This window comes from Megalops cyprinoides, chromosome 14 (genome assembly GCF_013368585.1).
Source record: "Megalops cyprinoides isolate fMegCyp1 chromosome 14, fMegCyp1.pri, whole genome shotgun sequence".
NCBI classification, from domain to species: Eukaryota; Metazoa; Chordata; class Actinopteri; order Elopiformes; family Megalopidae; genus Megalops; species Megalops cyprinoides.
This window is the reverse complement of record NC_050596.1, coordinates 21,859,001-22,003,179: the sequence shown is the minus strand read 5'-3', so window position 1 is coordinate 22,003,179 and position 144,179 is coordinate 21,859,001. Positions and strand designations below refer to the sequence as shown.

Here is a 144,179-nt window from a genome sequence, read left to right as displayed (position 1 = left end):
GGGGTTTCTCTGATCAAATTAATTATGTCATTAATTTAATCTCTCCATGAGATTCAGGAATGTATCAGTGCTTACTTGACTGGTGCTAAATATACAGGAAAAGAAATCCTGAATTTCGAATGTGCTCCCAAAAAGACAACCAATTCCATTCATTTCCAGAACTGAAATTCCTAATGTGTGATGGCATCTTCAGTCTTGATATCAACATCAATATCAATTACATCCATTGTATGAATATTGCATCTTAATCAATTCCTTTTGTAATCTAAAAATCAAGATTGTATATTGCATTATTGTGTCATAGTTCATTTGGCCTTCACCCCATGCTTTTTTTAGTTTTGTTCAGAGCTGGTGATCAACTTAACATTGTTAGCATGCCTGGAAGCTCCGTCATTACTGCTGTGCTCTGCCTGTGGGCCCATAACGAAGGTCTCTGTGAACTTGCCTCTAATTGGCAGGATCCACGACACGGAGGCACCTGCCGGCACGGAGCACGCAGTTACCCCTCGCGCGGAATCAAAGGGCAGCAGTGTTCTGCCCCGCCGTGACTAAATCTCCTTACAGCCAGAGAAATTCGCCTTTTAAACATTTCAAAAATAAACGTAATGGGTCATTTACACAAGCCGTGAGACACATCACAGGGATCGTTGTTCCGCCCGGACTTTGAAGTCCATCGTCTCTGAAGGCCTTACGCAGGGCACGAGTCGCGCGCTTTAATGAGATCAGATCCGGGCCGGAGCGGCTGAGGTCAAACGGGGAAACGTGAAGGACAAAACATTGTTTTGCTATCGATGGTCCTTAAGAAAGGGGCCTCTGTTCGTCTGATCATTAAACGGTTAAAGAAATCGGTACTTTCCACAACAGACGGAATAACAGATTCATATTACCCCCAGCTTCATCAGCTGTTCAGCCATTTGCTGAACCCAAACATGCCCCTCAGGCGGCATTATGTTTGCAATGAAAAAAAAATAAGACAAAAAGTGTATCTGTGCTTTCACTCGCACGGATAGCGGCGTGGATTCTAAATACTCTTCACAGATAGTATTTGGAAAAATGCTTTCGCTATAAGGCAGACTTAAGACAGAAGTCGTGGATTTAATCAACATTTAAACGTTACTTTTGTCAAAATCTCATGCTTTTGCTTAATCACTGAATCCACCAAACTCTGTGTTTTGGAATTTTGATTGAGTCAAAAATAAGGGTGAACACTAGATGAATTCAGGTGTAACTGTAGAATTGGTGATGGTCTGAACAACATACAGGTGTACCCCACACCTACAAATGGATCTTCTCTGTATGATGTTCATTGACCTTATGCATTTGTGGTTCATGGAGGTGTTCAGTGTTTTAAAGGGCACTGAAGGTCACTCTTTGAAATAATGTCATCAGTAAACAATATACTTTACAATCATGATATAAAACATATCTGAATGCATTGAAGTTTTGGAAAGTCTGTAAATATTTGAGAATTAACCTGGAATATGTTGGGTTGGGTGTATAGTACTAAACACCCTATAATTCAACAACCCTGGTCGAGTTATATACTGTTTTCATGGTTCAGCCAGACAAAGTCTCTTTACTGTAGATCTGTGCATTATATTTCCCAGTTTCTTACATCTGTATGCCTAGGGGCTCCTGAGTAGCTCAGCAGTTAAGGCATTTGCTCTGAACACAAGCTAAATGCCCAAACAAGTCATTTGACAACCACGACTGTGTGCCGACAGTGAGGGAACACACTGGCTTCCTTCTCCCAGTGATAGAGGTGGGTGAGTCGGCCGGGGTTTCCTCGTCTCACTGCTCCCAGGCATCCTGTGTTTCATCAGGTGCCTGTAAGTTGCTGGGTGGTTGCAGTGGTTGTCACTGTGAGGTGAAGCCTAATGTAAAATTGGTGATTCCAAAATAGTGTTTTATAAAGGGAAAGAAAATATTTGTAAACCAAACAAAATGAGTTTTGTCAGATACAGCAAAGTAAGTTAGTTCTTCATAGAAGTTTTTTGCAGCTCATTAACTGCACAGGGAATAAAAAGATCAATATTAAAAACACACAGAAATGTTCTAAAGATCTAGCTGACAGCCATTTTACTTCCTGATACCCTGTGCTATTAAACATGATCTGCATGTATGCATAATCTGTATGACTCAATATAGCAAATGGTATAAATGCACTCATATACACACACAAATATATTTTTAATGTATATCATACTGTTACATCCATCCTTTTTCAACTCGCACACTACCCTAATATTACACAGACCTCAAGATGAGAAAATAATGCTTTGAAGGTTTGCAGGAAATCACATTGCTTCTAACTGACTGCAGCGGTAAATTTCCCAGTAAATTCGTCGGTTTAACATTTGAACCAGACCTCTCCTGCATAGAGAGGAATCGCAGCCATTTCGTGTCTTTGTCGTTCGTGCTGCCAGTAGACTCCTGATCCCCTCTCTCCGGTCGGGAATGAATAAGGACTGCATGTGCTCCGTGTTCCACTGAGCACGGCCTTTTTGCTCTCCTCCCTGCCGCAGGGCCCGCGACGCTCCGGCTCTTATTATCGCTTGGTAATTCCCTCTCGTTCGGGCAAATTAGGGAACTTGACTGTGTTACAGAGTCCAGAACACCGCTGCAGGCAGAGAGCGGGCTAAATGGCAGAAATTCCACCCAGAGTAAAAGGGACACATGAAGCGCAACATTGTGTCCACCACAAAAGCTGCTCTGTAGTTTTGATCCTTTCTAATTTAATTAGCCCAAGAGGTAGTGTGTTAATTTGCCAAGAATTCTTCTGATGCAGAAAGCTGCCCCCAATGCGGGGAGGAAAGGGTTGGGATTGGATGGGGGGGGGCTAACCTGCCAGGAGAGAAAGAGAGAGCCTTTGCTATTTGAGTATCACAATTGGTTCCTCTGTGATGCAGGGGACCTTCCAGCACAACAAGTCTCAAAAACATAAAATCTACCGGTCAGGGATATGTATTGCTGAACACTGCTATTGTTAATGAATCACTTCCTCTGAGACCCTTTGCCTTTAAGCCTCTGGGAACAAAGCAGGGATGTGTCATTTTTAATTTCTAACTAAATTAAAGGCTCTTTTCGAATGCTGCTTTCCCATGACCCTAAAAAAACAAGCTGTGAAGTCTAAGAAGCAAGTTCAGTTGATCAGATGTATCATTTTAGGTTCTGGGAAGATATTTATTAATTACAGGGATTTCATTAATAGTGGAGGAATAAGAATATGTGTTGTGATCATGGTCCCTCTTCAGTCTGAAGTCAGTCATGTTGAACGGTTCATTTCTAACATCTGAATAACACTCTGTCAGTGTTGTGAGAAACATACATATTAACACCAATGTCATTCAGGCACTCTTTGAAGGCTTGTCACAGCTGTATATGTGTAATTACATTCCCATAATTTCATTTTAAAAATTGTTTTTATTGGTTAATCATGTTATAAATGATATTTGTCAAGGATGGTCACATAACTAAATTGTGGAAAATATGCTGGAATTCTGCTCATGCACCAATTTCTGTTTTATAACTATTATTTTATATCCAACGTTAACATCAAGTTCAACACCAATATTTGTTATGAAAGGGCTGTCGTCACTTTTTTCATTTCTTTTGAATTACATTGTGTAGACATGAAATGACAAACTTTTTCAATCATGCAGGTTAATGAAAAGGTTTGTCTTTTATGGTGTTTTATAAGTGACGGTTATTTGTTTGATGCTGTCTGTTATGATGTGGTGTATTGTATGTTGGATGATAACCATTTTCTTTCTTTCTCAGCTGTTTTACCACGCACAGGCAGGGAGGCAGTGCCATGGCAGGATATGACATCATCACTTCAACCCTGTCACTCTTGACCCTTAGGATGCTTCCACAGCTCATGAGTGTGACACTGTGATTGGACTAACGTAGGGGTCACGACTCCCAGAACAATAGAAGTTTTAGAGTGGCCTCAGTTTGGCTGGTAACACCGGGCTTACACCCTTTCCAAGTGGGTCAGCCAAGCCAGTTAACCAGGGAACACAACCAAGACAGCTATCGTTAAAAGTCATTTCCTCTGACCTTAACGAAAACCAGTGTCAAGGGTATGTATGTATTCAGTGTGATGGCCATGTGTCTACCTGACATGATATATATAAAAGCTCACCTTAGTCAAACAGATAAAATATGTCATTGAAACAAGCTGGTCCTAATCACAATTGTGTGGACTGGTACAAAAAAGTTCAGTCCTTTTTAAATTGAATTATTATGCATCCTTTCAGATAAGGGAGCATTGAGGACATTTGATAGTGTTAATTTGCAAACCATTGGACAAACGTCTTTGATAATCTCTCATCTCAAGCTGCTCTACCCTGATTATTTGAAATTGAAGAGGCCCAGCTGCATTCATTAAAGAATCCCTCCTCATTTGCATTTAGGACACTGGCATTGTTCTTTAAGAGGGATCATGCAGCATAGCGTATAAATTATAAGTTTGAAGTGTTCTCTCGCCTCATAGCAGTACGTGACTAATCAGTTTCCATTATTAATTGCAGATGAGAAGTCTTGATATAGCCATCTCCAAATCATTTTGTAACATTTTTTTTTTTTTACCAAGCCTAAATTTAGGACTATTCCAGACTCGAAGCTCATGGCCTGTTTTTCTTTTTTGATGGCGGAGATAGAAATGAAAGAAACCATACTCAAAACTTAGATTTGGCCTTTATTTAGTCGATATTGTCTCAGCCTTGTAAAGTAAGCAAGTTTTGGTTGTGTAACACAGATTTGTTTGGTGGAAACAAAGACACCCCTGGTTACAGACGTCTGTGCACCGTGTGTCGGACGAAGGCTTTGCCACGTTAATGTTGTCATGGTTTCCAACAGATTACGGAAGGCCTTGTCTAGTGGCAAGAAGGAAATGACATCACAGTGGTCTCTTCCAAGCTTTGTTTTATTTCTCATTGTTACTACGGCAGCAAACAGATAGCACAGATTCATCTCTTGGATTGATCATTTGTCTCACCAGATGAAGGCTCACAAAAGCAGTTCCTTGTGTTTTCTCATTGTTAGAAGAAAATGTTTCAGGACACAGAGGTTGCCACAAATGAATGATAATACCAAAGGCCACATTCAGACAGATTCTGCTGCATTTTTGACACCACAGAAAATGGAACACTTTAACTGTTGCATGAGACTAGGATGCTAGTAGAGGCTCACCAAGTTCTGCATTTGTTTTTTGGAGAACATTGGGTTTTTGAGAAGTAATAAAATAAGAGGCATCACATTTTTGAAACGGTGCCCCTGTTTTTGGCCATGAAACTAGATCTGTAAGGCAAAACCTCATGTACACGACCATGTGGGGCTCAAAGAGGTGAATAATTTAGGGGAGCATCTTTGAACAGGTGCGGAAATAATCCTCCAAGAGAAAAGAAAGTCTACTGGATATGTCTCTGCCTCTTCAAAAACGTCTTTGCACAAGGAGGCTCTCAGAACGTATCAGCAAGTCTTATGAAATATTAAGATTCACAGTTATCGTGAGAGCATGGTCTCTAGCAAGGTCGCTACTCTTGGTCCAAGGATGTGTAAGAGCACGTAGTCTCATATGTGGAGTTTCAGGCCTGATTAAATTCATCTCTGATGTTACACATTACACTCCTACTTTTATGTAACCAGATTTCCCAAGTCCTCATCTGTTTGGAAGCAGAATGCTCTTTCATGTCTGTGCACCAGAATTCCATGGAAAGTGAAACTAGTGTCTGTCAGAGCAGCCCTTGTATAATCCATAAAACATGGACTTGAAATTATGATTCTGACAAGTCACAGAATAATGGAATGTGTAATTACGTTAACTATGGAACACACCTTTTTCTCTTGGTTGTGGCATGGGGTGCCTTGATGGGGTGCCTTGATTTATATGTGTTCTTGAATTAAAGAGTGCCTTTTCTCATAGTTAGCTCGTGTGGACACTGTATTCCAACCACAGTACATCCAGTTTTTCATCACATTTTGCTCCTGCTGAGGGTGTAACCACTGAAATAGGAAACCATACTATATTTGCCATAAATAGATGCATTTTTATTAATCTTCCACTTAGTCTAGACTACTGTAACTTAATTCTTGTAAACCAAGTATTAAAAAAGACTTTAAAATACATTTTCATTTTACATTGCGCTTGTCAACTTCAAAGTCAAATATGATAATAACCCTCAATATTAAAATCTGGGACTGAATATTCAGTCACAGTAAAAAAGGGCCAACTTGACTCATGTATAAATGCACATATACAGTATGTAAATTATATATTTTATGACACAGAGCATTCCTGGAAACCACATCATTAAATCTTTGTTGCATTTTCAGATTTTGTCATCACTTTCACTTTGCAAGTGCAGTGATAGCTGTAATACGCACTAGGCTCTGTCGACTGCGTTAAATTTAACAGCCCTACTAAATATTCCCACTATCGCTACAATATACTCACTTATTATGACCCTTTTACAGCCAGGATCCAATGTCACCCATCTTTTACCCAGAGTGTGTGCTTCTTACCTGTGCCTGGTGCACATGTCTGACCGCATGACCTCCTGACCACAGTTCCACGTGGTTAACCAATGCTGATCATCTTGAAGGCATGCACATTGACTGGCTGACGTGCATTCTTGTTTTGAGGAAGACTAACATTTCTGTGTGGGTGGTGTTCTACAGCTGGTGTCTGTGTGTGCGTATACGTGTGTGTGCATGTGTTAGGGGTATCTGTAGAAGGAGAGATTTTTTTTTTTTGTCACATTTTTGTGGCTCCTTTCAACAACTCTGATTCAGAAAATTCAGCCAGCTTGCAAGCATATACCCAGTCTGTTTGCCGCACGGGGCTGTACAGTGTTTGTTTCATTATTAACCACCCTGCTTGTCTGGCACAGGTTCACCTTCCTCTCTCACACCTGATGTCGCACTGTGTATTTAGGCACAGTGCGCGGCTAGCATTAGCCAATCATGCGAGACAGGTTCATTCAGCAGGTTCTCTGCTCAGAGCTCAGAGGAAAGCTGGCTCGTGCGCAACCTCTCAATTAGAGCTAATCTAGGTCAGCCTGACGTTAATTTAGGTGAGGAAGTCTAGTAGTCTGGCAACGACCTGAGACTGTCAAGCCAGCCTTTTATGAAACACTTAAAGGAGCCCTTTCAGCCTGAAAAGGCTGGCATTTCTCAGTTGGTTTTAATTGAGTGCAATTGCCCTACGTGGTCGCCCTACACTTCAAAAACTCACCCAGGAGGGTTAAGATTATCTTCCTACTTCCTCTACAAAGAGGAGTGGGTGTGACTGACAAATTGATAGAGGGGAAACACTGCCTTTCTAATTTTAGTTCCACACCAAGGAGGGTGTTGAATAGTCATAGCAAACTTGGTCTGGTTTTGTGATCTGGCGAAGAGGAGGTGGCACTGGTTTTGACATGCCTAAAGCATTGAAGAGTTGATTGAACAGAATAGTCCCCTCTCTCTCTCTTTCTCTCCTGCTCTCTCTCTCTTCTGAAATACCCAGTACCTCTTGGTAAAAATGGCATGTCTTGTTCTCTGTTAATACACTTGAAATGAGCAGATCATTTACTAGTGAGGTTTGTCAATGCAGCGGCTTGCTCCCTCGTTCAAAATGTCCAATTCATCATGCTTTGTTGGCATGAATTACATTTCTGTATATATTGGCAATGCTTATAAGTTATTAATACACCAGAAACTAGAATAGAATATTTCATAAATGCATTCATTTATTAGGGAGGAGTGCCAGTGTGGCAGCCGCTCTCTGTCTTTCTCGCTCTCTGTGCTGCCCACACACCATACAGAGTGTTACACTCAGGTTATGTAATCAGGCTCTGCCTCTTCTAGCTGTTAAACTGCAAGTGCAACTGTGGGATTTTTTTGCCATCCAGGGAGGAAGGGTGACCAGCGCTTCCTTTTTTTTAACCCCCACCCCCACCTCCCCCATCACGCTGTTGCGAAATCTCCCCCGTAAAACAGGTGTGTGCAATCAGCCACCACAAGAGACACGTCTCTCTAAAAAACACCACCACCATGTGACACCCACTGGGCAAGGTTACACAACCCTGTCTTCCTGTTAGCCACCGGTGAGTCATTGGACCTCACGGAGATGAGTCCTTTTACTTCATTCTCCAGCCTTGTGACCTGGCCTCTTCTCAAAAAAGGCTACGTGCACTTGCTGTTTGTTTCTTGGAGTTAAGGTAAAGGATGCCGTGTGGAGCGGTAAAAGCAGTCCTCGCCAGCATTTCATTCTCGCCACCATCGCTGTGTCCTTATTGAGAAGAGCTGATTTGACCAAAGTGAAGGTTACGCTCCTCAAAGGTCTGAAGGTGTGGCTGTGCTCTTTGTTAAATACATCAGTGAATCACTCCACAGCAGCACATGTTTTATGGAGTTCTAAACTAAAAAAAAATTGAAGGAGTTTCCAAGTAATCCTTATGTGACTAACCCCAAATAGCCACATCAAGTAAAAGTATCATGCATAACTTCACTGTTTCTGTAGCCTCTTTGTTTCCACCATCCCTGTTCCACAAATCTACAGTTCCAGGCTTGTGTAGCTCACACCCTCACGTCTAGGGGCCCCTCTTTGGACTCCCAGCTGAAGATCACATCAAATATTCTTGCACATAAAATTTACCTGCTCATATGCAATTTTTTGAAAAGCACCAAAAATGCTGGACATTTCTTTTGACCGCAATGAGAAGAGGCCATTGTGAATGCCCAGGCCACAGAGGGGCATTCACGATGAACACTGTTACAAGACCCATTCACAGGGATTGATTTAAGTAGTGGGATCTGTCATGCGACTGGTATCTGAAATGGGATCTCGAACAAGAGGCTGACGATGACATTTAATTTTTCACGCTTAACGTCTCCCTCAGTCCACATTCGACCTGCCGATCATGAGACGCTTGGTCCGCATATTCCATACGTGTCTCGGCCTCACTGCAGACAGTGGCTCTATTCATCATGCTCTTAAACAGCCCATCAGCCGCTGTGAGACTTATTATAAACAAGAGGACTCATTATTTCTGCATGGCTGAGATCTTTCTGCCTCTCAGACACTGGAGTATCTGCTCCAGGGACTGGGGGAAGCCATAGTAAGCAAGGCTCCAGCCTTTGGGGTTGTTGGGTAGGTGGGTAGCTGTACACAGCTTGAATGTTAGTTTTAAGTCCTCTTCCTCGCACCTTGAGTTTGTAAACGCATTTGTCTTCTCTGTACAGCATGCTACAGAAAGACATGCTGAGAAGGGAACAATTGTTCTAAACCAGCTGTGAATTAGCCAATTATCATCCCCTCACCTTTGCAGGGGTTTCCCAATGTTCACTATACTCTGGAGAAGTGGTTTAGATCTGACTGGGATCAGACCTGGGTTTACCTACACCACCATTGGACATCCAATGGAGAAATGTTGCTCTCCATGTGCAATTTGCACTCCTCAAATTGCATTGTGACCATCAGTTTTGACTCAAATTAGCAGAATATGAATGGGCCCCGCTAATGGCAGGAAAGCAGACAAGAATGCACTACGCATCAGTACAGAGTGGATTGCAGTTTGCAGAGGTTTTCATACTAAGGTTTCATACCAAACACTGAGTTTGCATACCTATGCATTTTCTGTATGGGTAAGAATGCATGCATAGAAAATTTACCCCCCATTAAAATTGGACACAGCACATAATCACAAATTATGAGATACTATTTGAGAAGACCCAGTTAAATTTATGCAGACTTACTGTTATAATAAATTACATGTATATAATTCTATAACAGTTAATTAAACTTTGTTGGGGAAAGCAGAAGGTGGTCATCAAAAAATGTAACAGAAATAGCACCTGCTTAGCAACAGACTGCTTTAACCTGTAAAACTTGGCTGAGTTTCCCTCCAAGCTGTAAGCAGCCTGTGTTGTCAACTGCATTATAATATGAAGCCATTGGAGGTACAGTATGATAAGCACAGATTTCAGGGAAACCATTAAATTTAGCTTTGAATTGCCTGATCTGAGGCCTGTGCCAACATTTCCCACAAAGGTTCCTTTTTCTCCCCCAAGCAATTTGTAAATATCAGTCTGAACGGCTCCTTCAGTGCACTGAACACCTTGAGGTTAGCGCATCTCTAATCATTTATTTGATGACAGAAATCTGTGTGTGTTGCTTCCTTGGAACAAGGTTTCTTAGCAACGCGCCAGGATACTCTGACAATGTCATTAAAGCGTGGCACCTCTTAGCAGGTGGGTGCGGATGAGAACTGGTAAACATTTGCGGCAAAGTCGGCGGCGGTGTTTGCCAACATCTCAGCTGATAACGCGGGGCTTATGACTTTGTTTACAAGCTTCCTAAAATTAAATTTGAATTTAAAAAAAGATTGACGAAGTGTACCTTTTTTAAAATGCATGGCAAATGGCATAACTACCATCTAGTTTTGCAACTGTTGTACCTGTTGTCTTCAAATGAACAATGTTTTATTATTGTGTTTCTGGCATGCAATAAAGAGAACTACAGTTACTATCCTCCAACAGGTCATTGGAGCAAGCATGCCTCTGGCCTCAGTACAGCTCATAGGTCTTTTACATTTTTGGCCTGTTTGTCACCTCAATGGCTTTACTAAAAAGGCATTCAACAGGGACCTGATGGGACAGGATGTACCACTAAAGCTATTGCATACATCAGCCGTTAGACAGCAGGTTGAATCAGGCCACGGGTGGTATCCCTAAAGAGGAAGGACTACGGTTTCACATGTTTCACACTGTCAAAATGACATAAAGTACACTGGCACACCACTGGTATCTTTCCATACCATTTTACTGCAGCCATTCAGTGAGATTATAGACTAAGATACTTATACTGTTGCTAGAGAACATAGATACTCTATGAAGGAATGCATTTTGTAATGTTCTTTTGCTGCACTGTAGATTAAACTCACAAAGCCACTAGTTTCTGAAGAATTTTAAATCGTACTCTGATGTAATGCAAAAGAATGCTTCTGTGGGTATTTGAAAGCTTTAAGGCTTGATATCTCAAATCTATACTTTATGCAGGTAGAGGACTTTAATTCTAACCGCCTGATCAGTTAGAGTTTACATCATTAGGGCATTGTGCATGAGCAGAACATGAACGGGGGAAGTCACCCTATTGAAAAGCACTGTGATGACATTTAAAAGCCACCTCAGATGACTATTAGGTAACTACTGCTCATTGTTCAGAGAACATCTTGAGGGCAGATTACCGAATTGACATTAGGTCAAAAGACACGCATACAAATGCAGGCACAAGTCAGTGGGGGTTGATTCCCATCATCGCATCATCAGGGAGCATTCAGGATGCTAATAAAAAACATGAAAAATACAACAAAACACTGCAATGCATGAAACCACTGAATGGTCTAAAACTGAACCCATCAGATTTCTGGAAAAGGCAAGCCAACTTAATCACAAAAAAATAGGACTATTTGCTACAAATGTCATGTACATATATTGCAGACCAGTTATGGTGGACATCTTCATATCTGCCCTAAATCCAATGACAATTTTTTTGCAGTAAATAGACCTTACTTTTTTCTTTCTAATTTATTGTGTCTGTGATTTAGTTACATTTGGAACTAAACATGTTTTACTGAGACAGCAGTGATCAGCGTGAGTGAGTCCGGAGCTTGTAAAGCTTGTCAGGACAGGGTCTTTTACATTGAATTCGCTGTGGCAGGATGGCAGAAAAGGAGGCTCTTTCAGAGAACTACATGTTTTGCCATCAAACAGAGCTGCCAACCTGTTGTAGAGCTGTGAAATTGAAGTAGTTCTTGGCAGAAGAGGCAGCTTGTGTTCCGTCTGTCGAATCCCTAAAGTTTAGAACTTTAGTCTGTGGTGCCGTGGCTGTTTTGGCGTCTGCGGAGGCAGAAGTCTGCACGTGTGCGGCAGCGCAAATGCAGCGGAATGCATGCGAGGCAAAGGGGCACAAGACCATAAGAGCGCACAGAGTCAAACCACTATGAGCAACCAGGAACGCCTTCAAAAATGAATATGGCTTTGATTAAGCACAGAAGTGAATTGCAAAGCGATTTCTTCTCTTTCCCGGGCTCCCGCGTCGGTACAGCACGGACTCCAAATGGCATAGCTGAACTGTGTTCATCTGAAATGCTTCTCATCAGCAATGCATGTCTCAGTCTTTCTTATGCTGCAAAGAGGCGACTCGGAAATGTGTGCCTACAGAAGCAGCATGGTGAGGGCTGTAACGTGGCACGGTGTGGGCGCAGAAGGGGGGGGTGTTTCAGTGTCATCACTGTCATATGTATTGATTTCAGACAAAAAATGGCAGAGGTTGCCTTGGTGCAGGGAGGGATCAGAACCATTCATACGAGTTTCATTATGATGAATCAAACAGTGAGATGTGCACTGGCATCTTCTCTTTTTTTGGCATCCCCTGTTTTTATACTGTATCACATTAATCAAAAGCTGCCTATCTGAGGTAGGGGTCACTATCATGTTTTGTAAAAATGTTTTTTGGATCACTCTAAACAGTAATGCCATGAACAGTATCTCATAAGGCCTATCACTTCAGCTGCCCTGCCTGGAAATTGGCAACTAGAATTTAGGTGTGTGAAAGATTCACACCGTTTCTCACAGTTACTTGTCATTGAGATATAATACAGATTCCACACACTATCACATATATTAACCGTAATTGAGATATAATTCAGTTTTGGCCTGTATCACAATGTTACCTTAATCTGAGATGTATTCCAGATTTGCTTTATGTCGGAATGTTGCCTGTATCTGAGATATAATCTAGACTTGTCCTGTATCATAGTGCTACCTGGTGCCTCATGAACAGGTTGTTTGCAGAACTTTCATTGTTTTATGATAATGAACAGGGGTCATAAAGAAAGGTTTATGTTCGTGATGGAGACACTTACATAAAATCCCTGTTTAATATATAATTGAAGGAATTATTTTAAATTCATTTTCCTGATCATATATGTTGCAATGTCTTAATATTCCCTGCATAAAAATGTCACTTATTGGTGAGGTTTAATCCAGATCCACCCTGTATCAGCTGTTAAACAACAATCCACATTTTTTTCTAGCTTTGCTGAAAAAGTGACGTCAGCCATGCCCAAAATCTCACAGTATTTCTTCCAAAGCGTTGTCTCTGGTGTTCATTAAACTGAGCACTGTAAACCTCAATGAACATCAGTTTTATAAATTGCTAGTATGGTCTCACAGCAAGTCTCTGACTCTTGTCCTTTGATGAAAACTGCTGGGACAAAAACAGAGAGTAACAAGAGATTCCAAAGCAAACAAAAGGTCTGATGTTGAAGCTAAGATTAATTTACAAGGTTGCTTTTGTCTTAAAAAGGAAAGAAAGAAAAAAAAACAAGATGAGAAGATCTTTTGATATTTATCAGGCCAAAGCTCTCCAACGATTTCTCCCAGGACTGCAAATATGACAATTATACCACGTTGTGCTTTGACACTGTGTCTATGGGCAAGTGACCAAAGCGCATCTCCAGTCCAAATATCCAGGCCAGCTAACAAGCTCCCTTAACTCTCAGTAGGTTTGTGAAGAAAGGGACCCAAGCCTTGAGACCTTGACAAAATGAAGAGGGTAGAGAAAAAGAAAAACAATTAGGGTCAGCGAGAAGCTACCAGTGTTTGCAGAAGTAAACAGCATCTGTGCGATGTGATCGAGATGTTCAGAGAACAAAACCCCAAAATGTCCTCCTCTCCATGGAACAGTCAGGAAAGTTGGGACCAGTCCCCTGGGGGGCGCACTTCTTTTATGTTCTGTCCCCTTCAAAGCAGCATCCCCATTCTGTGGCCCACGGCTTTCCCTCTCCATCAGCACGCAGTCACATCAGCCCATCACTCAGCTCACAGCTTAGCCTTTACCCTCGTTTCTGCCCTTTTCTAAACACTGTCTTCTAGGATCCACCACCACCACACACATAATGGCCATCCAAACTCATTAAGTAAATTCCCCAAAGAGCCCTTAACAAATCTTTTTTTTTTTTTTTTTTTTTGGCCTGAGATATCAGCTTTAATTAGGTGATGGGTTTTTGACAAGGCGCAAAAAAAAAAAAGAAAAAAAAAAGTGTTCGTTTTTGAATAGGTTCAAGTCCCTCTCTGGGCCTCACGTTCTCTCTGTGGCAGACTAATGACAGAGGGTTTCACAAAAAAATGGCAACAGGGAAGGTCTTTGGCTCAGACAAAGGCTTTCCTCATCAGGACCCCGTTAACCTCCCACTCCCCCTCATAGGTGACTGTCTGCCCTCATTATTAGACAATGGGGCTGAAAGCTAAGGGTACATGGCGCACTGGCGGGCCCCGGGTCAAGTACAGTGCGGACCACTGTCGTGTCTGCCCTGTAACTTTTGCACGAAGAGGTGCAGAGAATGGTCTGCGTTGTCCGGGCGATGCGCCGGCAGATGCGACGCCTCCTAAATGCGTCTGCCGCAGGACTGCCTGCATGCCACCGCTAATGCATGTACCCTTTTCCAATGAATATTTCCTTTATTTGCATACTGTCACCTCTTTGTACTCCAGAAATAAAACAGGGATTTTAATCAAAGGAATTTCTGCACCGCTATTTCTGTTACCAAAATTGATTCATCATTGTGACGCTTATAACCTGACGACTAAAAATGCATATTTGAGTGACATGTTTGATTATATTTTGGGGAAAAATGTAACTGTGTGAAATGTCCCTTTCAAAAAACATTTGAATCCAAGCACTTTTATTTATTTATACATCTAAATGGAGCCACGTAAAAGTGATTTGTCCTCTGTTTTGAGATGAGCGTGTTTCTGTGCTTATCAGAGAAAGGATCGCTCTGAAACATGTCTTTATTTCACCCTGCACAAAGAGAGCTGCGTTCTGTTAAATGGATGCTTACACCAAAGTACACATCCTATGAATAGGGGCCTTATATCTTCTCAGGAACTGGACATTTGTCAAGGATTCTCCACTAACATTGTAACAAGAGAAGGCTCCTTAACTTGAATTTGTGAAGTATGGCATTATGGTATATTGCATTGGCCTTTCAGAGCTCTGATGCAAATGTGCATGTGCGTGCGTGTGTGTGTCACTGTGTTCCTCATGAAACAAGGACAAACTGTGTGAGAATATTTAAAGGACAGCCCCAATAAAAAAGAAGACAAGGATTTCTGAATCACATCTGTTATATTTTAATTCAAGACTGGTTCTTACCTGTTTAATATTACTATTACTCACAATAGACGACAATGTTTGTGAAACAAAAATACCATCCGAAATCAAGCAATGCTTTTCTAGTAATCTGCATAGTCAAAATCTGGAATTAAGACACCATCACACTGTCTTAATAACTGTTTTAGCCTAACTAAGGAATTGTCCATACACCACCTAAACAGTTGAATTCTCCTCTCCGGCCTTAATACAGTTAAATTCAAAATTCAAATTCAAATCCAGTTATTATAAGTTGTCAGTCTTGCTGGAAGAAGATAGCTACAATGGTGGTCAGTCACCCATTATGTTAACGTGTCAGTTTTTGAGGGGCTGAATGTGAAAACTGTAGCGTGTTTTATATAGAAGGATTAAGGGAAAAATACTCAAGTTTCTAAGTGCAACCTTAACATTAGAACTGTTACAAAGAGCTCAAGGTATATCTGATAAAATATAGACACTGTTTTACAATTGTTTGATGAATGCTACCAGGTCCCTTCTTCTATTAATGTGTTGGTTATCAATGACAGTGGAAAACAAGCTCATAGACACAGTTCGTTCATTAGTATATCTGTGGCCTCATGTTACTGCAATGCTTGTGCTCATGTGAAATGAAAGAGGGCCTAGTTCCTTGGACTCACAGGTTGTATGCTTGCTTCAGTCATTTGTATGCATGTGTATAAACACATCAAAGCACAATGGAGAGCACAATGGTTTATTGCTGTGGTTGTCGAGCCCAAAGCGGTGAGAGCAGCCTAAATGAGCTCAAGGCTAAACCCAGGAGAGGAAAGTAGGAGATGTCTCTCTTGATCCTCTAAAAGACAGATCGGTGCATCCACATCTGAGATTAACAGTTTGACAATATTTTGTGCCACCAGCGTCAAGAATCAAAATCAGAATCAAAAGCATCAAGTATCTCCCGCACTTCCACTCCTGTTATTAGGATCGATCTGGTGACCTCTTCTAGATTTTCTAGAGGTTCCTGTGGGTCCAATCATATCACAGGAGCAGCATCTGTCAGAGACCAGCCAGCTCCTCTTTCAGAGCAGCCCCCCCCCCCCCCCCCCACCAACCCCCACACCACCCACTCCCCCTCCTAGTGACCTACACAGAGCCATGCAGAATGCAATTGGCGTCATACTATATGCATTTTCCTCTCTCTCTCTCTCAAGGAGACTCCACACTGCTGGCATACCAACGCAGGGGATTGGTATGCCAGCAGTGTGGTACGTGCTAATCTTGCAATGCATCATGGGACTCCTTCAGCACAAGCGTGACACTGTAAGCTCTCCCGGTGGGACTGGAACAGGTGCCAGGTGGCATGTGCACCCCAGCTGTCAGGGCAGAGCTCCTTTCCTCTCCCACCTCTGGCCCTCGGTGCTCAGAGGGGAGATGCAGATCCCTCGGCCCTCTACAACGACCGAGCGTTTCTAATGGCTTCAAGATCCAGACGCACCAGGGAGACCGCCAGGAGGATTATTGCTAACAGGTGTAGGGGAATTTTTAGACACTGCTCTGTGTGCCTTTTACAGTCATTCACATGATGCTGAAGCACCATTTAGACACCATTTATTCTGTGCTGCTATTTTTTTCATTTTTTTTTTTTTACATTGTTATTCTTATGGTTGGTTGTTCCTTTGTTGCCTGTGTGCGCCAGATAAAAAGATGTAAAATTATGTGTGTATGTGTGTATGTGCGTGCGTGCGCACACGCGCGTGTGTGCATGTGAGGGTGAGTCTATGAATGTGTATGTGTGTGTGTGCGTGCGTGTGTGTGTGTGTGTGTGTGTGTGTGTGTGTGTGTGTGTATACTACACCTGTTGACATGTGCTGCAGCTACTGGAGATAGCACACAGCGGGCAAAGCAAAAAACAACACTGTCATGAAGATAACATTATCTTTTTTCCCCTAAAGAAAACACAAAAAAAAGATTAATTGAAAACACACTGCAGCTCTGGGATACTGGTCATTTGCTGCCCACAGGCCGTAACAACAACAGAAGAGGCTGATCTTTTATTTATGGTCAGCCAATTACGACTGTGAAAGTAAAAGTTGGCCTTGCATTGTGCTGTCACTCGAGTATTCAGCAGTGCATTACAAAGCTGAGACGTTCTGATTGTGTAGTGCTGTGGTGTCACAGTGGATTGATCATTGTGGGTGACACAGTGGCTTTCTCCCTCACTGAATTGTTTTTTTTTTTTCTCCACCATCATTTCACTAAATAAATTTCCAGACAGTGAAATGTGGTTAAGAAATTCATTGAGATTAGCCTTAACAGGATTACAGGGTTTTGCTTAGATGTGATTAGTGACATCGCTGGCTTGGAGTCCGTGTTAGTGATCTCACTTGACCATCCTGACGAGGCCGTTGACCCCCCCCGCCATTACCACCTGAAGGAAGGACAGGACAAGCCAGGGCAGAGGAAGGATGCCAGATAACAGCTAACACAGGAAGGTGAAGGACTCTTATGCAGGTCACTAAAAACAGTTAAGCCAGGTTCTGTTGACGAAGGGATTGTCTAAAAATCACACTTCCAGAACTTTTCTTTTCAATTGTCCTTTTTAAAGGGCAGCTTGTCTGCAGAAAGAGATTTTTTTTTCGTAATCTTTAATCATTTCTTAAACTGTTGCCACACATTAATTGTGTAAAACCATTAGCACTCTGATTCATGCAGCTCTGAACGTACATTTGAGCCTGAGTGCAAGAGTTTATATTTAAGGAGTGTTTTGGGTGTGATTTGTGACTCCGGCTCACTTACTGTACGTCTGACATGTCACCCCTCCCTATAAGTCACCGAGCCTATTAAACTAACTGTATTAAGCTAAACAAAGCAAATTTGCAGGCTTTGTGAAAGAGTTTCCTAGAACAGTTCTGTGGCGCTATTACCATCACACAAATTCTTATGTGTGTGGCAGAATGCGTGTGGGGTGGAGTTTGCCTGAAATGACAGTACATCACATTTATTACCAAGATACATGCAATCTTACCATCCTGGTGAAGGTGTTGGGTGATTAACTGATACGACTTATATGTTGCAGATGATGCAGATAATATTTGTTAACACCAAAAATGCAACACTATAAAATTATACTGGGAAAGTTTGTGACTTGAAATCAAAAGACAACAGAAAATGTGAACCTCAAAACAAATAAACAGTTTATTCAATGCAAGAAACCGTAAATAATACAGCGTGTGGTCTTTATAGACTGTACAAGATGTTACATTACAGTACATTTCTTTGCTTTTCAGGAAAAATAAATAAGGGAATGCGACAACATTACACTGTAAGAAATATCTTACACAGCAGAAATATCTTATCTAGACAGCGGTAATTTAGGACTTTCCACACCATAACACACTAAAGCATCATAACCTGTCTTTTCCCGTTTAGCTTAACCTACGGCCGCCACACACCGATTCGGCTGCGCGGGGCTCTCTCTGCTCCCATTTATTACCCTTCTTGACTCCTGAAATTCTGTTTGCAATTTAAGGCCACAAATTAGAATCGTAAGTCATCTGTTTCCCATAATCCTGCTGTCAGGGCTGGCAGAGTCGGAGCGGGCCGCCCCGGCCGTTCATTTGGTCCGGCCTGCCGCTGATGCCGATAGGCTGTGGGGATGAGGGGGGGCATGCAGGACTGTAGTGAAACACAACCCCACTGGCAAGCTGTTATGGGCCAGCAATGTTCCATAGACATTTGACAATCTGGCTCATAACTAGAGGGGTTGAAGGCCTGAATCCCAGGCAGCCATGCACTTGAAGAAGTCTGACCTGAATTGTTTCGGTAAATATCCAACTGTAGAAACGGCTTGATCATGTGTAAAATGTGAACCTTTATCATTTGCCCTGGATGGGAGGCTTTGCCAATGCAATACATATGAAATGCAATGTCAGGAGAGAGGCAGTAGAGTTTCCAAACACAGCCCCATGGGCTCAGGAGGAAGAAACTCTGAGTCATCACTTCTAACACTTTGGCCCAGATTCAAACTAACCTTTATGCACATTGTCCTTAACTTTTAAGAAATGCTTCAAGAGAGCTGTTTTCCCTATTTCTTTTTTTCTTGGATGTTTATAGGGGAAACTAACATAATTTACTGAGGAAAAGACTCTAATCTTGGCACCACGACCTGTTTCTTCAAGAAAGAGGTCCGACCTTTGTAATGGTATTTGAACTTTATACGTGCTTGCAAAATTCCCAGAGCTACCCTGTTCCCATTTGTCAGAATAAAACTGGACAGTATGTGTCCTTCTGTCATGTTATTAGTCACATTTTAAACTGCCTGTTCAGTTATGCAGGATGAGGGAGTCAGTAAACCTTCGGCTGTCAGTATGGGTTAACAAAGTGCCCTTTTCTGCGAGTCAGTTTGCTGCCAATACGTTTGTAATAGGGACCTCATCTTTCAATACGAACATTCCACTTGCATGTGTATGCGTTTGTGTGTGTGTGTGTGTGTGTGCGTGTGCATGTGCATGTGCCTTTTTACAGGAATGCAGCAATGTATCCACTTCAGGGTGGCTAAGAAATTACAAAGATAATTCCATATGGCCCCTTGTCCAAACTCCAAGCAGCATTACGTAATCCAATTACTTACTTTCAAACTGTGTCCTTGTTAGACTTTTTTCACATTATTAGATGGATACCATCCATCAACATATTATTTAAGACCAAACTTAAAAACTTAAACACTAAAATAAAATAGAATTTAACCTGCTTATGCGAACAAATCAAGCTTCAGATGCCACAGAGAGAGAAAGAGGACTGGGTCATGCTGAGAAGTCCTGATGGTCGAGAGAGAAGTGTTTCTTTATTTATTGCTGCGCAGAAGAGTTTACACGAGGAGAATAAACAATTTCTGATGTATCCAATTAGTGGCGTGCTGCGCTCGCTGTGTCCACATTAACGGTATTAGTAACAGTCCACTCCACCCTGTCTTATGATATCTGATCAAGGCGAGGTCACTGTCATTATTCCTGATTAATTCTTAATGCAGTGACTGCGTGTCAAAAAGCGTGGTGTGTGTCCTGAAAAGAATATAGATGGAGTAGGGTGGATGAATGCGCACAACACCCTAGGTCATTATCGCCCCCAAAATTATCATCTCGCTGCTGCCAACATCCCCAGAAATGGAGAATGAACGTACATTTTATTTAGCAGAAAACAACATACTAGCAGCTGTTAATCTTACACTCCAACAACATTTTGATTATGCCATTATCTATATTTAGCTATAAATGCACTGGAACAAAATGGTTAGATGTAACATACTAGCTTTAAAATGGTTGATTTAAGCATTGATTAAGGTTAGCCCTTGTGAGTTATGCATGAATTTACAGGGAATCTATTGAAATTGCCTTCATCAGAGTCAGAATTGTTAAAGGTCATAGTGGCGTGCATTGTCAAAATCATTGCTGCCCGTGGTTTAAACTCAAAAATGATGAATAGACAAAAGGATCATTGTGGATAAAAATGTACACAGTGCTGTACAAGCTGCTTGAAAGGCCATATTATACACACTCTAAAAGTGGATGAACCAGCCCTGAGGTGGAGCCTACAGCATGATGTAAAAGTGGGCAAGACAAGTTACGTCATTTAAAAGTGGGCCAAAGGCACAATGGTAATTATGCAGATTTGCGATTCACGTCCGTCCAAATAAACTGCCCTCCCTAATGTAATGCGTGTTAATGACCCTAATGCAGTCTAAAGATTCCTGAAGGGACTGGGACCCAAATAATAAGGCGTGGCACGAGAAACGCAGCCAAAAATCTCCTTTTCATCAAGCAGCAATTTAATTGACCAGGACTGCCTTCCTCTCAGATTGCAGTGTTCCCATTTTATCACCGAACAGGATTAAATGGCACCTGGACTGGCTCACTGAGGGAAATGCTCAGAAGTTTACTTAATAATTATGTTTAGCATGTACATCTAATTAGAATTCATGTGAAGTTTCCTGGAAAGAAAAGTCAATTAGGATTTGAAAATGAACCTCAGGGGAGGCGTTTGGTTGGACGCACACAAGCACACGTCAAGTCATTGGTCCTAACAAGGCTAATTATCAAACGCTTGGTTTGTCTGACCAAGTACTGTTAGCTTTAGTCTTCTTTTAGATCCATCTGTGCTTAAAGGGTGGGGAGTAAAATCAAGAGGCAAAGGCCCCTTAGGGGTCAGATAAGATAAGAGCTCAGGTGTTCTTTTGGAGAGCAGTGAACATATGGCGGACAACAACATTAAAAGAAGCTTGGAATTTCTCACTAGTAGTGGGCACATCTTCTGTTTTATAGACATGAGGCAATCAATAGCACCATTCACTCACGCCTTCCAGAAAATGGGAGAGTCTGGAATGAGCAAATGTTGAGAAAGCTCAATCATATGGAAGTGTTTAAATATCAGGTTTAAAAGAAGGGTTTACTTTACTTCAAATAAGCTCGCGCCGTGTGCTGAAGTTTCAGTTCAGGAATCCCCCTTTTCGAGCGCAGCATATTTCTTCTTCGCCGGGAATAGATTTGTCATCTGGAAACTTTGTGATGACAAGTTAAATGGAGCTATACCTATAACTTATGCAATCTCTCCTGGTCATTTCCTGAGACTATTAATGCTTGGCGCCACTTCCCTAAAAACGATGTGCTTTTAATGTCTTTTGAGATAGGATGGCACAGTAAAGCAAAAAAAAAAGAGAAATACATTTGTTTTTAATATTTCATGTAAGTGATGAATGTGTGGGACACCCACATTTCTCACAGAGACCAAAGCACTCTTGTATATGGTGGAGCTGGATGGCAGAGGGGACCGGCTCTTACCTGCCCACACTGTCTGAAACAGCCCTGATTCTGATACTACCTCAGTTCCTGATACTATTCACTAAGTCCAGTGAATTAGGTTGGCATGCAGGTCTCCTTGCCATGAGGCTTCATCATGTATTCCGCTCTTCGACTCTGACACATTGTCACGAGTTTACCGGTCATGATCGAACAAAAAATATTGTGCAAGAATTAAAAAATGTGGAACTTTATTATACTGTAGTTTTTTCCTCATTGCAGGATCAAATTGATTGCAGACGGAATAAATGCTCCCCTTAGAATTCCAATGCCGAGTACCACCATCCTCAGGAAAATCCAAAACGAGTTTTATATTTTGTGTGTCCAACAGCTGAGGTGATAACAGCCACTCACGCCTTCTGAGACATCTGCCATTAGTATCAGGTAATTACACTATATTAACTAAGGTGTTTAAATAAACACTTATTACACTACAGTATACTTCTTGTTAACTGTAGGCTGTTCCAAAAGCACACTCCATCTTTAAAAAGAAACTTTATTTTGGACAAAATAATTGGAGGTATTACACTTAATGGTATCATCCCTGCCAACACCCCAATCTCACTCCCAAATCCATTACACACCACCTCCCAACCCCATGAACCACCATGGAAAAAAGGCATCCAGTGGCTCTCTCTCACCCTAAGACATTCTGAAATTAAAAACCAAAGTAAACAATGAAGACCGACAACAGCATGACAATAAAGCAGAGGTGTGACAGAAAGGGCTCTCTCTGTCTCGACATGGTACAGAGAATGTTTTATTAAATTGTCTCAATAATACCATGACATTCATATTTCACAGCTGCGCCTGTCAGTTTTGGATATATTGCTCTCAGATTTCAGGATCACTCTATGGGGGGTGGACAGTATCCTGATGCATTGCACCTCTATCCCACTTCTATGGACCTGAGCAGCACTATAGGGTATGCAAAAGATAACTGTATCATATATTAGCCATATGATAGAGACAGAAGATCAAGACTTCAAAAGAGGAGTAATTTTATTTATGTCCACATTCAGCCCATTCATTAGGCCTACAATTCCCTTAACTTTGAATATGTAGTTAAGCAAAGTTTATTTGCTTAACTACATATTCAATCGTCTATTTGGTTATATATTGTATAGCAATACAAAACTTCAGCGTTAAAGTTGATTAAATTCTTTACCATTGTAAAGGACAATGAACATCATGGTTAAAATGAATCTGTGCCTTACCGTATGTTCTGTGGCTTGATATTTATGTGGCTTAATAGGCTTTATGTTTTCAGATTCAGAGGCCTTCTTTCTACATGTCATTACCCTTACTTCTTTCTCATTTTCTCTGCAAAATATTACTAATGGAACTATCAAGATGGATTTATGATCTGCTGAAGTAACAGTCACAACTGTGCTTTTCCCCCCAAATCTTACTTTTACAGCACTAGCTGTTTTACTGAACTAATCATGGTTATTTATTTTTCTTGTGTTTTAGCATCACATGTGAAGGTTGTCAAAGCAAGAAAGAGTCAGGAACTGAGTCATGGCACCAGAAATAGATTGCCACGTTGTGCTAACAGATAGAGCTATCTACCAACTCTGCGAACCACTTCTCAAACACGTTTCACCAGTGCCAGGGAGTATGCTATTATTTTTCATGCAGTCACTTGGCAGGCACTCCTCTCCAGTATAATTTACAAAGCAAAGGTACACAAGTGCATGTAATCAGGTCACATGAACGTTATTAAAACAATTGATCATAATTCAGCTTGCGTCCTGTATCATTTTAGCCCTGTCTCTCTGTAAGTCTTCAGCCACAAAAGCAGATTATTGTGATACAGGTAGTGTGAGGATACACTAATCACAGCAATGCTTTAAGCTTCACAAATTGTCTCAGCTAATCAGATTCCCTGGCTTGCCCTGACTCGAATCTTAATTGGATCATTAACAGTTGCTTGGAACCAGGCTTCCGTAGAGACACATCCCTGATCCCTGCTTTCAGGAGAAAGAGAGAAAAAAAATGAAATATTAGGCTGTTATTGATTAATTACTGTGGTAAACGGTGCACGTTTAATATGATCATCAGCCTTTCATGCATCAGTATGCAGTCATTTTCATAGCAGCTGCGGCTGTCACAGAAAATCAGACTTTACTCATAGACACTCCTCAAAGATAATCATTCAAATTTAAAGGGCACCTTGGGCTATTAAAAAAAAAGTTTACCTTCCAGTTGTCACTTAACATCCATACATTTTAATGTAGCTTGAACTGAATTGTAACTGTTCTGGGAAAAAAAAAGTTAAGTACTGCAAAATGAATCCTAGGGTGCCTTTTGGTTGGGCGCACGAAGCACACACCAAGTCACACCCCCAACCCCCTAAAAACACGCAAGTGATTTACGAATGTTTGGTACGTCTAACTACATGCTTTTGCTGGGGTTGATTTTCTTGTCAGGGCTATTTCACAATCAGTTGTTAGAAAATATCCCCCAGGTTTGCGTTTCGTGCAATGCTGTTTCACTGAAAGAAAACAGAGGCCCTGAGGTTTCCCAATATTTTCAAAGCGGCATAAATGTGTGTTTAAGCCTAAGCCTCTGGCTCAGCTCTTAGGAAAACCGAATCTCCCTCCATAACCCCCTCACTGTTATGACAGCAGTGAAAACTAATCCACAGCCCTTTCTCACCTGGATAAATCAGCAATATTAAAAGTGAAGGTTTGGTGTATATATCCAAGAAATGGCAGCGAGAGGGTATTACCAAGGCATTAGAGCAGCGCTGGCGACTGCAATCCAGTGCGACGCACTTGCTATATCAAATAGTCTTTCGATATAAGTGATTCTTCGACCTGATCCAGTAAGCTGCAGCCTGGCTCCCGGAGAAGGGGGGGGCGCTGGGGAAACCGTGGCAAAGGTGACTTGGCCAACATGCATACTGACAGCTTTATGGGCTGAGCGCCTTGGAGAGAAGCGAGTTGGGAAAGGGGGATCTGGCCGGCGTCCTGCGCGCTCAGGTGAAATAGCGGCTTCAGCTGCTCGCGTTAACTGAAACAATCTGGTGCCCACCAGAAACACCTTGGGCCTACTGGAGTGGAACACTGCAGCGTGAACCAGAGCCAAGGGTGTTGCCAGGCGAGGTGGTGATGTCAGACAGGGGTAATTCTCTAGCTATGAAAAGAAGTTCTGTGCGTTTTGCTTGCATGCTACAGGTTTTTATTTATTTTCAGGGTCACGCATGAGTACTGCATAACACCTTCATAAATGCAAGATAATAACAAGCACAAATGTTCATAAGCATGCCTAACCACTTCTTACATGCTCACAGCATATGCTAGTGCAAAGGAGTGATATGGGGGGCTGACACTGTAACCAGAAGGTCACAGATTCAAATCCTGGACTCTGGGGCGTCGTTATTTTACCCTTGTGTAAAGTAGTTAACCTGGACTGCGCATGTAAGCATTCAGCTCTATGAACAGAAAAATGGCACTCCAGAATATATATGGCATTCCAGAAGTAATGAATTATGGATCATGTGTTTGTGTCTATCAAAAAATTTCTGCCTTTAAGAAATGGAGGACGAGGCAGCAGTGATGGTCGCTTCAACATCCTGGGCCCTGTTTGACCTTTGTCAATGATAAAATGTGTCATTGGTTATTATTCATGTACTTATAGTAGGTGAGAGGTTATATTGTTTCAGAGAATCAGTTATTCAGAAAGCAGAAGTTTTACTCTCCACCCTCATTTCAAGTGCCCGAATAGGTCAAGCTTTCAATAATGAGGATGACCTGTATTAAACCATGCAAATGTCGAGCAAATATTTATTTATGTTAGAATAGGTATTTCAGCTGTATCCACTGCAAAGTAGGACAAGACTGTCAATCTGGAGGAAATCTTCATATACGAAACACAAGTGATGAGAGAATATTTCTTTTAACAGTCTCTTCATCAGAGATATTGATCGTCTCTAATCTCCCTCTGGTAGTGCAGTCTGGTGATAGCTAGCATCTCCAAGAGTTTATTGCTCTTCCATAAGTAACCAATATTGAAGTGTAAATTATTGATTGATGTTATTGTTGCAGTTGTAAGTACACATTTATTTTACCCTTGATGCAATTCAAAATGGGAGTAGTCGTTGTTGCCACAGCAATGAAGAAAACAAAGATGGGTGAAGTGTGGGAATACCTGGTTCTCCTCTCAGTGAGTGTGCATGTAGTTTCTTGGCAGCTAAATGTGACGGGGGCTGTAAGACCACACCCCAGTTGTGTAATGTAATGGGAACCTTTTTTCAGACTACACCGAAGTAGCTGCACTGGAATACTTCCATGTACATTAGTCATTTGACTAATGGAAATGTTGTAATTCATAATGAATCAAGCTATTACTTATTTAGCACGTCAAAATGTAAGAATCAAATCAATCCATCATGCTTTTCCAATATTAAACTAGCTCTGAACTAGGACTGTTTGCATTGGCTAAAATTAATTTGCTGGCTATATTGCCCATTTTTGCTTCTTGCGATACAACATCAGTATTGTTATAACCATTCACTGATGAAATCAGTCATATAGTCAGTCAGTCAATCAGTGAAAGACACTAATGTATTGAGGTCTGCTTCCTCCATTAAAATCCAGAAACTGACAGTGGAAGCACCTTGAATTTCCAGCTCATTTAATGAAGAATGCCTTTCTGCAACGTATTTAGCTGAATGTAGGGAAAAGATACATAGCTTTCCTTCCACCTGAAATGGTAGCAACATGTATGGATTTCGTTTTTCTTGTTGCATTGCTTAGTTTTTCTAAGGGAGAAATGATAGCTAGCATGCTGTTACTGTAAGAATCCTACCCCAGACCTAACCCTGAAATATTCACAACTATGCTCTCTGTCATCCATAAATCTCTCCCCCTCTTCTCTACATGGAACATGTAGCGCAATTATCTCATTCCTCCGCTTCCACCTCACTACATTGTCCTTTCAAAGTGGTGACACACCTTGGGAGTAGCTTTTTCTAATCACATACAAACATCATTACATTATCAGGAAAAATGGTGGAGGACTGGTGGAATGCTGACCTCCTAAAAAAGCATATGGCAAGAGTCAGGCAAGATGTGTACCATGACCACAGGTATTCCTGTCTGGTAGCATTTTTTGATATGAGAAAATAAAACCCAGGGAAAGTGCTGTATTTGACTTGTCACAAATATTTATAAGTGAGTCTTGTAAAGGCCACTGAGTTGCTGTGTGCTAGGAACATCAAGCTGACACCTTCCCTGGGGTTCATTTGCAAATACTTATTGGCTTGTTCCGGGAGACTTCCAAATTAATTTGAAGCTTCAATTAACCAGACATGTTAAAGATAACTTTGAAAATGTGCTGATCATTTTTGCAGACCCTGGGTGTCCTTTAAAGCTGGCAATTATCCTCAGCAAGTGTTGCGACCCATCCTAAGTGAACTGAATATATACACAGAAAAAGACATCAGCCAATCCACTGAACCCCCCCCCCCCCAAAAAAAAAAAAACACAAAAACATGAATAAAATAATTGTAAAATGTTACATTTCTTTTAACAGCAGAACAGCGGTTGTGCACTTTCAAGGAATGTTAAAAACAGGAAAATGTCATTTTTACTGGGAACTAACATTGGTTAACAACGTGCCCCTCTGCATGCTACAAAGAGGTGGCACATTCTTCTTAGGAAAGGCGGACAGATATTACAAACCAAATGTGATTTTGTGTCCTTTCCAGAAATCCCCTCAGGGGAGTTGTTAGCCGTGTAGTTAGATGGCGCCTGCCAAAATATTGCTCATGTCAATTAAGGAATCCCCAAAAACACCATCACCCATTACATCAATTTCAGTGATGGCGTATTTATTCTGTGTTCTGGAATGCTGTCCTGCATGAGTCACTAAACCAGAGAGAGATTTAGCTGGAAAAAAATGCCACTTTCCCAAAGACCAAGCAATGATCCCTCTGCTCCCAGAACTGGCACATGGGCAAACTTTTGTATATATTCTCCTAACAGAAATATATCAAAGGATTTATTAAGTGGGGTGGAGGCCAGTTTTGATATTTTGTGATATTTATTGTCACTGAGCACCCAGTGGCAGTTCAGCTGAATGTCTTTTCATGTGTTTTACATATCACCACTAAGCTTTGATGCTTTGATTTTTGTGTAAATTTAAGGTTTGAGAAATGAAAAAAATAATCAGTACTGTCTTTCACGAGCAAGTTATAACCTGTGATGTAAAGGAGGAGAAAAAGAAAAAAAAAAACAACAAAACTAAATATGTCTCCTTTGAGACAATATTTTTTGAGACAGCAATTTTTGTTGTATCATTGTTTCCATCATTACTTGTTTGGGGTCTGCATACCCACACTTCATGGTTTTAGTGAGGGACTCAAAGCCATTGTGATGTCACAGATTTTTTTCATTGTATGCATTACTTGAGAGGTTGTTTCTACAATGCCTGAAAAGAGGCCAACATGCTGGCTGAAATTCTCCAAAACCATTCCAATTTTATTTAAGCCATGAGTAACCCTCTGTAACCTCACTGTGGAACAAACAAGACCAAGAAACCAAAGGTCTCAAACAAGGAGACCCATAAAGTCGATGTCTTAAGTGTTCTGACAACAGGGATGACAAATATGATGGTGACATTTGTGATGGGATGCTGTTTCCTGTTTACAATGCCCAAAGTTTATGAGGAACAAAACTATGCCTTTGAAACTATTAAAGGCAGACTATTGTGGTCTTTAAAATATAGTATTAAATGCCCCCATGTGTTGTACTTCAACTATGAAAACAACAAGCCTTTTTAATTTTTTTAACAATGCAGTCAAATAGAACCACTTTTTCCCCACCAAAAGGCTGTCAGCTGGGTGGATGAAGGAAGTCAAACATTGTCAACAGGAAGTGACATCCAATCAGGTCAGGAAAGGGGCTGGTGACACAAAAATAATGTTGAGCTTCTTTTCCCAGGCAACAGCTTTAAAGGTGACCTGCCCACAAAATCTTGCAGGGCATAAAAGGTAGTGTAAGATGCTTCTTTTTTTACTTTGATCATATGTGTGTTTTTTTTTTTTCAACCTACACATCCCAATGTGAAGATAAACTGCAGTGTTGTGTGAAATGGGCTTCAGAAATTTCAGGGATTGTTCATTTCCATATTTCACATGTGGAGACATTTGTGACACATGGCCTTTACTGTTTGTCCTAATAACGATGACCTTCAATGTAGGATGGGTCTGAGTAATTTTTTTTCTCTCAGTACATAGGACACAAGAAGATCCTTGTTTAGATGAATAAAAGGCAGTTAGTATTTTTTTCAATATATTTTGTCGATATATTATCTCATTTCAACATTTAAGGAAGATGCCCTGGAGGCATCACAGTCAGACTTCACAACAGCAGTGCTTTACAAGCCCGGGTCGTCTTGCCTGTTAACCCATACCCTAACAAAAGTCGGGGGGAAACAGGTTCCTGTTGCAAAATGTTGAAGCTGAGGTGTTTGCACTGTGCTTCAGCAAACAGAATTGCTTTAATCTCACCAACAAAAAAGAACTTCATATCTGAGAATTTATGATGATTTGGTCCGCACAGCTGCTTTAATCTTGAAAAAGAAAACAACACTAATAGTTTCCTTTTCCTACCACCCTGTGACTATTTACTCGCCCCCTAGCCTGATGTGTACTTTCCGAACACAAAGAGGGTTGGCAGCTTTTCAAAGTCCTCCTTCAATGTCAGCACCAGGAGCCCTTACTGGTTACATAAACTATACATTTTCTGGAGGATGGAAATTGTTAGATTGCTGCCGCTAGTGTGTGCACACAATGTGAATCATATTCTTGTGAGTTTTTCAAATTGTTTTGTGACCTGCTTTTGGTACGTGCCTTGGGAGGAGATCTGAGAACATTTTGTTCACTTGCAAAACCACTCTGTCATGTTGGCCATAGGTGTTCTTGATACCCACCATTTTGAATAGGTTTTTTTTCCAGGTAAATTTGACAAGTAGACTTTGTAGACTTTCAGCAGTGTGTTTGTCCTCACCGCTACTGAATTCCACAAAGGGCTTTATTTACATTCTTGCAAACATTGCTTGCTGCTGTCTGTCATGCAGAAAAATGTTCAGAAGAGGTGCTCCTCAAGATTTCCAACTCTTTGTTCTTAGCCCAGTGTTCACTATACAGTGTCCATGACAGCCACAGACACCAAGCACTGACAGGGCTACAGGCAGATTACAGTGTACAAGGCTATAGTATATCAGTGCCACTATTCTGACCCAGCCAGTGCCTTTTACAATTCAAACATGCCATCTTTCACGCTTGCTGTGCATGACAACATTATTATATGATAGCTTGGGTCTCATATGAAGGGAAAAGAAAGAGAAAAATGCTTGTAGACCTGTCCATCAGCTCACATTCTGTTTAAAATCCAGCAAGTATTGTTTCATCCAAGAAAAATACATTTTGTCACAGCTCGAAAATGTTACCTTTTGCAGACATATAGTGTTTCTGAACCAGCAGGGGAACATAAGTCAACATTATCTGTTATACCGCAGAAGGCGAAGGTGGGAGGTGAGTGTTAATATGACACGTTGTCAGAGCTATTTTGTGTAGATTTCGTTTTGTTTTGTTCTGTTTTTTGAGAAGTATAAAGACAGAAGGCTCAGATGGTTCGCTGCTGATTTGTTGTGTCAGCAACCTGGCATCCAACACCCAACACCCAACCACCCCCCCCCCCCCCCCCCCCTTTTTCCCTTCACCAACACAAAAAAATCAAATCACTCTCCGACCTGCTGCCTACTTCTCCTTCTCCTTTTAGCCAACTGTCTGAGAGCTGGAAAGTTTCTTCTTTTTTTACTTCATACTTTTTTCAAAGAATAAATGTCTCCACCGAAATGAAAAGAAACAAAAACATATGACTAGCTCAGGACAACGGTAGTTCCTCCCACACAAATAATAAAAAAAAGAGTTCTTGCTTCTTACAGCATTTAACAAAAGGGAGTGAACCTTTAAAAAACAACTCCCTGATAGCAAAACAAAATAAGAGTTCCTTTGCTTTCTGAAATAGTATTGTCATTTATGTATTTGCATATACTTAACTGTTTCTTTTATCTGTGTTCATATATTCTGTATGCAATAGTCCTTGTCCTTAAACTAGAGGCAGCCTGTTCTTCAATATTCTCCACAACTTCAGTATAATCTAGCCTCAAAGGTAAAACCCAATATGTGTCGCTCTTTCGGCAGTCAGATAAAAATTGCTTCTTTGTGAAGGAATCCTGGGAAATGTGCAATTATAAGTTCCACATTGTTTCTAATGCTCTCATGTGACTCCATTTCGTACTTTGGAAAACTAAACCAATCCTCTGATCATTTCATATGAAAGTGAAGTTTAGTATCAGGAGACAAAGACAGAAAACATATTGCTGTTGAAGGGCACATTCTCATATTTTAATGGCCATATGAGGGGTTCTGCCAATATTTATAGTCCCAGGTGGGATTTTCAACCTACTCACACGTCAGAAATGAGAAGTTTACATGTCTCCCGCTACAATTTACACAACATGGTACAAATTGACGTGGCAAGATGCAAACCACACATTTGCCTCACAGTTGTTTTTTTTTAATATGAGAGGGAATATGTATTTAGATCTTGAAGTTACTACTGTGCAAACACCAAGAACAATATGAGCAATATAAGGGTGTAACCTGTAAGGCCAGGTTGTCCCCAGCTTTTATATCTGGATAAACTAGCACAAGGATCTTCAGCATAAACAATCAATCTGGTTAAAAGCAAGAGGTTAAAAGGTGCTTCAGTAGAGAGAAATACTATTCTGTGGCTTGTAATGTTTATATATATTGATATTTCATCACATTTTAGAGAGGAAGGAGGGTGCAGAGTGTCATACCCATTCTTGCTTCATTTTTAACAAATTAAGAGTGCTATTGCACAAATCAAAATTAGTCATGAATCAAATATGAATCATGTAATATTGATTCAGATTCAGATATACAGATTCAGATGTGCACAGTGGTAATGGGAGCCAATGTTACAAAACACAGCTCTGTCTCTCTTTGACTCTGGGATACGTTTCATCAAGGGAACAGAGCAGAAACCTTGATAAGCATGCAAATTTGGATTCTGTAGGATAACACCAAGAGCCTGAGCCTTTGATGTTGAGTCCTTCTTTTTACATGCACCAGAGAGAACTTGGCCTATATTTAAGACTCAATTAGAATGACAAATATTTCTGAAAAAGTATAAAACTTCTATAGAGATTTTTTAATTATTATTTTTCAAAGTGTGATCCTTTCTAGTTTCTAGCTTTTTATTTCTTTAGGAAATACTGCCCTTTTTCACAGTCCTTGGCAGCAATGTCTCACTGGCAGGACCCCACCCAACCATGAAGACACTTTTCACATAACTGTCCACTGACTGTTTGGTTAGCCATACCCACGTTACCACAAAGGCTTACCTCAGATGGACTGAAAAACATCTGCTTTATTGACTTTCTGATGTCTTGCAGTAAGGGTAAGGAAAAATGTTATTACAGCACCCACTTGCCAAGTGGAAAATGTTGTTGTGCAAAAAACGTCTAACTGCGGTTGAGCGTGGCCAGGTTCCGATGGCATGAAATCCGTTACATCTAGAAGGCAATTAAATCACCTACGACCAAGCAGACAGAGGCTGAGGCTAGACAGAGGAAATTTTCAGTTACTAAAATGTATGACTAAGAAGAGGGACTAGCTGTTAGTCCATGCACAATTGCACTAAACAACACATTAAAGCATTGAGCTGACTACATTAGAAATACCAATTAACAGCACCATAACAAATCACAGTAGTAATACTTCTACTACTACTACTACCACCACTATTACTAATAATAATAAAATCCGTTTAAAGGCTAGTCCTTGTACATATAGAAACTAAGCTCTGAGCTATTTCACAGTTTAGGTATGTTTCATTAGATGACTAATATTATTTGAAAACTATTGAAAAAAATAAAACCATATGTAATTGTCATGGAATGTGTTGAACATCACTCACAAAAGTGTGCAATTCCATTAAGCCCTTGTGAAATATATGCTTTCAATGCAACTAATATGGAAAAAAGAAAGATAACAAGAAAGTCAGCTTCTAAGCTGCCATTTATCAGACCCCCCCCCCCCAACCCAAATCGTCACCACTATCGCTGTGTGCACCAAAGTTCACTTTGGAAGCGCCTCTCGTATTTAATTTAAAATGTAACACCTGACCTGAAACCGCTAGTGATTTTACTCGCACAGCATTCCCCACCTGCAGTTCACAGCTATGATATCATGGATTACTCAATCTTTCAGGGGTGAGAACATTTTCCCTGCAGATTTAACCTAAATGCAGATAATGGACTCTATCTGCGAAAATACTTTCCAGCTCTGAAAGTTAACCTATGGCAATTCTTTTCAAGCGGAGCCTTGCAAGATACTTGGCTACACTGAGAACATAAATAATGTAAAAAGTAGGCTAAATGGCTAACAGTTGTGAATTGCTTTCCTGTCCAGACCTCCACAGTGAGAGGAGTGATGATATACACTCTGGATACAGTGAGGTGCAGTGATTTTATACAGCACAGGGGAATACACTTTACAGCGGCCTTGTAAACGTTGCAAACTGATGTTTTCAATTAGGCTGACTCCGAAACAGGGGGTTCTACCCTTGATGCCTAAAATAAGCAGAGTCCTTTATAACATGACGCGCCGAGCCCTAACGACTTTTCGCCAAGTCATAACTCAGACAGTTTATGGGAAAATCTGTTTTATGAGGCCGGCGTGGAGGTGGGCCACACCAAAGGAGACCAGGCTCAACAAGCCAGAACCGCTTATCAGCTAACATGTACTCCCAATGGTCCAAGAGCACCGGTTAACATTGTCCGCAACTCACAGCAGCTGACAAGTCTTTCACGGTGAAGGTTTACAAGACATAATGTGTTTCCCCTGTCATTGGAACAGCAAGAAAAATACTGTTGCTGAGTGGTGATTGTGCAATACTTTAGACTCATGTTCACCAACAGCAGTGTAATAGTTACCTTTAGTGAGGAAGTGCTTTGTAACAAGTAGTCCATTGGGTTTACAGGGTCAAGTTTGTTGCTTACACACTCGTGATTGCACAGAACCCATCTGTCTTGAAGGCTGCAACAGTGGAATTCTCCCAGACTTCTGAGGGAGTCGAGGTCCACAGTTATAATCTCACCAGAACCCACAGGTCTCCAAAGATAAACCTGCATACCTGACTCTCCGCAAATAGTTTACTTTCAATACCTCCCTTCATTTTAGCAAGATGCCTGACAGACTTATTAGTGTGCTCTGTGGGATACTGACCTGAGGTATGGCAAACACATAGATAAAGTTCAGCTTCAGACAGTTAAACGTGTGTGTACTCAAATGATTAAATTGAGTCATTTTGGAGTATTCTGCCATCAGCAACATCAAATCAAATATACATGTTGATTGCCCATACGTGGTAGACTCAGCAGAAGATGTGTTTCTGGTTTTACATTACCTTCAAATATTTTGACAAATAGTAAATAACAGCTGGGGTCTTAATGTGTGTGAGACATGGGGATTTACTTGTGTTACAGATATTTCATGTCATATTACTATAAAAAAAAAAAAAATCAAAATGGCAACACAACATACACTGAGGAATATCAGAACTATGTACCTGTTTCTCTGAATCAAGCTCATTTTAGACTGCATAGAAAGTCTGTGCTCATCCTGTAGTCTACCTTTAACGACCAGCCAGCAGCAGGAAGGAATGCACTTCCAGGAGGATGACGGTAAACTTCATGAACAATGACATCAGGTTTGACATTAACGTGACCTGCCTGCTTACTCCCGATTAGGCCTCTGCTGTCTGGAACTGCCCCCATCTCGCGCACAGAGGAAGTGTTCCGGCATCTTTACTCAATCTCCTCCTCTGTTGCCTCACTACCTTTCCTGTCACATTCGGTACATAAAGCAGGGGTGGAAAAGTAAAGCTATGAGCAGTGGCAGCGCATACCTGCGGGGCTGGGTTCTCTCTAATCCTGGAGTCCTGTGTTTTCAGCAGGGTAGCAAATAAGTGGAATCCGTAATGCCTTTTGTCATGTTATTTTAAAATGGTACTTACATGACCACAGAGAAACAGAACTGGCACCTGACATTTTCACCGTTACTAAGAAAATGTGGTAGATTATCGAAAAACAATATCTTTCAAGCTCTTCTAAAAGCTTTTTCCGAATCTAATTTTTTTCACCTCAGCAAAAAATGTGATGGTATGCCACAAATACTGGCGGTCCACTGCACATACCTTGCAGTCATCCCTCTAGCTATGATGAAGACAACCTTCATGGGGCATATGTGAATGAATAAGGTTCTCTGCCAAAACTTGAGATTAGTCAATAGAGAATTAAGCATTTTTGTGGTTACCCTATAAAACCACAATTCAAAAAGTTTGCTTAAAAGGCTGAATCACCTGGATTTATAGATCTTGGTCATGTTGGTTTAAATTATAGATCTGGGACAGACAGTGAATTTACCAAGTAGGATACATATGTTGGTGTAATATTGCTGACCAGAAATGTGCATTTTAGTACATTCCAGAGTCTGTAGAGAAAGGGGTGCTATGCAGTGAAGAGGTATTCTGTGAGAGACTGGTTGGAATGTGTTTTTTTTTTCCCTGTGGATTGAGGCAGCTGTTGCATTCTCTCTTGCCAGTGTAGTGCTTGAGTACATCAGTCCTGAGAGTTTGTGAGTGCAAACAGGAGGTTTTCTTCAACAAAGCTGATCACAGTTACAGCTATTAAAGGTAGTGTCTGGTGGACGGTGAGAGCTATTTTGATTAGCTGACAGGATGGCCATCTCAGCTACATTCATGTCCTCACTAATCCACCATGTGAATCAGCCTGACAAAACATACAGGTAATTCTAATCCCACTAATTTAACTCCTTTTTGCTGCTGACAGGAAGTCCTCTCTACGTGGGGAAATTGGGCTCTCATCTATCTTGTATCTCTTATAGAGGCCTTCTTACTTTCATTGCTGGGAAATTGACCACTTCAATGGTTCTTATCACGTGAGCAGCATAAACACAATATAAATACAGTGCTCCTCATTCTAGGGCTCAGAATCAATGTAACCATAATGCACTCTGTTCTGTTAGGGAATAAATGAGGAAAACTTTTTTTTCTTAGCTGCTTAAAATTTAGAGCATGATAGGCTCTAAAATTAACAGCATAAAAATATGGTAATGGTTGCACACAATTCATTTCTTATTTATTTTGTGTGTGAGTGTGTGTTTGTGTGTGTGTGTGTGTGTGTGTGTGAGAGAGAGAGAGAGAGAGAGAGAGAGAGAGAGTGTTTGATGCATGTGCTGCTTGTTTATAATATAGTTTACAAAGCATATGTATAAATATGTCAGAAGTGTAACCTCATCACAATAACTGGACATGGGGTCGGAGAACAGAGAGAGCTTCACTTGTCTCATGTTCCACCGCTCATTCATAATTGATAGGGCCACTTGGTTTTATTATCATACCTTGCATTCGCTTCCTTCCTGAGTCAGACACTGTTAACTGTCCTTGCACTCCTCCAAACAGGCCTCACACACCCCCCCTCCCCCCCCAAGAAGGAAATGCAGGAGGGGAGAGTTTGACAAGGAAGACAGGTTTGCGTGCAGTAGCCAGCCAGTCACATCCTCCTGGCTTTCCACTGAGAAAACCAAGCATCACCTTATCGTTTCCTCCCCGCGATTAGACCCCTGCTTCCTGAACGGCTACATTGGGGGTGAACTCAGCTTGTGCAAAAACGGTGGGGGGTTGGAATTGGAGGGAGGGGAGCATCCAAATGCGTAGAAGACAGTGTTGAATTCCTAGCATGTCTGGGGAAAATGAAGGAGGAGAACAGAAAAAAAAGAGGTGGGGGTGGGGGTGTTCTCTTGTGGACGCAAGCGGAGGACCGCTCGGGCATTATCTCTGACCTGCAGCTTTTGCCCCAGTGTCTGAGCTGCCAGAAAGCTGCCGTTCGGCATTGTGCTGAGTTCATCAAAGCCCCATGAGTCAGGTCCCCAGCAGGAAGGAGCATCATAGTCACTGTGGCCTGCTGTCAGGGAACCCTCTGACAAGTCCTGTCCCCGCTGCTGCCTGTCCATATCAACCTACAGCAGGTCAGGACACTCACCCCTGCATACACAGGCACACACACACACACACACACACACACACACACTAATACCACAGGCCCAAGGTCATGCTCTTTCCCCTCCTGTCAAGACTGTCACTCCAGTTGAAAATCCTTTATCAGAAAACCTGAGAGCGAACTGTAAAATTGTGTAAATTTAGCAGTGACTTGGCAGACTGACATTCAGGGCGTTGCGCTGACAGGAGCTTGTAGGGTTGTGTGGCCCCATGTGATTATGACATGAAGGTGAATTGCAAGTCTTGCAATTCATTGTGTTCTTTCTTTTCCACCTGACATGATGTGAAAGAACAAACCACATTTGACCCAATTATTCATTTCTGGCTGCTGTTACGTTGGATTGTTGGTATCAACAAATGAAATAATTGAAAGACCTCAATTGTTGTTTTTTTTTTGTGTGTGTGTGTGATTGTGGCGGGGGGGGGGTCTAGATTATTTGACGCAGCCAAAAAAAAAGCTGTGCCAAGCAACATCTACAAAAACAGGTTTCAAGAAAACAAGTCAGAGAATTTTTCTGACATTATTTATGTGTGTGTGGAATTTATGTGTGAAAAATAGACACATTAGCACAGACCTACCTACCGAGCTGTGACCTGTGATCTTCGTTTTTACATTTCATTCAGTTATATATCTGGACACTGACTGAAGGAACTCTAGTTACTTAAGGGTACTTTCTCATTTTAAGCAAAGAGCAGTTTAAAGAAGTGTTTTGGTATGTCAAAATAAAGGCAGTCCATAAAGTGAGAAATAAAATTAATTGAGCCTCTGAAGAATGCTGAGTGTCACAATCTTTGTCAAAAGTGTTTAAATAACAGTGAATCTTTATTGAAAACACTGTAATTAGCTCACCTTGCACTGTGTTTAGTAACCCTTTCAGTAGCCTGGAAACAGCTGACCAAAGAGCGTGCAGGCATGTAAGATGAACTTGCTTGTAGAAAAAAGAAAAAAAAAAAAAAACTTTGGCAAGACTGAAGTAATTGCACAGGAATAACAGTCTGAAAACTTCTGTAGGATCTACTACAGAGGAATAGCGTAAATGCTAAGCTTTAGTCTCAAAGCTATACACATGAACATAACTCCCTTACAATGACTTACAATTTAAGCAGATTACCCAAAATGCATTGTTGAGCCTATGAGCCTGGCAAATTCTTTGCATAAAAATGTGGAAATTTTAAAATAATTAATATGTTTTGAAAGTGTCAAATAATCTTTCATGTTCCATTTGCAATTATTAGTGATGTATTGCTTGTTGGTCTCTGCGTCATTAAAATGTATATTCATATACTGTATATTCACTCCAGAACCGTGATTTATGCTGTTTCAAGTTGTTCTATAAAACGATAAAACATAAGCTGATGAGCTACCGTCTACCGCTACAATACTTAGAGTACTGCTTCAGCAGAGGACGATGGCAATAGTTAGCAGAGTTTCAAATTGTGCCTAATGGGTTTTCAGTTTGAGCACTTAAATAGCCTTTGCTAGGTTAATGGGATTTACAGTTGAGGTCTTCATTTAAAATTAATGCAATCCAGACAACTGCAGTGGGCCCTGTGTCAAGTGTTATTAACCTTTAGCCTGTTTGAAATTGCTCTGCTATGCTCAGGTGCAATAGATATGCACAGAATGGCTCAGCCTAACACTTGAATGAATGACTGTTGGAGACGTTACTCTTACTCAGAGGGCACACACCGCAGACAGCACTGTAATAGTAAAACAGCAACTGTACCATTGCCATAATGGCCTGAAAACCCAAACGGGCAAACAGGAAGCTCTTTGCGTGTCAGGTTGTTGAACCATACTGCTCAAAGGCATGTCACCACAGCAGATTCCAGCAAGCTCCAAACCCTGAAAATAAATATCCGTCTCCATGCACTTGTCTAAGATGCAACGCTCTCACAACATTTGTGTGACATTGCAGCAATGTTTACTAGAAGCCACCAACCATCCAGTGGGGGATGAGGGGGAATTAAACCACCTAGCGTGGTTGGCAGAAATCCCCAGCTTAATGGAACCAAACAGGTGCACAGGTATAAATACTTTTTTCGTTACAGCATCCTTGCACAAACCCCTCTTCAAGACCCCACCACCAACACCAACACATGACACCTGCCCACTCCTATGCTCTGACAGGTGCACGCATTCAAGTTTCAGTGTCGTTTCTGAACGGCGGAAGAAACGCGCCACATTAGTCTTTCTGACGTGCTCACCCAGATGACCAGGGATGTTAATAACCAGCAAGGTACACTAATCTCTGACTGCAACATTTGGTTTACCTTAATCTGGAAGGACAGCTGTATTAAAGGGGGATTTATAGTAATCAGCGCAAGACCCGTGCATATAAAACTTCCCATTAGGCTTAGAGCACAACGGCTTACGGCTCATTCTGCAGGAGTCCTACATCTGGTTCTCAATAAGGCCGTCCCTGATTTGCAAGGTACAAACTGAAAAGAGGAGGGAACGGCGGGAGGGGAGGTAGGAGGGATTTTTGTTGGGGGTGGGGGGGGGGGGGGGGGGGGAGGCAGGCAGTGACAGTTGTCAGGGGGGGGATGTGCGCAGGAAGAGCAATCTCTCTTCAGTCTATTGCAGTTTTCTCGACACAAAGGCAGCTTTGAGGAATCTGCGGCTGCCCGAACATGTGCTGTCATCCTTTTGGCTGTTCTTACTCCCTCCTTCTCCTTCTTACAATCTACTTCCCTATCTCCCTCTCTTCCACACAGGAAGTGATAAACATAAAAAAAATATATAAACCTGGTGTCTACAACAGGGAAAAACTCACACAGCCTGGTACAAAGAGGTTCTTTGTTATCTTAAATCAGAAGGTATGACAGGCTGTGCCATACGGCCATAATCCTCAAATATCTTCAATCACCTGACAAGAAGCCTGCCTAAAGTATGACCTTATTTGGCAGGTTTCAGGTTAGGGCTGGGCTTTCGGGGCTCAGAAGGGGAGTGGGGCATTCAGACTGAACCCAAAGGTTTGCAGTGATTTTTTTCCTGAACCTTGCAAACTATAAATCCAACCAATTGCTCTGTGCTTTTTTGCTTGACTGAGCCTTTACAATCAGACGTCCCTGTTAACAATAAGCCTCTGATGAATCAAACATCTATGGCATTAGTTTCACCTAGCTGCCCCTTTCCCATGCTCCACAGCCTCTTTGTCAGGCCTTGTTTGATGAGAAAAACTCCTGACACTTGGTGCACCTATTGATAAGCAATTCTCTAATGAGGAGCCTAAAAAAACTAAGAACTTGATTAAGTTTTGGGATAGGGGAGCTCCCGTGGAAAACCCATGTTAAGGTTGTTCCACTCTCTCTCAAAACAAAGCATGTGTGTTATACTGTTGGATGGTTTTATTGAATAAGTAGGACAGAAGAATCCTTTGACGGAATAAGAGTTATTAAGAAATATTCTGGCATTTTTAAATAAAAGAGGCCATACATTTTGTTCAGCTGTGGCAGAATGTGGCAGCTTGGTGGAGCTTCCTGTCTGTATATGTGTATACAGTAATCTGTACTGTTTGTTGACAGGATTCTCTGGTCCACGTAATAACACTCTCTGAGTGTTGGCGTAAGACACACAGACGACGCTGTCAGTTTGTCATTTCTTCTAAAATGACACTGTACCATTGTACTGACCTCGCAAAAATACTGGAACAGAAAATAATATGAATACCTAAAACAACTGAATTACACCAAATGCCAGTCCATTCTGAACATAGCTTTGAAAATGATGTTAGGATTAATGCCTCAAAACCGAAAGGTTAGAACACTGAATACTAACACTCTGATGAGCGCAGCAGAAAAACACTTCTGTGATATTTCAGAGAACCAAAAAAGAATGTTTTGTTCTTACTTAATGGTTTATTTTATTTTGTTACTTTCACTTCCCCAATCACCTCTGGAAAGTATCTGTTCACTGTTTAAAGAGAAAAAAAAATGAAATAAACATAGTTCGTGGGCCCACCTCCAGGAGACTAGATGGTGGTCAATGGGCCTCACATAAAGACTGTATGAGCAGCACCTGGCCAATGAGCTCCCTGTTCAGCATAGGTGCTCATTCAACATTTTGGTTTTAGCTTGCCAAAGCAAAGCTTGGATTTGTTCACATGCTTCAGATGTATGTAGCATTACAGTATCATACGTTAACTTTATTTTCAGTCATTCAGTCAGTATCTTTCATCATTTCTTAGCATCTTAATATTTGCAAATTTGTCACCTTTTGCTTATGTGTTATTAACCATACAATTTGAAGGAGGTGCTGACATATATTTCAAAGTTCATTAGGGAAATGTAGAATTCAGCAAGCTACATAAAACAAGGCTACAATTGATTGTTTGATACTGAAAGCTGCGTGAACCAAGCATTTGAATATTCATACAATTCCTTGGTTACTTTTGTTTTTACTCTATGTATACAACACTTCCCATAAAATGTGTGCAAAAAGATTACAACATGAAGTGCTAACAGAATAAGACAGGATAAGATGAGAAATGCAGTAAAACAACACGCAGTCAGAAAACAGTAACAGCCATAACAATAAAGAGACAATAAAGGCAAATAAGGAAGAAGAAGAAGGTTACAAACCATTGTTTTAAATGTAAATCTGTAATGCATAAAATGTTCATAAGACTATTCCTTTTTCTGTGTAAGTATGAAAACTGCCATCATAAACACTGTGTATTTTATTTAATTGCATACCTTCACTACTGCATGAACTGCTATGTAACATCAAAACAGAAGGCATTAAATATTTCAGCCTCACAGAAAACAGGTGTCAGAAATCAATTAAAATAGAAACAATTCCTGTTTTTCTATTTTGGAGGGGTAGGTGTTAAGAACCAGGCTATATAACCAGAAGATTGCAAGTTCAGTTCCGTGGGGCTCAGCTGGTCCTTTGGTCCTTTCAGAAAAGCAGCTACCCTTATTTGCTTCATTTAGATACCTTGATCCATAAATGGATGATATGTAAAAATGCAAACTATGCAAGTTGACCTGTAAGGGTCTCTGCCAAGCAAATAATGTAATGCACACGTTCCCCTATCCAAAAGGGCACCAGTGGCTGTTTTTAGACAAATTATCAGCAGTTTACATTTGTACCATTCTCACCATTTTACATGCATATCTGTTTGGACATTGAAAATGAACCCAAGGGAAAGGGTTCAGTTGGAAGACAGTGGTGCTGATCTTAGATAATTTACATAATTTTCAGTTGAAGCCTTCTCTTTAGCTTTGTTTTTTCCATGGTGCCTTTTAAGTAATGATAGTCTGCATTCACCACATTTGATTATTTCTACAAGGAAAACAAACCTGCTTTGAGGAGAAATAGACTCCTAAAAAGTCAGTTGTCACTGGCTGGAATAAAACGATTCCATCCATATTTCATTTCTGTGTTACCTGAGAGCCGCACATGTCCCACTGTGCTGGCCTTTTGATCCAGACTTAACCTCCCACCCCTGAAACCCCCCCCCCCCCCCAAATACTCCCAAAACATGCAAAGCCAGACGCATCCCAGCCCCCCTGTCTCATTATCCTGTTTGACCCCGATATCTTCTTTTATTTCTCCCCATTGAGTCGCCTTCCGCTTCATTTATTCAACTTTGCCACTGAAAACATGCCTTTCAAGGTGGGCCGAGTGAAGAGAGAGATGGGAGGTGTTCGTGAGTCAGTGTGATAGACCAATGGCAGGAAACCAAACATTACTTTAAAGGATGTGATTCAGAGCATGCAACAGCTTTAACATATGGTGCACTTGACCAGCCTCTCAGCATTAGAGAACAGCCTTTCAGGTTACTCCTGAAAATAGATGTCTTCACTCACATAGCTGCTTATACAAAATGTTGGCATTGAAGACATATCCATCAGGAGTTTATTGCATCACAAACCAAAGACTGTCATGATGACAAAAAACCAAAATACTTCACGCCAAAAATAAAAAAGGAAGAATTAGCCTTTTATGTGATTCTAAACATATCTTTACATTACTCATTTCTTAATAATAATAACAATATTCCCCACACCACCATAACCGACACCAAAACGTATTACAGTTTAAAAGAAGCTAATAGGAAATATAAAGAAAAACAGATCTGGAAACCTGCTGAAGTTAATGAATATCTTACTTTTCATAATTTGCTTTATTGCAAAAGTGGTCATGGTGGCAGAGTATCTGGGTATGGCTTGATTTAATTTAAATCTCTCCAAGAACCACTCACAACACCCCCCCCCCCCCCCCCCACACACACCCTTTTTTTCTATATGTAAATGAGGTCTGGTTTTATTTTCAGGCCAAGCGATTAATCAATGTTAATTTCCTGGGATTAGTCGATGCAGTTCGCTACTCATTCTGTCTTCTTTCAGTTGTGTGGGCTTTGCCCAGAATTAGAATGGGATAGGTCTGCACCCCCAGCACAGGCTGGATTACAGAGGGAGTGACAGCCACAGCTAGGGGGTGGCGGCCTGGTTCGGAGAACGACTCCTCCCAGGACAAAGGGACACGCCCCAGCGTATCCATCCAAACTCCTCAGTCCGGAGTCTCCTCCTTCATCCATTGTCCCGCTGGGTAGACGACCACAGCCAAAAAGTGGAGGGACAAATAGCCCCAGAGTTGACGAGGCAGGGCAAATGAGACGGAAGTAGGGGAGGAAGAAAGGGAGGGAATGAGGGCCACAACAGAAACAATCCAGGGCAACAGATGACTAGTATTATCCTTTCCACCTGCTGTTAGCTTCTATACCACCTCCCTCCTCTCTTTCATAGGGCTCTGGGGTTGCCCAGAGTCCAACGCCATAAAATACTGACATAATGACTGTCAATGCGGGGTTTTTAAAGGTGTGGAATGAGAGTGTGAGCTCCAGAGAGAGAGTATAAGCTCCCTTAGAGACCACCAAGAGGGGACTCACCTCTAAGCAAGTTTTGGTTTACTCACAGGCTGCAGATCAGTGTTTTCAGCAGACAATAGATCCAGCAGTGGCCTCATGATTGTGTCTATTCAGATGGTAATGGACATCCTAGCTGCTCTGTCAGGTTTTGCTCAGCAGACAAACTGTGGTTTACCAGGCAGAAATGTAAAAAAAAAAAAAAGAAAAAACAGAAGTGAATATCTTTTTTCCCAATGATTTTTTTCCCAACTCGACAAACTGACATGTAAATGACTCTTCAAGAGCTCCACTCTACAGCTCTGATCGTCTCCTATTTGTCACAGTCAATTGTGCCCAACAGTCTCTTCAATCCAGAGTGCTCTGACAACAAGGGTGGGGATCAAAGCTGAAATCAGCTCTGTTTCAATCACTCTCCATATAGGGCTCTACAGAAAAAAAAGAGACCAGGAGAACAAGGAGCACAGGCACAACTGTGGAGGAATATAAAGTGTGGAAAATTGTTTTAACAGTCATTTATTACCTGCTGCTCAAACAGAAAAAGGGTAGTAATCCTGAAATGGATCATGACTATTTAACGACTGTTGTGATGGCACAGTTTTTAAAAATCTTGACAAGGTAGATCATGGCAATGTTGTACTCTCTCAGATGGAGATGCTCCAAACATTTGTCAAAAGGGTTTTTTTATCTTTCATATATGAAATCATTTCCATTGTTACTTTGCTTTTGCTAATTACTGTTTCACTGTTTTATGTACGGCACATACACATAGTTGCTAAAAAGCCATAATTGTGATTGGCCCCAGTGAAAATATTTTTTCTTGCCCATCCCCCCCACCTCCCCAAACACAAGCGCACGCTCGTGTGCACACACGCGCACGGACACGCACACACACAACCACTCCAGACAATTGCAATAAGGACAAATAAAAGAAAATAAAAATAGGCTATGACTGAAAACCGTAAGTGTTATACACAAGGTGGGAAGGTGGTATATATCGCTATCACAATTACAAGTAATTTTAGTGATATTGTTGAATGGTTACTTTGAAGATTGCGTGAAGTGGTCAATGCGCAAGAGGGCCCGCCTACAATAGTAAAGCAGCAAAAAATCGGCTTCCTACATATGGCCCCTGACAGCTTCTGGGCCCCGGTGCACTGCAGTGGTTGCACCGTCGATATTTACGCCAGCGGAGGAGACAGGAGCATCAAGGCAGACCATGCCACTGATGGAATAGCACATGGCACTAGCAGCGAAGTGATGCAATCAAAAAGTAATTTCATTTCAAAATGGAGAAACTGATTCTGGTAGTGATAAAGGTCAGTGGCCAGTTCTGGTGAATGCAGAAATGAGTATTAAGAAGTAGAACTTGGTACAGAAAGCTGGCCAGTTACCTAGCTAGCCTGCTTTTGCTGGATAGCTAGCCAACCATCCAAAAATAGCTTGTACAGCTTGTAAATTGTTGCCTTTTTTCTCAGCAACTGACATACCAGGTTAGCTCTCTTGCGCTTAACTGGCTAACAAACCAAGCCTGTCATATTAACGATGTCTCTCTTCATGAGAAAAATGTTTTTGCTTGCTTGGCAATGTTAGGAAACCAAAGGTGCTGAAGACCTGTGTGCTTGTCTACAATGTGTTCATTTTATTTTTTGCAACTGAAGGCCACACCACATAACAATCTGAATGAGCAATTAAAGCCTCTGCCAGATTAAAGACCCACTCAAGTGTTAAGTAAAATGGCATTCTGAGACCATAAAAATCTCTTTAAATTTTTCTCAACTCATCTATTAATTATCAGAATACATGCACTTAAGTCTCACTTGTGTTTTCAATTTTCATGTATCGATGTGTAATCTCTAATTAGGTTGATGAATGTTTGAGTTACATCATCCAGTGTCCGAAATATCCCCTCCCAGCCCAACTTGGTTGTCAAACATGCAGCTCATCTTTAAAATAGTCACTTCAGGGCCATGCATAACCATTTACGGTTAGGTGTCTCTTTATTTGCCAAATCACACAAGACAGATAACTACTGTTATTATGGATGCTGCCTGCCCTGACCTCAGTTCTTGGTTTGGCAGAAACTGTACTAACAGCTCGGTTGTGTAGACGCTCGTCTGTGAGAATGTGAACTGGCCTCAGAGCAGGGGTTACGCACCACTTACACTGACAGGGTAACAGATAAAGTATGCTGCATAAAGTGAAATAAGTAAGACAGACTATGTTTTTCATGCTTTATTAATGTTAGAAACATGGTTTTCAAACATTTATCAATCACATACATTTGTATGGCAACTGGATGGTATGGGTTTAAATACTGGCAACCCACAGCAGATCTGCTTTGAAAAGGTGGAAAGGTGGAAAGGTATGCACTAATGAAAACACACAGGCCTGGGCAGAGTGGGCTATGGTCAAGCAGTGTTCAAGACCACATTTATGCCACCCTTTTCTGAAAAGGAGTTGATTTCATTGGCTAGCTAAGATTTCAGGGGTTATGAAAACCAGACACCTTTCAGCCCTTTGGGGTAGAGGACACACCCCCTGTGGTTCAATGACCCATGCAGCAATTTTAATGCTCATAGAGGCAGGCTTTAGGTGTCTCCCTACCTTTTGAGCTCTCTTCATCTTGCCTTATCGAATTCTGTCAAAGTGGTAAAGTGCAGGCATTGTGAGTCAAACCACAGTGTTACAAAATATCCTCCCTCCATCCAAGTCTCGCCATGTGATTTCAGGTCAATTATGAGAAAACAAGGCCCGTACACTGCAGCAACTCAATGTAGCGACTCCCCTTGGTTGCACAATATCAGAACTTTCCATCTCCGTTCCTTACCTTTAAACACCGTTGTAGACCATTTGTTTTTAATCTAATCTGCAAACTTTCTCCCTCCCGTGTTGCAATGACAGTGCTTGAGCAATGCCAAAAGGTTTCATCTTTACTCAGACAGTGGGTGAGCAACAGTTCCAATGAACGGGGCATGATTTTCCATGGGATTGCGGTGACTCAATTCGTCTCACTTCTCTGTTGTGTTTTTCTAGAGTTCATACGGTAGCAACAGGAACGCCGCCCTCTGCCTCACTTCTCCCCAGATGTGGCTGACATTGACATCAAATATGAACTATAAAGACAGGTTCAATCTGGATTGACATGCACAATGCCAAGTACATCCAGGTTGGCCCCTTTTCCATGATAATAACTGAAACTCACAGGAACTGGGGCTGACAGCCTGCCCAGAACTTGAATAAATAAATAAATAAATAAATAAAACATGACCGTACTGGCTTGATCGCAGAGGTCAAAACTTACTCAATTTGAATGTTTATAACTTCATTTGTGTTCTACCAGTCAATAATGACAGCCCATTTAGAGTAATGCAGACCTCCAAACTGAAAAAAATGTCAGCTAGCTAGCTAGATATATTAGCTAGCTAGCATAGTCATAGTCAACATAGTCATAGTAAATAGTCATAGTTCTCAGGTACAACAGCAAGGCTATATGTGATGCTTAAGCCTCACTCATGCCCATGCTAAGTCCTGAAAAAAGGGTGGAAAGTCAGTGGGCCATTAGGCTTAGCTCCTACAAGTTCCACTTCTGATAATGGAAAAATTGTTCTTATGTGATTAGAGGTTTATGGCTAACAGAAGCTGTTGTTTGCCAACTTACCTTTAAATACTACTTTTAAGTTATGCACCTGTGCATTATGAATCTGCTTTTCCATTTGAAATAAAGACAGTGTCCAACATGCATTAAAGTTAAATGTCCTATTGTCTGCCGCAGAGCAAGCTGTAATCCATTGCTAAAATGGAAGTGCTGGAAAAAAGCTGAACCAAAGCATTTGGTTAATGCCAGTGAATACGAGATGATGCCTTCAATTTAGTCTGGGGACAGTATTCTTGTATACCACTTAAAGTGTTTTCTACAGAGCATTGTTTCACACGACTGGAATCAAGACAACTCACCCGCTCCCCCATCTCTCTCGTTTCACTTCCCAGTAGGCCTGGAAAATTTGTATGGTTCAGTATGTCATACCTATTAAAACAGGTGATTAGCATAGTGTGTAAATTTGGTCTGAGTAGAGCACATCTCTGCGTACTATCTCAATAGCTCTTCATGTATGAGATACCTGGGGTTCAAAAGCTATACCGATTGCATTCAAATTAAATTTAACTGTTTAACGTACAATGTTAACTGTTGATTTTCAGGTGATGGTTTTTTCTCACCTGCACCTGGTGAAATAATATGAGCTTGATATGACAATGAGAACTTAAGTTCATTTTATTATCCTCGTTGTGTACTATGAGAATACAGCTGCACAAGAATTCAAGTTTAGAAATACAACAATTATTCAAATATATGATGAATAATTAATCACAGCGGAAGTTAATAATTAATTCTCCTGAGCGGTAAGTCATCTTTCTTTAGTGAACTTTTTCCTAATTTCCAGACCTTACCTTTTCCATCAGCTCTGCTGAGGGAGAGTATGGGAATTTATTTTGTCACCGTCAGGCATTAATTGAATGCATGTTCTCGTTCCTTTCTTTTTGGGTTTCATTCACAAGGCTGAAAGATCAAAACCATGAAAAAAACTGTGGTCCCACACAGCATCTCTTAATCAGATAATTTTTGCCCACTAGGGCCCTGACCCCGTTCCATAGAAAATAAGCAGTCACATAGGATGGTATGTGTCGGCTCTTAAAGCATACGCACAATTAAAAATGTGCTCATTCCTTTTGTGAAGTCCCACTTCTGAATCTCACAAGAGCAACATGAGAAAAATCAATACTTATCTGCTGTGAGCATTTGCTTCTGAGCAATCTGTCCTTGTTTTCTTTCTTTTATACACAGGGAAAAAAACAGAAAAATCTGAAAAGTGTTTTCATTTTGTGGAATGCTCAAAAAACTAAGTGCTGTTTGCCTGCAAGGCTAGCAGTAAACGTAAACCACATTCATCTTACATGTTTGAGAGTGTTTGAGTCTTTGTACGAGCTCAGAGCTTACTGTATTCTTTAATTTCAGATCAATCCGTGAAGTTCCTTGCTCTGCTCCTCTAACTATGGTACCAAAAATAACAACATTGTAACACTGTTACTTTCAGTGTGTATTGCAACACTACATATTCAGTGTTCAAATTAACTATCACACGATACAGGCCCATAGTGAACTTAACTGCCCAATGCAGGCTGCATAAGGCACAGACCTTATGTGGTGGAAATGAGATTCTCTCATACTTATCGTCATATGATAGCCATCTGTAATGGTTTATTAGTTTAGGGAGTAATACATCATTTGTAGTTCTTTCTAAATTTCAGTGCTGCCATAAACTTTCTGACTTTTACTACTTCCAGGGTCCATAGACACTTCTTTCATTATCTAGATTACTTCTACTCTGACAATGTTATTGATAATGACATTTAGATATAACCATGAAAAGTAAGTATACAGTAAAAGCTAATTTGTATAAGATATCATTCTTCCTCTGGTTTATTGGACTCTTAAAATATTGCTTAAACATTTGAATGAACAGACTCCAACATATGCAATATAGCATTACAGAACAATTTCTAAATGAGGTAGTTACATTAACCATTAAGCCACCTGAATACTGCATTTATCTGTGCCATCTGGTATGATCTTAATAGGCTACTATTCTTATGCGGCATCATAGAGTAGCAATTCATAAACTGTACTTGTAACCTGAGGATTGCAAGGTTGAACCCTGAATGGGACACTGCAATTGTGCTATTGAGCAGGGTACTTCACCTGAGTTGCTTCAGTGAAGATCCAGCAGTGTAAGTGGGTAATTTGTCAAAATGTAAGTTTCCCTAGTTAACACTGTCTGTTACACAAACTGTATTTTTTTCCATTGCATTATTCTTATGCGAATGATGAATTCTAAATGATAGAGCAGACGCTACACAACCAAGAATTACTTTCCCTGGGAATGTTCTGTTTGTTTGAGCCGTTAGCACTCATTTGTTTGATTCCAGTGAAACACAGCGGCAGTGTGACCTGAACACGGCCGCTTAGAAGATGTTGCTCAGAGACAGGAAGCGACTGAATCCACTTCTGTTTCGCTTGGGAATTTCACGTTCTCCATTTTCCCACCACCTGTGCATTCGCCCCTTTCATTTTTTGCACAGATCTGGGGTTTTCCAGGGACCTCTCTCGCTCTCAAACTCGAGCTGTTTCTGTCCAAGCAAAACCAATCAGGAGAGATATCTGTGAGGGAAGAAAAAAGGATCCTGTTTTTTTAACACACACTCATGTGTAACAGGCCAACAGTAGCTTAATTGTACCCTAACTGAGAAACATTCTCACATTAAGCTATTTGATAACTAATCAAAAATGATCACCTTTATCAAATGACTGCTTTGACAGGTCTAAGTAAACATGCATGAATACTTTCTATATATAAATCCCTTCATGAATAGTAAAAACAAGTAAGATATATGAATGGTTCAAGTTAAGTATATAAATCTTGAGGAGGGCAGTTTAATTTGAGGTGCAGTATACATCCCTTGTCATTTGAGATCAATCTTCGAGAAGCTTTCTCAGATCAGTGCTGGAATTCTTTCACTGTATCAGGTCAGCATAAAGAGACATGGAGACATCCAAAATACATATTTGTTTTTACCTGGAAGACAGAAAACAAAATGTTTTGATCTCATATAAGCATATTTGAACATCAGAACCCCTTGTACTCAACTGTTTAATTGAATAATTCACTATAAAAGAGATTGTCTTTATATACAAAAATAATCTTCATTGTATTTTTCAGTTTATTCCTAATCTATTACTAATAGATCCTCCCAACTGTCAAATCTTTTTGGATGCATCATCAAGGTTGTTGTTTAGTGAAATAATTGATAAATGAGTCAATTGTCCAATATACTTATACCATGTTTTTCATTCAATCAAGGATAGGAAGCTATTAGAATGAAACATACTGATTAAGATCACATTTGATATTTAATATTTCGCTATTGGATTTGATAACATCATAAAGACAGTACATGGATGTTCCATGCAAAACATACTCATATCCCTGCACCTGAGTATCAAGGCTATATAAAAAAATCCATCACATACAATATCCAAAAATGTACACTTTGCAGAGTTAATATTTATGTATTATGTAATATATATATATTTCTCTTTTTTATATTTACACTGAATGTTCCATAACCTTCTTGAAGCACAGACGACACTATGTTTATTTGTTTTCAGCTCGTGCGCATGTCTGTACATTTATTTTCCTGATTGAAATACGGGTTTTAATTAAATTTAAAACGGTAATGGGACGAAGTAATAGACTCGAAGCGAAGACTCTACAGTACTTGTACCATTGTCTCCAAACACAAGCCGAACAAAACACTGGACATGTAACGCCATCAACGATAAAGGAAAATGATTTACGATCACGTTAGAAGAAAATTTAACCTCGGGTGCCGTTTGGTTTGCTATATCAGCTTTACTATCTTATTTCATGCTGTATAGAGCATTCAGACTAGATGAGAGCGGGTCACTTGCAGCGGAGTTAAATTCGCAAACTGGTTGTGGAGGTAAAGCATCACCAACTGTGTGAGTGCCAGTGTGTCCGTATCGCCAGTGCTGTTTTGGGATTTAAACACATTTGATGCACATATGGATATAATCACTTAAGTTGAACCTGTATGAAGCATAAAACACGGGTGTTCCTCTTTCTGATTCATTTAAAATTTTGAGGAGAACAAGGAATCCGACTACAGCATAAACCATATATTTTAACAAATTCATCCTGTGTATCGGCGAGTCGCACAACTCTTCAACTGCGAGAGGGTATAGATATACGAGACTAACTGTAAATTTGCGTGTGGAATACGTGCCCTCTGTAATTAAATTAAAAGTTTAGGCATTTACTTGTTTACTTACCATTGATTGCGCCGTAATAGACGTTTGATTTAAAAGGTAGTCGGTTGCCTGTGAATTGAAAGTAAACATAGACTGAAGGCTATACTAATGACTTCAATAGAAATAAAAACACTAGTCACGCCTTTACAAGTTAAGAACTCCTAAAACGCAAAAAAAGAAAAGAAAAGAAAAAAAAACTGCCTGTACAAAAACACTACCACAAAAACCAACAGCAATAATAATAATAATAATAATAATAATAATAACAATAATAATAATACGTTTTCAAAAAGCACAAATACATACACCCAAATCCTGAACTGGCGGAGAAATATTGGACCCTGAACTTTTCCATGTAGATTTGGGATTTGTATTGGTTAATGATCTACAACCTCTGGAAAATTTCTGAATTCCAGATGTTGAGCATCTTTCCCCGTACTGTCTTGTTCCTTGAGATCTGATTGGCTTTGGACAAAAGCATCAATAGCCCCGCCTCTTTGATTGATGATTTAATTATCCATATAGCAGATAAGTGCGCAAAAAGACAGGAATTATATATATATATATATATATATATATATATATATATATATATAGACTGCGTTTCCTTTCTATGTTGGTGCGGGGGGCACAGGAACTTTACCCAGGGAAAAAAGTGGAAACGACCGTAATCAATTGAAATATGGACCACACCCTTAAACTCAATAAATCGAACGTTTGCAAAAAAAGATAAGTAAATCATGTTAGTCCTAGTTTCATTTTCGTGATATATCCAATGGAAAAATATTTATTTTTCAAATGTTGTGTCACTTTCTCATGCATTCGATTCTTAAAATTACTACTGTTGCAGTGTCCTCCTTAATTAAGCAAGCATAAGATAAAGACCGATAAAAACCAATATATCCAGTGTGAATATTAACCCAGTTCTACATTACAGTGATGCATGAAAAGTACATTTGTGTTACAATAATTTATTGCTGTCCTATAAATAAATGATGGCGTGCAGATTACGAAAGGAGTTGTAAATATACACACGCATTTGCAGATATGAGCTGGGCGGCCGGAACCCCAGATGCTCAGATGCTTGTAAGTAACCAGATATTTCGGCGCTGTTTGTTGATCCTTGGTCTGCGAGGGTCGGTAGTTGCTCCAGCATGATTTCCGTTAGAACCCTTCTTGTCGAAATGGTTGCGGAGGTCGGGAGCCGGAGAGGGAGGGGGTATTCCAACTTTCTTCAAATATTATTCTTGCTTGGACGGCAAGGTAGTCCGGCTCAACTCATTTCTCTCGCATCGTGAGAAAAAAAAAAATGAAACACGTTTTCCCGAGGATGCTCACGTTTGGCGCTCCCCAATTATCCCGCCCAGTGAAGATAGGTGGCGCGTGTTTCAGGGTCCCTGCGCTGCATTACAGAAAAGAAAAAGAAAAAATATCATTATAAGAGGCGTAACACGTCAGTCCGTCCCCAGGTTTGTTTCCTGGAGTGGCTGAAAGAGATCAGTCCTAACCTGCCCAGCAGGAATAACGGTCCTTCCTCCAACTATTTCCCAGGCTTATTATAATTTCTAAAGGATCTCCGTTTTCCCGTCTTTCTATTGCTCCAAAGGGTTTTTTTTTATTCTCAACCGAACTCGTTGAAAAGATAAACGTAAATAATAAGGTAGGTTGATTTTTTTCTATTCTATTTAATAGGCTTTTTTCGTAAATGGTAGCTAACTAGCTAGCTAACTGGCTAAGTTGCTCGCTAACTAACCAATATTGTTAGAGATACATGTCTTTTTGTTTACTTTTTCTGCTATTTAAATTGAGTTTTTAGAATGTACAGTTTTACATCAAAGTTTGTCTACCTGTGCAGGTGAAAGAGGTGCGGTGTGTTCCACGAAAGAAACTGTAGTGGTCTGGGAACTAAACCGCTCTTGATGAAATTCTAGGTAGTCAGCTATCTTTCTGGTCGCAAGATCGCTACTGGAGTTTCATTAGATTATTTTTGCTTTTCACTTGGAGCTGCCCGTAAAGAAAGAAGCGCCCGCTTATTTCCCTTCTGAGAGCCATCAGTTTAGGACAGTAGTTTGTCTGTGCATGTGTTTAACATGTAGCTATTAGATGTAAATATGCTACACAATTTAACATATTCTGCCGGGCAGTTTTAAAGCGAGTTAACCGAGTTTAGTTAGTAGGATGAACATTTTCATTGCACAGGTAGGCTACGTTATACTGGAGCACATGTAAACAGTAGTAACAACTTAGCAATGACAAATATTACATTTTGTCACTGTGTAAATGTACGAAACTACAACTATAATTTAAGTTTTGGCACTTAATATTCCCAGATTCCTTGTAACTGTTGCCCACATTGATGGCCGTGGTTCCATGATTTGTAAGTGTACTGTTTGGTGTTTATGAGTTTTCTTGTGTTCGTTTTCTCAGTCATGGTTCGCTTCGTACTGTAGACTCATCACAAACCCCAAGCCACTAGAATACAAGCAGTTCATAATAAGTTCTTTTATCATACAATTACATTTGTCATCACTGCGTTATATTTATTTGCATGATTTGCCAGTTGAAAACTGATGTAACGATGGCAGCACGAGGAAAGTTTTTGTTTTCCCTTTTTGCTTGCTTTACAATTTAGGCTGTTTTGAGTTTTTTTGTGGTTATTTTGCATGCACTTAGCCAGTATTGGAAAAGATTATAAAAGCACTCATATGACATGGAATTATTTTGCCCATTAAAGCTCCACAATAATTTCATCGAAAATCTAATGAGAGGTTTATCGTGAAAGACAGAACAGACACCAATAATCGTGCATTGTTAAATTTACCTCCGCTGATGAACTTATGTGGAATGCATTTAAATCGGAAATATTTTTAAAGATGAAAGTGATTTTGAGCAGGAGAAAAGGGTGGACTTACAGGGGGTATTTTAGTTAGGCTACATCTGTTTCATCCTTTTACTGCCATGCAAATCCTTGAGACAAACTCTACTACAGAGAGTAACGTAGCATCTTCTGTCAAAAAGGGACCCATTGACATTTCAGAAAAGTAGAAAAATCCTTACTTTGACTGAAAGTCATACTTTCGACGATTAGTATCACTCAACCAGGTTTTAGGCAATGCAAAACAACGAAACGGAATTATTTGACACAAGACAATATTCAACACAGATAACACTACTGTAAAATGTTAAATTCGCTAAAGTTCTATAAAACTCACATTGCATTGTATTAAAAATATGGCAAAAGAGCGAAAGTCTCAGCATAGACACGTCTAGGTGAATAATATTATGGTTAACTTATGCAGAACGTCAAACGACATTTGCATGATTTCATGTAAATAATTTAATCCGCCAACATTAGAGGTTAATTTGGCGCTGCGTGTTTGCATTTTAACTGTAAAACACTGCATATAAGAAGGCATTGTGAATTTTTCTTAATCTTGAGGTATATGGACTAGCTAACGTCAAATCTAGACCCTTGCCTGTGCCTTCCACTTTGTCTCTTTCCTCTCTCTCTCGCTCCTCCGATCAGTTTCATTAAAAGATCGAGTGAAAGAGAAAGATAGCGAACATGTTAAATACTAGTTTTAAGGATACGAGATGAAATTGTTTGGAGCTATTATTTGATGACAGCACCACGAATAATGTTAAATTTGGCGCCCGGTATTTAAATGGGATGTCCCCGTGCCCACATTGTCGCTGTGTTTGGTTGTTAGATATTGAGCCTGCGTGCTGCCGATTCAAGGAGTCGAGTCCATGCGATCTACCGTCTGATCCACGCTTATCAATGAAGCCGGAGATCATGGCGGATGGCCCCAGGTGTAAGAGGCGAAAACAAGCCAACCCCAGAAGAAAAAACGGTAAGAAAAGAAACACGGAAGAATGCGGGGTGAAATGTGTTACGAATTTCTGATTGTCATTTTGTCACCGGCTAACGGGGCGCTCGCCCTTCGCCTGTTGTGCTTCTTCTGCTAGCCAGCCAGACTACGTTTCAATGGGAGTTGACGGGCAGACGCTGCTTAGTTAGCCATGTCGCTAATTGTGTGGAAGGGCTCTTGTTTGTAATTAACTGGTATTTCACCAGGAACTTGTGTGTTTTATGTTTTAAAAGAGACCATTCTTTTCGTTTTGTCACTTGTGAGATCCATGTTCGGGGGAACTTTCAAAAGTTGAATTCTTAGCGGTAGAGTGAAAGAAGGGCTGGCTAAAGCAGTCTGAGAAAAGGCATGTGAAGTCCAAAGTTCAGGACTTGAATAACGGGTCTGCCCCAGAGCTCTATTTCCCACTAGGAAAAACCGTTATGTGACCGTGCGCATGTTGCGCTTTGTCTTGCGTGTAAGTTTAAATAAGTTCTACCTGTAGAGTCTTCTTAATGAGAATTTTTTTTTTTTTTTTGCTCAGAGGTCGCTAACTGGCTAATTCAGTCAATATATCATCGCTACTGTTTCTTTTCACAGTGATTTAGTTAAAGAAGCTAATGCAGCGCATTTATCTTTCATAAACACTTTTTTCAACTACATCAGGATCTCTGTATTGTTGTGTAGGTAACTAGCTAGCTGTCCAGCTAACGTCAGTTGGCGTATATTAACGGTAATGACTTGTAAGTCTCAGATAACTTGCTAACTGTGGAGCTAGCTAGATATCGTATCTGTCCAAACGTGCTCAAACCCATTTTTTAAAAGAACGGGTGCTCGTCTTTGGTTGCTCGGAAATGACCATATGAGACATTGGCTCCCCGGTGACAACTGACAAAGACATGCAATGACTAACGTAAAGAGAAAAAGAAACTATTTTCGGTGGATGCGCGTAAAAACTAGCTAGCTAAGTACACAGGTTTAACAAACGGTCATGTGAAACCAATATATATGCTATGGTGATATAGCATTTTTGTGAAATAGCCTTCATCGTAGTGATGGTTATTGTGTTGATCTGCGTTTTGAAAGTAACCAGCTACTAAACTAGAGAGTTGCGTTAGGTAGGCTATCTGTTAAGCCTGCACTGTCATGAGAGGTGTGTGTGTGCGTGTGTGTGTTTATTTATTTATTTATTTGGGGGGGGGGGGGGGGGGGGGGGGCACTGTTTTATGTCCCGAATCGTAGAGCTGTGGTGTGCTGGATTACCGAGACATACTGGGGACCGACTGGGGAATTCTGCAAGACAGCCGTTGTTTGTTGCCTTCCTTTAGGTGGCATTTACAGGCTCGAAATGCACAGTCCAACTCACACTGTAGTTATGATTATATTGATGCAAAATACGTCTGATCATAGCTAAACGCAGATTTTAATGCTGTTTCTGGATGTCGACAGGTACTAGCAAGATGTTAAGGTAGTTATTTTCTTATAGTTATTTGCATTTTACGAGAACATATTAACCTAACTGAAATGTAAAAGTTAAGCATAACAATGCATTGAAATGCAAGCGAATGTTGTTTTCTTGATTTTTTTTATTCCCTCGAGATGAAGTTCTGTGTTCCCGTCTTCCTTTTTGTCTCGCCTCTTTTCTTTATTAAATGCAGAGTATTGATTTTGAGGAAAGTCGATGCCAGTATAGTTCAGGGGATTTCTGCGCAAAGTAGCTCGAAGCACGTAGCTAACCAGCCAAATAAAAGCTTTGAGTGAAGCAGCCCTGAAGACGCACCAAAGACGCACTGTTTGCAAATTGTATAGTACACGTTCCACCAAGCGGTAAAATGTATTTATTTCAGATTAAAAAAACAAAACACTCGTGTATATATGAAATCTGTTGCGTAAACATATCTTATGCATTCGAAGTTATGAATAATTTCCGTTTGTATTTACTAATGAGAGTCACTGATTAAACGTAAGGCCGCTTATTTTCGATGTTTTTTTTTCTTTTTTTTTTTTTTTGCTTTTATTTTTTTCAGGGCTTTGTAAACATACAGTCGTTTCTATCATTTTCTTTTTAATTTTCGTCCTTGTCGTGCAATGCTTCCTTTGACATTCCCTTCGGGAAAGGCTTGGATTTATCTGACCTGAGTGGATTTCTTGTCTCCCCTGAATTCAAGAAGATGTCTTGTGTTCTAGCAGATAACAATAAATGTGAAGATTCTTATCGTCGTGGTACAAAAAATAACTTGAATTGGGTAAAAAAAAAAGCCTGGAAAAGGGTGCGAAAATGGGGAAATCTGGAAAGTGGACCCGAAACAAAGGAAAGCTGACACGTTTTTGTTCCTGCAGTGAGAAGCGCAATGTATTTAACTTTGAGAAGAATTAAGTCGTTTAAACCGATTTGAGCGCAATGCGTTTAGACGACGAGAACGTAGAAAAGAGAAGGGTATTAATCGTGTGGTTGTTTCTTAATCAGAAAATGACTTTCGTGACCAAATTTGAACGCGGTGCTAGTCACTTGAAAGTTATAATCAATCTCAGAGGATTAGGTCAGGTGGTCAATAGACGCCTGACTGACTTAATAACTTTGTCACACTTTCTCTGAGGGGCTAACAGTGATATCAGTTTCTCATGGATAATATGTAATAGCACGTTACAAATTAATGTTTACAGAATCAAAGGATGGGCCTGTCTGTACTTTGTGGTAACCCCCCACCCGTTTGTTCAGGGCCTCATGTTTTTATGTCATTCTGAAGCAAGCGAGAAGGGACACAGTGCATTAAAGTCTGATCTGTGAAAGTGTGCTACTTGTTCGCCAAATACTGTGTGGAAATGGAGAACACGCATACTGTATATACCCTGTTTTAACTATTTCACACCCACACATAGTTTATTACAGAAAACATGTTGGATTTCATACTGCGCTTGGACTTACATGCCATCTGCAGTGTGTTTTTTCCCCTCTTTTCAAAGTATATTAAACGTATCCGTCCCCTTGCGCCCTGCTTCCTCACCTCCACCCTTTCTTCAGAACCCGAGAAAAGGTTGCTCTCAGTTCTGTGTGTGAAACTTGATACCAGCAGCCTGGCAGCTCTGTTGTAGCCCCCCCCCGCCTCCTTCCAGGTGTTGTGAGTTACATCCAGCTGTGAGCATTTGGGGGCTGTTTGTAAGTACAGCTGTTGGAGTGCTCGCCAGAGCTTGTGTCTTTAAAGCCTTCCGTCAACTGAAGAGTTCTTTTTTAACTTGCCACACAACTTTTTCTTTTTTGATGGTTACTGCAGTAGAGTTTTGTTATCCGTTTTTCATTAAGGATATTATGAAATAGTGTCCTTGTATTGATGGGTGTCAGCATCAGACTGTAGTTTCAGGTGCAGCCTCATTGTATGTACTGTACCTTTATTATTTGCAGCTGTTTTGACGAGTGTCGTTTTGAAAACGGAACGTGGTTGTGGTATTTTTACCTTTTAATTGGTATCTTTTTGTCTTTCTGAAACTAGTGGCTCATGAAATGAATGCTTAATATGTCAACAAGTAACAGATCTTTTGAATGTAGAGAATGTGATTTGTATGTCAAGTTACTGTGAAGTTTTCTGTACGAGATGCATTTTTTTCTTTTCTTCTTTTTTTAAGATTTCCTGTTGCTCAAAGAGCTGTTCCTTTTCAGTCAGCACAAAGCCATTCAATACGAGATGTTCCCACTGGAGTATATTGATTACATAATTTAAGGTAGGAAAAAAAGCCAGCTTCTCTTTGGCTCCAGGAATTTAATACAATGCCGTGAATGTGGCTATAAAAGCCCTGTGCATTCACGCTAAAGGTAGAAAGCGGGGCCTGCTAATTCTTTGGCTGTGGCCACGCTTTCAGGCCAAACAATGGCAGATTCCTTCCAGTCTAAACATTTTGTGCATCTCTATTATCCATTTGCTTTTAAGGTGCATTTTCTCTCCCTGTGTGGAGAAAAGCCCCCCCTGCTCCCCCCGCCCGCCTTCACCCCCTTTTTTCCATGGGTTTCTCATCCCAAAGGTAGACAGCGTTTTGTGACCGTTGCAGGCAGAATAAAAAGGGGCGAGCAGGTCTGCGGCGCTCACAGACAATTGATTGTCAGTCGTAATGCATTTCATTTACATGTTTATAACGTCAATAGTGCCGGGGTGTCCACTGTACCATTCAAGCCTCCATTCCCACAAGGGTGCAATTGTCTGCAACGCTAAAGCAGACACCTTTGCCTGTGGTTGTGCGTATGTGTGTATATGTATATATATTATATATATATATATATATATATGTATATATATATAAAAAATAAAATTACATAACGGAAAATTTGGGGAGGGATTATAGTGTTTAAGCAAATGAAGTAATATGAGGAATGTTTGAAGAATATTTCAGTATGTTCAGTTTGGCACTGAACTGGTCAGTGCCTTGCTGAGAAAAAAAAATGTTACTATTGAACAAAAGGGTTATAATAGTGTTTTGGTCAGGCTTGCAGTGGCATCTGGTAATGGCAGCATGACACTTTGGTGATGGTATGGATGCTGGGATCACAGTTTTCAATGAAACGCTTTAGCAGTAATGGCCTGGTACCCGATGTTGCATGTCTGACTTAGAGCCCTTTTTCGTCTTTCTCAGTCATTTTCTTGGGCCTTCGATGTTTTGGTCCTGGTGTTTGAAGTTTTGTCATGGTAGCGTGAATTTCTGACGAAAAGATGATTTTTTTCTGTTTTTTTTCATGCACTGTTGGAGGGTTGTGTTTGAGCACACGGATTGCAAGAATGTGACCAGAACCGATTGCTGTTATTTACACAGTTGCTTAGCTTAAAGCAATGTGTGACATTTACCGTGTGGCAATCCAGCTGCACATACTATGCTATTGGTGTTTGTGTGCTCCTGTTTATCAGAACTGTGTACAGTTATAAGTCTTCCTCTGTGCAGTGGACCCTGTGGATCATGTGCTGATTCCTAAATTATTCATATTGACCTGTAGCTCCAGAGTCAATTTTATGAGATCCATCAGCAGGTGTGGTGTACAATTTTTTCCCCCAATGTTTGGAGTAAGTGTGTCTCAAAGAATACGGTTGCAGTTTTATTCATGATTGCTTTCGTTTCACAAAAAATACCATAATATTATGCAGCATACTTATTAGAGCCTGGTTGGTCAATGTTAATTTCAATATTTCACACCAAAGCAAGATCTTAAACAGATGGTTGCTGAGTGTCAGAACAATTACAGCTCCAGTATGATTTGAATTCCCAGCAAGAGAAGGGCCTAAGAAAATGACGTTCTTGAACTGCCGAGTGAAAAAACGCTCACTGCGGAATCTTAAATCCCAACAAAGAGAGTGGTGCAGTCGGGCCCTCAAGTGTGGAGGCGTACGACTCAGAGTGAAATCGCACAGCAAAGCTTCCTGAATTTCTTGTTCGGACAGTAACGCCTTTGGTAAATTTAAAAAAGCTGACATGGAATTGTGACGTGTTAACTTTTTCAGTCGATAGCATTTCAAGCCTGGCTCCAATGTTTCATGCAGCCAAATAATTAGCTGATTCAAACAATTCAACACTTTTGCACAACGTTACAGATGTGACATTCACATAACAAATTACACATAACACATTACAAATAAAAATATCTCATTCTCTTACACTTTTAATTCTGTTTCCTTATTTTTTTCCCCTTTTTCCATGCCTGGGAAGACACAAGAACACACACACACACACACACACACATATGCACACACACACATACACGTGCACACACACACACACACACACACACACATACACCCAGCCAGGACTGTGCGCGCTGAACCCCTGACACCACGGTCTTTGGAATGCCTTAGGTGTGATTTCACTTTCGCTCACATCAATGCTGACCTGAATGCCTTTCATATCTGATCCGCCGTGTCTCCCCCAGTAAACATCCCCCGAGGGCTGAACAAAGAAAGGAGCTCTTCTCCTTCTTAATCACAATTCAGCCCTTTCACGGCCAGCAGGCTCCATTTGCATTCAGCATCAGAAAGCCCCAGATGAAAAGAGGGAGAGAAGGCGAGAGCGAGAGAGAGAGAGGGAGAGAGAGGCAGAACAATAATAATAAAAAAGTCAGGAGGGTGGGTGGTGAGGAAAATAACTTGAGGTGTTTGTGGCTGTTTGTGGGGCGTCCCCTGGTTACAGGCCTTATATAGCCCCTGCGTGGCCTGGGCCAGGCCCTCCTGACGGCCAGATAGGGTTTCAACATGGCCCGTCTGTACTATTCACGGTCTGAGGAAAGACGTGTCCGAGAGGAATCGGACTACACCGAGGAGTCTGCAGTTGTTCTGGGGGCAGGTGTTTGTGTGTGCGTGATCACATGTGTTTTTTGTTTTTAAGCAGGAGCTGGAAACTGCCGTCGCCTTTTTTATTTGTAGGATTTGGAGTTTGTGCATCGCCGAAGGATTCCTGGTGCAGCGTGTGTGAGCTCATGCACGCGTCTGTAGTTTTGTAGTCCAGTCCTCTACAATTCAAGGAATAATTACAACTGCTTAGAATCAAAGCATAAAAAGATGGCTTGAATGTCCATCCACTTTCTTTTACTCTTTAATTTTTATTATTTAGTTGCAAAAGTATATTTTATGTTATTCAGTATGTAACTTATTTTTTATGGTAGCGTTCCCTTGTGTTTGTTAAGCACCAAAAGTAGGCTCGCTTCTTGTTGAACAGTTGCCAGAAATATCGTTTGTGTTGCACTTTGCAGGGGACAGCCCATGGCCGCTGAGTTTCAGTACGGATCCAGGGGCCGTGTAAAAGGAGGACTCCTCTCGCTTAGGTCGTTCACTGAGCACTCTCGTTTGTTTTTTTTTCTTGCAAGACAGAGACCTGAAATCACATCCGATTTCCCAGAAGCTCAAGACGAGTCCTGTGGCTCTCCCAGAAGTTTTGTTTTGCCTGTGATCAGAATTAGATATGGCTGAAGTTCTAACAACAAACGCCCGCTCTAGTAAGCTGATTGGCCAGATGTCTTCATTGTGCGAGATCCCTTTCTCTCCCCTTTAAACCAGTCGAGAATCGCTTATGCAAATCCAAGGTAAGGCTGGGAAAGGGGGATGCTGCAACTTTAGTAGTATCATGTGATATGAATTCCAGATCCCCCCCCCCCGGGCCAACCCCCAGAACTTTTTGCTAAGAAAAAGGATTACATTATCTGTACACCTTCCCCCCCGCCTCCCCATCAACCCCTACCCCCCCCCCCCCCGCACAAGCTGTGAAGGATTTAGGCAGATTTACTTCAGCAAACACCTTTGGACACTGGGGAAAAGTAGGGGTCTGTTTGGAAAAGGAGCCTTTTGTTCTGAGAGGTGCGGGGATAATGGTGTACTAGGCAGCCATGATATTAGCCCTTGCTCCCATGCCAGCAGAACTGGTTAACTCTTTGTGCGCTTGCTCGCTTGCTGGGAGAGGCCTTGCCTCCCTTACTGTGTCTCCCTGGATCCCTTTGTCACCAGGCCTTTAACCCTTTCAACTGTGTGAGCGTGTCTGATCACGGAGAGTTGCAGGAATTAGAGGGTGTTGCTTGAGAGATCAGAAGTTTTCTCTGATTGTTCTGTGGGTTTGTTTCATTTTTTGCTTTAGTCTGTCTTGCTGTTACGTTCAAAGGAGCCAGTTTTGATTTAAAACTGCACATTGGCCCCATTTGAAGAGGAGAAGCCAGAGTGTTGGGCTGATGGTAGGACTGGAGTGGCTGTGCAGTGCTTTTATTCTCAGTAACCAGAGCAAAACCTGTACCCCCATCTCTTCCCATATCCTCAACATCTGTCACGGCTGAGTGCCAGGAAGTGCCACCAGGTGGGCTAAATTTTGGGTAGCTAACAGAACTGTATAATTCACATAGTGGTGAGACCTCACTCTCTCTGACGCACTACAGATATAGCTGGAATGCCATGGTGCCCTCACATTCAAAGCAAAAGAGATATTTCTGTTTTGGAAACTTAAGCCACTCACCAGATCAGATCCAGTTATGACTGTTTCGGGAAACGCCTGTGAAGTACCTAATGATGATTTCAGATCAAGTACATAATATAAGGGAAAGCTTAGAGAGTGTCCCTTCAAAAAAGTTGTATGCCAGTGAGCGTGAGTGTGTGTTGTCTCAGCTGTGGTAGCTGGTCTAAGGTAGGAGAGTGATGTGGGGAAGTGAAGGAGTGACCACATTAAAGGTGTCAGCCACATGCTCTGCCGTGTGTCAGGCTGGAAGCCTCTCTGCCACTCTGTTCTTGTGATATGACAGTTCATATCTCCTTCCCTGTATAGTGACACGCTCTCCGCCTGTGTCGTGTCGCAGCACTTCAGTTCACCGTGTAGGTATTCACAGTCTTGTGTTTTTGTGCTCTTTTCTTTTAACTGTGTCAGACAATCAAACGCGGAAATTTCAGCATCTGCTTGCGAGGAATAGCATTTGATCATTTGAGGCTGTGTATGGCCTGTTTGCATCATACAGTGAACGGTCAGCATTTGTAATGGACTCAAGGGGAAAAAAAAAACACACACACATGCACCCAGTTTTCTTTGGTAGAAAGTGGGCTGCCTTTATTGCTACAGTATTTTTGTCTCATTTCTGCTTTAAAACACAAGCTGATTAATACAACATCCTCAAGCGTCAACTTTTTACAAACCCTATGTTTCTTTTCCATGGAGGTAGGTGGGTTTTTGTTATATAAATGTCCACTCGTTTGTTTCACTCCTGCAGTCAAATTTTGCATGTTCCATCGCAGGGCTCTTTCTGTGTGGCAGCTGAAGTGCCCCCGGGTCTCAGTAATGCTCATTTAGTGCCCCAGCAGAGTCAGATCCATCCCCCCCCCCCCCCCACTCCCCACTCCCCACCCCCCACCCCACTACTCCCCTCCACGATCACTGCTGCAAATCATAACGTTGCATCATTCAAGGTGGTTTGAATGGCGTTTTTCTCTCTTGGCATGTGTGTGTTTTCCTCATGACTTGGTACGGTGTGCGTCCGTGACATTTGTGCTGCCTCGTTCCCCCCGTAGCCTAAACGGCACGGATTTCACAAGGTCAGTAATGAGAGAGATCAGCGGGGAGCGGACATCTAAGGAACGGGGATGGCGCTCGGTGGTGCCATCAGAGGCGAACATGGCGCAACGGCACCCAAAAAAAAGCCTTGGAAGGATTCCGCAGTTTGCCTTTGATGAAAGACGGAAATTTGAGCCTGTTCGCTAAGTTGTTAGTGTTGTGCGAATGACAAAATTGTAAAATAATGAGGGTTGCGACTGTGTTTTAGATATTTTCTTGCCTCGCCTTGTCATTTTTTTCCCTTTTCTCTATGACTTGTATTATTCTTTTAAGGAAAAATACATTTAAAAAAACTTATTAAAATAAATTAAAACAAGTCATGCAGGGAAAAAATTTATCTTGTACTTTAAAATAAAGAGATGTTAAATGTAGTCTTTGGTTTTGCCAGCATGCACATCTCAGCAATCCCAGAACACACACACACACACACACACACACGCACATATGCTCACTTTGATGTGTGTGTGATTGTCGGTTGGAAGAGCACTTCTGGCAAGGTCACAGACACATGGAACAATCAATAACAGATCGGCAGATTAAGGTATCATGACATCTGGAAATCTAGGCCCCTGTTCACATATGGATGAATACCTCCCGCAGTGGAGGCTATTGGCATCACTCGGAGCCAGTGTGTGCGTTACCTCATCACAGCCCTTTGTCATAATTTCATTGTTTTGTCCATAACCTTTGCTGAAGAGCTTTTTCCCATCACCCCCAGCTTGTTTCTGGGAAAAAAAGGGGAGAACAGGCTTTGTCTGATTTGGTTTACGTCCGCAGTCCCTGAGTGTGCGAGGAGACAATCTGAGATGTGATGTTTAGGTAATTGGAGTCGATTGCTGAGGAGATTCCATCATCCGCAGCGCCGCGAGTTCTTAGTCACCTTAGCGCCTTCAGCGCATCCGTGATCAAACGGCTCCTGGCTGAGCGTTGCCAGCGAGAGAGGAAATCGTTGTAATTGCATTTGCCGTGTTATTCAAACATTCGTTTAACCTGAGGTAAGCGTGAGCCCAAAACCTGTCTGTCTATCGGAAGAGCTGCCAACCGCTGCTGGAACGGAGGAGGAAAATCCCTTTTTTTCCCCGCCTCTGTGGAGTCAGCTGTAGAGTTGTACGTCTGTGCGGCGCATGGACCGGACTTGCCTCCCTTAAAGAGAAAAATGAAAAACCTCACAGGCGTAAACTGACAGGCTAACAGGCTCTGACCGGAGAGGGAGCTTCCTCGAACGTCCCGTGTCCTGCCTCTGCCAAACTCTAATGTCAGATGAGCACTTCCCCAGACTGTCCGAGGAGGGGGGATAATCATGAGGCCAGTCTCTGTTGAGCCCCAGCAACTGGCCCTAACCTGCAGTCACTATGGTGCTGCGTCCCCATTAGTTGCTGTTCTCAGCCCAGTGGAGAGTGCCTGCTTATCAGTGACCTGTCTCGTTCTGACACTTCAGAGCTACACCTAATGCTGTCTCATAGGTCTTATGTTTGTTATTCTTATTGCCAAGGTATCAGCATTGCGAAACCTCTCAAACCCTTGTGCTCATTCCGTTACAGAGGACGATCATGTTTTGTGTATTAGAACGCCGTTTTCCACGAGTGGCTGAGAGATATACAGTCAGAAAATACTGCCGCACTGGACGTTTTTGGCTGTGGTGGTTCAGCTCTTGACACAGATATACAGTCAAGCCCCTGTTACCTCTAGGTTGCATTATACAAAAGTGTGATGTACAGTGGAGCAAGGTGTTTTCCCACAGAAACAGTTCTCGACAAATGTCCAGGACCATTTGACACATCTAAAAACCCCATACACGCGGACTACCGGACATACACACTAACACAAGGAAAAATGTACATTTGAAACACACTGTTGTAGTTTTAAAAACATACAAACTGTGTAAAATTTTCTCACTACCGTTGTGGTGACACATTTCCAGACAACACACAAAAGACTAAACACTAAACTTTCCGCTCATAGTTAACGTGATGGCCTAGATTAATAGTCGTTAATATCGCTGCACAAACGCACATAGCGGAGCAAGCTGGGAGGAAGGGAGAGTGACGCCCAATCCCAAGGGCCAAACTTGTTCCACCAATCAGAACTCTTGCTTAATAAATTATAGATATGTGCATGTGAAATGACGCATGTAGGTGAGACTCAGTGCGGGGAGGAGGTTTAGATACTTAATCATAAGGTTTATCTAATTGACCTTCACAGATGGAAGACCAGGGTGTGTGAGTACTTGGTTAGAAGAATGTGGGTGGGGGAAAGCCCTCTTTAAATGTTTTTTTTGTGTGGTTGTTCAATGTTAAATAAGGTGTATCCTGATAAAAAAGGAGATCTGAATATTTTGGCATGCTCTGTTTCCCTCTGCGTGTCAATCAAAGATTTTGAAGAGGTGCGGCCTTGGATTTTCATCTTTTGTGTTCCTTAGACACTGGCAATCACAGAATTAGTCATATATTACAGTTCCTGTTTTAGAGGGGCTCCTCCTTTAGGTGGGCGGGGAGGAGAGCCCCTGACTAATTAGAGGGATGAAATATTGATGCCACCTTTGTTTCGTCGGTGTCACAAACGAGGCAGCTGTGTTTATCGTCCCCTCCGCCTCAGCATTGCGGCGTAACGGCAGGCCAGTACGTCTGCAATCAGTGCTCGCAGTGACAGTGACAATTTCTGAGGGACGGTGAGCAGAAGGGGGGGGGGGCGCCACGCGCGTGAAGGCGTCCTCCCAGCCACGGCATGGCCCGCACGCCCCCCCCCCCCCCTTTCTCTTTTTAACCTTGTTGTGTTTTTCTCCTCCGGCACAGAGGTTACCTTTTTTCCCGCGATGCCAAATCGACTTGACATAACTGTTCATCAGCCGCAGCGGTCCCCCCCTCGGGCGCTTACATCGCATCAGCCCAGTCAAGCTTCAAGCTGGAATTGGCAGGCCAGAACCTGACAGAGCAGGGGGGACCGGGGGAGAGAGGCAGCGGGCAAGCCAGCTGACACGGGCGAGGCCGGTCAGGGTGGGACGAGGCAGAAAGAGGGAGAGGGGGAGAGAGAGGGCGGGACGGGCTCTGAGCGGGCATGAGGCCGCCAGGACAGCGGGCGTAAAGTTAGGCAGCTGGAGGAAGGGTAGGGCTGTGTGTGCCCGTTTCGGTTTGTTCCGCCAGCACCCTTTTGATCCCCTTGGTTGGTAGGCCTTCGAAAGCGAAAGTCTGCCCCCCCCCCCTCTGCCCGGCTATTGGGGGGATGGTGGCTCGCCTGCTGTTTGTTGTCGGGGCATGTCAACAGTATTGACTGGAAAAAAAAAATAGTTTGGCGCAGTAGATGACTTTGCTTTGGCTCAAAACAACTCGGCAAGTCAGGCAGCGGATATTGAGTGGCCGCATTTCCAGAGACACTTCCCACAAAAAAAAATTCCCAGACTCCTCCCCTGTGGTGTACCCAGGATCACTCCCCTCTACAGTGTCCTATACCTGTCACAGTGCCATATATCTATAATAATATACCTGTTATCCATCGTAAAAAACACATTTCAGTAAACCAAGATTAGTCAAATGAAACATGACTAGGTCGGGTCGGTGGAGGATGTTATTTTTGCAAACATATTTGCTTACGCCGCTTAAGAGAACGAACGCTAAGCCCTCCCGCGATGAAAGTTTCAGCGGGTCCCTGCTCCCATTCTGTCGGCGCGGGCTTACAAGGCAGTCTAAAAACGCTCCGTGAGACACGGAAAATCCCTTCAGAGCAAGGCCTCTTAATGTGCGTGCTTAATAAAGACCCTCATCCCCTCCTGTGTGCGCTCTTGCTTCCTGCCTGCTTACTTTCTCATCTCTTTTCTTTCATATGCAAGGTTATTAAAAAAAGGGAGCGTTTGCCTGTTTAGCAGCCGCAGACCCCTGGCGAAGTATGACATGCTAAATGTACGTGTGTGTGTGTGTGTGTATGTGTTTGTGTGTGCGTGTGCGTGTATGTGTGTGTGTGTGTGTGTTTTCCCCGGCTCCTCTCGCAGCTGTGCATGTGACAGGCACTGCCTGGCAGGTTGATGCGCGGCCCGACAGGCAGGGCTGAGTTAAAGTGGTGTGACGACGGAGTTTTGTTAAGCCGGGAACAAAGCGACAGAGAGGCTGGGCTGCTATTGTGCGCGCGCGTATTGGCCTTGTCACAGCTCTGCTGAATTTAATACTCTGTTTATTTGCAGCCTTCAGAGCTAATATTCAGAGGGGGGTGCTCTTTTTTACAGGGGAAAAAAAAAATCCACATAGGTGTATACATAAAAAATTGCTGGAAGGCCTCTTGAGTCTCTGGTGAAACAAGTCAGTAAGGACTGGTTTGAATATTCTTTTTTCATTGTCTGCACTCTGAGCAATTTCATTGTTCCCTAAGGTTCCTTCCAGTCAGGTTTTCTCTTTTAGTTTTATACAGGTCAGTGTATCAGTTTTTTTTTTTTTCAGCTGTGGCCAGCTTGAAAGATAAAGACAGCTGTGTCCCGCAGAGCTGGCGCAGCTACACACTAAATGAAACCTTTTTCCTTTTCTTGCAGCAGAACTAAAACTAACATGCAGTACCATTTTATACACGTTGACCTACAGTGTAATAACACATTGCTTTTTTTTTGGAGAAGCAAAAAAAGCATTTCTTAGATTCTTGCACGCCTTCAAAGTTCTTTCTGCCCGCAGTCCACACACTAAGGCCTGTTCGAGTGCTCCTGTACTTTGACTGTGAGAAGCCTCATGTGTTGTCTGTGTTTAATCTCGCCTGTGTTTGCTGTGAGATTAGCTAGCCCCGCGGCTGGGCTAAGGTAGCCATGGTGAGAGCCTCCCGCTATCGAGGAATGCTGGCCAGGTCAGGGTGGGAGGCCTACAGGGGGTCTGGCAGCTGGTGGAGCTCCTGCCTACGCAGGTACTTCTTTTATCATCACATATCAAAGATTCACTCCAAATAAAGCTTTAGCTACATCTGTGGCAATTCAAAAGGCTTGCAATGTGGAGGTTGTAATTGCACGGTTTATGTGAAACTAACCAAAGAGACATTTATCACCAGGTTCTCTTTAAGTGTAAAGATCACAGTTTTTACTTAACATGCATATTCCGTACAGATTGTACATCCTCTTTTTTGGTCTGTATGAAAAAAAAAAAAACTTAAACATTTTCATCAGTCATAGCAGAGGTTAACACCTTATGTTCACATCACTAGACCACGGAAATTAATTAACCCATTCATAATCACGCAGATCTGGCGGAGTTGAGTTCTTGCTTTGGTGAATGGCAATTATGCTAATAATGTTGCATTATCATTAGAAGCTGTGCCTTTTTCTAATATAATTTGCAATGTGTTTTCTTAAAATACTGTTGTATGGTTCACATCATGTCTTCTACTCGGGGGTATTTCAGGTATCATCAGGTGCTGAGAGATGCAGATCAGAGATTCCACAGTTCATTCATAAATATGTTCGGTGGTTATCAAATATTGCCATTAATTTTTCGCTTATCCAGGATTAAATAGGAGGTAATAATAGAAGCCATAGCGGGAGTCATTATGATTTGGATATATAGCGGTAATTACAGGGTTAACAAAATCAAACCATTTGTAAACAGGCAGCCAGTCCAAAACATGATTTCCTGTAAAGCAATTACGAAATTACAACAGATAGATGTACTCCTTCTGTATTTATGCAATCAACATAACAAAGCAACGATACAATTTAATGTGCAAAAATCATCATTCATCTGCATTATAATTGTTTCTTTTTCACATCTACAGGGGTGGATTAATTAAAATTGTGATTAAATCCTGTCGCTCTGCCTAAGACATCTTCCCCTAAACAGGTGGTAGGGAATTTAAAAGTAGAGCGGGGGAAAAAAAAAAGATAAAGTAATTAGAAGTGGAAATTGAGAAATTGCCTGAACGAGTCGGTGTTAATTTCAGTCGCAGATTGGGTCGTTTGTAAACGGAGCTTGGTGGCGATTGGGCACGTCGCTGCTCGTCCCGCCGCTCTCCACCTCTCCCGCGCGAGCCTGAACGTTTGGAAAAAGGCAGTTTCGGTATTCAGTTTTCCCACTCCGCTACGCAGCTACTTGCAAAATGAGCTGTGGAGGTAGGGGGCATGTCACGACTTACGTGAGTATTCTCTCACATCTATGGCTATGCCACGCGGGTCAATATTTTAGGAAGGATGAGACAGGGTTCAGCACTGAAACGACATTCATGGCCATCCCAGGAGTTTACCTGACATCTGACATTTAACACATATGCAATCTCAGCGTTTTTTTTTCCCTAAAAAGCCAGTAAGCATTTGTAATTGAACCTCTGGGACAGTATTTATAGGGACATGCCAGCCCCACACAGTGGATGTCACAAAGCCAGCTTACAAATGCTTGCTATGTCCAATCAAGCACTTTCCCTGGGTGTTGTTTAGTAACAGAGTTGCCCTAGGGGTCTTCTGAGGTGAGAGCGTCAGGTCATTCTGTCTGAGCCGTACCTCTTTTTTTTAATCAGTTCCTCTGCCCGTGGCCTTGGCTGCCATCAGCGCCCTGTCACATTTTCTGGATAATTCACCGGGAGGCCAGCAGAGACACGTCAATGGCCCGCGCTTCCAAACGTATCGTGTTTTAATTAACGATGAGTTCATCATCTGACTGTCCTGATTAAGTCAGCGCCCGGCGTAAGATTGAGCCAAATGTTTCAGACTTCAAAGAAGATTCCGTTAATACAGACCAGGACATGCGATCATCCCGACTGGTTTTTTATAAATTTTCTTATTTTTCGATGTGCCGTGCCATGCCCTTACCCCTTTGTAGATCAGAATATAGATTTGCAGTTTTATTTTTACAGAATATTAGTGAAAAATTCTATTTAATGATAAATAAATAAGCCAGGTGCATTTGGGAAGTGTAGTGATGTTTATATTTTGTATTAGGCTTTACCTCAACCTTATCAGCATGAGTATTTTATAATGGTGATAACTCAGACTATTGGCACAGCTAACAGCAAGAAGGTGCCTTTAAAAGGGAGAGATATGAATTCAATGGAGCAACAGATGTGTGCAGACTCAACTTGTTCCGAGTTACCACTTTTTTAGCAAGTAAGCAAGCAACCGGACCACTTGTCTTGGCCACGTCTCCTTTGAGGATGAACACTCTGCAAGGGGGCTGACTTGAAATTAGGGCCTGTTATATTTGAGCGGAGATAAAAGCATAGTTTTGCACACTGTCCATGTTAAATCTGCCTGTGTTTATTTGTGTGTCAGATGTAATAGAATTTAGACTGAAGACAGGAGCCACGGTCCATGTGTTGGTAGCGGGCCCCAGGATGCCAGACAGCCTGCATGTAATGTTATTACGTTCGGGGGGCTGAGTGAGACAGTTGAACGTGAAGTCGGTGCCAGGAAGAATCCCAAATTCTCACACAATTTGTTCATTCTTTTGTTTTTTTTTGTTTTCACCCAACCAAAAAAAAAAACTGAAACATGAGGCCGTCATGGAAGGGAGGGTGGCCCTTTTTGTTGAGACAAATGAAATGCTTTTTTTTAATTCACTGTTCAGTCCAATGAGAGAGAGCAACCCCAGACAGCCTGCCTCTTCTCCCCCTCACACACACACACGCACACCCCCCCTCAGAGCAGCGCGCACTTGCTCGGCCACAAAGCTCCAAACGTTTACGGCTATGTGACAAATTGTTGTGCTTTTCTCGGCCTCTGACATCCTCGCCTGGCTAGTTTGTTGTAGCCGGCGTCGGGCCGCGTCATGGGACCCAAGGTGGCCGGCTTTGTACGGCATGTCAAACGTGGTTAACACGCAGCCATTTATCTGAAAAGCCTCTCGCACACAAAGGCTGGGGTGTGCTGGCCAAGGTGGTGGGGGTTTTCAGTGGGCTGTGGGAATCAGCAGGCTAGCGGAGGGAGAGCCTCCTTTCATACGTGCGTCTTTTTTTTCTTCTTCTTTTTTTTTTCACCCCCTCCCCCTCGCCATTCACTCACGGTATTTTATTTTATTATTTTCCGAGTCGCTCTGGCGCACAGGTCAGCCGGTGTCTGACAAGGTATTCCTGCATGTAGTGAGCCCCGCACAAGACAGATTGCTCAGTGCAAGTGTGGGAGGCAAACTGCTTGTTGCCCAGTGGGGTGTGGAAAATAAGATGGAGGGCTGTGTTTTTTTCTCCTTTTCTAAGAACGTAAGGAAGCGAAACAGATTTTTCAGCGAGAGATCCGCCGTGATACGGTGTCTTGCCCGCTCGGATAAATTTTGTTGCTGCTTGACACCATTGTAATACGGCCCAGTGCTTACAAGTTGGGTACTGTCCTCCGATCTTTGTTTTGATCTGATACGGAGCAGTAATCCATAAAGGTGGTATATTTCTGGAGATCAAGATATCATTTCATTCCCCTCGGAAGGTATCTGGCACGGAAAGGACATCCATACGGATGTTGGGGCGTGAGGAATATGTTTTCTCACGTAAGGCGATATGCTCTGTGAACCTATTTGTTTGCAAAAAACATCACACAACATAAAATAACAAGCAGGGGGGAAGCCTTTATTTATTTATATTTCAAGAGTGATTATGCCACAGTAAAACTTAATGGGTAAAGTTAGCACTGTAAGTATTAAGCGTGTATTGCTGAAAAGAGGAGCCTACATCAGTCAATAAAACGATACGCTCTCCCTCTGGCAGAGAGCCAGTCAGCCCAAGGCTTCTCCTTCATATACACCTTGCATTTCCCCAAAGTGCAGTGGGAGCTCCAGATATTTGACTGAGGGGGCAGACCCAAGCCCTGGACCTATGGATTTCGCTTTTAAGTACACAGTTTACATTCCAGAACCATCAACAGTGTTAGCATATACTGTAAATTGGACAGCACTTGCATTTTAAAGGCGTCACGTACGGGCTCACACATTAGAAAACCCAACTGCTGAGGTTGAAACGAGATGCATGGAAAAAGTAGTCAATGTACATACTTATGGCCAGTCATAGTATTACCTCATAGAGAGTCTCTCTAAAGGCATCCTTTCAGCAGGGTGTTCTGTGCTCCTTTTTATTACATCAGTCTGAAGGAGCTTCTACAAATCTCTGGAGGTCCATTTTCTAGTGGTAGCCGCTCTGCTGACCCTCCGCTGAGAGGGCGAAACATGTAGCCGGTGAGGTTAAAGGGGGGGGGGGGGGGGTGTTCACCAAACAAACGGGCCCATTGCGTCCATCAGAAGCGGAGCACGATCTCCTGTCTGAGTAACAGGCCAAGGGGACGTGCGGGAAGCAGACGGAAGCATCGGCCCCGCGCGGCTCAGGCCTATGTTTACCCTGTTTACCGTCCGTCCGGCTGTCCACGGTGCCAGGTGAAGTTCGCCCCCGGAGCGTTATTTTAGCCATCTGGAGACCTGAGAGATGCGGTCACTATTATTTCGGGAGCTGTAAAGGGAAAATGAGCGAGGCAGGCGGGGAAAGGAGGTGCCTGTGTGCGGAGGGGGGAGGGGGAGGAGGGGGAGGAGGGGGAGAGGGGGAGGGTGGAGGCGGAGGCGGCAGTGGGTCAGTGGTGTGAAAACGTCTTCTTCCACCCAGTCAAGGCTGTCTGCCTCTAGATCCGCCACGCGAAGCTATGCATGAGCTAGACAGCTTTGCATCTTAAGCCACTGCCACTGCAGTGAACCCACACACTGTCTCATCACCTATCCGGTTCATAAATAATGAAATAATTAAATAAATAATCACATACAGGCCTGTTTGTATGTTCGAATATTTCTATTGCTGGAAGATTACTTATTTTAAGCCTGGTCTCTCTCTTCCGTTCTGTGAGACATAGTGTGAACACAATCACTAATATCGGTGAGGAGCGGTAGTTTGTTTATACCCGCATAATGTGAGCCGGCCTACCAGGGAAGCGCTTCGAATGGGAGAAGTATGCGTGGATTTCACAGGTAACGAGATTACGTGGGCACATAATTGATCCATTCGGGGGAAAAAAATGACAGCGCTCTAAAGAGAGGCCTGAGCTCGGGAGATGGGGAGTGTATGAAACAGGCGTTCGCAAATTCAAAAGAATCAATATGTCAATTTTATTACATCTTTAAGCCAGATGGGCTTTAATGGAGCAGTGTCCCATATATTTTTTTATTCTTTTTGTGCCCCACCACAAAGAAGAGGTTAGACTGGTTTTGTTTGGTCTTTTACAATGAGTGGGAGTGGAGGTGAGGTGTCAAATATCTCTATGTAGATGAACCTAGAGAGAATGGTTCTAGCCCGTTAGTTATTAGTTTTAAAAATAAACTGTTTACTGACAGGCAAAAACAATACAGTATCTTGAAGCTTGCCCATAGCTATCCAATTTATAAGACAGAGGCAAGCTAGAGCTCAGCATTCTGCATTTTCATGACTAAAATATTCATATTTCATTTAAATACGGCTACATCTCAGGCAAGATTTAATTACCCTCCTCTTTTTATAATGGGAATGAATTATGCAGGAAATGTTGATTCGAATGGATAGAAATGTAAGACGCATTGATGTTTTCTTATGTGGGGGGGGGGGGGGGGGGGGGAATAAAAAACCTCCCCAAAAAAAGACCCGTTCATAATTCGAGAGTCAAATCTCATCATGGTCGGAATGAGGCATGTCTGCCCTCATTGGATGCAGGTGGAAGAAGGGGGGGCGGGGGGTAAAAAAAAAAAAAGTGGCAGAATCACAATTACCGCGGCTGGTTAGCCCCGCCGCTTGTTAGACGCACCGCCATTGCATCGCTTCATTTTTATTGGGGAGGAAGTAAATAATAAGAAGTTGGTGACGCTGGCGTTTTTTTTTTTTTTTTTAATTCCGTTTTTTTCGCTCCCGCGTTCTGTGTTCCGCTCGCTGACTGACATCTGCTATCAATGCCGAGCAGGTGTTCTTGTGTAAACAGACGTGGCCTGTTTGTGTTTTGCCCTCCGCGCTCCCGCGCGCCCAAATGAGCAACCTGATTAAGAATCCTGTACATTTTCGAGAGGAAACGGATGGCTGGCCAGCTAGAACGCAATTACACCGCTGCCGGTATCCACGGCCCGCGAGCGGCGGGAATTAATAATACGTAATTGCGACTTCCCTTTAAATTTTATAAATGAATTCAATTGAAAGGGAGTATCTGCTGCTGATACTGGTTCTGTTTTTTTTTGGGGGGGGGGGGGGGGTCTGGGGTGAGGAGGGATTGTTTCGGGGGACGGAGTAAAGACCGCCGGGTACCGAGGCAGAACCGCGCACGTGCAAACTTACAGTCAGTGGAAACAGTGTTTCTGATTCTGGTTCTGAGTCACAGAATGTATTTCCCCGTAGCCTGCCGTTGTAATCATCGGGGGGTATTTAGCGACCTGTGTTGCTCACAGGGACTGCGTAAGGCAGAAAGTCAGAAAGTTTAACTTCCTTGAGCCCATGAGTCATGAGTCCACTTCCCTGAGTCAGAGCAGTACAGCTGATGTTATAATGTTCCCTAGCCAAAAAGTTGTGTTCAGATCTTTTTTTTTTAAAGTGACCGTTTATATGAACTACATAACTATTGTGGCATACAATGAAGTGAAACGAGACCGTGTGGAAAAGTCTTAACAACCCTTAACAATGATCGGTGTCATCTATGAAATGTACATTTTTCTTCTTTATTTTCTTTTCTTTTCTTTTCTTTTCATAATACAAATAATAATAAGGTGAAGCGTAAGAATTATGAGCTGTTTTATAATCCATGTTTGCACAGTCGGGTATAGTGTGGTACACCTGATTCATATGTCATGCTCACTGCTGAGGGGGCCTGTCTTGCCGAGACTGATGTGTTTTTTTCTGGTCAATGCTGAGCTTAATTCTGACGAGCACAAGGAATCATCTTAGGTTCATCTCAAGAACAGGAGTCCAAAAGAGACAACAGAGTGTAGGGAAAGACACACTGAAGAAAGACTGAGAGTAGCAGTTGTTGGAAAGCAGGGGCAGAACAAATCTCAAAACTCAACTTTGCCAAAGTTGCCGTTGATAAATGAGCATGACAGATGGACAGCTGCTCGGGGTGGTGGGGGGATTCTCCACGCACGCTGAGCTCAGGGGGCCTGCAAAATGCATGCTTTCACGCAATATGCGTCTGAACGTGCGAAAGAGCTTTCTCAAGGGGAACTCAAACGGACGGGGTGGTGGTGAAGGTGGAGCACGTGCTATGGCCAAAAATGACATTCGCAGTTAACCGCTTCTCGCACATTGACCACTTCTGACTTACAAGTCCCTTTAATTGATCATGAGACTGGGATGACCTGAGTGGGGCGTGGGGGGTAATTCTTGTGGCCGTCTGTTTACAGTCAGTTGCCACGCCTTACTGTTCGTCCTCTAGACTGTCGCTTCTACTTTCCTTCAGTCGAAGTGTTTTCTGCTCTGAAAGGTGTGCCTCTCTTTAAACGCTTGTAAGGGAGGCGTCTCTTACACGCTGTCCTCTTTAATTAGAGCGGGAGATTACATCCTCTCTGTCTGAGACAGGATAATTGCACCTTTCTGTGAGCGGGGACGCGCACTGAGAGGCCGGGCCAGATGCTGGTAATAACATTAGATAGGCGCTGCACTCTCCTGCTCTGTTGGTCTTGTGTATAGATGCTGACCTTAAAATTACAAAGTCAAATCTGGCCTCTCTCACTCCACATACACATATATAGGAACACAATGTAGCCCCAGCTGTCTGTCTTCAGAATATAGACATTTGCTTTTTGATGGCAGTTTTGTGCTTCTTTTTGGCCGCCTGCATTTACCTGTGCCTGTAGCAGTGGCATTACCCTTCCAGCTTAAACTCCTCTCTCGCTGTCTGGAGACGTTTTATCAGTTTACAAGCTTGATTATTAATGGGAGCCTCAAAAAAAGCACCCTAAATGACAGGTGATTCATGGAGCTTTTTCTCCGGCGGCGAAGCGTTTATCCCTTTCACACGCGGCCGTTGAAAGACAGAAAGAAAGAAAGAAAGAGGCGCGGGCGTCCGTTGTGTCCGCCCTGAATCGGGGGCGCCTCTTGTTTACCTCGGCCAGCTGCCGGCGGGTGATTCGCGCGGCGCGGGGGTCACCGCGGGCGGCTTGGCGGGGCGGCCCGCCGAATCGGGAGGGGCGATTGTGTCTGGTGCCAGTCAGTCGCAATTAGGGACGGGGTGTGAGGGGAGGCCCCGGGCCTGTGGCGTATCTGGGGTCGGTCCCATACAAAGCAGCTCACCTGAAACTAATCGCCCAAAACAGCGCCCCCATGCAAATGAGCCCGAGGGTTAGCGTGGGAAAAAAAGAGCACCGTGGCCGACATAGGTGACCTGCTGAACAGGGGACCGCCTGGAGGTCCCTTGTCCCTTTGTCTCCCCCCCCTGCTAAAAATAGTCCCTCAGCCGGCCCTGCAGAAAGGAGAAGTTGGGTGATGTATGGTTTGGTTAACAAAGTTGACAGAAGAATGGGGGGGGTGGGGGGATTATGGCCTGCTTTTCATGTGCTGTCTCCAGGTGACCTGATGTGTTGATTCAGACTCTTTAATGTGTTTTTTTTTTCTTTTAATGTAAAAATGTCTACCTTGTGTGCTATGGAAAAGGGTAGGGAGGTGAATCTGTTTCTCTTAGAAAACAGTTTTATCTGTTTCGTATGGACAGGCACTGTCTCCTTGAGAGCAAACTGCCCCCTGATGTATTAACATTCTCAAAAAGAATAATACATGCCAGTCAGAATTGTATATTTCTTGATGTTATGTTTGTCAACCAGGCTATGCTGAGAAATGTCTGGTTGACCCAAAATGTAGGTTAAATGCAAATTGAGTCAAGCAATAAGGCAGTAACAATGAATATGCTCCTTATATTCGTGCAACAGACCAGAAGAAAGCTGTTAGTAAAAGTGGTCTATTTCACCATTTCCCTGTTCAATTCTACAGTTAAACAAATTGTTGTTCAGATGAAATAGTGTCAGTGGTAACCAAAAAGGGAGTACAGTTTCGCTGCACAGAAATGTGTTAAGGTCTCTTATCAGCACATGTCCTCTCAGGTTGCCAGTTAGAGAGACATGGGTACACTTTCTGAGATCATGAAATTTAATTAAAAAAAAAAAGTGAGAACTGTGGTCACACTCCTACGAGCTCACTCAACTGCAGCATTAGACATCATATCAGCACATTGGTGTGGTCTGCATGGCCTTGTTTTGCTGCTCTGTGTTGACTTATTTTGTTCATATTATTAATAAAAATAAAATAAAATAAAGACAACCACAGGGTTTTGTTGAGAAAGTAAAACTCAGAAAAATGTTTGGTTGGATTCACCTATCTGTTAAAACTTGCTCTGCCTTGCTCAGGGGCCTTTTACTTGGTGTGAGTTTTGTATGTACAGCTAAAGACTATCCCAGGGGTTCAGTTTTGAAGACTTTTGCCAGAAAAGTTTCTCACTGATACTTTCTTAAGAACAGTCCAGGATCTTTATTGTACATACTGTGTGTGTCATGACTACATTACAGATCTACTCCTAATATCAAACATATTTGCCTGAAAAATATCATGACAAATATCATGCATGGGAAAATGACTGAGCACATAATTAATCAATCCTTTTCTTCTTTCTTTTTTGGGTCTGTGGACCTTGCTTTGCTGTGGATGCACCTGGAAGCAGGTAAGAGAAGTTTCATTTACACTCTTTAATGTGACGGGGCAGGTCATGAAATTGTAAGTCTGTGTTAATGTTGTAGCATCATTTTTTGGCACTAAAATGCTATAGCACCATGTAACTTATAGATTATATTAAGATATATTAGATTGTATTAATGCGAATTAGCTCTTCAGTAGTAAGTATGATACAGAGATATTGCAAAAGGAGGTCTGTGGCTTTGGTGACTAAGCCTGAAGAAGCATGTTTTCCTGTTTGAGCATGCAAACTTTGCTTTCTAGTCAGAATTGATGGGTAGCATTAAATGATGCTACACTGATTGTGAGGAATCCTTTCCTCAAAGAGCAAGGATGAGGCTACTTGCTATGATGCACACCAGGAGCTAATAGAAAGTAAAACTTTTGGACCACACTGAACACTGTGTGCATATTTCCCCCAGGTCGTCATCAAATTTGAATTTCTTTAGCCTTCTTGTGGTTAAGATGAGCAAAGTAGACTGTATCATTTGTGTTTCCTGATTTCCTCACAAGGCAACTAAATTGCGATTGGTAGACCAATGTTTGCAGAGCTACATAGTTTTGTGCTGTCGACATGCTGTTATATTGTAAATAGTACATGAGTGGGAGGTGCTTGCAGTCGTATACACAGAGAGCGCGTTTATGCAAATCTAAGAAGAGCATTATGAGTAGTGGAAACTTACTGTGCCAAAAGGTGAAAAATGTTAGTTTGGTAACTGTGTTACAGGAATGCGTACATTGAAGCATTAAGGATGTGGAAGACTGAGATTAACATAAGGAGCTCAGCTTTAAGTAGTTTATCCCTTTTTATCATATTAATTCTGATGTTCACTATCATTCTGGAGGTAGAGGCTTGTCCCAGGAAAGTTTCTGCAAGTCTCAGCAAGGCACATTGGGCCATGTAGGGTTTTAGTTTATATATGTACTTTGCTCTAATGTGACCTCACACTTAAAGACTGTGTATTGGCACTTCCTCTGGTCTTGTTCCTGTTTCATCCCCCCTCGTCCTTTTAGCAGTATGTTAAATAATTTCTGCGAATAAGTAGCTTTTTCATGGCAGACATGGAGCGCTCAGCTTTCACTCATGAAACTTTTATCGGAGCCGCATTTTAGTTTTTTGAATAAAGAACACTTAAAAAATTTAGATGCAAATGATTTTGCATTATTCATGCTCTCGGCGTCCTTGTAGATTTAAACATTTCCGAGGCCACCTTGATTCCAGTAATTACCTAGGCCCCGGCTGCTCCGTCATGAATAAGCTATTTCCTACAAGCCAAGCACAGGCCTGATGAGCCTTTAAAGTGGCTTTACACTGAACTTGTGTATCGCTTCTTGCGCATGGCTGATTTGAACATGTGTCCCAGCCCGTCTCAGGTGGGGAACAGGGGCAGCACTGCCAAGAGTGGCAGCAAGGCACCCATCTACCTCCTCTGTCTGCGTCTTTCTCGCTAGTCTCCCTCCCTCTCCCTCCCTCTTTCTCTCCTTCTTTCTCAAAGGTTTTGACTTTGACAAGAACACAAACAAACAAGCAAACAAACAACTAGGCTCCCCTCAACTGACTGCCAGAAAAGATCCTGTAGAATAACACTCTGGATAGTGTGGCTAGCCTTGTGAAACCACGTCTGTATGTCTTTCCACTGTGCCAAGATTTAAAGAAGTCTGGGCTGTTTGTTCAGTAGTGAGGGGTTGTCTGTGGATTGGAGATGTTCAGTGTCGACTGCTTGGAGATTTGGATGCCGTACACTAGAATAATTTGAGCAAAGTGGTTAAAGGAAGCCCCTTAAACTACTTTTAAAATGTATATGGGATTCCTACTTTAGGAACATGTCTTCTGTCTCTTCTAAAGTGGATCTTACCCATGACTAGCATGGAAAGTAGCATACTTGCAAATGTTGTTTTGAGGTACTTGAGGAGAAAGGAGTAGTTAACACCTTTTTAAATGAGTGCCGTTTCTCAAATGTCACATCGTTGAAGCTGTTGTTTGTGCTTGCCCGGTTCAGTCAATAAAACAGAAGGGTGTTTCTAGGAGAAAAATGTCCTGTGGCTTTGAGAAAAAAGAAAATTAAAGTGGTCCACACCGCCGCTCGTTCTTCCTTCCTGCCCAGCAGAAGAATTAATATTTAAACATTCTAATAACGTCGCTTGCCTTGCATGCACTTTTAAGCAAAGCAACAATATTTTTCACCGGGGGTAACGCAATGATTTTTCTTCCCGCTGAGTTCAATTTCCTTTTATAATGTTCTGTGGAGCTTCCAACTACCCTCACGAGGCTGTGTGTGCATTCTCAAAGAGAATTTTTGTGATTTTTTTGTTGTTTTGTACCAAAAAATATATTCATAGAGGTAAATATATTGAAATGAATATTTCTGTCCGCAAGAAAGAGCTTGAACTAGGATTGCAGGAAAAACCCTGCAGAAATCATTACCTTGAGCGCCCGTCCAGTAATGATTCACAAAATGTAATGAGAGAGCAAAGATGGAAAACGAACGTATTGCGGTATATAGATTAGTCATTTCGATATCTGAAATATGCATTGAATACAAGTGTGACGGGCCCTTGTGTGGCCTCACAGACCTGTATTAGATGAGCTCTGTCAAACTTTTTCACCCATGAGATGTCACCCCTCTGCCAAGGAACCCTATATTCCTTCCTGTTAAGCAGGGCTCGAATGTAACAGATTGATCTGTCCTCAGTGAATCCAACCCCTGATCGTTACAAGGCAGTTTCCTCGCATTGCATTGGGAGTCATCTCTCACTCGCTTGCGGTGAGTTTTAAATTGTGAGCGTAGAGTCCCACACGTGTGGAACCGAAATGCTGTTGATAACAGTGCAAACCAGCATTCCCCACTGTAGGTATGGGTGTCTCTCCAACACTGTCAGGGGAACGCAAACCATGTCGCTGATGGCTGATCTTAACCCTCTCCCATCCTGTTGGAATTGAGGAAAATGTGGGGATATAAGTAAGCCAGGCCATAACGATCCTGAACATGAATTCCAGTATTTCAGAAGCTAAAGTGAACACTGTAAATAGGACTGTCTACCTTTCTGCCCATGTCTAGACAAACTCTATGGTCTAAGCTACAAAAGTTGCTGTTTTCTAAGCAGGAACATTTATACAGGGAGACTTGCTTCGTTTTTTTTCTTTTTTTTTTTTTTTTACGTGTCTGTTTATACAGCTGGATATTTACTGAGGGAATTCAGGTTAAGCACCTTGCTCAAGGGTACAACAGCAGTGCCTCACGTGGGATTTGAACCTGCAAACTAAGGGTTACAGGCTTAGTTCCTCAACCACTACGAAGCCCTGCTGTCAGCACTCTTGGCAAGCACAGAGAATGAGGCTTTGGTGCACGCAAGTGACGTCGCACTTAATATTAATTCAGGGTACAGCTTACTGTATATGCTCAAGCAGACAGTAGCCTTCAGGTCTATAACTGTAAGTGTCATCATTCAATAGGTGTGACTGTTAAGCACCTTGGCCACAAGAGCTGAAGTAGAGGACTATTTAAAAAATGTGCTGATGAGCTGATAAAGAGAAGTGAGCTCTGAACAAACAGCTTGAATGTTCAGTCAACCGCGCAGCTAGAAAATAAAAGTCACCCACAAGCTGTTATAAGAAAGGAAGCGCAGTGTTACATTTTAAAGGGCGACGAGGGCCGCTCTCAGAAAATTGATGAGCATTTCACCTTACGATCATCGGTCAACAAATGTTAAGCTACAACATGAAATTATGATATTACCTGTAGGCTTTCTGGATCAATTCATTGCTAACCCCAGGGAAAGTATCCCTCTCAGGTTTATTTGTGAATACTTGGTACATCCAACCAGGCACTTTCCATTGGTTTTATTTTCTCATCATTCCACGCTAGGTGCCATTATTCATTTGACGCAGGGCACAGCGTGTTAAAAGGCCACGGTGCTCTGGGTGGAACATTGAAACTCAGTGCTCGCTGTCTTTGTACCTATCACTTCCCCCCCAAGTGAGGAGTCTGGCTTTCCCTCGTCCCTTCCCCCATTCTCCAGTGACTGCAGGGCCCTTTGAAAAGGAATACCTCATCCTAAATGGGGAATGACACAGCAAGGGCAGAGCGCTGAGGTTCATCACTGCCCCCCAGGCAAGATTTGTGTGTAGCTGTGAGGAAGGCCTATCTGAGATCAGTCAGACAGACACTGGGAGGGGACAACAGAGAGGATTTATAACGAGAAGGTAACAGTTTAAGGCCACAGTGCCTGTATTAAATAAAACTTCCTGCTGTGTGTGTGTGTGTGTGTGTTTGTGTGTTGGGGGTGGGGGAATCATGGGGTGAATTTGGAGGTGGGGGTGGGGTTGTGGGGCTGTCATACATTGCTTTTTGCTACTTATTTTATTATATATGTTATAGATATAAGGATATAGCTTACGTAGATCTTATATATCACACTTATATTTCATATGTCACAGATCTTATAAAGCATCACACAAGGCTTCGGTATCTATATTTAGCAAGCTAGAGTGTAGCTACAAGAATTTTACCCACATAGGCCTACATAAGATGGACCACACTAGAACTAGTAAGGAAACCTGTAGTCAAATTGCATTTTAGTTCATGCAACAGGTTGAAGTTATGTGTTTATTATTATGTAACAGCATCATCCATGGTTATGTCCAGGGCACACTCCGTTAATATAACTGGATATCTTCTGAAGCACTTCAGGTTAGGTCCTGTGATTAAGGGCTCAATGGCTCAGCCAGTTCCTTAAGCACTAAGCCAGGCCGTTACTGCGGTGCTCCAGGAGTGGTCTCTGAGATACGCGGAGGAAAGATGGGGAGATTTATCCCGACCTCTCCTGTCCAGAGAGGCACAATGCATGACTCAGGAATGTTTCTATTCTGGTCCCTCTTACGTGTGGCCGCCCATCTGGTCCCAATCAATCAGTCTCGTCCCCACGTTTCACAGGGCCCTCCAGCTGTAATAATACAAGACCTCATCGAGGTGCGGCGTGGGGAGAGGGGGGTCAGACCTTTCAGGAGGGGGAACGTGAAAAGGGGAAAGCGGGCGGCCAAGCCACGCAGTAATAGTTAAGAGCTGAGCTCAGGGTCACGCTCCCGAGAGGCGACGCGTGGCTCCTCCAGGTTACCAGCTCTGCCCTGAGCGCAGAGAGCGGCGGGGTTTTGGAACGGGGCAGGGCGACCAGGAACCTGCTTCAGTCACGGGACGGTCAGGTGTGGGAGGCCTTGTGTGTGTGATGCAGTGATAAACAAATCAGCTGGTCGTGACTTGGTGTCTTAATCACTCTTTTGCTGTTCTTTTGGAGGTTAGTCGTTGTAAGCAGTCTCTACTGGATATCAGAACCTAACCTGGAAGTGTTTTTATGTTGGATTCATTTGAGCCTGACAGTGTAAAGAGAGGCTTTGTATTTTTGCAGTTGTTGTGTGACATTTTCTGTTGAAGTGAAGAAGGAGAGAAGACAGGAAAGTAGGGTGTTTTGTATCAGAGGGGGTTTATTGTGGTGCTGTGCCCTGGTATCGGTGGATTGGGATAGCTGCTCCTGGCTCTGTGGGGGACCAGTGGCATGCCCCTGTGACATACCGTTTGTGCTTGGATTGTTGATCCTCTTAGTCCCCCGCCGCACACGCATACTCACATGCATACACTTACGTAGTCTCACCCACATACTGCTGCCACCCCCATCATACATATGACACAGCCAAACACACACACACACACACACACTTTCACAAACACACGGTCACATGGCGCGCTTGCTTCACCCAAACTCAAGCATACGTCCTGACACACGCTCATACACCCACACCCATATACGAAACGCTACAAAGCGGAAGCTGAAAGTTGGAATTCTAAAGTGCATGTGCTGCAGGGAGGGGTGGGCTCCACCGGTGAACAGAATAAAGCTGTAAAAAGGTGAATGCAGATCTCAGCGCTGAGGTAAAATCCCCAGAGACTGTTGTTGAATTAGTACCTCTCTGGCTTGCTTTATTTCTCTCTTTTTGCAGCGCTGTTTTGATCACAACAATGTCACGCAGTCATGGTTCTTTTATACGGGATAAGCGCCCGCAAATCCCGACAAACGCTTTGATCATCGCTGTGAAACAGAATAATATGTGGATCAGGGAAAGTTAATTGAATTTTTGGGAATGATTCGAACCGCAGAGCCTGTTGTTTACCACTCTCTGCGCCGCATGTCGCTCCACAGAGGCAGACTGCGTACCTTTTCCCTTTCCTTTCTGCTTTTCCTCACTCCTCTTTTCCCTCTTTCTCTCCGTCTTTAGAACCTGCCGCTCCTGGACAGAAGTGCATTTGAGTGTAGGCGCAAGGTGGAATCGATTTAGAATCAATTTGTGACAGTGGGTTTAGCTAAACAATCTTCTAAGGTGGCCCCATTGAGAGAAGGCCCATGTGCCTTAGCCTTAGCCACATGGACTGACATTCCCTTTGCTGGGTAGGGTTCGTTACCATAGATATCTGCCAGGGCTTGCTCCACACTTAGCTATGCTAAAGGCCTTACTTTTTTTCACGAAACAGTTAATGACTTCCAACTTTATTCTGGTCTGAAGCTGAGTTTAGGAGAGGCATGGTTAGTGTAGCTGTCCTCCACTGATCAAACTTTTCTTTTAATGTCATCCTCCAGCGGACAGGGCTGGAAACAAAGCCTGATCGTTCTGCTGCAGTCGCGGCCGACTGAGTGGAAACTCACTCCAGCGCTCAGAGAAGGCAAGCTAGACTTTAAAAGGATTAAAAGATTTTTTTTTTTTTTCTTTTGCCAACAAGTTTGTTCCCTGTCCTGCTAAACCCTTACGAGTTCAATGAAAAGTTCTACATCAGCCATTTCAGCCTGAAAAAAAGAGTTTCAGGTATTCATCTCCAGTTAAAAATTATGTTACTGAAAATTTTGAGTAAAAAAACGTCATTTGTCAGCTTCTATTTGTGTTATGAAAAGGAGGGCCATCTTTCAAGTGAGTGCGTAGTTTATTTGGATTTCCTCAAGACAGAAGCATGACCATCAGTGAGCAGGCAGGCAGAAAAGGCTTTGATTGACACTTCATTGCGTGAGGAAAAAAGGAAAGGAGAGAAATGAACCTGGCTTACGAGGGGAATGCTTTCATGTGAATATCGGTCACAGAGCGGGCAGCTGACCATTCCTGTAGTATGCTAATCAAGTCATGGTGGGAGGCGTTTGTCTTACTAATGGATGGGTCATGTTCTGGATTCACGGGGTAATTTGGTTTTGATGGCTTTTTCGTCCATGTGACTCCATAAAATTCACAGGCTTACCTTTGCGTTTACGTGTAAAAGAAATAGCATCGTAACTCGGGCTGCCTCGAATGGCTGCCAGTTTAAGTTAATGCTGTTTCAGTGTGCCTCTCAGGATGTGCATAGTGGCAGAAATCCTTATCTGTGATGATTTTGGCAATGGTGACAGTGGCCCAAGCAGTTGCTGTTTCTAACGGGCTGCCGTATTCCAAATCACTCTCATTTGGTGTCAATTTGATAATATCCCAAATTCATCAGTGTATGAGACATGTTCTGCAACATTCAATATTAACCACATGAAATAAGGAAAAACATCTGCAAAAAGTTTGGATCAAGAAGTGGAAAGAGTTGCTTCAGTAAAATTTAGTGTTGGAAATCTCACTGCTATATAGATCCTTTTAGTGCCGCTCTACGTATGTTATATCATTGCTATTACGCACAAGATGAAAGGTCTTCTGTTTCAGGTCCCTGGAATTGCCTAAGGGTTATAACTGGTCATCCTCGTCTCTGGAATCACAAAACTGATTTTTTAGAACATGCCCTTGAAACCAGATCCACCTGGAAGGGAAAGGGTTCAGGCCTACAGAACAGCATGAGACACTAGCGAGATGGGGCACTCCCCTCTAAAAACTCACTTCTACAATAGACCATACCGATTAAAACAGGCTATTTCTTGTTGTGAAAGCGAAACAAGAAAGAAAAGCCAGCAAGTACGTGCTGCAAAATTCTGCACCTGCGGAATGTTGCAATAACAGAAGTGTTTGCGAAAACATGCACATGCAGGCACTTTCCGTGAGCCTTGTCTGAGAGCAGCTTTTGGTACATCCTACAGTTTAAGATGGCCAACATTTGGTGGGTCATCTGACAAACAAGTCAGTTAAAAAAAAAAAAAAAAAAAGTTGGCCTTAGGTGGATCACAAACTTGAATTGAATGATTTTGCTCAACTGCCAGCCCCCCAAACCACATAATTTTTGGCAGGTGATCATTTCATACTGGCCAAAGTCAGATAGCAAGGGCACACTATCTTACACTATCTCACAGTTTTGTGTGCTCATTTTCTAGCTCACGAGATAAAACCCACATAACGTGAATGGTTTCTGCAATCGTACGTCAGTCTACTCATCTTTTTTTTTTTAGATGTCCTACCACCCCACAGGGCAGAAAACTCCTGGGAGAAGGTAGTTAAAATACCCCATGGGATTGTGGGGAATCTGTGCAGCGAGACCCAGCTCAACACAACAGAGCACAATACACCACAGGCCCCTGTCATCCCTCGTTAGAGCAGGATTAAAAAACCCGCAATTATTTCGGTGACCTTAATTGTCACTCGGCAGGAAAACATGTAATTAGTGCCCGCTCGCGAGGCGGACACACCTGCAGCACATCTTACAGTATAATGTACGCTTTCAAGAAAGCAAGCTGGTGCCAGTCTCCATCACCACCGGTCACCCGGGGAAAAAAAGAGAGGGAGGGAATTAAAAAAAGAAAACGAGGAACGCAACAGTGGTATTCCTCAAAAAATTTCTGCGCTGGATTAATGTGGCCGCTGTGTACAGGAAAAAAAGGCACTTAGGAGACCGCACAATGGAGACTACATTACTGCAACAGCGATCTCATTATGTTCCCCTACGCCCACCTCCTGCCCCTGTGCCCGTTTACTCACTTCTGCGTCTTATTGTTGGGGTATAATGGCGCCGGGCGCATTTCTGAAATTCCCCTATTATGCAGCTTGTTAAGGCTGCATTTTGTGGCCGGGTGGGGGGTGTTGTCGGGGACCGCGCCGGTTTGCTGCGTTTGAAGGACATGCGAGCACGGGGTCTAGTTTGCTCGAGCAGACGCGATGCTGTTTGAGTACGCCGGCCGTGTAGCCGGAGCGTTTAGAGGCTGTTAGCAGTCTTTCAGCAAGTAGGCCCGGCCAAAGAGCACCTGGCCGGTGACCTAGTAGATTTCCATATGTCATTACAGTTGGGACATGGATCGTGCTCTGTCACAGGGCCAGTTGGAGAGACAGGTGGTTGTACTCTGTTCAGATGAGTGAGGAGGCTGACGTCCTGTCGGGATGCCTGTCCCCCCACCCTTCCCCCCCCTTCTTTTTCCCTCTCAGCGATCGCTCAGCTCGAACACGAGGCGTGTCAGACAAGCCGACAGGAGGCGGAAAGGCTGTCTGTTCACCTGTCACAAAAATGTGGCCTGAGCGTCTTACGATGGCTTTACTGTGTTGCAATCGGGGCGATTGTCCCACTTTCAGCACGAGTCCCGTAGGTATGCTGCATCTGTCAGTGCAACTGACAGGGGACATGTCAGAAAATGTCTGGATATAACATGTCTTACAATCAATGGCTCTTCCACCTAACACGGAAGAAATGGTTACATGGTTTTTTCAAACAATTTGGTTTTTTTTTCAAACAGTATGCTGGAGGTGTCCCAGGCACAAAAAGTTAAGAAAAAGAATACAGTTACGTGATAATTATACAACATGCATTATATTTTACACTATTGTTGAACAATTTCTGCTTTTTAAACAGTATTCTGGAGTCCTTAACATCAAGTGTTAATACTGTTTCACCCTTAAACTAGGTGGAGGTATTTCTCAATGTGACATGTCATATTCATACATCCACAGCTATATATGTGTATATATAGCTATATAGTGTATAGCTATATATATAGTGTATGTATATATACAGCTATATATGTGTATATATAGCTGTATATATATGTATATATATATCTGTATACGTGTATATATATATATGTGTGTGTGTGTGTGTGTGTGTGTGTACATGTACGTGTACGTGTGTGTGTTTGCGTATTGGCACCTTGTGAAGATGACAAAAGGGATTTGGCAGGACAGATAGAACTGGGTTGTGAGGGCTTTGTAATGAAGGCCTAATGACTATATTCAGAAGCGCTTTTTTGCCCGCTGATCCACTTGAGTGGAAATGCGTGCCCTAGAGAGCCGGCGCTGTCAGTTCCCCTTACCTCACAGAGCTGCCGCCATCGCCGGGGCCCGGGCGCGAGCGAGAATCATCCGCCGCTGGCTCCGGGCACCTCTCAGGTCACACGCGGGAGGCGCACATCTGGGACACCACAGGTGCCACCGGGGGGACAGAATGCTTTGACTCAGGAAGTGTAAATACATGAGAATTGACAGGCGAGGTTACCTTTCTGCTCGGCGGCTGTGGGTTTGTCCCCGCCGTTCCCTACCTTTCGCGTCAGCCCATTTCTTCAGCCCCGTGTTCTTTTTTCTTGCCTTGTCTTTGAACGAAAGCGCTGAGTATCTGTCTCTCTGTGCTGGCCTCTGTATTTATGATCTTGGCCTAAACCTTGGTCAAAAGGTGAGAGACAGGGAAGTGTTCAAAATCTGCAGTGCTCCAGTGAGTCATGCAGCAGGAAAGACCATTTTTACCCCAGATTACTGGATCACATCTTACCAGTTCTTTACACTAAGTCCCCACTCTCCCCATCAGAAGCAATGCACCGTCTTTATGTTTCATGAATGCACAGAATGTTCATGCATCACCCCAGTGCCCCCCCCCCCCCCCCCCTGTTTTGGATGGCACTGCATTTCTGCATTTCTGGAACTCTCCATTGTAGTTTTATCATAAATCAGCCACCTTTCATAGCCCGGATTTTCCATTCAGCCCTGTGGTGAAGAGTGCAAAGACCCGCACAGCAGCTGTGCTTTGAATACCAGAGCACCGCCGTTTTCATTCACTGCTCAAACAAACTCTTATCGCCCCCACTATCTGCTCCAGATGGCTCACCTTATCTAAGGTAAACCCAGTAATATGCTCATTAAAGGGGGCTTGTGGGCATTCGGCAGCAATGTTTACTGAGTGTTAAAAGGAGCAGAGAAACGGGGCGGAGCCAAGCGGAGCGCCGCTGTGGTATTGGCTGACTGGACCCTTATGGATCTCCCTCTGTCCCCATGAAAATGAGCATTCCAAGCTGGTGAATAAAATCAAAAATAACAGAATCAATCAGAATCAGGATCAAGATAAGGAGTCAACCTTTTGGCCCCAACACAGGTCTTCATCTGTGTAGCACTAGTATGCTAAGTAACTATATACATTTTTTTTGTATTCCTGTCATCTTTTTTTTAATATAAAAAGGGTCACTTCTTATGGTGATTAACTATCAAACCTGTTTACCATAGTGAGGTGCATGTAAGGTGCAGACGTTGGATGGCTCGCCTCGGAGGGTTTGTTTTTTTTGTCACTTCCTCTTTTGGGGAAGTGCAAGTGTCTGAAAACACTGACACAACAGGTTGGACTGGAGACTGCAGAACTCATTTGGTGGTCATGTGGCTCGCTGTATCATAGCCTCAATAGTGCTTGGCAAAGCAAGTCTTGCAGGGCCAAACTGACCCCATCAGCAGAAAATGTACCGGTTTCACTACTGCAAAATGTAGCAGGAAATGTACAAATAGGTGGACTGAAATAACACTGCCCCTTAATATGCCTTAACCACTTAATCGAGAATTGTGCGTGTGTGTATGTGTGTGTGTGTGTGTGTGTGTGTGTGTGTGTGCACGGATGCATGCTATTATGACTTGAATTAGAAGCTCAGCGTTAATTGCTTTCAGAAATGAAAACATCGTAAATTGCTCCCGAATTTTCCACTTGAGAAATAACATGGGGCTCACAGGCATTGTCACACGATTTGGTCTGTGATGTCACTCTGTCACCCCAGGCTGCAGTTCCAGATGAGGTACATCAGGGACACGTCCCATAATGCCTTTCACTTGTTATTGAAAGTCAGGTTGCATGCGGAGTGTTTCAGCACCTCATCTGCAGTCCTTTATTGTTGTTATTACTAGTAGTATTATCACTGCTTCTATTACGGTGCACTGTTTACAGTATATTGACAGATCGTGGCCAGCGTCAGGTCATCGTGCATTTTTCTCTGTCAGTGACGCCATATTATAGCTAGTACTTCACAGTAAGTGAACAGAGCTGATGAGATAAAGTATTTACAAGGCGATTTATGTATCATCTGAGTCACAACTCTTCTGCAGACAGTAAACCTCTGACCCACCTTCGCCGACAATCCTCCACACAATAAGCCAGACAGAAAAAAGGCCAGTAAAATAAGAGACGGCACCCGTGCTGTTGTGCATTCTGATTTGTCTTTTGCGGCACGGCGCTATCCGATGTTTGAGATGCGGATTGGTGGCCCGTTAAGTGCCGGTGAGTGGCACTTTCCCCCTCGCCTGAGAGCTGTCAGAGGCGACCTCGGCCTGATGAAGCCGATTGTCCAGAGGACCGCCAGAGGAGGTGTCAGCGTCAAGGGTCTGCCTCTCTCCACGGCCCTTTCAAAAAAAAACCAGCAGCAAATGGTGCCTCTTTTCCTTGGGAGAATTCGCGAGGGTCATGTTTATTTCAAAAAAAATGCCTGCCCTTGTCCTCAAAATCTCTCTCTCTCTCTCACACTCTCTGTCTCTCTCTCTGTAAAGGGAGGGAGGGGGAGAGATCAGCATGAAGCGTGCCCTTTTGGGACCGTAATTAGAAATCATGCTTGAATCTTCTTTTTGTCTTGCTGCAGCTGATGAAAAAAGCTAGGAAAAGTGTAATGCATGCAGATTTGAATGGGACGGGCTGCACTTGTTGGGAATATATTTCCGCACTAGGGCTCAGTGCGAATACAGTCATGGTGTATTTGACCATGATGCGCTTGGTTTTTTTTTTTTGTGCGATAATGAATATAAAGACAGCCATGTTGTTTAACTTGGACTGAGACAATGTCCGTCTGGCAGAGGACGATGCAAAACACGAACCGTGGATGGGGAAAAAACGTCAAAACTGCTGACTGGACATGACAGCACGCAGCTGAGGACTAGCCTGGGCAGTCTGATCTCAGTAAAGCGTGGCTTACAGTGTGTCATGCAGCGTCACGTCGACCACTCAACCGGCCGCCGCCCACGCCGCTGTTCCCAAGCGCGTAGGACCAATCGTATGAAAGCCTGCGGGTAGCGCCCGCGATCCCAGCGCCCGCTCCGGGCCAAGGGTCCCGGCGTGGGCGGGGCCAGCGCCTCGCAGGAATCTCGCTCGCCGCATGTGGCTTGTCCTCGACCAAACCCTGCGAAAAAGCGCCGGCTGAACCCACACTCGGAGGCTGTCTAATGCCGATTGCACGCCAGGAATGAAGTTCCAGCCTCCGGGCCAGCGGTGCTGACCTCACCCGCGTAGCTTTTGCCTGCTGGCTGAGGATTTAGCCAAAGGGAGGAAGAAACACTCACGCGCAACGCACCGGACCCGCCCCCGCACGTGAACGCCGAGCCAACAGGTGCTCTCCGATTCCTCGCCAGCTAAAGACCAGGTCCCAGGCCGCATGCTCTGGTATCTGTAGTACTGAACAAAGTAAACCGTGACACGTCACATTCCGTTTGGTGACGCTGCGTCTGTGTTCCGAGCGGCAGGATCGCGTCGACATTGAAGCGCCTACTGTGGGAGCAGGTAAATGGCACACGGGTTAAAGGAAGGACCAGTAAAAAACAAATAAATAAATATAATAAATAAAAACGCACCCGCCCCCGCAGGTTAGCCTCCCGGCCAGACTTTTTTTCTTTGCGTTTTCGGAGGAAGTTAGCTGGCCGTGCCAGATGGAGAAGGTGGTGGGCGGGGAGGGGGGCCGGAGGGGAGGGGGGGGGGGGGGGGCAAGGGGGACCGTCCGGTGCTGTTTCCAGCAACCGCCCCGACTCTGATGCAAGGGAGCTGGCACCGGGACAGCTCCGTGGGCTGAGCGGTGCTCCAGCGGTCTCCCAGGTGGCCTCGGCCTGCTCTGGCGTGGGACGAAACGCTGGAATCCGATCCCCTCTATTACAGCGTGCATAAAACCTAACACCGTGGCCCCCGCCCAGGCAGGGAGATCCTGCTTTATTGATTTTTATGACTTTCTGACAGCGTACTTCTCTTTGTTTTGGCCAGCGCAGTGCGCACGGGCCGCACTGTGTGCGTTGGGAGCTACACGTTATTGCACGCCCTTCACATTTACCCCGCACATTTAGGGGTGCTTATTTTTTGGTGGGAGGAGGGGGCTTGAGATGACTGCTAAACAGTGTGAAGGACATGTTTTTTTTTTCGAACCCTTATTTAGCAAGGGCGTGAAACTGGCTGTATTTTGTGGCCTGAATTTCTACGCAGTGAAGTAGCGGTTTGGCCGGGAAGGTGTTGGACTGCAAGTTTTTTTTTTTTTTGTTGTTTTCTTGTACTTTTTGTCTTTTCTTTTTAAAATGACTCAGTTTCAGCTGCATTTTATTGTACCAGTGGTCCCTTGGAAGATGGCTTGCCTGTGAGAGCTGCTTGGATAAGCCCTCCCAGTCACAGGCGGCAGAGAGCCACGTCTTTCCGTTCATTAGGCTGATGTCACTCGTTTGTCCTCGAAACCCCCTGAAGCCCTGTCCTGGAGGCGGACATCTGTCGATGGCACCAGGGTCTAGGTGTGTTCTCTCAAGCAGCAGGACTCCTCTGCTCTCCTGCCCACCCACCACCCCCCACCCCCCCCCACCATCATCCACCTTCGTTTCCTGAGTATATTCCTCTGCAGTCTTTTTTTCTGAGCAGTGGAAAAAAAAAAAGAGAAAAAGCAAGGGGAAAAGGCGACCCAGGCGGTGAGCTATCCTGAGCGTGTCATCGCGGATTTGGACGAGTGAGGGAGAGCGGCCCCGCGGCGCTTAGCGAAACCTGGCAGGAGGTTGACGGGGCGTTGACTCAGAGTGCCGTTTTCGCCCCCTCGCCCCCCATCCAGCCTCGCTGGCGAGGCCCGCGGGACCCGGGGAGGTCACCAATTGTGACCTTCTCCCATTACAGTGCTTTCCTTTTCGTTGCGTTTGTCTTTTTTTTTTCTCAAAGGTGGAACCGGCGCTCTGAAAAGCATTTCGTCAGCTTGTATCTCGTTAAACTGACACTCATGAGACGCCTTTAATTGAGGGTGTTTTTCTTTGCATTGCAGATTTTCTCTATAGTATTAAATTAGAATTAAATTGAAGTCCTGCTTTCTTTGTATATATTTGTGAGAAGTACCATATGCCTGTGTACATTAAAAATGAAATTACGTACTATATATATGTATATATATATATATATATATATATATATATATGTGTATATATATTTGCCATGTTCTGTTTCAAATTCCATTTACACTGTACTCAGTTTACAGTATTGTGTGTGTGTGACAAAGATGGATCATACACACATTGAAACATTTGAGAGTTGATCATGTTAATCATTAATACAAGAATAATTGTGGCAGTAATCTTTTCATACTGTACTGTAAACTACAATTATGACTATGATGATATGAATAATGCATTTGGATTCTGACATGGATTTTAGTGGTTTTTAAGGGCATAAAGGGCAAAACTATTAGGAGCATTACCACCTGGATGTCTGAATAATTTAGCCACAGAGGAAGTAGGACCCATGCCCCCCCATTCCCCCCTCAGAAGGGCTGGGATCGCTCCTTCATGCCAAAGTGAAAGTATGCATAAATTATTTATCCAAACCTGAGAAAATCTGTCTTCTCCTGGGGAATCTGTCTCTCTATCGGCTACTTGAATTTCAGGAGTGTAGACTTTTTTTTGCGCCCCCCCTACCATCCCCCCCGCCTTCCCCTCCCCAGCACACTAAATAAATAAATAAGTAATAAATAAGTCCACGGCCGTTCTCTGAGCAGGAATTTGGCTTTTGAAGAACTACTTAAGCACTGGAAATATTCAGGATGTTGCTACTCTTTTTAAGTGGTTGACAAGTGGCGGGTCTTCATTTGTGCATGTGAGAGCCCTTTCCTCGGGTAGGTTTCGGCGGCCTCTCCACAGCTGCGGCGTGCAGGCCCGGACCTACGCACGGGCTCGTGCCTCGGCCGTTGGCTGAAAGTGCGAAGTTTCTCGGTATCGCCCAGGAGAAAGCCTGCACGTCTTCTGAAACAGCGAAAAAGCGCTGACTCATTGCACTTTACAGAACAGGGGGAAAAAAAGTTAAAGATATGACATTTCACACCTCTGACCTTAACCCCCGTTCCTGTTGTGAGATGCAGGCTATGAGTCTGCCTGGTATCGCAGAGAGAGAGCCCTTATCAGGACCACACAGCCCTAGCATTCACGCAATCAACAGGCCTGTTTCACTGATGTTACCAGTGTTGCGAAGGTAGACTTTTTTTTTCTAAACTGTCCCTAATATGCCATTGCTAATCTAATAAAGCAGTCTCTTTCAAATAAATCTCTAAATTTGCTAGTTGTCAGAAGTACTTCTTGCACACTGGCAATATTGTTTTGGGCTTTTCTTTTTTCCCCTCCTGCCTGCTTCCAGCAACCCCATGGCACACGTAATGCAATTAAGTACGGCCAATGTACTGTCTGCATTCCAGGGGTCTGTTCAGTAACACAAATTATAAACCTTATGAACCGGAATGAGATTGTTTTTATATTGAATCTCGAATCGCATTTGTTAATAAGGAAGTTGGGGTTGCACGGGAAGTCAACAAGACAGCGTTGCTGGGGTGACCGGTCCCTTGCATCGGCGTTTACAAACAAGGTTCTTTATTTTTTTAAAGCCCGCACTATGTGGAAATTATGTGACGGTGTTCTAGGTCCTCTCAGCAAAAGCGCACTGAGCAGTGGCCTAAATGGGGATGGAGGTGGTATGGATTGTGGCGTTTTTGTGACTTCACGGAGAATCGTGGCAAGGAGGGGGTCAGTGTGTTTGGTGGGACGTCCCGCTGACACCGGTGGTGGCTTCTCGACGGAGCGGATTTTCGCGCGCGCTACTGAAGGCAGAGGTTAGGCGCTGGCAGAATGCAATTTCTTGCCATCTGACAGACCCCTGGAATAAAACGACACACTTTTCTCCCGCGATCGCGGGGAATTGCTTCTCGGGGTGACAAATGATTAGCTGTTATCTCTGGAATGAATTTGATTCCTGGAAGCAGCTGAGTCAGGTATCTCTGGAGAATCCCATTCTTTTTTTTCCCCTTTTTACTGGAGCTGGAATTGGTACCCCAGTCACAAGAGGCCAAAATATATTCATTTCCCTTTATCTGTTAGCCGCACTGTCAGGTGATGAATGACTTACCCGGCGCTCGGGTGATCCACAGGTCATAATAAATACATGCATTTTTAAAGGAGAAATCGGCGAGTTTGGCGATCAGTTAAGGCAGAGCAAACACGTCTCTTTAAGCGCGACCGCAGCAATAAAGAGGGCCATTGAACTGTAGTGCCCAGTACACGCTTCGACACAAGAGGCCCGGGGTTCAGTTGGAGCCTTTGTCCGACGCACGGTCTCTCTCGCACGTCGGACTTCAGTGGGGCACCGATTCGCGGAGCTGACGGAGGGATTGAGCGAGCCGGGCGGGCGATCGAGCGCGGGGGCCGAGGGGGGATGCGGTTGCCACTTTACTACAGCTCTCTGATACAGTCCAAGGTGTAAAGGGCTGATTAGCTCCCCTCAGCAGCGCGGCTGGCTGGGTGGCTGTCGCCACATCACCATGCGAGCGCGCTCAAAAGAGGAACCACCTGCTTTTCATCCTGTCACACCTTTTGAGCAGCCAAAGCGATAAGAACTTTAAAAAACACACACACACACACACAGACGATAGTAAAATGAGCACAGTAAGCGCCTCGCTAAAAGGCTCAGCCTCCCCCCCTCCTGCATCTACTGAAAGCTTTATTATTTTTCATACATGCTGGCCTGCTCCTGAGAGGCCGCGGCGGTTGAACTCTGAACATAACGGGGCAAGACCACCCAGACAGGGCGCTCGTTTCTAGGTCTAATATGTTTTTTTTTGTAGCTTTGGTATATTGTTACCTAAAGCCGAGAGGCTGAGGGACAGCCTAATCCTGTAGGTGACTCCTCTAGGAAATGGCCGTCTTATTTTTACAGGGAACCAAGGACATTTTTCTTGGCATCTGTTGGATTTTATTGTGAAAGCCACCCAAAAGACAGAATTCTGTGTACGGGCTGTTAAAACTTAAGAAAACAAGTCGGTGGGTTGCTGAGGGTGAGAGGTAAAGGACGAGTGCGGTCAGCACCCCCCCCCCCCCCTTTCCAAGGGACCACTGGTACAAGTGGCATGCTCACGTTCTTCGCAGGAGCTGCGGCATTCGGACTCCGTCTGCCCCTACATTTTCGTTAACAATGGCGGTGGGCAGGGGGAAGAAATAGATGAAAAGTGCTACATCTTTGTTGTTCTGACAGGGCACCGCTGAAAATGAATCAGACATCCTGTTCAGATCACGAGATAGGTGACAAACCAGCATCTCTCCTCGGCGCTCAGTGCAACATCAGCCTTATCAAGAGTGGAGGGGGGGTGGGGAGAAGCAGAATACACATAACTCCACGAATATTTCCACGGAAAGTGCCACCCTGGAAAGGGTGAATGTGTGTGAGTTCTTTTATAACAGAAAGACAAAAAGAACCACTCATTTCTGTTTGTGCACTGCAAAACTGTGGTAACCTGGCAATGGCCATCACAGCCAGAGTGTGGTTATTTGTTTTTTCTTGTAAAATGTCACTGCTGAGTAACGTTTGAGGTCTGCAGCAATGTTAGATTGTCTCCCAAGGGGATCTTTCTGTGGGGGCCCTTGTGAGCTCCCATGATTCTCAGGGGCTGCACACAGCTATGCAAAAAAAAGGGAACCTTTAGGTGCGTTTCCTCTTCCTTTGACTGCTTCCTTAGCCTGTGTCAGCATTTCTGACCGCAGGGGTGGAGTGGATCCAGGCCACAATTACTGAGGGTACGGCGTGGAACCATTCATCGGTATTAATTACCTGCTATCAACCTCATAACAGTGGAGGGAGGGCGCATCGCGCAAAGACGAAAGGCCATGGGAGCTTGAACACATACGGAGGGAATGCTTTCCTATCTAAGATGCTCTCCTTACCGCGAGCATGGTCTTAAAAAAACGGAATTGTAAGGTTTCAAGGAAACGGGCTGGGGGATGGGGGGGTGGGCGGGGGTGAGATAGGGGGATGAAAGGGTTCTGCCAAAAGTTTGCTTGGGCCCTGGCTTCCTGGAAACTGCCCCTCCTGCCCACAGGGCGCTGCCCTCTTCCTTCGGCCTGCTTGCCGTGTGTTAACCTTCCCCCGCCGCCTGCCGCTCTGAGATTACATACCGAGATGGCGACAGGAACAGGCCGCAGAGGAAAGACCAAAGGCCAGAGTGGGGGATGGACACCGGGAACACTGTCAGCACGGCGACGGGAAACTACCCGCTTGTTTCATTTGACTGAAATCTAGACAGACTTTTTTTATCTTTGTGTGATGACACAGACTCCGGTTCTCTCAAGAGGGGCAGATCAGGGGTTATTAAGAAATGAGCTGCTGTGATTGTTTGCCTTTCCTTTTCTGGTATGAGCAGTAAAAATCTCCCAAACAAACAAATCCATGCACAAATTTAGTGTGGTACACTAATCCTTCCCGTAAGGGTTTGAATGTTTTTGGTGCTATTTTGTTATATTGAGAATAATGATATTACACCAATTCTAGTCAATCACTTGCTTGCGTACTAGCGTCTGCTAGTGCACATTTCTTGTTGGACTTCAAATTGAATAGTGTCTAGGTTCAAACAAATCAACCACACACATCTCTTTAAAGTCTTGTGGAAAAAAAACCCTTTCCTCAGGACATAGGGGGTTAATGGAGTGACTGGAAGTCTATTCTCTTAGTACATTTCCTGCAGTTTACATTGCACAAATCACTTAGCTTGAGAGAACCCCCCCAACCTGGCCAGCAGTTTAAATATGACTTCCGGTCGAGATGAGGATTTGATTCCTGCACAGCCACTAGGGATCTCTTAAAAAACGAAAGACGACGCTTCCAAGGAGCTCCGAGGAAGTTGCCAGAAACAATGCTCTTCAGGTTTCGCCCGAGTCCCGGACCCTTAATCGCCTGCCGTACGGAAACGGTGATAGCCGACGGGCAGAGACGGGGGGGCCCCGCAGATTCCTCCGAGAGGAGTTGGGGAGTTAACGCGGGGCCCGTAATCACAGTAACGCGTTTGAGCTGTAAACTGAAGGGAGACAGATTACAGGGGCCCTGCGTCCCAGACGCTCACCTTTTTGCCTTCGCGTCTGTCCCGCTAATGGCCTCCCCCTCGCCGTTGGGGAAGACTCAAGGGAAGTGACAGCCCCAGTCACCTTTTCGCCTTTCCTTCCGTCTCCTTCCCCAATTAAAGATCCTCTCGTTATTAGTTTATTGGCGGCAACGGGCCCTCGCAGAACACGTCTGCGGATGCTCTGTTGATAATGAACAAATTCAGACCCATTGAACGGGTTCACAGCTGCGGGTGCTTAGCTAATAATAGTTTTCCCAAAGACAAAAGATTAAGGAAATAGCATTACAGAGGCATTACAATGGAGGCCCACTGGAGCCGTAATGACATAGTCTTTCATTTAGAGATTGTTCCTTGTTTCTGTTTTTTTCTTTTTTAAATCGCCCATTCTTCCTCTGTCCTTTATGAAGCCTTTTTTTCCCTCATGCGCCATTTTGGTAAGTCGGACCTCTCAAAGGAGGGCACGGGGTCACTGAGGGGGCAAGGTATTGCCACCTGCAGAAGCCGGCACACGCCCCCGCAGCCCTTTTTTTAGGGCTGCACCAGTTGGTTTTAGCATCCCCCTTAGCATGGCTGGTAAATAATTCACTCAGCGCCGAGGTGCTGGAGGTGGGGGCTGGAGAAAGGGGGGTAAGAAGGGCAGGCAAAGGGAAGTGAGAAGAACAAACAAGCCGGAGCATTTGCTCTGGGTGTAATCCACACGTCGGTTACCCTGCCGTGCTAATTAGCACCTTCCCCCCCGTACCCCGGATACCTACAGCACTCTCGCGCGCCGCGCTCCTTTCAGCCCGCGGATCAAAAGGCGATCGGATCGACGGGACCGCGGGGAGGCAGCACCCAAGGGTGGAGGGAAAAGGAGACTCGGATCAAAACTGCTTTAATGCTCCGGCAGGCACCACGCTCCTGTCCCTCCGCTCCCCGCGCCTTGGAAATCGCTCAATTATGTAGGAGACATGCATACTTATGCCTACACACACACACACACATGCACACACACACACACACACACACACACACACACTCACACACACACACACACACACACAAACACTCACACACATGTACTCACACACACACACTCGCACACAGACGCACACATATACTCATACACACACACACACACACACACACACACTCAAAACATCAGAGCTTTATACCGTGTGCACACATTCATCTGTGTGATTGACAGGGAAGGCATCCCATGTGTATGCCGCCATACGACACGGACTCATCTTGTGATGATTTCACGAGCGATTTCACATTTATATGGATACATTCCCTCATTTATCACTGCGCTCGGGGTAGCAGGAGGCGACGCGCCGGGTCGGTGTGAGAAAGGAAAGTTTCAGCGGGTCAGGATGAAAGCTGAGCAGTTGGGACGTGTACATTAATCGTCCCCGCGGACGTCTCGGACAGACGCGATGGATGCAGCACTGTTTGAGGGCTTTGTTATGCAGAGGTCTTTTTTTGAACACAGCAGGGGGGGAGTTTTGCTGAACAGCTTCAGTTATACATTAGGTGTAATAAAAAGGTGACTTTAGGCTCTCCGTAGGTCCCCATTGTCCACGGGCCGTGTCCTTTTGTCCACAGGAGCGTCCATTGTCTCTGCTCTCAGCAGGGGAAATGATAGGTGAGACATAAAAATATCACAAGCACAACACACACACGCACACACACACACACACACACACACGGACATGGCGAGCGTAACCCGTGATCGACTCACAAGTGCGTCGTGGCTCTCTTCAAGTACGGTGGCCTCGGCAAGAGCGGTACAACCCAGCAGCTCTTTTGTTCTTCCCTGTCTGTCATTCTTACTGGAGCTGCTCTCAGGAACAGCACGGCTGGCCCTTTATTTAACGCGTCCGACTTCCCCGGCCGTCTGAAAGCGGCGGGGGGCTTACGCATCAGAATCCGGCCGGGCAGGGCTCGCTGAGGCCTGGTTTTCGGGGAAGGCCCCCGTTTGGCCGTGACTAATCGGGACGTGGTAACAGTGTCGGGGGGCGCAGGCGCGACAGCAGGCGGGGGTAGGGGGGGTCCCCGCAGGGCGAGGGGGGCGCTCGTTCTCTGATTGGAGGGGCCGGGGAGAGCGAGCGGCAATGAAAAGAGAGGCCTGTTTCCTGCGGCTCGTTTGATACCTGGTGGGGATGCTATTCAGGTGACAAACGTCCAGGCGCAGAGGGGGGAACAGATGTGACTTACACTCTCATTAGCATCTGAATGGGTCTGATCAGATTTGGCCAGGCCGGGGGGTTAGGGAGGGAGGGGAGGGAGGGAGGAGGGACCCTCACCTGGACAGCTCCCTCCTCTCTGATCTTTATCCCATCTGAGAGCTCGGAGCTGCCGCCCTCCCTCGGACCCTATTAAAGCCCCTAGCCCACCCCTCCCCCCAGCCTCGACCCCCAGCTGGTAACTGGCAGAGTTTTATGACAGTGAGTGCTCCTCCAACAGCCTCAGCGCACAGATGCTATTCAGAGAATGCGTTCTCCACACCGATTTTACCTTCGCTGTGCTTTTAAAAACACATTAAGGAAAGCTCCCCCCCATTCTTTGTAATGAAGCTAAACTCCTCTCTTTGGCTTGGAGGTCTTCCAAGATGCCGGCTTTGACAGCCAGCCCCACAGTTCGCTCCACAGATAAATTTCAGGCCCAAGCCACTTTTTTAATTATTTATTTTTATTTGCTTTGTGCATGAAAAGCTCCAGTATTTTATGCCAAAACGGTTGTAAATTAGACATCACTGTTATTTAGGATGCCAGAAAAGTGTTTAAGCGACAGTTTGAAGGAGTAAGGCAGCCACTTCCTCCTGCATACCTAATGTTTTCTCATGATCTTTTACTGCCATTTGTTTATTTAATTTGCTCTGTAGAATCCGTCACCGCCACACATAGCGCGTGTGTGAATACTTTCATTCCTCTTTAAAAGGTACTTGGCATGACCGAGTGACGTTGAGAGAGAGGCAGTTAGGTTTCAGGTAGGCTCTCAATGGCCCTCGTTTCAAAACACTACTCCAGGCCACAGCGGGTTTTAGAAGAAGAGAAAGCAGCCCTCACCGCCGGACTGTTATTTTTAGGCAGCTTATCTCAGGATTTGCCTGATAGTTTTGTCGAGACTGAAAAGTGAAATAGAATTTGTGGGAGCAAGCTCGACGCTTATTTTTGAGAAATCTTTCTCGGAAAGACCAAGGCTTAGTTTTTATCCAAGATTTAGATGAGACAGAAAATAAATCTTCTAAAACAGATTTTTTCTGAAACTGTAAGTCTTTTTGTATGCATTCATCTTATTTCTAGAAGTATAAGACATCACCATAAAATGACTTTGTTTCAGAGCGTAATTACAACTTGGGCTCTACTTAGCTGTAATTAACAAAAACGTACAGTAATCTATTCAGGCACCACAATATGTTATTGTAGCATTCTAATTAATCTTACAGGAAGTGTAATAAATTTACTGTATCAGATTGAACCAATACTGTATATAGATTTATTAATGCTTTTAATCAGTTGTGGCAAAATTAATTTTGCACTGATTGCTTACATTTGAATTTGCATACACTTAGTGCAAGTAATTTATTTTTATGGATTCCTTTTTATTAAAATGGGGCATATGGCCCTTCAGCTACAAAACATTGCTGATTTCTCCACTGAACATCTTCAGCGCATTGCATTAAAAAGTACATCGATTTATTCTACTGGGGAAAGCTTGTTTAAAAACTTCTTTTCCAACTTTTTTCCCCCTGAAATTTCCTTGCTCATCCATCCTTACAGCGTTATCAGGAAAGCATCATGAGAGGTGCACGAAACAATTGCCAGCCCTCTCTTTAAGGACAAAGACGCAGTGTATTATTTTGGCTTTCTCGTTAAAAGAATTATGAACGTTTGGATTTGTGCGTTTTGTTTTTTCCCGTCGGTGAACGGCAGAGGGTTTTGGTGGAATAACTTGTGAACGTGGGAATAATTTCACATTTGTAAGCAGTGAATGCAAAGCGTTGAGGTCTAGGGAAAATTACACGTGCCTCTAAAATCACACCGTCACACCATGCAAACTTGTTTCATGTCGTGTATTTTTCCCTGAATAATACCCATGTGATAGCACTTCTGTGTCACCTCTACCTTTGGACAGGGACAGACCTTTGCTGAAAGCTGTCCCCAGCGCTGCTGCTAGAATGGAACTGAAGACAGTGTAGGTAAATAGATGAAAGTAAAAGGAGCGTGACGGGGGTGGGGGGTGGGTGGGTGTGGGTTCTTCCACAGGGGCAGGGCCCCACCGTCGTCCCGGAAACCCTGCGCTGAGACAGAGCGAGCAGGGGAGACCGGCCGTGTTTAACAAGGCGGCTGATAACACGGCGCAGTGACTGCCACGCCCCGCATCGAACCCGGCGGCGAGGGCCCGGGCTGACCCTGTCAGCAGATTCCTGTACCTGAGAGGCAGCGCGTGCGTGTGTGTGTGTGTGTGTGTGTGTGTGTGCGTGTAAGCGAGCAGTCGACCGATGGGGGGGCTGTGGCTTTCAGCAGCTGGAGCTGGAGCAGACAGACGAGCTGAGAGAGAGAGCAAGAGAGAGAGAGACAGAGGGAGAGAGAGAGAGAGAGAGAGCGAGAGAGAGAGAGACAGAGCGCTCACTGATAAGTGTCTGCTTACAGCAGGGTCCTATCAGGAGCAAGGAGGATGTTAGAAGCATGTACTGTACATGATCCTGCTCTGGGGAGCAGACAGCCAGGAATGAAGGGGGGTGGGCAGTCTTAGCATGGCACCGTGTGCCAGTGAAATAAAAACTACACGCACAACACACAGCTATTTTACTTTTTTATTTACTGTTTCAATTGTATTATTATTTGTTATCATTTGTTTGAACTATGATGACAAAAATGATTTGTCAAAGTCATAACTGGCTTAAGGCACAGTGTACATATGCTAAATTGCTTATTTAGTCCTGGGCATATTGAGAGAGCAGCACTTCCACTCCTGGTGCTGACAGATTTTATCCAGAGATCTTGGGGGGCCACATTTTTTGCTAACAGTTATAACTTCAGTATCCCAGTAAGTGCAGTCAGTGCAGTCTCAAGGTGTAAAACATACTGATTTTGTACCAACTAGGTACAGAACGTAGGGTAAAATAACACGAGTACTAAGTGACATATTTTGTTTGTGTTCTCTTAATACCGTTGATGCAAAGGCAAGGTTTTTAAAGGTAGCCTATGGCAAAGAAGGAACAAAAGGGACAGACGTTGGTCCCAGCCAAACAGGTCTTAGAGTCACATGAATATTTGATAGGCACTCTGATTCCTGATTGTAAAGCACCGTTTAAAAAGCTCTCCAATCCCTCATTTGGAGATGTCAGATTATCCATCTGGCCTGTTCGGAAAGTTACAGATTGTGCTTGGCTTCTTGCCATGTGAAATAGATTAGGAAATGTCACCAGGGTCCAAACAGAAAATCTTAATTGATTTGCAGGTGCTCTCTGCTTGTTTTCTTTTCTCTTTTTTTTTTTTTTTTTCTATTTTGTTCAGTGTCACTTGGGTTACGTTTTGAAGAGTGTACAAAAGCATGTTAAGATGTCATGTTTAGAGCATTCACTGCAGAGAATATCGAAAGAACATCAAAACTGCCTTTTATACTCACAGAAAATTGGAAATTGTTCTCCCTTTGTGTGAGAAAAGTACCAGTTAGCTCAGGACGCGAACTGAACCCGTTTCGTGCTCCAAAAAGGTTTTGTGCGTATTTGGTTAGTTACAGTAATTATAGCCAATAGCTGACAGCCAAAATCACGCTGGAGAAAGTGAGGGCTGTTTTCTCGCACCAGGCCCTCACTGCAGAACATCTGCTGAGAGATTTGCATATTAATTAACCCATATTAACTCTAATTATTCGGGGAAATGATCAAATAAATTAAATTTTCTAATTTTAACCTTTCCTTTGCTTTGACGGGTGTGTGAGCGGGGGAGTCAGGGAGACGGGCCTCACCTGTGCCAGGATCTTGGAAGGATAGTTTTTTTATTTTTATGGTACCCCCTTTTATTTTTCCCCCCAGGTCCTGGGGGCTACCCAGAGAGCTTTTGTTTTCCTTTTTGTGTGTGAGCGTGTGTGTGTGTGTGCCTTTTTTTTTGGCTTCTCAGTTAGGTGGGGGCCGTGAACATTTGCACAGAGCAGGGAACATGTGTGCGGGGAAGCACAGATGGCAGATCCGTCCAGGGGCGAAAAGAGGTGGACCCTCGGAGCGGTCGAGCAAACCTTGAAGCTTTCTTTTTCCAGCCTGTTGCACCAACCTCCCGCAACTAAATGGGAGTTTAATTCAATTAGAGTCAGGCTACTGTGGGGGCCTCATGGCAGAAATTATTGAACATAACCACTCCCCTTTCCACACACACACACACACACACACACACACACACACTCACCCTCACACTCACACTCAGAACACCCCACACACACACATTCGCACACGCACACCCAGACACACACTCCCGGCTTGGTTTACACATCGCTGAGTTTTCACCATTCATCGCCGCTACAAAGCAGCCCCTCTCTTTGTAGGCCCTTTGTTCGCTGTGTGCCACTGTCCTTTTGGCGTACGGCTTGCTGTGCCCACTCCTGATCCTCCAATGCTGCCCTGTTACACTCTCCCCAGAGCACAAGCCTGCTTCACTTCTGCAGAGATCCAATTACAGGAATGTGTGGCAAATCTTTATATAAAGAAGTGCATTTTGGTCTGATATATCCGTTTGTTGGATTCAGTCAGTGCTAATGCTCATTGGCTTCATTGTATGGTAGGATGATTTAAATTTAACAACGGAAATATGACAAGAATGCTCCCCTTTGTTTAAAAATTTCTCATACTGCAATTTTTATAAAACAAGTCAGTTTTTTTTTTTCACCCCAGCTCTCACAATGAAAGCAGACCAAACCCCGCTTGATTCGAGCAGATCATTCAGGAAACGGTCTATTCAGGAGCCTAAACGGATGTGAAAAGAAATGATGACAGTTAAAAGGTCATTGTTATCCCTCCTCCGGCGGGTAGCCACAAGGCAGCGACCTCGTTTCCACCTTAACACGCGCACACCCCCACCCCCCACCCCTACTCCAGCCATTCAGGTGATACGCCCCGCTCGCGTTCCTGAAACAGGAGAGAGAGAGAGAGAGACCATTCATCTGCTGGTGGGGATGACTCCTCCTCTCGATATCTGGTGCGCAGGGAACAGGAAACTCCACATCACCTGGAGTGAACCTGCAGCGGCCAGCCAGGGCTCACCGGGGACACCTCTACCACAGTCTCCGCGGGGGGAGGAGCGTGGGGAGAGGAGTAGCGTGCAGTTCCCCGGCGTTTTACCTGTTGGTCCGTCTTTTTTTGTTTTTGGTCGGGTTGTGGATGGAGTGCAGTGTCCCTCAGTGTGGGAGCCTTCAGAGACACCATGGGAGTGGTTTTAATTGCAGCACGTTGTCATTGCATCTGTAAAAGGTACGTCCCCGTTAGCGCTTTTGATGACACGGGAAGACTTTTTTCACAGTCAGAGAGTTAATTTTAGATTATGGTTTGTGCTTTGTGTCTGCAGTGATTTTGTTGTTTGTTTTTTGAAGTGCGCGTTTGAGCCAGGACTTGGAAAATGCCAAGCAGTAACTTCGCTCAGACGTGTGGTACACGGGTTACTGTTGATACTGGCGGTGACGGGAACAGAACAGGTGCTGAATGTGACCGTTCATAAGCATTCCAAAGATACGGACGTCTGTACTCAACCCGCCTTTCACTGCGGCCGTAATGAGAAACCAGGGCCACAGAGCGAAGCACGTTCATTCCTTCATTCAGTCATTCGTTTCATCCGTTTATTTGTCTGCGTGTGTTTACACGTAGGCTGTGGGGGCACAGTTTGGCCTCCCTTTGCCCCGGGGGTGAATGGGAGAATCGTTTGCGAGAAATATTCTCGGGGACACAAACGGGCCAGTATTTAAATCCATTTACAGATGAAGAAAGCAAATGCGGAGGACATTAACGGCACCCATTCTCAGGAAAGGACAGATGCTTTCAGAGGCCATTCAGCTGCCTTTGCCTTTCAGCCCTAAATGATTTTATGATACTTTTCATTAGCCTCGGAAGAAAGCACCCAGTGACAATGTTTGGGGGGTTTGCTCCTTTGTTTATTTGTGTGAATGATAAAAAAGGAGCTGAGGAGCTTTTAATCGGCCTCCTCTGCTTCTGTCCACAGAACATCAAAAGGATGACTCACCCCCCCCCCACGCACGTGCAAACAGGCATTTTTGTAGGTGCCATACTCATCATAATCAATACAATATACGTTATTATCAACTACCCTCCTTAGTCTGCTAACTGACAGTATAATGCCAAAGTCATCAAAGTCTAACTAAGAGAGGTTTAAGCCTGATATCAAGCAAGACACTGGCAATTATAAATGTCACCCTAATTATCTATAGCATTCAAATAAGAGGCGCCTTTTATTTACTTGAATTCCGTGGAGCGAAAAAGAACGTCTTTGACGCGAAATCAAACAGGTAGAATCAGTGAGAAAATGTCAGAAGTAATTGCCTTTGTTGGATGTGACGCTTAAACTAAGGGAGGAAAAATGGAAAGTGTCAGCCGGAGAGAACTTAAGAGAGCCCCCGAGAAGTAAACATTACCACCTCCTTTGTCTGTCGCCTCCTCGGATGAGGACAAAAGATTGATTAGCGGAGAGGTACGGAACGGGCGCAAGCGTCCCGGGTGACATGAGCAGGTTGGAATTACTGCGGCGGAGGAGCACAATGTAGAGTGGGAGCCTGCTGCTTTTCGGTGTCTGTCTGTCAGAGGCATCGCTTAAACAATGCAGGCTTTCACTGGTTCGCGCTGCGTGATTGCGTTGACTAAGTTGTACTTGGCCGGTCGTTTTTTTTTTTCTTTTTTTTCCCAAGGTCTGCATTGATTAAAACAACATTTGTCGTTGACAAGCTTACACTTCTCAATATATAATACTAATATATAAATAATAAATGTCTATGAAAACGTTTTCATTATTTCACATTCCTGTAAAACTGCTTGGTGCTGTTTGAGTGTACACAGGTTTAGAGAATTCCGACAGATATTTCTTCTCTTATTGCCAGCCTTTTAATCTTAAACTGACACAAGTGAATCTTGTGAATGTTAATCATAAATAGAAAAGAAAAAAGAAAAAAAAAAAACAACCAAAAATTACATTTATGTTCTTAAAGGACATAATGCTGTGTAAACACCAGACTGTGCTGTCATTTGATAATTTTACACAATATTTGAATCGTCCTTCACTCCATCATCAGTAAGTCTTTTAAATCAGAGGATCTTACTCGTGTGTGTGGATATGTTGATACATGTATACACACACACGCACACACACGCACATATACATATATATACGCCTGCATATATACATGTAGTACACGTATACTCCTACATATATACGTGTAGGAGTGGCTGTAAAGATAAACAGACTGTGGTCTCTTTTAAATGAGAATGCTCCAGTCACGTTTGTCTGGAGAATGGTGCTGCCTGACCCGTACGACCCAAGGACAAACAGTGCGAGCCGTGGCTTTTGTCTGGGAGGGCACCGTCTCGGTGCTCGCTAATGCAACAGCGATACAAAGCACACATGCAACAGACGAGGGTGCCAGCAGAGCATTAGCCCCTGCCCCACTCTGCGTAAACACAAAAAAAAAACAATCAATAAACAGCCCATTTCACATACTCACATTTTTTCCATATCCCAAGCATTAGCTGTTTACCAGTCAAACATCATGTTGTCTTCAGCTGTCAACCTGTTTTTATTTTTAAAGCTTTGAATACCTTCCTATTCTACTGTGAGCCTTTTTTTTTTACACTTACACGCGAGTCTAAGGAGGAGGTCAGGGTGAACTTTAATATACTTTCAAATGGAAGTTTGTTCCTGTTCTTATAAACAGAGCTGCAGAGTGATTCCATAAGGAAGGAAACTGTTTCTGCTTCTCTTTATTAGCTTATCTGCTCTAGATAAACCAGAAAAAAATCAATGCTAATCCGACAAAGATGCTGAAAAGGACGTTGTTTCTTGCATTTGTATTCGGTCAGGTTTGGGCGTCTGACGGCTGATTGGACCAGACAGCGACCCGTTTAGTTTGAATGAATTTGTTGCGATTTGCACAGGAGGCTTTCCTGAGGCTGGGACGTCGTAGGGGAGGTTGCGGATGTTTCCAGTGCTGACCCAGTAGTGAGACACTACTTCATTGCATGAGTAGATTGTTCTGATATATTGAAACGACAACCAGTGGCCTCCTGTCAGTCATCCAACCTCTCTGCCTCTTATGCCCCTGCCCCTATTTAAGACCCCAAATATATAAGTCAAAGCCTTTCGCAGATGGCCTTGTGTTATTCCAAATGGTATACCACTGAACCCGAAAAAGCTGCAAAAGCCATGTTTTTTCTCTTTGTGTTGATAAAAAAGCCTTTTAAACCTGTCCAGCCTTAGATAATTTCATTCACTCCTCCCAACCCTGGCCTTTATTCCCATTTCCCTTCACCGATCTGTTTTCTGGGGTGGGACGGTCGCTTCCCGGGCCTCCTGGCCTTTTGTTGCCACCCCCACCGGGGCCGTCCTTAGAAAGTTTGGGAGAAAAGGAGTCACCCGCATGTTGCTAAGAAATGGTTAAACCTCTGCCTCTCTCAGGGGAGGGGGGGTTGGGTGGCAGGGAACAAAAAGGGGAGAGGGACAGAGAAATAATATAGAAGCGCATTATCAATTGTGCCAAGGTATACGTGGACCACACAGCAAGTTCGAACGTCTCACTTTCTTTGCATTCCCTTTCTCTTTTTTTCATCTCCGAGGGCATTACCCGGCCTGAACTTGCCTAAACCCTTGTGGTCACACCTCTTGAATAGGTTTTGTTTCCCACGTCAATTGGTATTCAGCCCAGGTCAGCGGATTCGGCTCGCCCTGTCTCCGCAGCCGTTTTCATTTTAATTTGCACCTGTTATGCAGTTGTTCGGAAAAGGCAAGTGCAGACCCGTGGATTATACAAAGACCATATTATGAACAGATATGCGCGGCATAATCTTAGTGTCCCCACGACAACTTGTCTAAAGAGGGCCGGGAGTTTATTTTTTTTCCTTCCTGTCAGAAAAAATATTCTGATGTGACTCAAAGTTTACATCGTAAACCCGCCAAGGAAAAAAAAAAAATCCCCAAAGCGCTCTGTGAACGTAAGATTGCATGAGATCTCCTCTGAACCTTTCAGTTTGTGACGGCCTCTACAGATACACCATTTCTGTACAACTTTGTAAGCTGTTTGCCAGGTACAGAACATTAAAATGATACTTTAAGCTGTTTGTGTTTTTTTTCTGTCTTCCGCTGCCCATTTTTGAGACCAGTTCCCATGATGTCATGACTTCACCTCCCCCCTTTAGTGTGGTATGTGTGTGTGCAGCGCTGTGTTTCTGTAGCTGAGCTAATGCCCTGTGTTTATTGCTCTAATCTCTCTTGCGGCTCGCTAAAGTGGACAATTTATGTACCCACCAGTGTAGGCTCAAGAGCCCTGCGAGCGCTGACTAATTCAGAAACAGCCACCTTCAATTGAGCTCACAGACCTTATTTACAGGCCGCCTATTTTAAGAAAAGCTGCCATGTGCCCGAGACCAAGTGCGGCAGAATCAGACGGGTTGCAACTTGCGAGTTATTTTAATGCCGGTCTCGACTGTGCGATATTTCCTCGGCCGCGACTCTTAGGAAGCACTTGAGGAGTGTGGTATTGGTGTGGGGTGGGGTGGGGGCCCGGGGGTCCACATGCTGGTGGATGAAAAAAAGACTATCAGATGTCACTATTAGATGGTTTGGCACTTTGTTTTTACAAGTAAAGTGCCAGACAGGTACAAAGGTTGAAAGCAGGGCTTGGTGATTGGTATAGTGCTCCTCATTTTTACTTTAGGAGCTCATTGTCTGGAAACATCAGACAGTGCCTTCATAACTTCATTAATGTTCCAGCGATAATTAGTGACTATATTGAGCAAAGCTTTTTTTAGTCCCGTGACATATGTTCCAAGTGCTGTTAGTAAATATCAGAATTGTGAGGCATGGTATTGGAACGCGAGACATTGAAGGGCTGCCTTTGATCTGGATATTCTGAAAGGTGCAGCCTGTCGGCATCTGAGACAGTTTACTGCAGCTGAAAATTAGGGGCTATTTTTGTGTGTCTGCATAGCAGTGGACCCTGCATCACCGTGATGGCGAATCCGCGCTTTACAGTCGGTTACATTGGTTACACAAAAACGGCCATCGGTGATCGCAAGCAGGAATGATTGGCTGAGTAACGGAGAATAACGTGCCCTGTTCCCGTCTCTTTTCTCTGGCAGTGCTGAACTACGAGAACGTCGTGGAGACGGGCTCGGAGACGGACGAGGATGACAAGCTGCTGGTCTCGGAGGAGGAGCACGGCCTTCTCAACGGGGAAAGGGGGGAGGGCAGCCCGGCAGGCGCGCCCAATCGCGAGGCCTCCCCGCGGCCGGGGCACGCGCCGGTGACCAAGGAGGACGAGGACATGAGGGACAGCGGGGTGGACCACGATTGGCCCGACAGCGATATGCTGCGAGTCTCATTGGACGGTACTGGTGAGTGTCACATGTCAGCGCCAGGGCCACACCCATCCACCCACAGTGTTCAAAGTCCAAAGTATTTTTGATTGGTTGAAATATTTATGACATTGTTATGGATCTCGCCGTGTGCTGGACTGTTATGACGGACTGGGCAGAGTCCATTTTGATGGAAAAAATGAGCCATCTGATGCAGACACACAAATTCATTGCCCTTATCTTATACCACCTCTGGCTACATCTGCTGGCGTACACAGAGGTGTAAACATCTCCATACTTCCAGATTTCCAGATTTCTCTCATGAAATGGCAATTTAGAAAACACAGAATTAACATGTCAGTTAATTGTCTAGGACTACAAGACAGTACAGTCCACAAATCATTACCATGAGCATGCATTGTTGAAGAATATGCAAAGTTTCTGCTGCTCATGAAAAGATCTGTTCAGATATGACAGGTAAAGAAACTTCATTTCCCAGGTCTCAGCACCGATGATGTAGCAGGCGGGTGTTTGCAGCACCTCTGTTATTAAAACCTTTTTTTACTTCGCACAACTCGCCATCAGAGGCGGAAGAGAACTAGATTCTGCAGTCCTGGATGCTTGAAAGATAAATACTTTTAATTAGGGGCAGAGGATAATCATTAAAGCAGGCCAGGCAGCTGCAAGAGTCATTAACAATCTTAAATGAAATTTTTATTTTTATGATGGCCATTTGCATGTATAATACGAGTCAATGATTCTTGGAGCCTTTTGACAGAAACAAAGTGTGGCGAGAACTCATGTAAGACACCCCCCATTTAAACGAGCCGGTGTTAGCTATTCATTTCAGCTAATGAACTGGCTGTGTGCAGTGCTGAAAGGGGGAATAGAAAATATCAAATTTTAATACGGACAAAAAAGTGCGTTCGGTGAGAAGAGTTCGATTTGGGGGATATTATCATCATCATAACAGAAATCTGGCAACTGTAGTCAGTGCTGGAGACATCTGCTGTTTAATGAAAAAAAAGTAACAAGGGGCACATGATTTTTTATATTCTAATTTTTTTCTGTGTTATGTTAAAATAGGTGTAGGAAAAGAGAACATGCGGTGCTTGTGTTGTAACAGCTTTAAAAAAAAAACAAAGAAGTTGAGCCTTAATGTCTGTGGTTGAACGGTGTTGCAATTTGCTGATAATACGTTTCTCATGTGCTACAAGATCAGCCACATTCCTACATATTCAAAGCGCATTGGAGAGATGTTGAGAACAGAACCTCAGTGAAGCTTGTGGGCACTCCCCCCCACTTCTTTCATGGTGCCATACTGTCTACACTGACACCTCAAGCACATAGCTTAGGCCTGAGATAAGCCGCAGTCTTCTCCAGCGCCTTGATGCCCAGCCCGCAGGACACAGGTCTGGAGCTGAGGAGGCCAGCGTAGGTTCCTTCTGTGTCTTTTCCACTTCCAACGCTGTCAAGACAGTTGTGCCAGGAACCGTCCTTGACTTTTTAAATTCCCTCTTCAGGGGCAGATCCTTTGTGGAAAGCCATGACATCATAATCACTGCCGGGGAATTTTTAAAACCAATCGCACACGATCTTTTTTAACCTTGCCTTCTTTTTTTCCCCCCTCCCTGTTCTTTTTTTATTATTCAAGGATTGTTAGAGGAATAAAATAGGAGGGACCGCTTGTTTTTACAGCTCCCTGTTCCAGCAGTAATGGGCAATGAGGAATAGGAACGTTTTCAAAATAAACTGGATTGGTGATGTTAAGTAAACAGGCCAATTGGAGAGCAGACGAAAGGTATTCCGCACCCCTACCGGGCTACAGCAGAAATTTAAACATTAGCCTTCAGTAGGTGCATGCCTCCTTTATACCCCTGTCTTTTACATGTGTCTACAGTCTGATTTATCAGGTACAGACAAGCGGGAGCAGACGGTCAGGTCACACCGTGCTTTCACTGCAAAGCCTTTCTTCTTTTTTTTCTCTTAAAGCAATGCTAATGTATTGGACAGAGAACTCAAAAAATGACCTAAGCTTTGCACAAGCGCCCCAAAAGTGAAGTAAGTGTTAGTGGTCTCACCCCACCTCCTAGTGGAAGGATTCCCACATCTCTTAACAAGTGAAAGTACAAAGAAATGGTGTCGTTTCAATCTACCAAAGGAGGCTAGCCCAACAACTCCTATGTGTCTACTGAAAACAGTGTCAAATGGCAAGCCAAGTGAACAAAAGCGAGACTAACATAAGTAAATGGCGCACTAAGAAAGTATGGCTGTATGTGCTAGTTTCTCAGGATGAAGAGTGGTGTTCAGTAGCGTGGTGGAATGCGTGATTGCATACATTCCTCCAGTGTTACTTCTGTTATGCCACTGAAGGGCCATTTTTTTCAGAGCGCAGAGCCTGGTTTGATGTCATTACCAGGAGACAACAGCACTCAAAACCCTCCACATATGCAAATGCAAAATGGCTGGCAAGTGTCTCCTTCAGTGGAGCTTCATGTCGCGTCAGAGGAAAGTGCAGCACTTTTCCCTCGAGGGGCCTTTTTGTCCTCTCATGCCATTGGGTGTGTTTTTTTATCTGCTCAGTGCAGAAGGAAGCCAGCCGAGCCCCCACAAAATAATTAAAATATTTCTTAGGAGCCATGATGACAACAAAAATCCCCCCCACCCCCATTTTGAACAATCTGTTTTACATAAAATTATAATTAAATACATTCTGTATTTAACTCTCAATGAAAAGTATAATGAAAAGAATTAAACAATTACAAAAAAAGAGCTAAGTTAAGAATAAGAAGTGACTTTTTGGCTGTGAACAACCAATTCAGACAATATACCTACAGCAGTTTTGATTTCATGGGTACAGGATGCACAACAATTACTGCAATCTATAGTAATTTATTAATATTGCTAATTTGATACAGGGGCTCTCTTAACCACCTTGGCCTATTGCATGCAGCTTTAAAACAAAAAAAAAGCGCAAGTAGTTCCTTCACTTGTAATTCGTTGTGATGAGGAAGGAAGTTCTGCAATATTATGCAAACAGCAAGAGAAAGAAAGTGGCCAGGCGTTGTTGTTCTCTCCCCCTTATCTCAGGCTGTGCATGCTGGGAAGCTTGTTACACTTGTGACTCCTCGGCAGGAATCACATGAGGTCCGGTCCGTGGTCTAGGAGGAACAAACACAATAGCTAAATTTACAGCGAGCTGCTGTCTTCTCGGAAATACCTTGATTTGATTTTTAAAAGCCATGGCGGAAGGAGTTACAGAGGGGGAGCCCCCTTAAGTTAATTGTCTGTATGTACTGCCGACAATGTCCTCTTGTTAACCGTGCCCGGAGAATTCCCCAGTTGTCACAAGTTGTTGTGTCTCCTTGTTTAACAAGCCCGTCAGGAGACTTTCATTTTGCGGAGTCTTACCTACGCCAGGGCAGGATGTCCCCTCCACTCCGGGCATTACGTTGATTGACTACAAGGAGCAGAAAGGTCAAAAGATAAAGCCCAGCATTATTAGCTAAGCCTCCCCCCCCAATGCGTGTTGCCTTCAACAGGGGATGACTGCATTGTGTTAGAGGAGAAAAAGCCAGGGGTCTCGTTGCAGTCTGAGTTTGATTGCTCAGGTGGACGGGACGTCTTGCATTAATCTACGCGCTGGGCAAGTCCAGCTCCCTGGCGTGAGAGAGGGCTGTCCTCAGTCGTTGTTTGTCATGTTTAGGTAAATAAGTCTCTGTCTGGTCCAGGCGATAGCATTCAATAAGATTCCCAAACAAAAGAGCAAGCGACTGGGGCACAGCGTCCCTTTCATTTCTCTGTACCTTCCTGTGAAGGCTTCATTGTGAACTCAGTTTGCTTGGTACACTCTGGCACTGACTAGCCCCCTAACCACCCCTCCCCACCTCTCTCTCTCTCACTCTCTTTCTTTCTCTCTCTCTCTCTCTCTCTCTCTCTCCCACGTTCTGTTTTCTCCTCAGATGAAATGAAAGATGAGTATGACACTATGGGGCCTGAAGCCACTCTTGAGACGATTGGAAACGGTACAGGTGAGTCAACTTCCAAGCGGGGAGATTTGGGCCCCGCAGTGTGCTTTCTGTGTGTCTGCGTGTTTATTTTCAGCCATAGTCTGTTAGAAACAGAGGAACCAAATCCTACCTGCTGTCCCTAATTAAGTAAACAGAACCACCTACAAGGCCCCCCCCAGGGAATACTTATCATCATGGCCACTGTCCATTAGACCTGGATTGCCAGCCCCTTCTTCGGCGGCTCACTTGTCAAAGCAATGCTTGTTTTTTGGGGAACAGCTTGGTTTCCATAGAAATAGATATCCTGTCATGTTCTGTTCAGGATCTGAATGTCCTGGAGAATGATGATGCAAGGCTCTGCTTATGTGGGATTTTTTTAGGAAATGGGCCATTGGTAATCGCTTGCCTCAAACAATGGCAACTGCCTAGGTGGTATTTCATTCAGGTCATTTCCCTAATGAGAAACAGGTAGAGACAATATGGGCCTCTTCCTTTCGGGGTCAGTAAATTTCATTTCATTTTAAGTTTTTTTTTTTTTTAATCATATACCTACCTTAAAATTTGTCCACAGTGAGACAATGTTTAGCTATTGGCCTGCCTGTTCTGAAGCACATTGGCACACTCTGTCACTGTCACTGTGGACAGTATAATTAATATTTGAGATTATCAAAGGCATACTTTTACTGTCACACTGTACAGCAAGATTTAAAAAGATCCATTGACAGTCTGAGATTTTGAAGTAATTTTGGTCAAAGACTCAATCCACTGCGCTGACCTTTTTCAAATTGGAATATAGAATGTTTACGGCCTAACAAAACACAACATCTTGGGTTTACCTTCACTTGGTGAGGAAGCAATCTGATCATAAGGTAGCAAATAAAAGTAAATCACAATTATAAAAAACATAGCTTGCTGGCCTGGTAATATATTGAGTAATTGACAAACGCAGCAAGAGTCACAGGAGCTGCTGATGAAGAGAAATATCTACAGAGGCGAGGCTGTGGTATAATGGAAACCGATGCAAAGTTTGGCAGGAGGGGGGATTTGGGCCTGTAATCTGTGTGTACCAATTAGAGCCTGTCATTTCCTGGCTAAGGGTTGTGGTTTTTTATTAGCGTTGTTTTAGACTTGGGGCAGCTATCTCCCTCTTGCAGCCTCGCTTTCCCTAAAGAACAGCAACTGCAGAGCGCATTGCTAGACACAATGTCTGTCTTCGGCATTTTTTTCCAGCACTTTTTTAGAGTATGTTTAACTTTCCACTTTCATTTTTCACACAAGTGTAGTGTCATTGTAGTACAGCCACTATGTCCGTTTGATGCACGCGTTTGGGTCACAAATTTGGCCCTTTCTTTGAAGTAACAGAGAAGGAAGGTAGATACAGGTAAAATAAAACATGTAAATAGACTACATCCCTCATGGGCTTTAGTGACAAAGCTTGGCTTGATAAATGCCTGACTTTTCAGATAATTGTAAAGATTCACAATTTAAGCAGCAGCGTCATTGGATTTCAGTTAATTTAATGTATGATGAGGGAAATAAGAGGTGATATTAGCAACCCGGGCAAATCTGATTTCCACACAAACATTTGTAGTGTAACTGGCAATACGTTTATTGTAAAAAGGTTTATCTTTAAAAGCCTCTCAACCATTGTAGATGGTACACTGCCAAGATGAACACATATTTCTTATTTTAGCGGCCATTATGTGACAAGACAGCACAGTAACTTAGATGTATCCTTCCCAAACTACTGTCTTAATGGTTTTCTCGGTTTTTGCTCATCACATTTAGAGCAACATGTTTTCAGTGTCTTTCTGTAACACCACATTTCTCACGATGTATCCACCTCTCTCTCCCTCTCTCTATCACTCCCTGTCTTTTCAGTGAAAAATATGGATTGCACTTCCGAATTCGAGGAGTTCTTTGCCAAACGGAAGCTGGAGGAGAGCCACGGAGTGAGCATCGAGGAGTACCTGCAGCGCAGCGACACTGCCATCATTTACCCAGAAGCCCCCGAGGAGCTGTCACGGCTGGGCACGCCCGAGGCCAACGGACAGGAAGAAAATGGTAAGAATTCTGGGAGGAGCAAGGGGCGGCGGGGGTGGTGTACAGCAGCCTCTTGGTGACACGGGCAGCTGTTGGATTGGCAGCTTCGCTGGATGCCTCCGTGTTTACCTTCAGACCGGAGCAGCAGCTGTCCGGGCCTGAAATCGGATAGCCCGTCTCCATCTTCACCCAGGAAGAGAGAAAAAAATTGGATCCATTCGGGTGGAATTTATTAAATGTATTTTAGGCAGAAAATGGTAGCCGGAAATTCTGAGACATTTCGACATTTAGAATGATTGAATGAGACACTGAAAGGTATTCAGGAGTGTGTTGGTTAAGAAATTCCTTGGAGTATAAACATAATCATAACATAATAAATTAAGATCAGGATAATGGAGGACCAGGTCATTTTACCAACTTTAACATTACATAAGCACTGAAATACATGTATATGAAACATATAAATATGTATATTGTCTACCCTAATTTGATTGTGACATGAAAATATTTGAATATTACTATCCCCATTTAAGAATGTGTATGTAACAGTTAATATACCCATCTATTTGAGGCCATTCCATACCCTGCCCGTTTTAACGTCCCTGCAATTAATATGGCTGGATATATTCACAACCTGCTGACTCAGAATGCAGGCTGATGAGCACTGACTTGTCCTGAAACAGTGTGTGTGTATGTGTTTGTGTGTGTGCATGCCTATGTGTGCAGGCAGGGGTGCCAGCTGAAGATGGCGGCACTCCACAGCGTGGATTGTGGAGATGCCTCCCATGCCACGCTGGGCCGTGTGCCCACTTGCTTTTCTGACCTCTTGGCCACCCCCCCTCCTCTTCCCCTACAGAGCTACAGCCCGGAACTCCGGACGCGTTCGCCCAGCTGTTGACCTGCCCCTACTGCGACCGCGGGTACAAGCGCCTGACGTCCCTCAAGGAGCACATCAAATACCGCCACGAGAAGAACGAGGAGAGCTTCACCTGCCCACTGTGCAGCTACTCCTTTGCTCACCGCACACAGCTGGAGAGGCATATGGCCACACACAAGCCGGGCCGAGAGCAGGTGAGGGCAGCAAGGCTTCGCTTCCCTGCGTCTCCTCCTCTGTCCCCCCCCCGTTCTCCTTCCCTCTCTCTCTTTATGTCTCTTTGCACTGCTGCCCCCTTCACAGAAAAGAAAATCATTTTGATTGGCAATCACTCCTAATATTTCATGGCGTCTTGAAGATGCGGATCTCTTTTAATGATAATTGATTTAATTGAGGCCTAAATGGATTTTTGATGGCCTTCTCGATATGATTTAGCAGTTCCGTGTTCTCAATCGAGTGATGCTGTTCATTTCCAATTTGGAAACTTTATCTTCCTTAAACTGTCCTTTACTCTTTACATTTGCAAATCAGGTTTTAACTCATTCTTTAAGAAACCCAATTCATCTGTTAAATGCATGAATACAGACTTCCCTTGCTAAGAAGTACATACAATCTAGTCTTTATACTCTGTCTTGGTTTGTGTCTTATTGTGTGGAATTTCAACATATATCCAGTTCAGCAGCGCTAACAGAAGGGACACAACCAGATTTGGCAGTCGGTTTAAACAGATACTCCCTCAGTCCATTAGGAATAGAATTGGTGCCAACAACCTACTTCATCTCATTGACTTGACTGTCCTACCAAAGCAAATTTAAGCATGAGCTGGTCTCCCCAGCACTAGTGTCCTAATCCCGAAATTAACAAAATGTTTGCGTATTTGTTTACTTCCTTTTCTTAAAGGACTTTACGGCACAGGCCTGTGACTGACCTGTGTTTGACTGTGATGTGTAAATAGGACAGTCTAGCAGCAATCACATCTGTGCTCAGATCATAAGGCCCTGGCCATGTCCTTTTAGTAGACAGGGCGGTTCAACACATTGCCTCTAGTGTGTCATGTGTGTGACTTCCCCATGATTTTGTGTTTCCCCATGGTGAATTTATATCAGAACTTAGTTCTGCTGTTACTGTCATCTCTGTGGAAGTACCACTGATGTAATGTCAAGATATACTGTATGTAAAAGATGGATAATACATCTTTTTTGTTTGGAAATGTCATAGCTGAGCATCATGCAGTAAAGTAAACTATTTCCTTCTTCCAGGTAATATTAATCTTTCCATCAAAGAATGAAGTAATATTGTTTTTTTAACAACACTCTAAAATATGCACCATATTTTGAAAGAAAAGGAGTAAAATACGTATTTTATTAAATTAGATTCATTTCTATTTATATGCCTAATGTATGCAAGCGGGAGAAACAAGGGCAGCTCCCTCAAGAGAGGCCAATCAGAATTAAATATTCACCCATGCCCCCCCCCCCCCCCCCTTTCCCGTGCTGAGTAATGTTGGGGGGAGAGCTCAGCGTTAAAAGGAGCCCCCTCATCCGCTGGTGGCATTCACAATTAGGCATTTGAAAACGACTGTATCAGTAGTAATAGCGACACAAAAAAGGATTGCAGCAGTCCTTTGGGGGGGGGGGGGGGTTTGGGGAGGGGGTGCAAAGCAGCTGTTGCTGTTTGTTTATGCAACTCGGCAACATATGAGATACGGGGGTCCCCTCGCTGGTCCCCTCCGCCTGATCTTTGAAGGTGGCTGCTGCTGTTTGAACAAACCTCCCTGTGTCTCGCGGAACACCATCTGTCTCTCCAGGAATGTGGGCAGAGCCAGCGTACCCCGGCAGTTGTCAGCCTGGATCAGGGGGCTGGTATCTGCGCCGCTGAGAGAGCTTTTGTGTTTTCCTAACCGTTTAACATGCTCACCTCCTACTCTGAATTAATGGCGCGCGCCTGGAGCGCGGGTGTTCGCGATTTATGCTGCGACTGTTTTTGTTGCCGTTGCTGTTGCTGTTGTCGCCGTGATATTTTGATTGCGGGGGCCTCGTTTGAATTGCAGATGCAGGGAGACGAACTCGACGTCTTACCTTTGAAGAGCAAATCAAGACCCGGCCCACATCATGTAGTCCAAATTTATCAAAGGGCCATTTGAAGATTCGAACACCCTGTGAATTTGATACCAATTAAGACATCATGAAGACTCATGTAAATGCACCTTGTCTTGGGTAAAACTTCATTTGTATCTACTAATGTTGGATCTCTGTGGGGAGTTCCTGTAAATAACCAACACTTTCACCTTGGCAATTATCCTCATATTAATAGAAGTTGATCGCATTTTTTGTTTTTTTAATGACGGGAAACTCTCAGAAGGGGAACTTGTAGAACTTTTTAGCTGTTATGCTTGACGGAATCCAAAGGCAAATTAGGAAGGAAACCGACAAGGTGTGTGGTTCGCTCTGGCACTCGCCACCACAGTTTCTCTCTCTCATTGATGATTTTGTAAGAAGAAAGGCGAGATGTTTTGAAGCAGCTTGCGCCATTTGGCTGACTCATCCACGGTGCGCCGATTGCGGTTATTTATCTAGCCCTTCCTGTTGAAATGTTTACGCGGCGCTCACGTGCATGTTTGTCTCTTCCACAGCACCAACTGCTGACCCAAGGGGCCGGTAACCGCAAGTTCAAATGCACAGAATGTGGCAAGGCCTTCAAATACAAACACCATCTGAAGGAACACCTGCGGATTCACAGCGGTGGGTGGCAGGGACCCTGCTGCACTCCCTTTTGAATATTCATTATTCATTAAGGCATTTCTTTTTTATTTCTGGCCACTGTCAATGAATGAGTCAGTCTCGGAGTGTGTTTGTTTTGTTCCCAACAATGATCTAATAACTGAGAAATTAAAACAAATGAATATGGTTCATGAAGTTTTTTTTTTTTAGTTTGTTTTTTTTCTTATTTTTTTAATACATAGTGTATGTATATGGAGTACTGCCCTCTATTAGTATCTGTTTGTGTTAAATAGAAAAGAAGTCATCAAAGTTCCGTTTTCTCTTCCTCCAGGTGAGAAGCCGTACGAATGCCCAAACTGCAAGAAGCGCTTCTCCCACTCCGGCTCCTACAGCTCCCACATCAGCAGCAAGAAGTGCATTGGCCTGATCGCGGTCAACGGCCGAATGCGAGGGGGCATGAAGCCGGGCTCCTCGCCCACGTCAGCGTCCTCCTCCCCCACCAACTCCGCCATCACACAGCTGCGGCACAAGCTGGAGAATGGCAAGCCTCTGGGCCAGGACCAGGCCGGCCACCTCGACATCAAGGCAGAGCCGCTGGACTTCAATGACTACAAGCTCATGATGGCCTCCCACGGGTTCGGCGGCGGCGGGCCAGGGCCCTACACCAATGGGATGGGGGGCGGGAGCCCTCTGGGCATCCACGGCACGGCCCAGAGCCCCCTGGCGCACATGCGGATGGGCATGGACTCGCCGATGCTGGGCTACCCCGCCCTGAGCAACAACCTGAGCGAGGTGCACAGGGTCCTCCAAATTGTGGACAACACCGTGTGCCGGCAGAAGATGGACTGCAAGCCCGAGGACATCTCCAAGCTTAAGGCCTACATGAAGGAGCTTGGGTCACAGATCGAGGAGCAGAAGCAGGGCCTAGCGTCCTCCGGAGTTCTCCCAGTCGCTCTTCCAGTGGTCGGGCCCAATGGTGCCACCAAAAGCATCATCGACTACACACTAGAGAAGGTGAACGAAGCCAAAGCTTGCCTCCAGAGCTTGACCGCAGACTCAAAGAGACAGATTAGCAATATCAAAAAGGAAAAGTCCAATCACGTGTTAGACATTGGCGGAGAGGACAAGGTGCATGAAGGCAACATGCCGTTTACACCTTTCGCTTGCCAGTACTGCAAAGAAACTTTCCCAGGTCCAATTCCCTTACACCAGCACGAACGTTACCTGTGTAAAATGAACGAGGAGATTAAGGCAGTCCTGCAGCCTAACGACAACCTGGCGCCCAACAAGCTGGGGGCGTTCAGTGACAAGCGGCCCTTCCTGCTCTCCTCCATGCTCTCTGAGAAGGGGGTGGCGAACCCTCTCAACCCGTACAAGGACCACATGTCTGTGCTCAAAGCGTATTTCGCCATGAACATGGAGCCCAATTCAGAGGAACTACTGAAGATTTCCATAGCGGTCGGCCTCCCTCAGGAATTTGTGAAAGAGTGGTTCGAGCAGCGGAAAGTCTATCAGTACGGCAACGCCAGGACCCCGCCGTTAGAGCGTAGCAACGCAGAAGTGGAGCTAGCTGCCGCCAACCACACCCCGGCTAAAGACTCCATTACAGCCAGGTCGCCGGTGTCTTTGATTAAGACCACAGACCGGATCACGTCCCCCTCCATAGCGGAGCTCCACAACAATGTCAACAACTGTGACACCCCCCTCAGGCTTTCGAGAACCGCCCAGTTCTCTGGCGCCAAGCCAACGGGTGAGAAGTTGGACCACTCAAGGAGCAACACTCCTTCCCCCTTGAACCTCTCCTCCACGTCTTCGAAAAACTCCCACAGCAGCTCGTACACTCCAAACAGCTTCACCTCGGAGGACCTGCAGGCCGAACCGCTGGACCTGTCGTTGCCAAAACTGCTGAGGGAGCCCAAAAGCATCCCGACCGTAAAGAACAGGCCCAAACCCAACAACATTACCGTCGACCACAACAGCGTTTCCTCCCCGCGAGAGCACTTGGAGGAGCCCCTCAACTTGGCCTATCTGAAGAAGGAGTTCGCCGGCTGCGCCAACGGCAACAGCCACAACCACAACCTCGAGAAAAGCACTAGCCCCATGTTCGGTATTAACCCCTTCGGTGCCAAACCTTTGTACACGTCGCTTCCGCCACAGGGCGCGTTTGCTCCGGCCCCCTTCATGCCCCCAGTCCAAGCCAGCATCCCCGGGTTGAGGCCATACCCGGGACTGGATCAAATGAGCTTCCTACCGCCCATGGCCTACACTTATGCAGCAGGAGCAGCTACTTTTGCTGAAATGCAGCAAAGGAGGAAATACCAGCGGAAACCAGGTTTCCAGGTAAATAAGACACTTGTGGTTTGAAGCCTTGAGGGCCGCTTTGCTCTAGCTCTCTCGGACAGCTTTGCTTATTCCACTGCTAATTAAAACGCACTTGGAGTGTGAAATGTGCCTTCACCTGCCACACGGTAAACAGGCAAACCAAGAAGCTAGACCAGCTGTGGGTAATATGTGTCTCAGAAACCACTTCCCCCCCTTTCTGTATGCTTCATTAGACACATCACCCTGAAATGGAGGTTAGGATGTGAGAAATTCAGGTGCCGCTAGACTCAGAGGTGGATTATGGGCAGCATTGTGTCACCAGCTGCTTTGACTTCTCCCTCAGTTTAACAGCTCATCTGACCTGTTTTGTGCTTAGTGTAATTTTCAGATCAGTTTTTTTTTTTTTTTTCTCAGGTATTAATTAGTGAAAACTCTGTGTGAGTGAAAGGAGTCATCTGTGAGTGGAGCGAAAGTACGTCCGCCCACTGACTGGAAGATCAGCCAGACTTCGTGTCTCTAGACGTGTCTCTTTTTTTCTTGCTTTTTTAAAAAAGGGAACAGACAAAATGAGTTTCAACGTGCAGATTAATAACGCACAGGCCTCCGTGTTCATTACCACTGAATGCTGAAGGCTGTTTAACATTGGGAGAACCATTCTGATAAAGGGAAAAAAGTATTAATAATTTTTCCTATACTAAGCTGTTAAATTAGATTTTAAAAATACAGCTACGGGCGTTTGGCCCAAATTGATTGAGGAATTATAGTGCTCTCTTCTTAAAACCAGTGTAGCAATGTTTCCAGAATTCTTGTAAGGCCAGAGCAAGAGCCTCTAATGAGGGCATTGGTGCTTTTCAATTTTGGTCCTTTACTGCACTTCTTGATGTAATCTTTATGTGTTGGAAATTAGAGGACTGTCTCATATGCCCTGTTAAGTCAGGCTCTCATTATTAAAACCTTCTAATGTAATATTATTTTTTTCCCCATTAATTTAAGTTAGCCTATCGGGTTAATTTTCCCAGTGAAAGTGGAACCGATAAATATAGAATTAACACTCACTGTATAAAATTAAAACAAATTTGTGTGCAAATATATGGAATATGGAAATATTAATGATATTCTGAGTTAAACCTTGTTGATAGTATTCTCCTGCCTGAGCTCTCTTCTGTTTATTTTTTAAGTCGGCAAATGTTACTCATTGTTCTTTTAAAATCTGGTTACCGTGGGGGGTGTCTTAGAGCATGTCAGTTCATTTAAATATTTACCGTCATCTTTTTTGTATTTATTTTTAAAACTCATCATATTCATACATGTGCATCCCAAACAAGAAGCTTAGTACCAGGTTACAGAAAGCTCCATATGTGGATTTAGGAGTCATCACATAACAGTAGGAATGAGACAAAATATTTGAGTATTGAAATATTTTACATCAGTAACTTGGGTCAGCATTCACATGCTTGTTGATTAATAACAAAAAAGAAGAAAACCTTGCTGTTATGGTAAATAGTTCCATTCAGTGATTTAGGGGAAAAAAGTAAGGCTTGATGGCTTGAATATTCAGTGGTGGAGGCCATAGAATATTCTGATATGAAGTCAGTCGAAGTGCACATTCATAACAGGCAGAACGTGCCTATATGTAGCTGGCAGGTGTGGATTGAAAAGGAAAATCTGGTTATGTTATAGGGGGAGTTGCTTGACGGAACAGCAGACTATATGTCAGGCTTGGAAGACCTGACGGACGCTGAGTCCTGTCTCTCGCGGAAGAAGATTAAGAAGACCGAAAGTGGTATGTACGCGTGTGACTTGTGCGACAAAACTTTCCAGAAGAGCAGTTCCCTTCTAAGACACAAATATGAACACACAGGTATATACTGTTCGAGACACTTTATTTTACCCCGTGCTTTTTTTTGTGTTTTGTGTTACGTGAACCCTTTATTCATTTTGTTCTTACTCCTTTTCTTACTTTCTTTCCCTCCTTGCCTCTTTCTTTCTTTCTTTGATGTTCTCTTTCAGTTGTTCATGCTAGCTTAAAGCACACCAAAGGTATTTCTCTGAAAAAAATATATCATTAGCTTGTCCCACTGTTACCGTTTTTCATTTGACAAGCGCTATGAACTTGAAATTTTCGTTTTAAAATTTCCCGGAACAGTTGAATATAATTTATATAATGAAATGGAGAAAAGGCTTGGTTGGACATACCAAGCACTTACCCAGCTGCAAGTCTGCGCAAGCCTCAATCAGAATGCTTGCAATATCCAACCAATCACTTTCACTGTTCATTTATTTATTCACCTATTTACTCCTTTTTCAGAGAAGAACCCAAGGTGTTTTTTTTTTTTTTAAATAAAAGGTCTAACATGTTTCTTTCCTGTTGACAGGGATTAGCAGATATGGTTTAAGTCTTGAAACAGAGGGCATGAACTTGGAATATAAGATGAGTCAATGAGTCAGTCTTGGTCTAAATGACTGACCGTATTCTCAGTCAGAGTGCATCTGTGATGATTTGTGTGTGAGCACAAGAATAGATGCATTCTCAGTTTGTCACCACATATTTCTTTGAATTGTAAATAAAACAGGAAGCATTTACTGTACGCAGTAAAAAAAAAATACGCATTGTATCTTCGTACAGCATTTTACTATTTTGAACATCAGTTTATGCACAGCATGGCGAAGACTTTGGGCCTTATTTGCTTCAAATAGCCTAAACTTACACATACTTTTATGTTTATTTATTTTTTATTTTTCTTTAACAAGGACTGGACAGTAAACTGCTGTAGGTGCTTTACAGTTCAATATAATACGTGTGATGAGAGACACAAATAACCCTCTCCGTGACGGTTAAAGGGAAGGGTTAACAAAGTTCCTCCTGGTGCATTTTCAAACAGCTCCCTGAGGTGGTGCTCTTTGGCCTCTCTCCTAATAAGCCAAAGGTAGCCATAAATCCACCAAGCTTATGCTTCCCTCATAGAGGTGGATGATGGAGGGAGTCTTCGTCTTGCCCCCCAAACGAATAATCCATTGTCGAAGTCCATTCCCTTAGGTGACGCTTTCTGTGTCACACGCGCCTATGCTGTAGAAATTCTGTGACAGTATGATAGTCTCGCCCCCTCTTTTTTATTTTTTCCCTCGGCGGCTATGTTTCAGGGGGGTTGCATCATCTCCCTACTACGCACCTCACCAATCCATCGACAGGAATATGTGCTGCCTTGTCTATTTCTGAACTTAGAGGGGGCTTTCGAGCGCGGCAGCTATGGAAGGTGTCGAAGGCATTCCAGGGCTATTTGCGGACAGGAATTGTCCAGATGTGTCTGCATATGTGTGTGGGTGACTCCCCCGACTTCCACACGCTATCACGAGCTGTTTGAAATGCCAAAGGAGAAACTTCTGGGGGCGGGGGGGTTGGGGGGGGGTGATTTGTGTCAGATGGGCCGCTATATTTCCGGACGTGCTGAGCCGTAGTAAATCTGAAGGGGGCGGGTGGTGGGGGGAGTGAGAGGCGAGCAGTCCCTCCTCAGATATGCGGCCGGCGCTATCGCAAGATGGGCCCTTAATTCGGAGGCATGATGTAATGAACTTGCACTCCCATCAGCACAGCGCATGCCGCGGCATGTTAAGCATCTGTTCTAATATGGTGAATTCCAAAGCGGAGGGGAGTCCCAGAATAAAATCAGATCCTCTCTCTCTTATGTATTTATTTATTTGTTTATTTACATTTTCAGCAATTAGCTACCGATGCTGCCATAGGAGTCGTCGACTAACTTGACTTCACCTGTTTATTTCCTCGCCACCACTTTTTCTGTTTGTTTGGTTTACTGCTTTTATTTGTAGTACACCCTTGTAGAGAGGCACTGGTGCTTAAAATAAGTGATTCTTTACGTCTCTCCTCAGTGGAAGGAGGGGAGCGTAAAATATACAGATAGCTGCTGTGTTTCATTTTGTTGGGTAGTGTGTGTAACACCTTTAAAAAGTAAAAATCTGAATTCTGTTTTATTGGCATGATATCAGTATTGGTTTGGGAAACTGTAACTTGAGATTCTGCATGCTGCATTTTTTTTGTCTCATTTTTATCATTTCATTTGCCTGTTGTGTTTGTTCGTCTGTTGTTTGTTCTTCTTTTTCCTCCTAACATGTCATTTTAATTTCAAAACGACTCCTGAAGCAACGAACTGACAGTTCCCATGTCTCTCCCTCCCCTCCCCGCCTTTTTTTTTTATCTCCACCAGGTAAACGACCGCACCAGTGTCAAATCTGCAAGAAAGCGTTCAAACATAAGCACCACCTTATTGAGCATTCGAGACTACACTCAGGGGAGAAGCCGTACCAGTGCGACAAGTGTGGGAAACGCTTCTCCCACTCAGGCTCCTACTCCCAGCACATGAACCACCGCTACTCCTACTGCAAGCGGGAGGCTGAGGAGCGGGAGGCAGCCGAGAGGGAGGCGCGTGAGAAGGGCCATCTGGAGCCCACAGAGCTACTGATGAACCGGGCGTACTTACAGGGCATCACTCCTCAGGGTTATTCTGACCTGGAGGGGCGGGACGGCATTCTGAGGGGCGGGGCGGAGGGCGGGGCCAGAGAAAGGCAGGCGGAAGTGGAAGGAACGTACGGGAAGATGGAGGAGTTCGAATTCGAGGAAGAGGAGAGCGAGATCAAGAGCATGGACACGGACCCGGACACGCTGGGGAGGGACGAGGAGGAGAACGGAGAGCACTCGATGGACGAAAGCTCGGTGGATGGGAAAACGGAAACCAAATCAGACCACGAGGACAATGTGGAGGATGGCGTGTAATTAACTACTGCATTCAAAAGCTTCACTCCTTTTCGTTTTTTTTTTTTTTTCATGTTTGTTTGTTTCTGTTGTTCTGGTTTTTTTTTCCTGGTTGTATTTGTTACCTGCTTGGTTTCAAAACACGCTGCTGTGTTTAAGCTGTACGTGCACGTGCCTGAAGCTTCCGAGAAGCTTGTAACGACGGACTCGGGTTCGAGGGTGGCAATTCTGATTTGAAGTCTGAGTTTGGGCGGGGGTTGGGGCTGGGAGGTAGCGGCAGGGATTGTTTCAGAAGCTGCATTATGCAAAAAAAAAAAAGAAAAAAGAAAAAAATAAAGACATACATTTTAAACATTGTACAGTATTAAGGCCTAAAAGATGTGTGGTGCTAACATTCTAAATCCCTGTGTTTCATAGTATCTATAGCACAAACTAGTGACTTGTACAAATTGCACTCCGCTTCTATATTCACTACAAAAATAATAAAAAAGTATTGCCTGTGTATATTTATACAGTGTTTAAAAAATACAGTAGTGCCTGCACTACAGTTCATCAGTATTATTACTTATCCACAACTTAATGTGTTGTCTACAGTTTGCCCTTTTTCAGGCCATCTAACCACACAGTTCTAGGCCTCAGAATTTCTATAAATGAAGGAACTTTAATAATACCTGTGTGATTTCAAGATATTGAAGTCTTAAAGTGACTGTGAGATGAAGGACAGAATGGTATGATGAAAGAGGGAAGAACGACATTGTGTTATGAAGGAGAAAGCCTTTGTAAGGTGTTTTTTTTTTTTTTTTAAATAAGACAAAGCCTTATATGCAAACCTTTTAATCTGCGTTTCTGCAAGTGCCATCCTTGTATAGTGTATTGGAAGGTGACGTGTGTTACCTCAACACCAGCTCCAGTATTAAGAGATAGTTCACCTTGTTCTTTGAAGCACCCATGTCAGTATTAGACAGATAGGCAGCAGTTCCTTAGTTTACATGTTTGTGCAATTTTCTGTAATTTTTTTTCCATTAACTTTTGTCAGTATTACACCAAACCTTTTTCTTTTTTGCAACAGCAAAAATTGCATTCATTTTATTTGTAGGTTAAATAACATTTTATTTATGTGGCTCATTTTGTATTTCCTAATTTTATTTATTTCATACTGTAGTGTACAGTATTATAGTTCTTCAATATATAGATATATTTTAGTAAAAGGAACATGGTGTCGATGATTGGCGTGAAGAGAGCATTTATGTGTTTTGAAACATTAATTGTGAAATGCAAATTTTCAATTTTGTTATAATAATTGTTCTGTTTCTTTTATTTTCCAGTTACTGGAAATTCCAAATTTGGGAACTTTTGATACAATATTGTGAAAACACTGTATTTTCAACTGAAAAAATTCCACTTTCTTCATCTTGTTTTTTTTTTTTTTTTCTTTTTTTTAGCTAAAAAAAATGAAGAGGGACTGTTTAAATACAATGTATGATACCATGACAGAAAAAAAAACTTTCCTGAAATGTCTTTGTAAAAGTATTATTGAATTTTTAATTTGTAATTCTTTCTTGGAAATGACCATGCTCGAATAAAATTAGCCAAATTTAAAAGAAAGGGCTTTCATTCATGTTGATTTTGAGAATAATTACTCCCGGGTGCTGCTATAATGGTATTCGGTGAAGGTGAGTAACAGTTGCAACCTAACAAATACATTGTACTTGATGATTTATTCTGTTTAACAGGGCATGCGTAAGCACTGACTCTCAGACTATGAATGCGCATATTGCAAAGGAAAATATACATCAAACAGCCACACACCACTTCTGTTTAGTTTGCTGATTAAAGACTGTTTTTAAAGGCTAGATAATATCATTTTGCCAAAGTCGCACTGACGGTGTTTAAGTTTTCAGAAACCATCGCATTTGAATTGTTATTAGTGTCGACAAAGTGCTACAGTGACTTGGATAGACACAGAATTCGTATTCTCAGTTTGGCGATTTGTGCCATTTTTAAATTTAGGAAGTCCGTTTCGTTTTTAGGTTACATTTTCTCTTTTCTTTCTTGTGTCCGTCTTATTACGCACATGCATTAGTTTCACAAAGCCAGATGTTTTTCTTTGTATAAGTACATTTTTTCAGTTATTTCTGACGTAACGGTAATGCGCGTGTTTACTCAGATTTGCGATACGTTTTAAATCTGAATATAACATCCATACTGTAGAACGTGAACACGATTCAGTAGACGCCATATAGACAAATATTCTCACTGAGAGGGTAAAATTCTAAACGTACGCGTAAAAGACAACTTTATGTTAGGCTTACAACTTAAGCGTTCACATCGCGCATGCAAATGAAATGCACAATCAAAAGGAAAAAGATGAAAGAGAAGAGGTGCAATGCCAAGCACTACGTGCTTTGCATATTTAAGTTTGTGGATTATTTCTACAGCTATTTGAAATCTTATATCTCGGTAGCCCACTTTTAACAGTTACGGGACATGCGACTATTATTTAGTGTTTGTTTATGATAAGATTTGGCGTGGAGTTAGGGAAGTGAATGACAGCCTCAGTAGTTGTAAACTCTGATGAAAGAAACTACCGTTGCATAGGCTATACACACGCACAGGGAATCAATACAGTCAAGAACGCTTCGAGGAACTATTTCAAAAGCAAATCAGCGCGCCACTTAAGACTTGAGCAGATGCACGCAGCAATCCATTGCCGGCTAAAATTGCAGCGCTCGCTCCCTTCTTATTATTACAGTTCCGAGGTGTAGATTTCTTGCGATTTCTCTCAGTGATCACTCGTGACGTAGGCTTTGAGGCTTACATGTAGTCATTAGCGGGACCGTGGACCGTTGTCGTATGTTCGCCCAATCGCCCCCTGTCAACCTTCTCTTTGTAGAGACCAGGTAAAATTGCACACGGCCTGCCCAAAATGAGGCTGCCCCTCTGAACAGACAGTAGATTTCCGAGTTAGATAAGATTCCCCAGGTAAACAACAGATCCGACACATTTCAGAAAAGAAAACGGTAGTGTGCACCGAACAGAGTCGGAAACACGGATCCCGTAAAGGTACTGATTGGTAATTAGTGTCCTCTCTGCCGGAAAGGCAAGGTCCCATTTTTCCAAGTTTAACATGGAAATGGAGTGACACACGAAAAGACACACACACACACACACACTTCTTTCTGTCTGTCGCTTTCTATCTCTCTATCTCTCTCTCACACACACACACACACACACACACATATATATGTGTGTGCGAGTGTGTGTGTGTAATCTTTTTTTTTTTCTTAGATAGTGTTTGCAAAGACATAACTAATGTCATGTGTTCCCTTGAATCATCAAATATAATTTCAACTGGTTGAGACTGGGTGGCAAGAGTATTGTGTGTGTGTGTGTGTGTTTTTTATTTATTTATTTATTTTTTTAACATTACAACTTTAGAATTTTTGGTTAGTTTGGCAGCCAGTCGTGCTTTGATGAATCATCGCAGTCCTGTGCACCGACTCAGAGCACATACAGAGTTTGCTCCGCTGTCCACAATTGCTTCCAATAACAAATCCAACCCTAACATATGAATATGACTTAATGTTGCCATTGGCTCTGCTCGGGCCTTTCTGATATGTTGAAGGGGAAACCTCTCTGCCCTTGCCACATTCATGTCTTGATGTCAAAAGAGAAAAAGCACCATGAGGTTCATGCTTTTTCACATTGGAGTTAATAGCCTAGAGACCACTGTTAGGGTCAAAACATACCTGCTGCACATATGTGAACCAATGAAGGAATGAAAGCTACTTATTTACTGTGACATTCATTTACAACACTTTGACAGGGCTCAGCAAGTTGCATTGAGGTTAGAACTGACTGGTTGATTTGGGGACTCTGTGTTATTAACACTTCTGTTTCGCATTAACCTTCTGACCATAAGGTTGCATGCATGATTTCCAGGTTTGATGTTGCTGGAATAGGTGAGGGTGGTTTGGGGGGATCCTGGAGGAGCACAGGACTGAGTAGACTTTTGACCACATTTAAAATTATGTATATATTCCCCATATGCTCGACATATTATTCTCAGGGCATATGAAGGACAACCCCTGTGATGGAGGCACAATCCTGGCACTAATTGAGAGAATGTTCATTGACAGGCAGGGAGAAAGAGCACAAGTGACCAGTAGGGATTAGCCAATCAGAGCGTCAGAAGAGTGGCCAGCTGCTCCGTCTGGCGGCATATCAGAAAGAGCCCTGGAGCAGGTGGTTCAATCAAGTGCCAATGGAGCGATTGAAAAAAAGACAGCCTGACCCCACCAGAAGTGCCTCTGTTGCTGGGACATATTTTCTCTCCTTAAAAGGTAGACCTGGTAATTCTGAATTTGGAGAAATTATTCAAGTCAGCCCATTTCAGAGTTAAAGCAGTTTCAGTTTTTGCTCTGTTTAAATGCACAAATATGCATCACAAATGTTTTGTAAATGACCTTATAATGCAGGTTTTTTGATTATACAACACATTTAACCAGCCCTGGTTCATTTGTATTTGCATAAAATCTCCCCCACACGAAGTCAGCACACTCTTTTCAAAAAAAAAAAAAAAAAGATATATGACCTTATGCGCAATAAATTATTTGTTGCCGCTTTAATATTATGCAATACGCGCGGTTGAGGGGATAGCTTTATATTTCACATTACTCAGAATTTGCGCCTTTGTTTTAAAGGTTTTAATTACAAATCCTCGCTTTGAAGTTCGCTGTTGTTGGCTCCAGCTAAACTGCCATCAGCTCCAGATAGCCTCTTGGCTGGGCGGACTTCCTCAAGGGATTACGTCATCCGCACGACCTTATATAAATTATTCTGAGCTATCAAAAAACCCAGAAGAAACACGATAAATGTAATTCTGCACTGACTTATAAAAGACGTTCATCTCATTTTTTATTTATTTTGTTTACTTAAAAATAAAAGCAAAAATTAAACAAAAAAATACATTTTGTTCTGTATTTTTCTATTTCCTTTCGAAACCAACGCTTTTCTTTTGAGAAATGTATATTAAGGTTCCGCAGTATTTGTTGGAAATTGGAGATCATGAACAGGTTGCTACGAAGCAGTAGCCGAATGCCACCACCCCCAGAATCAACCGCCGTAGTGCACGCCTGCTTGACCTTGTGCATATGAATGCAGCAGGTGCACGGCGGGAGAACGGGCCACCAGTAAAATGGCACAAAGACAACAATAACCTCCCAGTCTACGGGGGTTAGAGATAGTGTGGGAAGGTCTACTAAGCTTTTATTATTCCGCTCGCTTTTATTATTTAATTTTAATTTGATGCAGTCACGTTGCTCGTCGAAGAGGTCGGATAAGCAATGGAGTGTTTAGTTTAACATATTGGAAATACACCAGGAGTCCTGACTCTCCCCATCCTCCTCCCCCTCCCCAAAATGCCTTAGCTCCTCTTTGAAAGATTGCCGGACTGTATTTCATAAAAAGTTTTATTAAACAAAGAAATTTGTAAACAAAGCACTTTCAACTACTCAACACCTTTGTAATTTTCATGTGGTAAAAAAAAAAGAAACAATTTCAGAGTTCATGGCTGTAATACAATATAACCAATATTCCATTATTATTATTATTATTATTATTACTAATAATAATAATAATAAGCTTCTGAAAATTCCCTTCCACAGCTATCATCTTCAGTGCTCCCTCGAGAGAACAGCGGACACCCTCACACTCCCTCTCCGGGTGCGTGAAAAAAAACGAAGCGCTGCACAGGAAGAATGTCGTCACTACGCACAGAGGCGAGGGGTGGCCATCTCGGTGACGACACATCTCCAGGAAGAGGTGAGTGTAAAATCAAAGCGACAGTGTTTGAAACGGCGTTGTCCTGGCAGAATGAAGAAAACAAATATACTGCCCTTATTTGCTTAAGTCTTATTTTGTTGTAACGGATTCGAATTGCTTTAAGCAAGAGGAAAAGCTGACTTATTCAGCTAGCCACGTGGGCATATGGTGCATTTGCGAGCTAGCGGTTGACAAGATTATTTCATCAGGGTTTGAAACCCCCAACTATACAGCTAACAAAAGGGGTAAACTCATTGGAGTAAGCATCCCCACGCAAGCAGATTGTACTGTGAGTCGTGAAGTTAGTCAGTGCGGTTGCGTTGCTAAAATGGCTTTATTTGCTTCGGTTTCCATCACATGGCAAATATGACATTCGGAAACATTAGCAGTGGCAGCTAAACAAGCTAGCTGGTTAACTGAATGTCAGTTTCACCAATCAGTTGACCCGTTCCGTCCATTCTTGGGTCAGTTCAAAGCAAGACCATAACGTAATTAAATCAACAGCAAATTAGTATGTAAATCGACCGCAACGTGCATGTTATTTGGGGCTGAGTGAGCCTGGCGGTTGAGCCACCCACAACCAGGACATGACTTGGTTTGCAGCAGAAGTTCTAGCCAGCTATCCGCTCCGTTCGCTCCCGGATGTGGAGTTCGTATAGTCTGAGCTAACGCTAGCAAAGTCAATCCAGTGGCACAGCAGGCGAACTACGGTCTAGCCGCGTATGTATATCATTCTGTCAGCGCATCATTGTTTGCACATTTCGCGCATAACCCTAAGAATGAACAAAATGGACACTGTCCCTCACGAAATAACAACAATGCTGACTAGGAAGTCAGGTAGTTCGCGTAGTTACATTGTTTCGGGACCAGTTTTCTGTAGTAACGAACCAGAAGGCTAGGAAGTTACGCGAGTCACAATGCGCATACTATTAAATAAGACTATTTGTTCTGTAAAATTGATGATGACTCTGCTTGACTTCACTTTGACTTCACTAGTGCATGCGCGCTAGTTTACCAGCTAGTCAGTAACTCCTTGGGTCTGAGATGGGCAAATGAAACATTACCAATGGAACTTCCTTTTCTGGCAGAAGGTCGAAGTGAACCCACCAGTACCGTTGAAAGGAGGGGCCAAGCAGATACACATTTCAAAGGTGTCAGGTGTGACACTTCTTTAGTAATTAGGTTTTTGGGATTTCAGGGGCCTCATTTATAAACATGTTCATAAAACTACCACTAAACCAGTGGCCCTGCATAAAATGTATAATGCACATTCCTCTGGCTTATTAGTAATGTGCTCAAATCACGAAGGCATGTAAACAACTCCAAAAATGTAGGGTCGTATATCTGTCATCACAGTTTCCTATTTTTGTGCTACTTGTATCCCTCAGGAATATGGTACAGACTTTAACTTGTGCGTGTTGAACAGCCGCTAAAACACTCTCAGCCTACAAAGCTTGCAGCCTACATTATTTTTCTGTGGTGCAGAACCATGGTAACATGCTAGCACAGGTTCTCGTCACTTTGACAAGTGATTTCGCTGAGGATGTTAACTGAGAAAAGGAACCATAAGAATGCAAATAAAAGTTTTATCACTGTTTAAGTGTATGATATTTTCAGCATATCTTGAAATTAGGACACGGACCAACAGCATAGGTGTGGTCTTGTTTACTAATGAATGAGTCACCCTCTGACTCAGATGGAAAACACTGGGCTTGCTAAGCCACCTAGCATTCATATGACTTGCTAACCCTGTGCCCTTGAGCTGCAAAGCCTGAACAGACTCTTGACTCATAGTGGTAAACTACGTATAAGGGCATATTTAACGTTGCACTGACATTTTACTTTTATGTCCTGTTGGAACAAGAAGAAATGAATTTCATATTTTATTGTGAATACTCCAGGGAAAGTGTTCAGCTGGATGTACCAAGCACTCAGAAAGCCTATGACCCTTACAGTGTTATTTGTAAACCCTTGATAATTAAGTGAAAATGTTCAGCCACGTTCCCTGGGTTCTAGAGGTTATAGAACCACTCTTGCTGCTTTTTAGTGTTTGAACATTGACAGTTTTAAATATTGCAATATGTTCAAATTGGACTGCTGTTCTGTCTCTCAGAGCCTCCAAGCAAAGTCATGTTCAATTTATGATTTAACAGGGTTTATGTTTATGATTTGTGCACTTTCAAGCACAGAACTGTGATTTAAGATGAGCGGCATCCAGAGTGACTGTGGTCTTCATTTTTGCTTGGCAAAAATTGAGGGAATGTCTGTGTTCAGAGATCATTTCTGTCTGTCTGAAGAGATTTGAATTTGCTGATGGCATGCAGGCGATGTTCAGTAACATTGCACAGTCATGAAATTACGTTCAAATAAAGTGATGTCACAGTCTAGGAACAGTTTTATCAAGCGTAATGGAGGTGAATTTAAAGGTCATTTTTGCTGACTGGCCTGCTTGCAAAGACAAATTTGTCTTTTTTTCTACTGAGAAGGTCTGTGGTTTTGGTGTAGTGGTGGATGATTCATACTTAAACAAAATTGCTTTATAGCCCATTATAGTACTTGGCAAGGTTCTGATTTGACATCAAAAATGAATATTAAGACAGCAATACCTTTCATCAGTGTGTGTAATGTGGACATTACATTGCTGCATTGCTCAACTCTGAACAAACTAGAGAAATTAGCACATATTTTTGGATATGTATATGAATAATTAGTTGTATTTCTTTCAGAGTGAATTTCTGAAATGATAAGCTTTAATACAAAGCCAATACTTTATGGTGAACGAGGACACTTGACTTGCTCAATTTAAAAAGTCAGTTCTCAGTCACTGCTGCTTTGAAACCCTAATCTGTAGAAAATTTCAGTTTCCTCCCCTTTCGAACATGAGATCAAAGACCTCGCGGAGAGTATTATTCCTTCTCAGCCTTTTACGTAAACCACTGAAAGTGGCATTGTTGAAGTATTAACACTTTCATACAAAAAGGGGTTTCTGAGCCTTTATTACCCACTTATTCACTGGCAGAATATTATATGCATACTAATTTGCATGTCATTTTGTGTGGCAGGCACTTTCTGGAAGCTAAGGAATTGGCCTGTTATTTGTCTGCTAAGACATTTATGAAACTTGATAAGCACCATGTTTTAGGCATCGTTTTTCTATGTACTTTTCTGTTTTTTTTTTTCTTTGTAAACAGCATTAATGAGACATTCATTTAGGTTTAGTTCTGAATCACTGGTGGACTAATGTGATAAGCATCAGTCTTTGAAAATCTCTTTTGCTGCTGTTTGTATGTTATGTGGCTTTGCATGATGGTCTGAATGTGATGTCTGTTGTCAGTGTAACTTAAACTCATAGTCGACCCGCAGATATATTTGGAAGTATCAATCACCGATTGAGTCAATTTAGGTCAATTATAAGTGCTTAGTACTATCCACCCATTCAAATACTGTTTTTTGGCTTTGTTTTGTCATGGAACACTACATCCAGGATCTGATTTGCACGCTCTTTATCTTGTAGAAATTGCAGGGGCCTTATAATTGAAGTGATTACAACACAGAGGTTTTGGGTGAAGCCATTTTACCGCCATGTACACAACCTCTGTAGCCGTTTTAGTGTGTGTGGGTCCATTTGTCTTGAATAAGAATAAAGCAGACAAGAATTTAATGGTCTTGACCCACACGAAACTCATATGATGACTCCTGAGAGGTGCTTTTAAAGTTTGGTCTGCATGACATAGACCCAGAACTTGGCTGTCTGTTATGGTGTTCTCTTCTTTAAAGCTATGATATGCATTGAGGAGGGTTTACAAGTAATACCTCAAATTGAAACAAGCAAAACAGGAAATGCTTGTTGTTAGAGAAACGTAGATCTACAGTTGCTTTAGTGACTTCCTATCCCCCCCCCCCCCCCCCCCACACTCTGTTGACCACCTCAGAATTGGCACAGGCAAGGCAGGAAACTACAACATTGGGCGTCATTTTTAAATTCACTAAACACATGAGTTGGGAACAAGGAGGCTGCGAAACAGCTCGTATCCAAGAGCTGCTCTGAGGCAATTTTGCCTTCACATGAACACAAGTCTGCTGGTCTCCTCTGAATGGAGGGAAGGAAGAATTCCTAAGAGTAAGTGGGGATCCGTGTGTTTTGGGAGAGAGTGTTCTGCAGTGGGTGGTGGCCTAGCTTGGCGGACACAAGCTGTCAGCAGCAGGGCACAGCCCACTTAATATGACTGAGACCGTCAGCCATATAACAAGGCTGAATTCCCTGTAACACTCCCCGTCACGTCCTGTGTAATGTGAGAGATGTCCTTCCAGGAAACGCCCGCAGTGGATCCATAGATGTGCGATACTTTGTAGTCCCCTGTGTCTGTAGCTGACAGCAGATGAATGCATCAGCACCCACGCGTTCATGAAAATATTACAATATCACATGCAATACCAGTATGTGTTGTCAATGAGGTACTAGTGATGGGATTTTGGTACATAATATCAGTTAAGATTTTTGTCTTAATGTTTCCACTTGAGAGGCTTGGTATGTAAAGTTGATAAAATGTTTACCAGTGAATGGTGGGTGTGGGGAGAGGGAGAGCCCGTTATTTGACTTACGGGGTTAAGCACCAGGCCGGAGTGAAAGGCTTTAGATACTCTAACCCTCCAGGTTAAGCAGAAAGTGTAAAAATGTGGGTGGGCGTTATACTGAAATGTAATACGTTAGCTTGTGTACTCGCTCAGCAGATGCCTTCATCCAGTACACTTGCATATCTTATATTTGACATGGTATGGTTGGTTGTTCACTTATGCAGTTCAAATTTCAAATTTCTCAAATTTAAGTTCAAATTTCTGTGAAATTAAAAGGAATATGACATCATCCACTACCAATGATTGGTGCCTCTGAAAGCAGCCCTTGTATTTTGAGATGTTTCTGTTTCAACATTATGCTTTCAGATTAAATGTAGCTGTTCCAGTAATCAATAATTAATTTTGTATTTTTTGAATGGCTATGCAGCAACTGTAAAACTGAGCCCACTCCTCACTCATTATGTTACATATGCTAGGCACTCTTATCCAGGCTGACGTCTATAGCTTAGAGTTTTTACATGTCATCCATTTGTACAGCTGGTTATTTGCGTCAGCAGTATCTGTTTTGTGTTTTGATTATCGGAAGCTTAATAGCTTGAGCTCTCAGTGCTTAAATAGGTTAGATGGCACAAAAGTAAATATTTGCAAGACCTTGCACCTCAGGACCTTGGTTGTTTCTGTAGGAAAATCTGAAAAGGACCTAACTCTCAATGCTGTATAGGTATGAGGAATTCCCTGCTAACCTGCATCTTAGCAGATCACATAACTACCACTTTATATTTCAGTCACAGGTTTTGGCTGTTAGATTTTTTTGTAAAAAATATTTATGTATATATAAATAGCAAATTATATCATGTAACTTGAAGGGGCATAACAGGTACTGAGTGTTCTGATCAGTGTCTTATTGCCTGCTGTTTGAAAAGCATAAATACTTCTGATTTATAATTACGCACAACCTGCCAATGTGGTGGGGAGGATCACGGTTACATTTTAATGTCTGTCAGACGTAGCTGTAATTTCATACCTGTGCTTGACCGACGTCTCCTGGCCCACAGCTCTCTTCAGTGGAGGCTGGAGAACAGAAAGTCATCAGGGGAGTGCCCCACGCTAGTTTCGTCTCCAGCTCAGGCCTGGCTCAGCATTGGAACGTTCCTACCTCCACTTTCATTACACTTTCCATTTCTTTTTATTTCGATCTCTCATCTCTAAGATTAGGTGTTAAAAACGAACCCAAAAAAGCCATTCACAGGTCCTGCCTGAAGTATTTCATTTAGTACATCAAAAGAAGCAACACATTACATTAAAGTTTCTCTCCCGCCTGTCTGTAAGTGCTACACATGTAATTATATTATGATAATATGAACGTTTTCACACATTGTACTATATCAAACATCAAGGCATTGCACTACTTTCACTGTGATAACTTAAGTGCTTACACAGGTACAAGGCCAGTATGATGTGAAGTGTGTCCAAAAAACTTATTGTGATGCCCTTCTCCTCCTAGACAAATGTTATTGATGTGTTTGCCCTAATGTCAATCACTGTGATTATAAATTGTGCATTACAAATACTGTCATTGTTGTCTCAGTGAAATCCATTTTTAAGAGACTGTCCTAGATTCTATAATAGGCACCCGTCAATGGCAGCTGGTGTAGCTGTGTGGAAATAGAAAGGTATTTATGCACAGGGCTAGTTGTTGTACTCAATGGGCATCACGTGGTATTCTTCTGAGAGGTTGCTTCACAATACTAAATAGCAGCTCTTTGAAATGCATGCAGTTGTTTTGCATAGGCTTAAAAGGTAAAGGATATTTTAATAGATTTTTCTCATTATTTGAGGCAATTGAGTTATCAGAAACAGCTGGTGAAGTACACAGGGGTTGCCTTGAGCCACCAGGAGCAGCGCTGGAATTGGGCTGAGAGTAATAGAACTGGGAGGGAAAAATGCATTTGCAAGCACCGGGTGGTATTTCGTCTCAGAAGGGGAGACCCAAAAGAGTTTTGAATTCCAGTCAGAGGTAGGCAGTGATTAGATTTCAATGCTGAGTTCCTCTAATGTTAGCTCATTCCTTTAATATGCAAATCTTAGGTATGCAAAGATCTGATGCGTTCATTTAAGAAATATGTCCTCGGGTGATAGCGGTATGCTTCTGGGGAGGATTCTGTTTTTAGAATGAAATAAATAGTTGTTAAAAGGATCACATGATTTTGTATCTTAGAAGATGAAAAGCTAATTAACATGAATAATTTATTGTGATTTATAGAAATCAAACAGAGAAAAGGAGTAAAATAAAAAAAAAAAGTTCAAACATTTCAGACTGAAAGATGCATGCGTTATGAAGAACCCCATATTCATATTCAAAGGGAATTATTTCAGCTGGGTTGTGGATGTTGCTGACACTGACTGTGAGGCATGTCCAAAGGTCAGTGAAACAGTAGTTATTAAACCAGAGTCTGAAAAGATTCAAATAAATGTCTGTGTCTGTCTGTCTGTCTGTCTCTCTCTCCCTCTCTCTCTCTCTCTCTCTCCTTCTGTCTCTCTCTCTCTCTCCCTCTGTCTCTCTCTCTCTCCCTCTCTCTCTCTCTCTCTCCTTCTGTCTCTCTCTCTCTCTCTCTCTCTCTCTCTCTCCCTCTGTCTCTCTCTCTCTCCCTCTCTCTCTCTCTCTCTCTCTCTCTGTCTCTCTCTCCTTCTGTCTGTCTCTCTCTCTCTCTCTCTCTCTCTCTGTCTCTCTCTCCTTCCCTCTCTCTCTCTCTCTCTCTCTCTCTCTGTCTCTCTCGCTCTCCTTTAATGAACTTGAACTTTGTTTACCGCAGCTGTTTTTCCTTTTAAGACAAATCTGCTGTGATGGCTTGAGCCACAGCTTAAAACCTTTTTTTTCTGTGGGTCAATAGATAACATAAAAATTGTGAGCTATGAAATTTTCTCTTGATAAAAAGTGCCTACTAAGCAAATGCCAAGTTATATACTATTATAATATTGTCAGTCCCCAGGGTGGTTTTGTAGAAGCGTTGAATGTGTCATTGTGAAGTGGCTGGTTGTGAACAGAAGAATTAAATGAGTTTAAGGAGTCACTGAAGCAAGTTTTCTTAGAAGTGATCTACTAAATTAATAAGCAAAGGACACCCATGGCTTTGGTCTTAATACATTGGCAGTAGTCTCCCTCACATTTGTCATGTAACAAATAGTTATTCTTGTTATGTCCACCCAAGCCTATCCTAGTTTTTTTTTATTAATAGAAAATGGCACAATTGTATTGTAGACAATGACTCAATGGCTGACCGATTAAGTCATGCCATAGTGGAAAGAGAATGAATGGTAAGGATGCACTGTGTTTATTTTGACCCGTGAGTGATAAATCCGGTGCTGTCCCATTCCCAGTGAGGATACACACGTTCATAGGATTAACCCTTTGCGAACCTCTATCTCTTGAGGTGACATTAAAGCTACATTGACATTACATTTACATTTATTCATTTTGCAGATGCTTATGCTTAAGCAACTTAAGTGAGGCAGAGTACAGCCCAAGCAGAAAACCATAATAAGTCAACAATATTAGAAGTGCTGCACGACCAGGTTTCAAGGTTCAGGTTCAGGTTGACCAGACAAGGTACAAGCTAGAGTTAAAGCTACAGAATCTAAAGATGAATACATAACGATGTTCTACATGCAAGGATGTGATGCATCTCTGCTGAGGTGGCTTTGACTGAGGTGATTCGCTTGTACGGAAATGACATCTTGTGTATGTGTATATCATTAGTGGCGCGGCCTAGGCTTCTGAGAGTTCTGGAACGGTGTGAGGAACGCTCTGCGTGTTAGGTACCTAGATGAATAGAACTAATCAGCAGTGTCAGAGTTGATTTTTTTGTTTCTGAGATGCCTGGTGCATGTTGGGGGATTCCCTGTTGCATCAGCGCGTGTAGGAGTGGGGACGCCTCTTCCCCCATGCCCTGTTTCTGGAGTCGTACAGTTGAGATCTCGCCCACAGATTGTGAAATGGAAGATGGCTCGTCGACGTGCCTTATTTACATGAGAAAAATGCCCATTTGTAATGACCTGGTGAGATGTCGGGAAATCCCGAGAATGTATCATTTTTTGTAATATAGGCATTGTGTGTTGTCTTGTTTGTATTCATTCAAATATGTATACACAGATAAACATAAACATTTTTAACCCAAAAAAAATAATCTTAAAACTGTTGAGAATATGAATTCGACTTTTAAGTTATCAGGTTGATTTAGTCAGTAGGCCTAGAAATATTTTATCCAATTTCTTTTTGTTTTCCCTGTTGTGAATGTTTTGTTTTGCTTTTTTATTGTGATAATAATTATTTTTCTTTCTTTTTTTCAACTCTGTGTTGGTATTAGATATTGCTATTATATTGCTATATTGTTTTATGGGACCAGGCTGAGGATTGTTTGAGAGGGTGGTTACAAATAGAATTTACTATTACAATATGTAGCAGATTGTCTTATTTTGAAAGTTCTGTTGGGTTCTTATGGGCAGTACAGAAAGTGTTATGCAACATGTAGTTACTCATAAGATATGATTTCAGCAACAGAAAGGATGAGCAAAATGAAGATTGAAATTGGAAGAACTGTAGGTGGGCAGTAAGTTTAGCATTTTCACAGTTTCTCTGTGATCGAATGTAGGCTTGAAAGCGGACATTACGGATGTGTTTCCTGAAATGTGCTGTTACTAGAAACAGGGCAATATGCTCGGAACAAGAAATTAAAAATGTCATGTTTCCATTAAAAGTACATT

At 43.1% G+C, this 144,179-nt stretch overlaps 1 protein-coding gene and 1 long non-coding RNA gene across 6 annotated transcripts; one reads left to right on the top strand and one right to left on the bottom strand.

The window, feature by feature from the left end:
- Nucleotides 1-49,115: 49,115 nt before the first annotated feature.
- On the bottom strand, nt 49,116-53,971 carry LOC118788730. The gene is made up of 4 exons (XR_005005430.1): nt 53,810-53,971; nt 52,998-53,364; nt 51,984-52,031; nt 49,116-50,706 (listed from the first exon to the last, which is right to left on the bottom strand). It is a non-coding gene; the product is annotated as an uncharacterized LOC118788730 (long non-coding RNA).
- LOC118788728 (zinc finger E-box-binding homeobox 2-like) lies at nt 53,547-129,820 on the top strand. 5 transcript variants are annotated; one of them, XM_036544764.1, is made up of 11 exons: nt 53,547-53,622; nt 54,293-54,339; nt 55,673-55,816; nt 112,071-112,325; nt 116,249-116,317; nt 118,178-118,360; nt 119,196-119,410; nt 121,846-121,954; nt 122,265-124,273; nt 125,936-126,038; nt 128,476-129,820. In XM_036544764.1, the coding sequence occupies exons 2-11, from the start codon at nt 54,333-54,335 to the stop codon at nt 129,039-129,041; spliced, it is 3,660 nt and encodes a 1,219-aa protein (XP_036400657.1). In that variant the 5' UTR covers nt 53,547-53,622; nt 54,293-54,332; the 3' UTR covers nt 129,042-129,820. The 5 variants fall into 5 exon arrangements, with proteins under 5 accessions (XP_036400657.1, XP_036400654.1, XP_036400656.1 ...); XM_036544761.1 differs by having other exon boundaries at nt 125,936-126,116; XM_036544763.1 differs by having other exon boundaries at nt 112,068-112,325.
- The last annotated feature ends 14,359 nt before the right edge of the window (nt 129,821-144,179 follow it).

Coding starts and splice junctions, on each gene's coding strand:
- LOC118788728 (XM_036544760.1), top strand. Junction 55,817..112,067: donor CAACCCCAGAAGAAAAAACG/GTAAGAAAAGAA, acceptor TCTTTTCTCTGG/CAGTGCTGAACTACGAGAAC. Junction 119,411..121,845: donor ACAAGCCGGGCCGAGAGCAG/GTGAGGGCAGCA, acceptor TCTCTTCCACAG/CACCAACTGCTGACCCAAGG.